The 139475-nt window shown below is 47.2% G+C and overlaps 5 protein-coding genes, 2 long non-coding RNA genes and 9 other non-coding genes across 26 annotated transcripts; 4 read left to right on the top strand and 12 right to left on the bottom strand.

Annotated features, from left to right (window-relative positions):
• Window positions 1-15865: 15865 nt before the first annotated feature.
• On the bottom strand, window positions 15866-15938 carry TRNAV-AAC (transfer RNA valine (anticodon AAC)). Its single transcript has one exon. It is a non-coding gene; the product is annotated as a tRNA-Val (tRNA).
• Window positions 15939-16269: 331 nt separating this feature from the next.
• Window positions 16270-16341, bottom strand: TRNAP-UGG (transfer RNA proline (anticodon UGG)). Its single transcript has one exon. It is a non-coding gene; the product is annotated as a tRNA-Pro (tRNA).
• A 2669-nt stretch (window positions 16342-19010) lies between these two features.
• Window positions 19011-19083, bottom strand: TRNAT-UGU (transfer RNA threonine (anticodon UGU)). The gene has a single exon. It is a non-coding gene; the product is annotated as a tRNA-Thr (tRNA).
• Window positions 19084-21160: 2077 nt separating this feature from the next.
• TRIM7 (tripartite motif containing 7) lies at window positions 21161-29812 on the bottom strand. Of its 2 annotated transcripts, XM_045890786.3 has the most exons (8): window positions 28990-29810; window positions 27951-28046; window positions 26644-26874; window positions 25869-25891; window positions 25458-25573; window positions 24902-24937; window positions 23064-23601; window positions 21161-22582 (listed from the first exon to the last, which is right to left on the bottom strand). In XM_045890786.3, the coding sequence occupies exons 1-7, from the start codon at window positions 29743-29745 to the stop codon at window positions 23090-23092; spliced, it is 1770 nt and encodes a 589-aa protein (XP_045746742.1). In that variant the 5' UTR covers window positions 29746-29810; the 3' UTR covers window positions 21161-22582; window positions 23064-23089. The 2 variants fall into 2 exon arrangements, with proteins under 2 accessions (XP_045746742.1, XP_064451856.1); XM_064595786.1 differs by lacking the exons at window positions 21161-22582; window positions 23064-23601; window positions 24902-24937; window positions 25458-25573 and adding an exon at window positions 25584-25731 and having other exon boundaries at window positions 28990-29812.
• A 2254-nt stretch (window positions 29813-32066) lies between these two features.
• On the top strand, window positions 32067-32138 carry TRNAA-UGC (transfer RNA alanine (anticodon UGC)). Its single transcript has one exon. It is a non-coding gene; the product is annotated as a tRNA-Ala (tRNA).
• Window positions 32139-32599: 461 nt separating this feature from the next.
• On the top strand, window positions 32600-32672 carry TRNAK-CUU (transfer RNA lysine (anticodon CUU)). Its single transcript has one exon. It is a non-coding gene; the product is annotated as a tRNA-Lys (tRNA).
• Window positions 32673-42474: 9802 nt separating this feature from the next.
• TRNAK-CUU (transfer RNA lysine (anticodon CUU)) lies at window positions 42475-42547 on the bottom strand. The gene has a single exon. It is a non-coding gene; the product is annotated as a tRNA-Lys (tRNA).
• Window positions 42548-42971: 424 nt separating this feature from the next.
• Window positions 42972-43044, bottom strand: TRNAV-CAC (transfer RNA valine (anticodon CAC)). Its single transcript has one exon. It is a non-coding gene; the product is annotated as a tRNA-Val (tRNA).
• Window positions 43045-44196: 1152 nt separating this feature from the next.
• TRIM41 (tripartite motif containing 41) lies at window positions 44197-54503 on the top strand. Of its 8 annotated transcripts, none has more exons than XR_008507238.2 (7): window positions 44197-45719; window positions 49310-49405; window positions 51320-51583; window positions 52149-52171; window positions 52372-52499; window positions 52903-53714; window positions 54175-54503. XR_008507238.2 is itself a non-coding variant. In XM_045890772.3 (7 exons), the coding sequence occupies exons 1-7, from the start codon at window positions 44910-44912 to the stop codon at window positions 53789-53791; spliced, it is 1602 nt and encodes a 533-aa protein (XP_045746728.1). In that variant the 5' UTR covers window positions 44197-44909; the 3' UTR covers window positions 53792-54503. The 8 variants fall into 8 exon arrangements, 7 of the variants coding, with proteins under 7 accessions (XP_045746728.1, XP_045746703.1, XP_054367051.1 ...); XM_045890772.3 differs by having other exon boundaries at window positions 51353-51583; window positions 52903-53078; window positions 53654-54503; XM_045890747.3 differs by having other exon boundaries at window positions 51353-51583; window positions 52903-54503.
• Window positions 54504-55385: 882 nt separating this feature from the next.
• RACK1 (receptor for activated C kinase 1) lies at window positions 55386-59966 on the bottom strand. Its single transcript, XM_045890801.2, has 8 exons — window positions 59725-59966; window positions 58506-58677; window positions 57817-57964; window positions 57498-57593; window positions 56969-57079; window positions 56419-56559; window positions 55899-56009; window positions 55386-55502 (listed from the first exon to the last, which is right to left on the bottom strand). Exons 1-8 carry the CDS (start codon window positions 59831-59833, stop codon window positions 55437-55439), a joined length of 954 nt encoding a protein of 317 aa, XP_045746757.1. The 5' UTR covers window positions 59834-59966; the 3' UTR covers window positions 55386-55436.
• On the bottom strand, window positions 58121-58199 carry LOC123836684 (small nucleolar RNA SNORD96 family). The gene has a single exon (XR_006789023.1). It is a non-coding gene; the product is annotated as a small nucleolar RNA SNORD96 family (small nucleolar RNA).
• On the bottom strand, window positions 59360-59427 carry LOC123836723 (small nucleolar RNA SNORD95). The gene has a single exon (XR_006789044.1). It is a non-coding gene; the product is annotated as a small nucleolar RNA SNORD95 (small nucleolar RNA).
• Window positions 59967-60037: 71 nt separating the features above from the next.
• LOC135365333 (uncharacterized) lies at window positions 60038-72323 on the top strand. Its single transcript, XR_010412952.1, has 2 exons — window positions 60038-61211; window positions 68020-72323. It is a non-coding gene; the product is annotated as an uncharacterized LOC135365333 (long non-coding RNA).
• On the bottom strand, window positions 64834-81563 carry TRIM52 (tripartite motif containing 52). Of its 2 annotated transcripts, none has more exons than XM_054511116.2 (3): window positions 81258-81563; window positions 72433-81000; window positions 64834-67760 (listed from the first exon to the last, which is right to left on the bottom strand). In XM_054511116.2, exons 2-3 carry the CDS (start codon window positions 73207-73209, stop codon window positions 67446-67448), a joined length of 1092 nt encoding a protein of 363 aa, XP_054367091.1. In that variant the 5' UTR covers window positions 73210-81000; window positions 81258-81563; the 3' UTR covers window positions 64834-67445. The 2 variants fall into 2 exon arrangements, with proteins under 2 accessions (XP_054367091.1, XP_064451857.1); XM_064595787.1 differs by lacking the exon at window positions 64834-67760 and adding an exon at window positions 69564-69683.
• A 4570-nt stretch (window positions 81564-86133) lies between these two features.
• LOC123855261 (H-2 class I histocompatibility antigen, Q10 alpha chain-like) lies at window positions 86134-101683 on the bottom strand. Of its 2 annotated transcripts, XM_045890725.2 has the most exons (8): window positions 101455-101682; window positions 98274-98381; window positions 92648-92908; window positions 91357-91632; window positions 88922-89197; window positions 88698-88808; window positions 88323-88355; window positions 86134-88081 (listed from the first exon to the last, which is right to left on the bottom strand). In XM_045890725.2, the coding sequence occupies exons 1-8, from the start codon at window positions 101501-101503 to the stop codon at window positions 88032-88034; spliced, it is 1164 nt and encodes a 387-aa protein (XP_045746681.1). In that variant the 5' UTR covers window positions 101504-101682; the 3' UTR covers window positions 86134-88031. The 2 variants fall into 2 exon arrangements, with proteins under 2 accessions (XP_045746681.1, XP_045746691.1); XM_045890735.2 differs by lacking the exon at window positions 98274-98381 and having other exon boundaries at window positions 101455-101683.
• An 8036-nt stretch (window positions 101684-109719) lies between these two features.
• Window positions 109720-128911, bottom strand: LOC135365332 (uncharacterized). Its single transcript, XR_010412951.1, has 3 exons — window positions 128295-128911; window positions 111941-112035; window positions 109720-110110 (listed from the first exon to the last, which is right to left on the bottom strand). It is a non-coding gene; the product is annotated as an uncharacterized LOC135365332 (long non-coding RNA).
• Between the last annotated feature and the right edge of the window lie 10564 nt (window positions 128912-139475).

Raw genomic sequence — 139475 nt, 5'->3', positions numbered from 1 at the left:
ATTCCATTTACAATAGCACCAAAAACCATAAGATACCTCGGAATAACCCTAACAAAAGAGGTAAAGGATCTATACTCTAGGAAATACAAAACACTAATGAAAGAAATTGAAGACACAAAAAGATGGAAAAATATTCCATGCTCATGGATCGGAAGAATAAACATTGTTAAAATGTCTATGCTACCCAGAGCAATCTATACCTTCAATGCCATCCCGATCAAAATTCCAATGACATTTCTCAAAGTGCTGGAACAAACAATCCTAAAATTTGTATGGAATCAGAAAAGACCCCAAATCGCCAAGGAAATGTTGAAAAAGAAAAACAAAGCTGGGGGCATCACTTTGCCCAATTTCAAGCTATATTACAAAGCTGTGATCACCAAGACAGCATGGTACTGGCACAAAAACAGACATATAGACCAATGGAACAGAACAGAGAACCCAGATATGGACCCTCAACTCTATGGTCAAATAATCTTCAACAAAAGCAGGAAAAAACATGCAATGGAGAAAAGACAGTCTCTTCAATAAATGGTGCTGGGAAAATTGGATAGCCACATGCAGAAGAATGAAACTCGACCATTCTCTAACACCATTCACAAAGATAAACTCAAAGTGGATGAAAGACCTCAATGTGAGAGAGGAATCCATCCAAATCCTAGAGGAGAACATAGGAAGTAACCTCTTTGCCTTCAGCCACAGCAACTTCTTTCAAGATACATCTCCAAAAGCTAGTGAAACAAAAGCAAAAATGAACTTTTGGGACTTCATCAAGATAAAAAGCTTTTGGACAGGAAAGGAAACAGTCAACAAAACAAAGAGGCAACCCACAGAATGGGAGAAGATATTTGCAAATGACACTACAGATAAAGGGCTGGTATTCAAGATCTATAAAGAACTTCTCAAACTCAACACCCAAAAAACAAATAATCAAGTCAAAAAGTGGGCAGAAGTTATGAAAAGACACTTCTCTGAAGAAGACATACAAATGGCTAACAGATGAAAAAATGTACATTATCATAAGCCATCAGGGAAATCCAAATCAAAACCACATTGAGATACCACCTTACACCAGTCAGAATGGCAAAAATGGACAGGGAAAGAAACAACAAATGTTGGAGAGGTTGTGGAGAAAGGGGAACCCTCCTACACTGTTGGTGGGAATGCAAGTTGGTACAGCCACTTTGGAAAACAGTGTGGAGGTTCCTCAAAAAATTAAAAATAAAGCTACCCTATGTCCCAGCAATTGCACTCCTGGGTATTTACCCCAAAGACACAGATGTAGTGAAAAGAAGGGCCATATGCACCCCATTGTTCATAGCAGCAATGTCCGCAATAGCCAAACTGTGGAAAGAGCTGAGATGCCCTTCAACAGATGAATGGATAAAGAAGATGTGGTCCATATATACAATGGAATATTACTCAGCCATCAGAAAAGATGAATACCCAGCTTTTACATCAACATGGATGGGACTGGAGGAGATTATGCTAAGTGAAATAAGTCAAGCAGAGAAAGTCAATTATCATATGGTTTCACTTATTTGTGGAACATAAGGAATAGCATGGAGGACAATAGGAGAAGGAAGGGGAAAATGGGGAGGTGGAATTGGAGGGAGAGATGAACCATGAGAGACTCTGAGAAACAAACAGGATTTTAGAGGGGAGGTGGGAGGGGGGATTGGTTAGCCTGGTAATGGGTATTTAGGAGGGCACATACTGCATGGAGCACGGGGTGTTACATGAAAACAATGAATCATGGATCACCACATCAAAAACCAATGATGTATGGTGACTAACATAACATAATAAAATTAAAAATAAATAAATAAATACCTGCAAATAATAAAAAAAGAACAGTTCCACTATCATAAATAAATATTTCCTGCATGCCCATTTGCAGTCTATCCTGGCTTTCTTCCTGCTTATCTGTCTACAGATATGACTTTTCTGGAAATTTCACATAAATAAATGGTAGGAGTGGAATTGCTAGATGGTAAGTTTACCTTTGCTATACCAAATTGTCAAACATAGAGTTTATACTATACATGCTATAGCCAGCAATTCCACTACCAGATATATACCCCCCAAAATAGAAAACCTGTGTTCACCTAAAAACTTGTACACAAATGTTCATAGTAATAATGTTATTCATAATAGGCAAAAAGTGAATGGGTAACCAAAATGTGGTATATCCATACAAAGAAATATTATTATTCAGCCATGAAGAGGACTGAAGTGATATATAGTATAATATGAATAATCCTCAAAAACATCATGCCAAATGAAACAAGCCAGACACAGAGAATTGTATGATTCTACTTATATGAAATATCCAGAAGAGGCAAATCCATAAAAACAGAAAGTAGATCAGTGGTTGCCAGGGACTGGGAGATGGAGGGAGTGGGAGCGACAGCTAACGGGGAGAGCGACAGGGTATGTTTTGGGAGTGATGAAAGTGTTCTGGAATTTAATAGTGGTGATTGTTGTTTAATGTGATGAATATACTAAAAACATATTAGAGATAAAATATACTAAAAACAACTGAATTTTACAATGTGATGAATATACTAAAAACATACTACACATAAAATATACTAAAAACAACTGAATTTTACACTTTTAAAAGGTGAATTTTATGATCCATGAATTTTATCTCAACTTAAAAATGCAACAAAGAAAACATACTACTGCTTGTAACAACATGAATAAATCTCAAAAATATAATATTAAGAAAAGTAATTCAGACACCAAAGAATACATACTAGGTGATTCTATGTATGTAAAGCTCAAAAACTGTTAGAAATCAGGATTGTGATAACATTTGCGGATAGTGGATATTGACTGGGAGGGAACACAAGGGGGCTCCGCTGGGCTGCTGGTAATGTTCTATTTGTTGATCTGGGTGATGATTACATGAATTTTAAAAAGCATATTAAAATATCAAGAGAAAAAATCAATTGACCCTAATGTAATGTCTGTTTTTGCACTATTATATGTCTGACTTTATACCACCCATCTTGATTACTATAGCTTAATAAGAAATGTTGAAATCAACATGAAATCTAATTTTGTTCTTTCTCAAAATTGTTCTGTCTAATCTAGGTCTATTTCATTTCTATATCATTTTTCAAATGAGCTGGTCAATTTCTACAAAAAAAGCCTGCTGGGATTTGATAGCAGTTGTGATGAATCTCTAGAACAATTTGGGCAGAACTGCCTTCCTAAAGAATAGACTCTTCCACTCTATGAATATGGACTGTCTTTTCATGTTATAGACCTTTATCTCCATACTGTTTTGTAGTTTTCAGAGCACAGGCTTGTAATTCTTTGTTTATAGTTTATATTTATTAAGTATTTTCTTCTTTTTGATGCTATTATGAATTGGATTGATGCCCCAATTTCATTCTTAATTGTTTATTGCTAGTATAAAGAAATACAATTGATTTTATATATTGATCTTATATTCCGCAATCTTTCCAAACTCATTTATTAGTTCTAATACAGGTTTATGTGTGTGTTTTTAAAGATTCCTTAGGACTTTATACATGCAAGAGCATGTAGTCTGCTAATAAAGACTGCTTTATAGACATCAGGGTGCATCCCTTTGAGTTAGTATTTTTGTATTCTTTGGGTAAATAGCAATAATATAATTTTTGGATCATAGGGTAGTTTATAGCAACATTATCAACAGTAGCCAAATTATGGAAACAGCCCAAGTGTCTATTGACTGATGAGTGGATAAAGGAGAAGTATATATAGAGAAAGAAATATATATATATATACAACTCAACCATAAAAAAGAATGAAATCTTGCTATTTGCAAAGACAGATGGGGCTGGAGAGTATTATGCCAAGCCAAATAAGTCAGAGAAAGACAAATGCCATATGATTTCACTCATATGTGGAATTTAAGAAACAAAATAAATGAGCAAAAGGGGAAAAAAGAGAGAGACAAGCAAACCAAGAAACAGACTCTTAACTATAGAGAACAAATTGATGGTTATCAGAAGGGAGGTTGGTCAGGGGATGGGTTAAATAGGTGATGGGGATTAAAGGAGTGTGCTTGCTGTGAAGAGCACCAGGTGATGTATGGAAGTGTTGAATTGCTAAATTGTACACCTGAAACTAATATTACACTGTATGTTAACTGAAATATAAATAAAAACTTTTTAAAAAAGTGTTTTACTTCTTCCTTTCCAGTCTGATGCCTTCAATCTTTTTTCTCACTTCCAGTACTGTGTTGAAATGAAATGTTGAAGATATCCTGGTCTCATTCCAAAACATTCAGTCTTTCACCATAAGCATGAAGTTTGCTGGCTGTAGTCTTTTGTACATGCACTTAATCAGCCTGAGAAATTTCCCTCCTATTTCTACTTTGTTGAGGGGGCTTTTTTTTCTTTAATGTAAGCTGCACACCCCACATGGGGCCTAGAGCGGGGCCTGAACTCATGACCCTGAAATGGAGACTGGGTCAGAGATGGAGACTGAGGCCAAGATGAAGATGGAAGCTGAGTTTAACAGCCTGACACTTAATGGACTTAGCCACCCAGGCACCACCAGGGCTCTTCTTTCATAGGCAGAAGTAGACAGGACTAGATAGAACCAGAATGAGGTGGGGGATGGGGGGTGAGCACTGAGGAAATGCTGAGTATGGAGGGTGGTGAGTTGACACAGTAGGACAGTTGATCAGGGGATGCTGGTTCTGGGGCAGAGCCATTTCAAAGTTTGCTCAAGGGTGGTCAAGGTCTGGGGGTCTGTGGGGAAGGGGAAGTTGACTGAAGTTTAGTCAACTCAGGTTAACAGGCATTTTGTCCAGATTGGTTAGTTCAGCTAGTCTTTCTGAGTCTGAGAGGTCATCGCAAGTCACATGGGGAAGGCTGGCTCCTTGTGATGAAGGATAGTTGGAAAGCTGGCAGGCAGGGACAAGCCCCCGCTCCAAGAGGAAACCACCCTTAAAAGGATTTTACACCATCCTGGAAGGAGCCCTCCACCCTTTCCCAGGTGACAAAAACTTGATTGGATGACAGGCGCAGGGAGGGTTAATCAGATTAAAACAGCCCACCAACAAGCCCATAAAAACCCCTAGACTTAGAAATTCCCATGGCAACCTTCTCAGTTCCCCTCCTTCCTCGGGAACTTTGCTATTGTTCAATAAACCTTGCTTTGCTGCCCACCATTTTTCTACCTCGTCATTCTTTGAAGGTGTGTGACCAAGAACCGTGGGCACAGTCGGAGAAAAAAATCCTGTAACACTTGCAGCAAGCCACTTCCTAGAACACAGGAGGGTGGGAAACTGCTGTTTTCCAGGAACACTCCATCAGGTAAAGTTCAGGGTCAGAGATCCTGGAGATCCTCTCTTTTTGGGCTGCAGGCCTGCAGCACTAAGGAAGCCTCTCCACAACCCAAAACATGATTCGAGGATGGTTTTTCTATCTCCCTGGGCCACCTGTCTTGCTTTCCCCTACTTTCTTTCAGAAATGCTTCCTACTGGGCGCCTGGATGGCTGTCATTAAGCATCTCCCTTTAGCTCAGGTCATGATCCTAGGGTTCTGGGATCGAGGCCCACATCGGGCTCCCTGCTCTGAGGGAAGCCTCTTTCTCCCTCTCTTACTCCCCCTGCTTGTGGTCCCTCTCTCGCTGTGTCTCTGTCAAATAAATAAATAAAATCTTAAAAAAAATTTTTTTGCTACTATCCAACCCTCTTTTGTCCCACCTTAGTTGATGGCTCAATTCCTCTGGGAACTGAGATCACCAGCTTTTATCTCTTCCTTCCTTAGGACAAAGGATAAAAATGAAGGGATTCAGAACTGTGCAGTGATGAGGTGCAAATCCACCCTGCTCTGCAGGAAGGAGCCTCTCCACCCTCCCACCTCCTACACTTGCCTCTCTAAGATGAAATGTACTTCCTCTAGTCCCTGGCCGAATGCCACTTCTTCCCGTCTGCTGCCAGAGGACAGTAACACAGAAAAGCTCTCTCTCCCCTGGCAGTTCTGAGAGGCAAGGTCAAAGCCTGACTGTCTGTGTGCTCAGCACATACAATGGATTAGGTCATTTGTCTTTTTTGTTTGTTGTTTGCAAACCTTTTTATTGAAGCCTAACACAAAGAAAAGCACACAAATCCGAAGTGTACCCCTCAATGAATTTTCACAAAGGGAACATATCATGTAACCCAAACCTGTATGGAGAAGTAACATATTCCCAACACCACAGAAGATCCTTCATGCCTGCCCAACCCCCTGGGGTTACACCCAAATGTAACTCCAGCCTGAGTTTTGCTTTTGAGCTCTAGGTGAACAGACTCATGTAGTGTTGATGAGGGAGCAGAAGGCTCGCTGAGGACAAAGAAGAAGCAGGCACCCTACACCCCGTTCCCCCCCCAACCCCCCCACCCCCCCCCACCCCACCCCACCCCCACCCCCGCCATGTGGTATGTGTGACATTCCTCAGGCACTCCTGGCTGCCCTAAAGGAAAAACAAATGGTTAACTGATAGAGATCACAGTCTTGCAGGACAGGAGTTTCCCTCAGTTTACTTACAAAACCCTTAGCAATAGCTTCTGAAAGGAAATGTAAATAAAACTGAATTTCTTCTAAACCTAAAGCCAATTGACAAGTACGTGTGATAGGAGGAATGTAACATCCCTTCAGGAAACTCCCAACGGTCTTCATGTTAGTGCTTCATTAGAGGGGAAAACAGCCTTGGCTTGACAATAACCAGACCTCTAGTAACCTGAGAGTTTTTAGCATATGACAATCCTTCTGAACACCCCCTTTGTCCTCACCTCCCCAGTTCCTGAGTGTATAATCAGCCGCCCCTCACAACTCCGGGGCAGCAGCTCTTTCTGCCCACGGGTCCGTCCCTGTGCTTTAATAAAATCACCTTTTTGCACCAGAGACGTCTTAAGAATTCTTTCTTGGTCGTGGGCTCCGGACCTCAGTTATATTCTAAAACTTCTAAAACTTCATACTGATGTAGCCTATATTTTTTTAAGAATCAGTTTGCAATATAGAGGGGCACCTGGGTGGCTCAGTCAGTTAAGCGTCTGTCTTCAGGTCAGGTCATGATCCCAGGGTCCTGGGTTAGGGTTAGGGATCTCTGGGCTCCCCGCTTTCCCTCTGCCCCTCCCCCTCTGCTCATGCTCTGTCTCTCACTTTCTCTCTCTCAAATAAATAAATAAAATCTTTTTTAAAAATTTGTAATATAAAAATAAATGTGCTGCAGGGTGCCTAGGTGGCCCAGTCATTTGAGCATCCAACTCTTGGTTTGGCTTAGGTCCTGATCCCAGTGTCCTGGGATAGAGCCCCATGTCAGGCCCCGTGCTCAGGGCAGAGTCTGCTTGTCCCTCTCCCTTCCGCTCTGCTCCTCCTCTGATACGTTTGCGTGCGCGCTCTCTCTCAAATAAATAAACAAAATCTTTTTTTAAAAAAAAAGAAAGAAATGTGCTGCTTTATGGACACAATAATAAGATACAGAAGCTTATCTGATAATTACTGTAATTTTCTAAATACTAAGGAGCATAAATGGTAATTCAAGGTATCTGCATCAACTACAGTGTAATATGAAAACGTCTGAGGTTTCCACTGGCAGTGGAGTTATGAGTCCTGTCAATCTTACTGGGGTCTGTAGCCTGCATTCATAATAAAAGAAAAGACTCGACTTCAGTTAGTGATGAGGAAAAATATGAGTGCTGATGTGAGAAACAAAGTCAGAGAAAAATTATTAAATTTCTGTACTACCTAGAGCCCACTGACAAGTCCTAGAAACAAGCAGAGTGACATTCCTCTAGGGACTCAACTGCCCCGATGTTAATACTTCGCTAAAGGCAAAATGCAATCCTAGCCTGAGCCACACCAGGATCCTCTAAGTCTACTTTAACATATAAAAATTCCTTTGGAAACTTCATTTATCTCTAAATGCTCCCTCCAAGATACATGTTGGCAATCATCTCCCCGCATACAACCCACCGATATACATCTGAAGGGTCTCATGACTAAGGTTTTATTAGATGGTAATAAATGACCTTTTCCCAAAAACAGCTAGCCTCTCAGGGTCCTGGAAATCTTGCTTCCAAAATTCCTTAGAGACTTATGCTATCCATAACCGCTGGCCCCAACTTGAATGTATATAATGGGCCACCCCTCGTGACCCCAGTGAAGCTCTTTCTGCCCACAGGTCCTGTCCCTTTTTAAAACTACCTTTCTGCACTGAAGACCTCTCAAGAATTCTTTCTTGGCCCTCAGCTTCATCATCTGCTGCTATTTTTTCCCATCCAGGTTCACAGACCCCTGACTGCTATTGACCACCCCTAGAGTAAGCGAACCTCTCTTCGTGTTACTTGGTTGAGTTTCTCACTTCCAAAGTTGCAACTACAGCCTGTCCACGGTAGAGGGCGCCAACAGCAAGGCACTCCCGCCCCGTGTTGGAAATAGAATCCGGAAGAACTGCAAAATTAGAGCCTGCAAGCTGTGATGGAAGAGCTTGCATTATGAGTATAACAAAGAATGTTTTCTCTAGAAGAGTGGTCGTATTTTACGAAATATGTGCATTGAGATAGGAAATTATTCACAAGGTTGGGAGGAATTAATTCTGTCCATACACCTGCCCCCTGCTCTGTCCAGGCAAGAGGGTGAGCAGGGCCTGGTCTTTGCTTATTTATTACCTCTGGTTTCCCCTCGTTTCCTAGCACTCACCGCGAGTGTCTATTCTGTTTTATTTCTCGCTGCAGATTCTGGGCTTTGTTCACACATCCCTTTGAGCTTGGTTAATGCAGTGAGCACAGAAGAAATGACCCCTTTCTGATGTTCCAGTGGTAAGGGGCGTGAGAGTCCTGACTAGTCGGTGTGCCAATGATCCTGGAAAGAGATGTTGGCAGCAATGGAGCTGTCTGGAGCTGCCTGGCGGGCATGTGAGTTGAATAGCTGGCATCATTTCCAGAGAGGGGGCTGTGCAGGAGATGCTGATTGGACAATAGAGAAGGCATGCATTTGTTCTGGTGTGGATATGGAGCTTGTGGGTCTGGAGAGACTTGGAATGGAAATGAAAGAGGAAGCCAGGGGACAGATCTGGGCTGGAGTTAAAAATCAAGAGGTGTTGATCCCACTGGCCACAGTGGCAGTGGGCATGAGAAGAGCAAAGGCCCAAGCCCATGTCCTGCAGAATCCCAACATTTAGGGCAGATGGAGGAGGAGAGTCAGACCCTCAGACTCAGGAGGTGGGATGAGACCACCCTATTGTATCCTATTACAAGTTCAGTGTGTTGATGCTTCAGATAACTGAAAATGATGGTGACTGTATAGTGCTCATGACTTTTACATGCTTGGAGGTCACTGGCCACCATTGTGAAAGCTGCGTTGGGTGATTCGTTCATCATCCAACAGGGATGCTGCTGCTTCCACCCTGCCTGAACTTGGGGTTACAAGATGATCCAGAAATCCCACTTCTAGATATATATCCAAAGGAAATATAATCAGTATTTCGAGAGATATCTGCATGCCCAAGTTCATTGTAGCATTATTCACAATAGCTAATGTGTAAACAACCTAAGTGTCCATTGATGGATAAATGAATAAAGAAAATGTGATATATTGGGGCTCCTGGGTGGCTCAGCTGGTTAAGCGTCTGCCTTCAGCTCAGGTCATGATCCCAGGGTCTTGGGATTGAATCCCTCAGCGGGGAGTCTGCCTCTTCCTTTGCAGCCCCCCATCCCCTGCTCATGCACTCATTCTCTCTCTCTCTCACAAAAATAAATAAATAAAATCTTTAAAAAGAAAGAAAAAATATATTTATAATGGAATATTATTCAGCCTTAAAATATAAGGAAATCCAGCCGTTTGTGACAACATAGATGAACCTGGAGGACATTTTGCTAAGGGAAATAAGCCAGACACCAAAAAACAAGTATTGCATAAGCTCACATATATGTGGAATCTAAAAATGTCAAACTCAAAGGAACAGGCAGTAGAATTGTGATTACCAGGGACTGAGAGGTGGGGAAATGGGAAATGTTGTCAAAGGGTACAAACTTTCAGTTACAAGATGAATAAGTTCTTGAGACCTAATGTACAGCCTAATGACTATAATTAATAATAATATTGTATACCTAAAATTTACTGAGAGTAGATCTTATGTGTTCTTACCATACACACACAAAATTAATTATGTGAGGTGTTATGATTGTGATGATTATTTCACAATGTATATATATATCAAACATCACATTGTACACCTTAAATATGTACAATTTTTAGTTGTCAATCCTACCTTGCTTGATAAAGCTGGGGGAAAAGCTAGATTATGGAATAGCACTCTTTGCAGGGTCTAGGGATTCAGGAGCTCACACACGGGGGAGAGCCAGATAATAAAAAAGAAAACCAACCAGTGACCCAGATGATTTTAGCTATTGATCAAGGCCTGGGTCAACATTTGAAAAACCAATCAATGTAATTCACCATATTAACAAACTAAAAAAAAATACCCATCCGATTATCCAGTAAATGCAGAAGAAGCATTTGATAAAATCCAATATCCTTTTTTTTAGGGACATTTAATAACAGGCTTTACTTACTCTCCAGTAGAAACTTACAAAATGTTTATGGTTATACAGCAAGATATAAAGATTATGCAAAACATTTTTTTGGATTCATAACTTTTTTATTGAGGTATAATTGACATGTTATATTAGTTTTGGGTGCACAACATAATGATTTGGTATTTGTATATTTGATAATGTAGTATATACTACATTAGTACCTGTTTTCACTAACCAAAAGAAATTCAAAGATTTTCCTTTTAAGGAAAAAGCCGTGACCATGCTAATGCAGGTCTTCTGTAAAAGCAAAGTCGTGTGACTCGAACTTTTGGAAAGTGGGTGATACTCTTCACTTTACGCCATTTTGGTTCACCGAAGTTTTCATGGGAACGTTCTACTTCTGGAAAGCAGGGAAATCTGTACTGCAAAATGATTACCAGAAGTCTAGTTAATATCCTTCACCATACATAGTAACAATTTTTTTTTGTTTTTTTCTTCTAATATCCATTTTTTATAAAACTCTCAGCAAACCAGGAGTAGAGTTGACTCTCAACCCTAGAAAGGGCTAAGATCATATTCAATGTTGAAAGACTGAGAGCTTTCCCCCAAGATGAAGAACAAGGATTTCCACATCTCACTACTTCTCTTCAGTATTGTACTAGACATTCTAGCCAGTGCAACAAGGTGAGAAAAATAATTAAAGGCATCTAGATTGGAAAGGAAGAAGTAAAATTTTCATTCGTCATAATGACATAATATCTGCGGGGAAAATCTAACAGACTGTCTCCACCCCGCCCCCCTCCAAATACTAGAACCAAATGTGTTTAGCGAGGTTACAGACACAAGATCAATATGGTAAAATAAATTGTATTTCTATATACTAGCCAAGAACAATTGGAAATTGTTTTGTTTTTAAAAAATAAAAGAAACTGAATTTTGTTGTGTTGCTTTGATTTGAGACATGACTGAAAAACAGAAAGTTATGCCATAGTTTCTGAAGAATTAAAATGAGGAAAATGGTGCAGATACTATCTGCATTTTGCAGGCATTTCAGAGTTACATTATGCCTCCTGGCTGAGTGCTCAAGGTTTTGTTTTGTTTTGTTTTTTGGAGAAACTGGCAATCAGTGAATCATTTCCCCAGGAGCTAAGCCAGCCCATTCAGGGCAGGCCCTCCACCTAGAACCCTACTTGGGTTTCTTTGAAGGTGCTGTGGACAAGTACCAAAAACATGGGTGTTTTTTTTAAAGTTTTTATTTAAATTTATTTAAATTTATTTAAATTCCAGTTAGTTGACATACAGTGTAATATTAGTTTCAGGTGTACAATATAGTGATGCGACACTTCCATACGTCACTCAATGCTCATCACAGCAAGTACACTCCTTCCTTCCCATCACCTATTTCCCCCATCCCCCATCCCCTCATCCCCCTCTGGTAACCATCAGTGTGTTCTCTATAGTTGTCTGTTTTTTGGTTTGCCTCTCTCCCTCTTTTTTTCCCCTTTGCTTATGTTTTGTTTCTTAAATTCCACATATGAGTGAAATCATATGGTATTTGTACCTCTCACTGATTTACCAAAAAACATGTTTAAATGAGCTTCTTTGGTTTAGTTCTTTTTTTTTTTTAAGATTTTATTTATTTATTTGAGAGAGAGGGAGAGTGCATACAGTAGGGAAGGGGCAGAGGGAGAGGGAAAGAGTCTCAAGCAGACTCAGCACTGAGTGTGGAGCCCAACAGCGGCGGCGGGGGGCTCAATACCATCACCCCGAGATCAGGACCTGAGCTGAAACCAGGAGTCCAGTGCTTAACCGACTGCACCACCCAGATGCCCCTGGTTTAGTTCTTTTTTTTCCCCAAGATTTTATTTATTTATTTGACACAGAGAGAGAGAGCACAAGTAGGCAGAGTGGTAGACAGAGGGAGAGGGAGAAGCAGACTTCCCACGCTGAGCAGACAGCCCGATGCGGGGCTTGATCCCAAGACCCTGGGATCATGACCTGAGCCGAAGGCAGATGCTTAACTGACTGCACCACCCAGATGCCCCTGGTTTAGTTCTTAAGGGCTACTTCTTCCCCAACCCCTTGGCCTATTGCTCTTTGTTTAAAATTTCATAAAAGTAGGGGGAAAGACCTCAATGTGAGACAGGAATCCATCAAAATCCTAGAGGAGAACACAGGTAGCAACTGTGACCTTGGCCGCAGCAACTTCTTGCAAGACATGTCTCTAAAGGCAATGGAAACAAAAGCAAAAATGAACTATTGGGATTTCATCAAGATAAAAGCTTCTGCACAGCAAAGGAAACAGTTAACAAAAGGAAACAGCAACCCACGGAATGGGAGACAATATTTGCAAATGACATTACAGATAAAGGGCTGGTATCCAAGATCTATAAAGAACTTCTCAAACTCAACACCCAAAAAACAAGTAATCAAGTTAAAAAATGGGCAGAAGACATGAACAGACAATTCTCCAAAGAAGACATCTAAGTGGCCAATAGACACATGAAAAAATGCTCCACATTACTTGCCATCAGGGAAATACAAATCGAAACCACAATGAGATAACCACCTTACACCAGTTAGAATGGATAAAGTTAACAAGACAGGAAAAAACAAATGTTGGTGAGGATGCAGAGAAAGGCGAACCCTCTTACACTGTTGGTGGGAATGCAAGCTGGTACAGCCACTCTGGAAAACAGGATGGAGTTTCCTCAAGAAGTTAAATATAGAGCTACACTATGAACCAATGGGTATTTACCCCAAAGACACAGATGTAGCGAAAAGAAGGGGCACGTGCACCCCAATGTCCATAGCAGCAATGTCCACAACAGCAAAACTGTGGAAGGAGCTGAGATGTCCTTCAAAAGATGTATGGATAAAGAAGATGTGGTTCATATATTCAATGGAATATTACTCAGCTATCAGAAAGGATGACTACTTACCATTATGTCAACGGGGATGGAACTGGAGGGGATTATGCTAAGTGAAATGTCAATCAGAGAAAGACAATTATCAAATGGCTTCACTCATTTGTAGAACATAAGGAATAGTGCGGAAGACCACAGGGGGAGGGAGGGAAAACTGAATGGGAAGAAATGGGAGGGGGAGACGAACCATGAGAGACTCTGGACTCGGGGAAACAAACTGAGGGTTGCAGAAAGGGAGGCAGGTGGGAGGATGGGGTAACTGGATGATGGGCATTAAGGGTGAAACTTGATGTGATGAGCACTAGGTGTTACTGGCAACTGATGAATCATTGAACACTACATTTGAAACTAATGATGTACTACTATATGTTGGCTAATCGAATTTAAAGTTAAAAAAACCCCTAAAATAAATTTGTGTTGTTTTTAGCCACTAAATTTGTGGTAATACACACTTTGGCTTAAAAACACACAGCTGTATAGAGTTATAAGAATCACGGGACAATCTTTATATTAAGAAATTAAGAGGGAGTGGGGCACCTGGGTGGCTCAGTTGGTTAAGCGATAGAATCGAGTCCCGCATCAAGCTCCCCGCTTAGCGGGGAGTCTGCTTCTCCCTCTGACCTTCCCCCGTCACTCTCTCTCACTCACTCACTCACTCTCTCTCAAATAAATAAATAAACTATTAAAAAAGAAGAAAGAAAGAAACTAAGCAGGAGAAAATAAATCTACTAGGATGGTGCAGTAATCCTAGTGTCCTCTACTCTAGCCCTGGCTACCCACCTGTGTTCAGATCTCCCATTAAAAGTCAAGGCCCCAGGGACGGAATCCAAGCTACTTTCATGAATTTAGACCCAGCCATTTAAATGAGGTTTGGGACGATTTAATGACATACAATCTAAGTTTAAAAAGAATGTTTCAAATCTGTATCTACAGCAGGTAGACATACTGGTGCAGGGGGAAATTAACGGAAAAAGAAACTGGAGGTTAATTCACCAAATATTGATAGTTATCTCTGAGGTTTTCTGGTGAATATTTTTCTATTTTTTTCCCTGGATATGCTGGTGTGGTTGTTTTTTTCTCTTTAATGGGTTTTTATAATAGGGAGGGAAGGGAAGATTCCCCCTATGGTATTCAATCAAGTGTGTTTTTTGTCAAGATCCGATATCTCCAGTTGGAACACTTGTTTAAAAGGATGGAAACCGGGGCACCTGGGTGGCTCAGTTGGTTAAGCAGCTGCCTTCAGCTTGGGTCATGATCCCAGGGTCCTGAAATCGAGCCCCGCATCGGGCTCCCTGCTCAGCGGAGAGCCTGCTTCTCCCTCTCCCTCTGCCTGCCACTCTGCCTACTTGTGCTATCTCTCTGTCAAATAGATAAATAAAAGATATCTTTAAAAAAAAAAAAAAAGGATGGAAACCTCAGGCAGCAGAATTGCACGGGTGGAGGCCTCTGAGATCACGATTGCCAGAATAAATAAATGAATAAATAAATAAATAAATAAAATAAACCTTATAGATTTTTTGAAAAATTGAGAGGGGGGTGCATGCAAGGTTTCCCTCTCCTTTATTTAATTTCTAGAAATAATACACACGGTTTAATTAAAAAAAAACAACAACAGGTGAGATTATAGAAGGCCTCCTCTGCGTTCACGCCCATTCCCCAAAGTGAAAGGTGGGAGTTGCTTGTTGAGAGTTTCCCAAAAGCAAGGCATAGGGTGTGCGCCTCGCGAATCCTTCTCTGTCAGCGCGCTGGTGGAGCCCAGTGGCTCTGGTCAAGCTAATCTTGCTGGTGGGGATACAATTCTGCTCTAACCTGTAGATTCTTCCCAACGCTTTCTTTTCCTGAAGACCCTTGGAAAGTTATCAGCAGTCAAATTAGACACCCCAAGCCCTCCTGCGCCGGGATAGTGTGGCCGAGCGGTCTAAGGCGCTGGATTAAGGCCCTAGTCTCTTTGGGGATGTGGGTTTAAATCCCACCGCTGCGAGCCTCTCAGCGCTTTGTGCGCTATTTTGCTGGGGATCACAAATAGCGGAACGAAGCGGGATTGGGCACTCTCAGTTTTCGGCGTCTGGAAGGAACTCCATTCTACCAGAGGGCGGCTGCTGAATGGCTGGGCTCTGTGCCTTCTGTGAGCTCGTGTCTAGACAGCAAGTGGGTTGGGATCAGGTATTACAGGCGTCCGTGGCTGAGGTGGAAAACTGGCGGTGTAGATACCCTTTTCTCAATCCCTGGAAGAGCTCCCATGTCTGTAACCAGGCAGAGGATGGTGGATGTCCTGAACTGAAGCCAGGTTTGTCCCACAGAGTCTCCAAATGTACATCAGTGTAATAAATTTCAAATAGTAGTTGATGGTGGATGGCTCATAGTCTCCAAATGTTAAATAGTAGGAAGGAAAAAATATAAAGCTATGGATTGTTTCCGCCCGGTTTCGAACCGGGGACCTTTCGCGTGTTAGGCGAACGTGATAACCACTACACTACGGAAACCCGCTGGTAGAGTACTCCCTGTAATACTCTTATTGTGAAGAAAGCCTTCCATTGGTACAGTGGATGCAAAGTTCTAAGCTGAGAAAAGATGGCACCACGTCCCAGATTGGCAGAAAACAACCACAAGCGGCTCTGCACCCAGTCTTTCATCGGTGACCCTCGGTTCCGGGGCGACTTACTCCTCTACCTACTCTTCTTCCTGAGCCTACTCCTCTACCTACTCTTCTTCCCCAGGCCACTCGAACTCCTGGGTATGCCATCTGCCCGTCCAAGACCCAAACCATCCATCTAAGAAGAAATGTAGCTAAAAAGTATGTAAAAGTGAAAAAGCGGGCTCGTCCGGGATTTGAACCCGGGACCTCTCGCACCCAAAGCGAGAATCATACCCCTAGACCAACGAGCCGCCTCATAGCTGCTTTTTTGGTTCGGTCCGTAATCTGAGTCGGTTGGGAGTAGTTTTGCCACCAACGGGTACTTTTATTTTTGATATATTGGAATTATCCTCTGGACCTCAGTGTCCCGCGCCCAACCTTATCCCTGCTCCGCAGTCTCCGCATCCGCCGTTAACCTCATCCGTAGGCAGCTCGCCCAGCGAAAACGCTCCATATCCCTTGGTCCCTCTCTGTGGTCTGGGAGAGCCTCACTGCTAGCGCGCCTCGGACAGCAAGCAGGGCCACCCTTCCGCTTTGGCCTGGGAGCCTCTGCCCAAGGGAGCCCAAATAAGGCCCAAGTCTGGAGGCCCGGGGTCTGGGCGCAGAGTCCGGGAGGAGCCGGAGGGCTCCTTGAAAGAAAAGAGAGCGGGGTTTGGTGGGGTCGCGGGACCGACTGTGTCTTGAGCCGCGAAATGAAACCGGAGTGGTGCCTTCGGGTGCGGCGCCTGGTAAAAGGACTAGGGTTTTTCTTTTTTCTTTCTTTTTTAAAGATTTTTATTTATTTATTTGAGAGAGAGAGACACAGCGAGAGAGGGAACACAAGCAGGGGGAGTGGGAGAGAGAGAGAAGCAGGCCTCCTGTCGAGAAGGGAGCCCGACGTGGGGCTTGATTCCAGGACCCTGGGATCGTGACCTGAGCTGAAGGCAGACGCTTAACGACTGAGCCACCCAGGTGCCCCTTTATTTTTTTTTTAATGAAAATATGAAAAGCAACACATAACTGCAACGCTATTTGCAAAAGCTTCAGAAAATGTAGGGAAGTGTAAGGCAGAAACGAGATGACTGGCTGCGGTGGCTGGGGGCACAGCTCGGGAGGCTCGCACCAGAGCGCGCGCACACTCGCCGCCCAGGCTAGGTGCCCCCGCCCTCCGCCCTCGAAGCGTTCTCCTGGGATTGCCCGGGAGCAACCACCACTCCCGCCGAACCAGGGTCCTGGGCTGTGCGGGCGCTCTCCTCCCTCCTCTTGGACCTGCTTTCCCCCAAAGGGCTTTAATTGCACTGGGATATTCAGTAGTAAAAACCAAAAACCAAACAAAAAACAGTGATTCTGATTCCCTGCTGTAAAATTCACGAAAATCCACTAAGACCTGGCCCAAAAATTCCCAGAAAAACTCCCTACACAGATGACTGTTACAAAACCAGAGGGGGAGACGAATGGTGGCTAACCCACTTCAAGGAAAAAAAGTGCTAATTTTTCCACTGCCACTCCACAATCTTGCTCAGCCCTCTGCGTTGACCGCTCCATTCGCCGCTCCTCTCGGCCTTTTCCTTGGAAAACAAGATGCTAACCGGCCTCTCCTCAACCGGCATTGTCCTCGCCTCCTTTCGCACGCACAAAGTGTTGGATGGACTCTGTCCTAGGCCACCGTGTATCCTCGCGCTCCTGGTTACTACCGCCTCCCTGTTGTAAGCATTTGCTTCTCTTCTCTATGGAATTATATAAGAAAAGTGAGAACAGACGTCCACAGTTGGTAACACCTGCCCCTAAAGCTTATAACTGCCACATTTGCTTCCTTTTTTTAACCATTTCGTTTTTCTTTTAAACAATAAAAGCACACAATTAATATATGCTAACCTTCTGGCTTTGATTTATTTATTTATGCTGTTCAAGGAAGTCAAGTATACAAAATGAAATTAAATCCCCAGAGAACAATGGGGGCCCTGCCTGATAGGCAGAGGCAGGCTCGCGGGGGGGTTTGGGGCACCCTCCCGCCACGGCCTTTGCCAGCACGACCCGACCCGACCAGGAGGCCTTGGCTCAGGCAGAGGCGCGACCCGGCCCCGCCGCGCCATCCCAGCCAGCTGGAGCCCTCTCTCCAGTCAAAGGGGACCTTCAAAAAGGTCCCCGCGTTGACTCCTGGCAGCGCTCTAGCGCCGTTTGGGTTTCGAGAACAACCCGGGCTCGGTGCACCAAACTGGAGAAAACCACTCGCGGAACCCTGGGGGAGACGCCGGAGAAGAGATGAATGGAGTAGTTGGGGAGAGTGTTGAATGGGGGCCACAGGCCTTCGCACCCGCCCGCTCACATCCAAAGAGCCAAGACCGCATTAAGACCCGAACGGACACGCCCCGGATAGGCCAGGAGCGCACCTACACCTTCCGGCACCTACGCGTCCCGGACTCCCAGGATTCATCGACCCCTATGTGCCTTGCCCTACTGGACGACTACCTCACCATAGAACCTAGATTGTGGGGACCAACGGCGAGCTAAGCGAGGGCTTAAACCTAGTCCCCTTCCCGACTAAAACAGATTCCCAGGATGCGTTGTGGGGAGGTGGGCGTAGACAGGTGGTCCCCACTAAACGAAGACGACAGAAGAGATGAGGACTCGGCCCTGACCTGAGTGGGGTGAGAGGAGGGGAACGTTAAGATCTGCCACAGACTTGCCCAGAGCACGCTAAGGATCCGAGGGACCGCTCTGGAGAAGTTGCGCGGAGCCAGCGGAGCCTGTGATCGCAAGGCCACGGACGCAGGGGGTCTGGCTCTTCGAGAAATAAGGCCACTTGTAGTTGGCGGGCATCTAAGGAGCCAAGAACAGTCAGTTCCACCTAGGGCCTGGCCTTCAGAAGGGCGGAAATTCGTGTTGGCTCACGCATCTTCCGTTTTTCCACCTTTCAGGAAGGGGTGAAAAAAATGAAAGTAGGCCCCAGCGAGATTTGAACTCGCGACCCCTGGTTTACAAGACCAGTGCTCTAACCCCTGAGCTATGGAGCCAACCACAACTTTGCTTTCTGCGCAAGAGCAGTTGACACCGCCACCGTCCGCCGCGCAGCCGCAAAGAACCACAGGGAGGAGCTAAGCAATGAGAGGCGGGCCGGAGCCTTTCGGCCGAAGAAGACATAATCTCGCCACTGCTGTCTCACCAGCGACGTCAGTAAGTGTCAATGCCGGCAGGCCAGGCCGCAAATCCTGAGAGAAAGTCCCGCAGAGAGACGGCAGACGGTGCGCTCCCCCGGGCTGTGAGGGATAGAGTGAGGGCATGACGCTACGCGGGCAGGGGCGGGGCCTCCGGCGGGCGGAGCTTAGGAGGGCCCGGGGTCTTCCGGGGGCTTAGGGGTCAGGGGCAAAGACCCGTTCGTTGGCTAGAGAGGTCCAAGGCTTTTTGTGTCTGAGAATGAGGATCCGAGGTCAGGGCTGCGAGGGAGGAGTTAGGGGAAGGGTGTCAATAGACCTGTCCTGAAGGAATCCAGGTACAGGCTGGTAAGGTGGACTGTCATTGGGCAGTAAGAGATCTGGGGGGAGGGGCGGAGAAATCAGAAGGTCGAGGCATGAGGAGGTGCTGGGCGGAGAAGGACTGGGTCAGGGCTGGGAGTCCCTAGCCCTTGCCGCACCTTTAGGCAAGTTAGGAAAAGGCAAACCTTGGGGCTCGCCTTAGCTCTTGTGAAACTGGTTCCCTAAGAGCCCTAAAAGCCCAGGGGATAAGGGGCATGGAGAGGGTGAGAGCCCAGGTGAGGGACAGGAGCCCTACCCTGCAACGATGAGAAAGTGGCGGGCTGTCCAAGATATGGAAGCTGCCCAGTGCCCATCATTGACGAATGGATAAAGAAGTGGTATATATACACAATGGAATGCTATTCAGCCATAAAAAATAATGAACTCTTGCCATTTGCAAGGACCAGATGGAGCTAGAGAGTATAATGCTAAAGAACATAAGTGAGAAAGATAAATACCATATGATTTCACTCATGTGGAATTTAAGAAACAAAACAAATGAGCAAAGGGGAAAAAATGAAAGAGAGAGAGAGACAAATCAAGAAATAGACTTTGAACTATAGAGAACAAACTGATGGTTATCAGAGGCGAGGGGGTGGGAAGAGGAGTTAAATAGGGGATGGGGATTAAGGAGTACACTTGTCATGATGAGCACAGGGTGATGTACAGAAGTGTTGAATTACTATATTGTACACCTGAAACTAATAAAACACTGTATGCTAACTAACTGGAATTAAAGACTTAAGATAAAACTTAAAAAAAGAAAGTGGTGGCTATAAGTGGTGGACCTTGACCTGGTGGCCCAACCTGCCCCATGGTCCCTGCAAGGCCAGGTGACTTGGGCCGGTGGGTACCCTCCAGTCTGCATGGTGAGGGGCCATGTGAGGGTCTGTTGTCAGGGAAATGGCTCATGCAACTCAAGGATCTGGGACTCATGGGTGGGATCAGAAGGAACCAAGTTAAGCCAGTCATTGCTTTCAGAGACCCAGACATCTCACAGATCTTAGGATGCCCAAAGTATGGGAGAGAAAAATGCACACAGTCACACATACTTCCACACCAGCATTGTGACATCCAAAGTCACTGCACTGTCCTAGTGACCAAAAGAGAACATCTCTTACCCTCAGTGTGTGATTGTTACTATAACTGTTGTGATATTTCTTCAGATACATAGACGTCTATGTAGTTAATCTGCAAACACACATACTCTGGTAGACACACAATCACATTCACAAACATAAGAGCTGAAAATATACACACAGACAGCCACCCTTGCAGTCCCCAGACCTGGCCCTACGGGCACCTCCACCAGACACCCCCCTTCTGTGACCTGTAATATGTGTTGCAGTCCTTCAGCACACTTGTTACGTGACTTTAACTGTGATACTCAGTCCAAAACCCATACAAGCCCAGATACCATTAGGGCTTGATGATAACATTAGCCAATTTAATTAGCAAGTGAATATTAAAAATGGGTTTTCCTTGTGGAAATTAGTGGTATTCAAATAACATGCATTGGCTACAATGTTCTAAAGCTACTCTCCATGTGTGAACACCACATAGGATTCACCCTCTGGAATGATACAATGATACTGTAGGCTGGACTCTTTTTTTTTTTTTTTAAGATTTATTTATTTATTGGAGAGAGAGAGAGAGAGAGAGCATGAGCTGGTGGGGGGGAGTTGTGCAGATGGAGAGGGAGAGAGAGAATCTTAAGCAGGCTCCATGCCCAGCACAGAGCCCCACACGGGGCTCGATCTTACCACTGGAGATCGTGACCTGAGCTGAAATCAAGAGCCAGATGCTTAACTGACTAAGCCACCCCTGTAGGCTGGACTCTTATATGATCCTATCCCCAGCCCATAAGCCACTGGATTCTGATTACCTGGTGCTGTGTCCATTGGGTCTGCCTCTAGAACAGTATCATGCCTGCCCTGTAAGACCCTTGTATGCCAAGTGTGCTTGAAGCATCTCAGGGATAGAGCACAGAAACTCTATGACACTTGCAGACCAGACTATTCAATTGTCACTGCCCTACATGCCAACATACCTGTCTAAACCTGTGCAGGACAGAAGAGGTCTGAGACTGGCTTTCATCTAGCCAGATAGCCAGGTAGTGGGGGAGGAAACCTATGGCCCTGACCTAAATATGGGGTAGCTAATATTTAACAACAAATGAAAAATAAGGTATTACCAAATTGACCGAGGTCTATTTGCAATACCCAAGCCCTATGCACATGCTGATAAATGCCCTCTCCAAAACCCACACACACCCCTGCCCCCCTCAATCTGAGATATAAACACATGTGCACACATTCCTCACACACTTAAACACAACTGCTCATCCAGTCTAGCAGAAACCTTTGCTCTTGCGCTCAGTCTGGGGGAGGCAAGAATGAGCTAAGCCACCCTAGAAATGAACTCAGTCTATTTCCATCTCCTCATCCCCTTTCCCTGGGGAGCACTAAGCATGGAACAGCCCAACACCCCCTCCCAGAAACCCACCCAAACAGAAGCTGGGGAACAATTAGCCAAGGGATAACATCCCACCAGGGCACAGGCTGAGCAGATCTTGGCACCAGGCTGCTGTTGGTGTACACTCGGCAAGTTCCAGAAAGGGTATGTCAGAAGCATCCCATGTGCCGTCCCATGCTGATGTTAGTTGCATCCATAAAATGATAAGTGCTGTTTTGTGTTTCAAAATTCCATAACCTTTGGTCTCCTTACTTAAGGGAGACTATGCTTTGGCATTTGGAAGGGGTTGAGGCATCTGTGAGCACACATGGCTGTCACTGTGGCTGAGAAAGTACGTATCACTCTGTATCATCAGGTTGAGGGGTACTGGAAAGTAGCCATGTCCTGGGCTTTCTGCTCATGTACAGGTCAAGAATCTCCTTCCAGTTCTGGCCCAGGCTGTTCTCTGAGCTGGGAGTACAGCACTCCTTCCTGAGTACAGACCTCAGGCCAGCTGTATCCAGGTGTCTGGAGGCAGAGCTGACAGCTGACAAGAAGGGAAAGCAGAAGTGATCATGAACCTGGCTGTCTGGGCCTGAACCTGTCCCATACACTGAGGACAGCACTGGGCTTGGTGTTGCTCCACAGAACCAGAGGCCCTGCTAAGCCCAGGCAGGTGGCCCCAGTGATGGGAAGTACCTCTGTGCATAGTTTGGCCGGCGTCCTCACCCACCTGCACTTCCTCACAGCTCAGGCCAGATCCACCTGCCCACAACAGGCAGAGGACTGGCCCCAGGGGTCCAAGGCATCTCCCCCTGCTCATTTGACCGCGGAACCCTTTTCCGCAATCGCCTGTTCTGCGGGCTCTAATGTTGTGGCCTGCAAGAGCCCCTCTAAGGCCGCCCAGGCCGAGTCTGGGGGTGGGGTGGGGGGCAGGCCCAAAGTAATCAGGAGGCTCCGACAGAGAGCACCATTGCTTCCCGTGGGCAGCCCCCGGACAAGGAGGAATGACCCCTTGACTGACTCACCCTCTCTGGGAGGCCGCCGAGGCCTCTCAAGGCCAGATTCGCAAGTAGGTGCCGGTGGAGCAGACGGAGAAAAGCGGGAACACGCGCTCGTGGAAATTGACGCGGAAGGTGTAGAGGTGGCGCATGTCCTCCGCGGCGTAGAAGGACACGGCGCCCACCTCCAGATCCAGGGCCACCCGCACGCGGGACAGGTGGCCACAGCTGAGGGGCGTCCGTTCGGGGCTAGTCACCGCCCAGTACTTGCCGCTGTTGAGCTGCAGCGCCCAGACGCCCTCCTCGGGGGTGAAGGGCGTGAGGCCCTTGCGGCGCACGCTCTCGCGCGCCACGCCCAAGGCCCAGCCGTCCTTGGGGCCCACTTCCACCTCCCAGTGGTGCCGCCCCGAGGAGAAGCCGCTGGACGCCAGGACCCGCGTGTTGGTATCAAAGCGGCGTGGGTGGCAGGGCAAGTCCTGGGCCCGCTGTCCGAGGCGCACGCTCTTCAGATCCAGGGAGAGGATGAGGCGGGGGTTGGCGGTGTCCGGGTCCAGGGTCAGCTCCACTGAAGGCAGACACAGGGAGAGACGTCCCATGCAAGCCCCTTGCTCACCTCTCACTGGTTACTTCTCCATCACCATTCCCCCACCAAGTATGTGGGAAAGTCAGATGGAATGTAAGAACCTAATTTGGATCAGATCCACAAATCCAATTTAAAAGACATGGGGGAATTTTGAACACTAGATATGAGAAGGAACCGTTACTTTTTCTAATTGTGACTATGGTTTTGTGGTTATGTGGTTTTTTTTTTTTTTTTTTTTGAGTCTGTCTTTAGAGATAACATACTAATATTTATGGAAAGGACTTATTTGTGATTTGCTTCCAGTGGGAAGATGGGGGTAAGGGTGTTCAAGAAAAGTATTAGCCGAAGGTGTGTGATGAGGACATAATATGCATTATGATCGTCTCTCTACTTTTGTGTATGTTTACAATTTTCATAATAAAAACTTAAAATTTGCACACTAAGTACTATCTGCCAGGACTGTTGTACGCCCCGGGAATCCCACAGTTCAGTATCCCTGTCCTCCTGCAGCTTCCTTTCTGGGGGGAAGGGAGGGAGAAACAATAAAAGATAAACACGGATGGTAAGAGGAATCAGGAGAGAAGGCTGTAATTTCAACCAGAGTGGCCAGGGAAGGCCATATACCTGACTGGAGGACACATATACCAGGCTGAGGCCCAGCCAATGAAGTGCAAATGCCGTGAGGTGCATGTGTGCTTGGTGCATCGCAAGAGCGGCAAGGAGGGCTTGTTGTGTCTGCACAGAGTAAGCCAGGGGGAGAGTGTGCAGTGAGGCCAGATCCCTAAGCCTGGAGGACCACAGTGAGGACTATGTGGAGTGAGAGAGGCTGTCCCAGGGTTCTGAGCAGAGGAAGGGCATGATCTGACTCAGCTGGTATAAATTCTTCCAAGGTAAATTCTGACTTAGCTTGTTCAGTCATCAGCATCAGGAATATGTGCCCTCCCCTCCCCTGCCCTCCTGTGGGGTTGGATCCCATTCACCCCCGAGCTCTGCAGTAATAAGAACCACCTCCCTTCCTCTCTTCAGTCTCCTCCTGCTTTCCCTGACCCCTGCACATAACCCCTGTCCACAGGAGAGGTCTCTGCCTGTCTGGGAGTGGGGAGAGGGGAGAGAGCCTGTCCAGGTGAGTGACCCACAATTTATAGGCCTACAGGTCCCACTGCAGCCTGAGGGAGCCAGAATTGGGAGGCAAGGATGAGGAAGCAGACAGCGAAGGCAGAGGTAGGCAGGATTCTTTACATGGCCAAATGATGGGAACTCACTATCACAAAAACCATCATACCTTTCTCCTCTTTCTCCAGCTCTCCCCGAAGATCCTCTGAGAAGGTGAAACAAAGCAGTGTATGTGTAAATGACTCAGAAGATTGTCTATCTGACAATGACAGTGATACCAAAAGATACCACCTCCTCTGACATTTATAGCCCCACTGGCTCACTCCCCAGATACCCCAGAGGCTGAGAGTTGATGTACAGACTCTGGGTCAAGCATGGGGGGTGGGGAAGGGGCAGTATCCTAGTTCTACTTCTTCAGCTTCCGCCTCTTTTGCCTGAGCTGGTCTGAGCTGAGCTCTTTTTCCTCATCCCTCTTTTTGCTAATACCCCTCTACCCTGACTGTCCCTGGGGAAATCTTTGTGCTGGGGACGTGGTGGTGGAGGGGGGAACTGTTGCTGAATGGATATGCTACTATCATCTCCCTGCACCATTCTGGCCTTGACACACCCTAGCTCCTACTTTCTCACATAGCTTTTGGAAAGGCACACCCTTGGGACCCCAAACTACCAGAAACACACGATGCCCACCAGCACTGCATGGCCCAACCCCAAGCACAGGCCCCTACCTTTGAACTTCTTGAGCAGCCCCTTTAAGACAAAGGTCTTGAGGGAAACATTCCAGACTTTATTCTTCATCTCAGAAGAGACTGTGGTTGGCTTGGGGCCAGGTACATTGCTGCATCTGCAGGACAAAGACCCTGAGGAAGGCCCACAAACACTGTCCTATTCCCAGTGGGCTGAGGCAATTAGGATGGCAAGGTCCTCTTGGTGGGGAGAGGTGAAGAAAGGAGAGGCTGATCTTGCACCAGAGTATCCACAGCCAGGCAGGTGGACATTTACCTTAGAAGGTACAGAGGTAAGGCAGTGTGGGAATTGGGAGATGAGAGGTCAGGGGTAAGGGAATGAAGAGAGAGAGCTCAGTGGAAAAGGAGAAGAGCCAGCTTGGAGAGGCTTAAGGAACTCTTAGGTCCACTCACCTGCTTAGTGTGTTTTTGAATTCCTGGAAAGCAAGATGAAAGAAAACCAACTCAGCATTAGGTAACTTCCAGTCACCTTTGACAAAATAAAACTGGCAATACGGTGTACCACGCCCTACCACCTGCATGGGCCCAGATGGCAATGGCTTTCTGCTGTGCCTGATTACTGGGTGTCTCATCACCTCCCTTCCCACAGCTTTGCAAATGTTCCCTTCATTACAGAATCACCACTGGAGCCATGTGCTGGGATCCAGAGCTGCATCTGCTCTCGACACCACCCCAGATAAGTCACAGCCCTTAGGCAATGACGGGTCACTCAGACTAGCCTCTTTTAAATGACTATACTTGACCCATTTGTGACTTGTGAAGTTTATTTGTGGATTGTGACTATTTCCAAAGGAAATAGAGTAGAAAATGTCAAAATGCATCACATGTACTAAAGATAAGTATTATTTTCCGAGACTTTTGTCACAAGGCTTAGATATGCCTTGTATATAGCTCTTTGGAACTCCTTTCTGTCTGCTAGATTGGATACTGCCCAATTCATGAATCCTTGAGTAAAGCCAATAAGATCTTTATTGTGGCTTGAGGTCAAGAAAGTTTTACCACATCTTTTTATGCCTTTAACCCCAGGAGAATCCGTGCAGTTTTCTCCAGTCGCCTACTGCTCAAGTATGTGATTCTAACTAAACTCACAGAATCTGACTCTGTTCTCACTTGCCATTTGTAATGCCTTAGGATAAATGATTCATACCTCTGGCCAATCCAGACTCACCTGGAGAAAGTCAAGGTCAGGCTTTCGAGTTGTCTCCTGGATCTGGCTGCTGAGCTTGGAGAGCTGGGTGATCTCACCCCCAAGCTGAGCTATGTTCTCATTCTGCTTCTGTGTCACCTCCCGGGAGAGCTCCTCCAGACGGCCCAAGAGCCGGCCCTCCTGCTCCACCAGGAAGGCCCGCAGTGCCTGGAACTCTGCACCCACCTTCTCTCGCTCAGCTGCCATCTGCTTCTGTCTCAGGAGAGGAGAAGTTGGAGAGGCAATGGGACATCAAGATGTAGCATTTGGGTAGTAGCCTCTGAGCCATCCCATGGGACAGAATTCCATCCACCTCACTGTTCAGGGGTCAGAGGCTCACCTACACATAACCGCCACGTACATCCTTTAGTTTAAACATTCCAACTCTGAGCACACAGCAGCTTCAACACATGCTGAAGAGTCCCCTGTCACAAATGTGCTCTCCCACCAACCTAGGGCAACTTCAAACTTGCCCCAGAACCACCCCGGGCTATAGCTGCCTCATTTGAAAAGTAGGAAGAATAAATTAGTGCCTCCCAGAGACACTGTAAGGATTAAACTGAGGTCACATCCTCCCCACCCCCAAACACATTTATTTCGAGTTAAAAACAAGACAACAGGCCCAAAATGGAGTCACCCATGCTAAGTCTCACCTCAGGAAACAGAGACTTAATTACCCTTTCAGTTTTCCCAGAAATAGAATTTTACACCAATCAGGAATCACCTGAGCAGTACTAGTTAAGTAACTGCCTGATAAACCCCTACACTCCCCAAGAGGCGAAGTAACTTTGCAATAACCAATCTGCTTTTTGGCCTAGTATAAATTCCTGGTTCCTGCTCCCTTCTGCTTATAAAATCTTTGCCTTGTATAGCTTTTCAGAGTTTTTTGTTTGTTTGTTGTTGTTTATTTGTCAGAGAGAGAGAGAGCATGCACAAGCAGGGGGAGCGGCAGGCAGAGAAGCAGGCTGCCCAACATGGGCTCAATCCCAGGACCCTGGGATCATGACCTGAGCTGAAGGCAGATGCTTAGCCGACTGAGCCACCCAGGTGTCCCTTCAGAGTTCTTTTCTATCTGCTAGATAGGATGCTGCCCAATTCATGAATCCCTGAATAAAGCCAGTAATATCTGCAAATTTTACTCAGCTAAATGTTCTCCTTTAACTTTTGTCATCCCTCCAATTTTCACTCTTCACTTTACTTCTTTTTAAAGAATGCACACACAGGGCCAGGATGGTGGGTGGTCCTCTGTTGTCACTCAAAGAGGGCCACCTGGAGGGTGCCCAGCTCACCAGGAGCTCCTTGCTCTCCTTCTCTTCGGTGGAACGAAAGACCTCATAGTCCTCCAGATCCTTCTTCAAGACCTTCAGCCTGGACTCCAGGAGCTCCTGCAGGAGGGTGAGAAGGAAGACATTATGGGAAGAGGACTCTGGAAACCCCAACTTGTGACTTCCTGGAGCCATCCAGGACAAAGAGAAGACCCTCTTCATTGAAGAGAAGGAGGCAGGGTTGAAGCCATATCTGGACATGGAGATGGCCACAACCTGCAAGGCACACATAGCGGAATAGGGCAACTGACCCGTGACTCCTAAGGCCCCAAGGTCTCATTTCCCCAAGACCATCTGTACACAATCCAAGCTGAAATGCAGGCCATGTAGGAGCCCAACCTACCTAGTCTTCCCCTCTGCTTTCCTCCTCACCATCAGAAAGCCGTCTGGGTGAGAGGGCTGGAGTGGAATGAGGAGTAAAGAAAGACTGGGGCCTGTGTGCCTGAAGCCTCTGTGGACACCCCAGAAAGGAGGCAGGGAAGAGACTGCCCCAGATCCGTATCTTTGACACAGCCCAAGACAGCTTCTGGTGCTCTGCTCAACCCAGGAGTCACCCACTGCCTTATCCCAACCTCTTGGGAAGGTCGTCCCACTGGGCCCCAGGACGCAAGGAGGTAGCAGAGCGCCACACCCAGGGAAAGGGCTGAGAGTGCGGGCAGAGGAAGTGTGGGTGTGACGGAGACACTGCTAGAAGCCAGGGACAGACAGAAAGAAAATCGCGAAGTCCGTGGAGATATCGCGAAGGCGGTCCAGTAGGGAGCCCAGAGGGCAACTCGAGGTGGGTGGGAGTGTGTTATTAGTGGTGTGGCAGTGACACAGCGAGAGTCGCACTCCGTCCCAGAGCCAGTGCTGGGTAGCATGGCAAAGGAAAAAAGAGGCAGGGTCTCACCTGGGCCTCCTGCCTGCTTGCCAGCCGCCTGCACTGCGTGCGCGGGAAAACAGAACCCGAGCTGGGTCCTGGGGATCTGCCCTGGGGCGGGGGGGGGGGGCGCGGGGAGCTCACCTTAGCTTCCTGCACAGCCTCGTCAAGCGGCAACACTGCGTGCGCGCGGTGTTCCCGGGCGCGGTCGCACACCACGCAAATGGCGCGTCCGTCGTCTTGGCAGTAGAGCTTGAGCGGTTCGCCATGCTGGACGCACGCAGCCAGCGCTGCCTCCGCGGGCTGGCGCTCCCCTGGCGCGGCCGCAGGTAGGCCGAAGCGCCGCAGCAGCGTGGCCACCGAGGCCAGCTGCCGGTTGGGCCGCAACTGGCCGGGACGCACGGGCTCTCGGCACTGTGGGCAGGGCAGCGGGCCGGGCAGCGCGCGGGATGCCGCGGGGGCTTCCACGCCGGGGCGCTCCCAGCAGCGCGCGATACAGGAGCGGCAGAAACTGTGACCGCACTCGACGGACACTGGCTCGCGGAAGAGCTCCAGGCATATAGAGCATGTGGTCTCGCCCTGCAGCTCTGCGGCCAGTGCCAGCGCCTCGGCCCCGGCGCCGGGGTCAGTCCGCGGCCCCACTGCCGCCATGCGCTCCCTCAGCGCACCTAAGTCCGGCGGTGCTGGGGAAGTCGAGGGGCTCGACAGTACGCGGCTCGGAGCGGTGAGGCCCGATCCGGCCTCCGAGCACCCACGGGGAGAGAAAGGGCGGGGCTGAAGCCGGGCTGGCGGAGACTCGAGCTGAGAGCTTGCCGGGCCGGGAAACGAGACGGGAGTGAGCGCGTTGTGGGCGGGCCAGACCTCACTTCTCGATCGGATCCAAGTGCGGGCCAGCTCCATGCGCCCCCGGCTCTGGGCCGCTCAAACACTGGTTTGGTCTGTGGCCTCCTTGGTCCCCTGGCGCCCCCTCTCCGTCACGCCGCCCCCCCTCCCCACCTCGCCCAGCCCCTCCGCAAGCTTCTCTAGGCCACCCCCACCCTGACCCAGTCAGCCGTGGGAAACGGGCCTGGACAAGTGGGCGCACACACTCAGCTGGGTGCCACTCCCGATTGCCGCCCAAGCCCGACCTAGCACGGCCGGGCCAAGGGCCTAGCGCCCGGGGCCACAGTGTCAGGTTCCCGGAGTGCAGGTTGGTCCTGGCCCGGTGCTGAGCTAAATTTAGTGTCTGCAACATGGCTCTTGCCCCCACCCCCAAGCGTGGCTTGTGTCCACTTCGGTGGCTACTTTTCCCACCGTTGTTCTGCCCCTTGTTTATTCTTTCTTTAATTTTTGGCTTTGAACAAATAATACATTTACAATAAATTTTCCCACTTTAATCTTCACCAAAATAACCCAACCCTCTACTGTCCCCCCAGAACTTACAGGAATATTTGCTTCCACCGCCATTCCTCATTCCCAAAGGGCACTCAAGGCAGGCTTTAGACACCACCCTCCTCAGAAACCACTCTTATCAAGGTCACCTGTGACCTCAGCAATTCTAACCCAAAGGCAAAGGCTCCTTCTCAGGCTTCACCTCACCTGCCCTTTCCTCTGATGCTTCCTCCTTGCTGGTACTCTTTCCCAGCACGTTCCAGGATGCTGTAGTCCCTGGCTCTCCTACCTTTTTCTTGGCCTCCCTTGTGGTTTCCTCCTCCTCTTCCTGCACTTGCTCAGTTCTTGGACCCACCCTGTCTATACTCACTCCTGATCTCTTCCACTTTCTTGGCTTGAAAGACCCTCTTCTTGCTGGTGCCACAGTACACATTCCCACCCCATTTCCCCGGCTATGCCTGGCTCCCACATCCAACTCCCAGTAGCATGTTCTAAGGGATCTCACACACTCACCATATCCACAGCTGTACTTCTAATCTGCCCCTCCAGCTGTTCCTTCCAGAGCCTTCCCCACCCCACCCCATTTAACAGCAACCCCATCCCTCCAGGTGCTCAGGCCAAACTGGGGAGTCCTCTGTGACTCCCAAGAGGAAAGCATTGCACACACTCCACCCTCGGTCCTCTGTGTGTCTTCACTCTCTCACACCCTCCACTGCACCACCTCCAGTGATCTCAGGATCACAACAGTTCTCTCCCATTCTGTCACACTGCCCTACCCTGGCTTCTCCACCCAAGTGTGAGAACAGTCCTGTTGACATGTTGAGTCAGATCAATTTTAAGTTCTCCTCTGCTCAAACCCTCCATTGGCTCCCGCTGCTCAAAGTGAAAGTTGAAGTCTTTACAATCCTCCAAAGGCCCTACCTATCCTTTGACCTCATCCCCTGGACCCAGCCTCTCTACCCGTATCTCCTATCCCTCTTCCCTGTTGACTCCTGTCTTGCCACAGGGACCTCCTTATTCCTGCAACATGCCAGCAAGAGCCTATTTCAGGGTCTTTGAACTGGCTTTTACCTTTACTTGGACCTCTCTTTTCCCATACTTGCATGGCTTACTTCCCACCTCCTTCAAGTCTTGTTCCAAATGTCACCCTCTCAGTGAAGCCTGCCCTGACAACACTGTTTAAAATCACCTCTTACCACATTCTGTCCTTCAAGCTGGCTCTATTTTCTCTAACACTTTACCTCCTCTGGAATTTGAGCTGTTAGAGGAGATGACTGTGTCAGTTTTGTTCGTGTTGGGACCCCCAGATTTCTAGAGCAGTTCTTGTTGCACAGGAAGTGATGGGTAAACTTTTCTTGGATTGAATTGATTTAAACGTGGTTCGAAATTCAGATATGCAGAGTGGTTCACAGCGAAAAAGGTGCCTATCGTCTACGCTCTAGTCTCCTCCTCATCCCAAGCGATCAACTTAGCAATTCTGAATTATTTTATACAAATATTATATAGTTTGCTACACTCCCCTTCTTCTTGTTTAACAAAGGTAGCAGCCTGAGCACAGTCTTCCTTACTTTCCTTTTTCGGCTCACTGTTCATTTGGGGGCATCGTGCCTGATGATTTCTCCTACGTTTTCCACTGCTGCCTTCAGGGGTTTATTCCGGCCCTGTTCTCCCCGCCAGTGTCCCTCAGTGGAGATCCGCTCGCCTGGAGTCAGTAGAGGATTCAACCACAGCTCTGGCGCTGCCCGACCGGCTTTGCAAACATCTGGCTTGTCTCTATCAGGCTGTTTGCACGCCCCCTCCCTATACTAATAAGCAGCCAAGGGAACGTTCAGAGAACGCTTGCGTAAGGTGGGGATGTAGCTCAGTGGTAGAGCGCATGCTTTGCATGTATGAGGCCCCGGGTTCGATCCCCGGCATCTCCAAGGCGGCCTTGTGTCTTCCTTTTTTTTTTTTTTTAAATCCTTACTAAATTTTCAAACGCTGAATGTTTGCAGAGCCCTGGGGGAAAATCCCGTATTTTGGAGTTTGCCCAGATCAGAAGGGGCGGTGGCGGGACCCACCCACTCCAATGCCCAGACCCTACCTCTAAACTCCTGATTAAAATATCACAAGGTGAGCATGCCAGTGGCATTAGGATGCTCATATTTTCCCTCCTTTGCGCCCTGCACTTTCCGGGAATGGAAAAAGGTTAGGTAGCTGGCAAAGCAGAGCAAGCAGAAAACAGACTTAGGCGGGAGGGGCGGTCAGGCACTATCTGCGGAGTTTGAGTTTCTGGGTCTGCCAGGCGGCTGGTTGTCGCAAAGAAACCTATTTCTGAGTTTGGAGCCGCATATAGTCTGAATCCTACCTTGAAGTAAGAAATGCTGAGACGCCATTGCTAAGCGCCCGGCTAGCTCAGTCGGTAGAGCATGAGACTCTTAATCTCAGGGTCGTGGGTTCGAGCCCCACGTTGGGCGTGGGGTCTGCTTTTGTTCTTCATCCTCAATTAAGGACAATTGGTTCGTTCCTTGACTCCCTCTGGGACAAATAAAGAAATTCTACTCTGCAAATTTCTTGTGTGCGGTATTCAAGTGGGCTTTTTTTTGTGGCTATACCTTTGTTCGTTGATTAATTTATGATTTACTGCTAACGAAATGAATTTTATATAAATATATGTAAATTATTAGTTTAAAAAAATTGTTAAAATATGCATAATAAAACTTACCGTTTCAATAATTTTTACATGTAGAGTTCTGTAGCTTTTCACACATTCATACAGTTGTGCAACCATCACCACCATCCATTTCCACAACTTTTTCATCTTCCCCAACTGCAAATCCACCCAGGAAATACTAACTCCCCATTCTGTCCTTCCTCCAGCCCCTGGCAACCACCATTCTACTATCTCTATGACTACTCTCCATTATATATATATAGACACGCTACATTTTTTTTAACCCTTCATCTGTCTATAAACACTTGGTTGGGTTCGTTCTACCTTTTTGGCTTTTGTGAATAATGCGGCTATTAGCATGGGTGTGCAAATATCTTTTCGAGTTCCTGTTTTCACCTCTGTTGAGGCTATACCTAGAAGTGGAATTGCAGAACATATGGTATTTCTTTTTTTTCTTATTTTTTTTCTAATTTTAATTCCAGTGTAACGTATGGTATTTCTATGTTTAATTTTTTGAAGAATCACCATAGCATTTTCCACAGAGTTCCACAAAATAAGTTTTTAAAACATCTTTTGAGTAGGTTGTACACTGTACTGTTCAAAAATTGAATCATACATAAAAATATTCAGTGAAAAGCATCTGTCATCTTCCCTCCTTAGGTAACAACTTTTGTACCTGTGTATATATTCTTGCACAGTTATATATCTTTTGATGCAAATATATTTCTATTTTCTTCTATTTTATATGAAAAGATAATTACAATTCTTATATTTGGAGATCTTTCCATCTCAAGATGTAGGAAATTTTCTAAGTCTTTTTTTTTTTTTTGCAGCTGCATAATATTCACCTGTAGATGAATCATAGTTTATTTAACAGATCACCTACTGATGGACATGTATATTGTTTCCAATCTCTTGTTATTATAATCAATTCTGCAGTTAATAAGTATGTAGTGTTGTTATTTTGCACTCATATCTGTGGGGTAAATTTCTAGAAGTTGAGATTGCTGTTTCAAGATTTATATGTGATTGTAACTTTATGGAAATAGACAAATCACTCACTGTAGTTGGAGTGAGGAGTAGAGGACTGTAGATCTTACAGGCTGATTGATATTCCTTCCTACCAGCCATGAACCAGATTGCCTTTTTCTCCACCGCTTTGGTGGCAATGGGCTGCTTTAACAAATCTAACATGACTCCACCCCCCCTTAAAATTCCCTAACTGCCTGTCCTACAAGATAAGATGATATCCATTGCAGGGCCTACAGGGCACTGCCTGACAGGAAGAGGGACCTTCCTTCTGCCCCTCACAGGAACATACTCAGGGAAAAGTTTCTGAAGATCACAGTGTCACTCTTATTTATGGCTTCTAATCCAATTCTATAGGACAACATTATTTTTTCTTTTTCAGGCTTGTCTCTGTGAAGGCTATCATGTTTTCTTCATTTGCAAAGCCATGATATCATTGGAAAGGTCTACTCAGTTATTTCTTGTTTTTTGTTTTTGTTTTTTTAGTTTTTATTTATTTGACAGAGAGAGAGCACAAGCAGGGGGAGCAGCAGCAGGAGAGGGAGAAGCAAGCTCCCTGCCGAGCAAGGAGCCCAATGTGGGATTCGATTCCTGAGATCATGACCTGAGCCAAAGGCAGACACTTAACCGACTGAGCCACCCAGGTGTCCCCTCAGTTATTTCTTTTTTTTTTTTAAAGATTTTATTTATTTATTTGAGACAGAGAGAATGAGAGAGAGAGAGAGCACATGAGAGGGGGGAGGGTCAGAGGGAGAAGCAGGCTCCCTGCCGAGCAGGGAGCCCAATGCGGGACTCGATCCAGGGACTCCAGGATCATGACCTGAGCCGAAGGCAGTCGCTTAACCAACTGAGCCACCCAGGCGCCCCCCTCAGTTATTTCTTATTCTGTGGATTTTTTCCCTTTGACAGAAAGAATCCAATCAAATATAAGAAGTTAAATTTGTATGTGATTTTCTACTTGGTCTTGATGTCATATGGGGCATATTTAAATTATTATATCATGCATGTGGCTTGTGGTTTATGATAATTATATATAATTTACATATAAATTATCAACCATCCACTTGAATATTTTTATTTAAAACCTCATTTGAAACCGAAAATTATCTCCAGGTTTAAGATATTAATGGCTATTTTCTAACTAGTCTAAAAATACTCCAATATCAGCTCTTTCTTTAATGGTCAGTGGTTTCCCTTTACTAGAGTTGGCAAAGTCATTCTAGGGTCTGTGTAGCATCAGGAGAAATGGTTCAACCATCATCAAATGCTACCCTGTTATTTCATTGCTGTTTATATTATATCACATTTGTTTAAGGGCACAAAGTCCCCTAAATAAAAGGCCAGTCTCAGTCACATGCTGATGTCCTGGGGAATATAAATTTGGGGCAAATAGGAAGACAAAATGTCAACCAGAGCAACCTAATTCTGGAGAACTGCATGCTAAAGGAAGAGTGGCCAAATAGATGACCCAGAATGACCTGCTCTTCCATTCTGTGTCAGGACCAACTGGATTAAAATCACTGGATATTTTGGGAAACTCTCTCTGTTGTCATTTGAGATGTTTAATGTCTAAGGACTAAGGAAGGTTTTTTAACATGGAAAAGAATACAAACTTGTTGTGTAATTAATATACAATTTATCTAGTTGTAAATATTAAAGCCTAGTTTTTCTCGTGGTTTGAAATTCAACTTACAAATATTGTTGTTTTTCTTATCAAACTAGCAATTTCTGGAACAGGAACAATCACTAGTTCCTTTAACTAGTTCCTTCACTAGTTCCTCCATGAATTATGGTTATCGAAAGGCGTCATTCTGAACATCTGAGCCACTGGTGATATTTTCTCTTAGACATTCCAGATGACAATTATGGACTTAGCTCTCTGAACCCTCACTGAGTGTGGAGGAGAGGGGGGCACTGATTAGGTCACAGCTGGAGTGCAGAGCCTGTACCTGAAACTCGGTTGCTGCTGTGGTCTCCCTGCTTTAACCACCAACTCATAGCAGTTAGAAACACCAGGTGTATTGTTTGTTTGCAATCTTCTGAATGAGCCTATGTGTTCATTCAGCTGTCCTTAAAAACGCCACCTTGAGGTCCTACTGTAGTTCTCATTAGCCTGGGAGTCCTCTAAGACTATAGATCCAGTGTCCTCCATACATTTTTCTATCCACAAAAACAGCAACTGGTGTAGATGGAGTCATCAGAATGCAGAGCCAAGGAGATATGGCTGTGGCTCCTTATCCTCCAAGTTCCGGATCTTCCTTTCCTCCTTGAACCCACCAAGCACACTCCTACTTCAAAGCCTTTAAACCCTCTGCTCCCTCTCCCAAAGGCCTCTTCCCTGGATCTTTGAAAGACTGGCTTCTTTTTATTTTCCTAAGCTCATTGTCACCTCTTCTGATACATCTTTCTTAGCCCTTCTCTGCTTGCCACTCAATCAGATCTCCCTCATTAATTTTCTCACAGTCCTTATCACCCTCTGAGATAGAGCCAGTGGGGTGGGAAGTGATGGGATTAGAGATAAAATTGGGATTGTGGAAGAGAGAAAATTGAAGCTGGAGGATGGGTACTTGGCATTTCCTAATACCATTATCTCTACTTCAAATTTCCTAATAAAAAGGTTTTTTTAAATAAAGCAAAAAGGAATGAGTGAGAGATTAAAAAGTTAGGTAGATAATTTTGTACAGTAACAATGTTGAGGCTTACTTGAAAAAAATGTAAAGATCTAGCAAGAGCTACAATTAAATAGAACCCTCAGTCTTAACTCATGTCCTTAAAACTATTTTCCTAGGGTATTCGGAAGAGGGGGAGCCAGAGACCTTGGGTTCCATGCACTGTCCTGGCACTTAGATTTGGCTTTTTCTTTTACTCTTCACTGTAAAAAAAAAAAAAAAAATGAAGCTCTCTGTACATTCTTCTGCGTCCTAAGGCAGGAAAAATTACAGATGGGTCCAAAGCACAAGTTGCTGCCAGGAAACAAGGATGCTTTCAAATTGTTGGGGCGATGCTGAAGATAAAGGAGCCAATGTGAAGGGGCTCCCACTGACAAGCAGCTACAATTTAAGCATCAGTAAGAGAATAATAGTTAGCATTAATTGAAATAAGATGAATCTAGGAAAGCTTTAAACCCAGAATGACAAGTTAGCATTAAGTGTAACCCAAAAGAAAACCGGACAACTTCCTGTGGAGCTTGTTGCCCAACCCAGCTGGTTTTTTGGTGTTCACTGTGCTGCTTTGGATTTGTTTACTGTGTCCACAAGGAGCAGGGATGAAAACTCTTCGGTTAGCTGAGGCACAAACCAAAATCCTTCTGGCAAGAGTAACTGAGTGATGGAGTTGACCTCCCAGAGTTCTGGGGCCACCAAGGAAGTTAGTTTGGAGGAAGTAAGGGAGACACTCTGGCAGTACAGAGCCTGGAGTGAGGGGCATGTACTGACTGACTCATCTCAACTCAGTAAAACATGAAAAACAAATCAAAACAAAACAACAAAACAAAACAAACAAACAAAAAACACAAAAGAAACTGGGTCAGCAGCAGCAGCAGAAGAATTCTCCAGGTGAGGTCCAGAATCCTTCACTCTTCAGTCCTCTGGGTCTCTAAGTTCCATGGTTAGTCCCTAGCCTTCCTGGTTGGGTGTTACATCTGTAAATTCTGGGAAAGTATACAAATAAGTATGAAAGAGCAATGATAAAGAAATGGGCATGAAGTTGATTTTTTTTTAGTACTTTATGCTGTTTTTGGTTATGCTTTGTCTGCATTTAAGATGTGTGAAACTTTAAAGGCAAAGTGATTTACAACCTTGATGTTTTATTTGGCTTCCCAGTTTGATAGAAGTGCTGGGAAAGAAGTTGCTTGTCAAATGTGTAAGTGTGTTCCGTCAGTTGTGAAAGCATGAGCCCTATTTTCCAGGCGTGAAAGCATGCTGCACTACAGAGGTTCACAGGTGTGCGTCTCTACCGACATCTCTCAAGCCAGGAGCACTGGGCTGGGGGCCCTGGAGCGCCGCTGGGCTGCTTCTCTGAAGACTTCACTGCCTTTTCCCCTTGAACTCTGGAGCCTGCTTCCCAACACACGTGCAGCATCCCACAGGCTCAAGGCCAACGAGCTGCATGTGAGGATCGGTGGAGAGGCTGGCCGAGACACCTCTGGAGAGACTGATGGTCCTTTTGACTGCTCTCCGCCACTGAGGACGCACTGGACAGTGGGAGGAATGCGGGGTAGACACCAGGTGGGTGTCTTAGGGGGCACGCAGGGAGCGAACAGTAGGGCGCCACTTGGAGGAGCAGAGGTGACCCCCTGAGGACAGGTGGATGGGAGGCCCCGAGCTGGGAGTGAAACCAGTTAGGGGAGAAGAATTTAAACTCGCTCGTGGTAGTGTCCCCGGTGTGGAGTTGCCGCCATCGCCGTTGGGTCCACGCATCCAATCACTGACAGTCCCGAGCAGAACCAAAGCTGTTTCCTCGCTGTGCTTGCTTGCATTTCTCTCGGTGCCCCGCTTCTTTCCCTCTTCTCCATCCTTGAGCTCCCATTTCTGTACCGCAAGTTTCCTCACCTTCTGTGACGTGTCTGTGCGTCAGCGGCGTCACCTGTAAACAATATTACGTACCTCCCAGGACTGTTAGGTTTCTTTGAGGCAGACACCTAAACCAGGACCGGACACCCTCAACACAGTGCGTTGTACATGGCGCGGTCATCACCCCCGCTACGATCTTCCCTGTGAATACTTTTCCCTGGCCTGACTTCCACCAAATATTTCCAGCTCATTCCTGCTTGCGCTTTTTAATATTTCATGGGTGGTTGCGTGGCATTCCTGCCTTTTGTTGCCTTTTAACCGGCCAGGATTCTAAGTTCTTTGAAGGAATGCTCTAAAGACATAGACCACCTTCTTACAACAGACCTAGAGACCTGGACTCTATTGGTTAAAGTGAACTGGTCATGAATTAGAAAAGACAAGAGTACGTGTAAAACTGTAAAGAGTATTCATATATATATATGCACATACATTCCAAAGACAGATGACTGAAGTAGACAAATTCAATTAAACTGTTTGAGGTAAAAGAGAAAAAAAAAACACAAGGAAACAGCCAACTTTACTTCAATTGTTTCCACCCCGTTTCGAACCGGGGATCTTTCACGTGGTAGGCAAACGTGATAACCACTGCACTACAGAAACAGACAACAAAAGAGCTTTTTTTTTTCCAGGATCCTTGTAAGACTTGTAGTCATGGGCATTGCCCGGGTCTCTTCACCCTACCTGCGAGGCAGAGCCCTTGGAAATATTGTATGTGGGCCCCCGGAAATATTGTCTAACTGCCGAGCGCGACCCATTAGTAGGTCGGGAAACCAGTCACATTCAGCAATTAAAAACAAAACAGTGAATGAAAGCAGCAGGCCTCGCAGCAAGTAAGGTAAATGTGGCTTTGGAGGTTTGAGACTAGATAATTCTCTCCATTTTGTCTCTTTTAGCGAGACAGCTGGAGGGTTTAAATTTTCACCCATTTTGTGCTGGATTGACACTAAAGATCTAAAGGATTAAGGAAATGATAAATACATTCAAAGAATACAAGATTTGAATATATTTCGTCAAAATGTACATATAAATAAGCCAAAAATTAGTTTTACATATGCTTTCAAAATGATTGTGTTTCTTCTAAATTATGTGGAATTATCTATTAAAAATAAAAAGGAAATTGAAATATCAAATTCTAAGTCATTGTTATTTAAATAAAACTGAAAATTTAAATTTTGAAATGTAATTAAATCTTTAAAATATTTTCTAAAAATAAAACCAATCAATACTAGCATTGAATGTCCAGAATTGGGATGAGGCTTAACACATGGTATATGTAGATCTCTATATATGCAAATGTAAGATTAGTATTGATGATTTAATATTGCCAAATATTTTTTCGGTTGCCTACACTGATTCTGGAAGACCTGCGGAGCCAGGAATTGGAATGGAGGCTGAGTCCTGCTGAGTTGGGATCCTTGAGTGTCTTCATCTTGTAAGCCCCTCTCCACCAGACCACTCGGCGGGAGGTCCTCTTGTCTAAGTCTAGTTCTCTGATCAAGGTCACCAGGTGCCTGCAGGTGGCCCAATCCATAGAGGCCTTGCCACCTTCCTTTACTAGACCGCATATGGAATTTGACTCTACCGATCTGTTCCTTTTTTTTTTTTTTTGCACATCTTAACTTCTTGACCTCAGTGGAAGCTTCACTGCTAGCTTTACTCCTATTCCGACTCCTCCATCTGTCTACCCAAGGCTATCTCCCTGGAGAGTCAATTGCGATTGACAGCTTGACCCAACCTCTACCCTGCCCGTCTGTGGCTCCAGCAATGACAGTGCTCCCCAAGCTTCAGATCCACATATCTTGGACATGTCCTTTTAGACATCTCCCAACCTGTTCAAGAGTAAACTCATTACTTCTCTCTCAGCCCCCCACCCCGCTCCTCAGTGTTAGAAGGTGGAGGAGAGTCAGTGAAGTACCTTCTGGACTGAGAAGGCACGTTAAGAGGGAAAAAATGAAGGAAGCCACTCCATATCGTACACAGAGTTTTATTCAGGGTAACTTACTGACAGGGAGTATGGTGGGGACAAACCATCCAGGCGGTGCCGGGTCATTCTCCACAGCTATTCTCCACCCAGTCCAACCTTAATCCCTAGATTTTATGGAATGAGGAGTATGGTGGTGAGGTCATAGGGTAGTTACCTAAAGTGGGGCCTTCTGCGTGCCACTTTAGGGAAGATCAGAACAAGCCTTCCCGCATTCCATGTCACGGCACACATTAACCTCCACAGGCCTGGAACATGTAGTGGGAGGGAGGTCACTGCTCTGGCTTGAAGAGGATGGAGGGCCAAAGGTGGGGTCAGTGTTGCCCCTACTCCTACACTCAGTCTTTAATTTCTGTTACTAAACTATCTAAAGCAGAAATGGGGAGCTCCCTCTCCTGTCCAGGTATAAACTGTGCACCTAGCTCCTTCACCCCCTTCTCCCATCTGGCTGCTGCCTCCCCACTGCTGTGCTAGCTGCTTCCGGTCTAGACCATGGCTGTGTACATCCAATTCCTCTCTATGACTCAGTCTCACTCCCATCACACATTCTGCTCATCGTTCCTGAAGGAATCCTTCTGAAATGTAAATCAGATAGAGTCCCTCTGCCTCCATCGCCAAGGAGGAGAAAGGCAAAAATCCTACTTTCCTTGTGTTTGCTGAATGTCTGAACTGATCAACTCTTGACTCTTTTGTGTTAAGAGCAGCAGATCACTTACCAAAGGGGATTCCAAATTGGGCCTGGCTAGAGGGGCAACTGTGGAAGTGGTGGAGAGGAAAGAGAAGCAGGAATTGTAGCAAAAAGCTCTGGTGGGATGCCCCTAGCTTGTTGGGAGATGGCAACAAGAAGCCTGTCCACTTTGGCTTCCCCTTAATGAAAGCCAGGATCTTTTAGGATGTTTTCCATTTCTAGTGAAGGAGGTTAAAAAAAAAAAAAGGCCCTGAAACTACAATTTGCAAACGAATCCATAAGTATTTGTGCAAGCGAAAATGTCAAAGTTGAAACTCCTGGGACACAAGCTTATTTAGACCCTTTAATTCCAAGATAAGACCATATTAGGACCATAGTAACCATAAGTTTCACATGATCGAGGTAGGACTGTACCAGCAAATCCTTCTATTTTACCAACTTTGACCAATTCCTGTCTAGACTGCCCTTATACGGTGTCATGCTAAACTTTCCCTAATTCCCGTCTTGGACACACTTCTCAGACTGAAGGCGATTCAGTCCTTTGCTTAGCAAGTTCAATAAACGAGCTTTACATGACTAATAGACTTCTCTTGCAATCTGGCGTGTATTAAGGGAGACTTCTACATACGGAAAACAGAAAAAGGGCTGAATTTGCAGGACTAAAAAAAGCAGTTCAATTGAAGTTAAGGAAGCATTTCCTGACAAGACCAGTAAACTGAGGATGTTCATGTTAGGGTGTTCCAAAATAAAGGATATTTTTACATTCCTCTCTGTGTGGGGCAACATTTCACAAAAGATGGACTCTTAAAAAGAGGAATATACTGAAGATGAGGGTCTCAGATTACGAAGAATACTCTTTTCTCACCGGAAAAAAAACCCGACCGCGGCGGCCACAGTGCGAGAATGCTTAGCCTCTAAGTCACCCAGAAAAAGTGGTCGCGAATCCGGCGGCCGTTGGGTCCCCCCGGCAGCTTCCGGAAGCGACGCCGCACCCTCCCCTCCCGCGCAGCGCGCCGCGGACACCCGACTGGCAGTCTGGTCAACAGAAGGCGCCCAATACGCGTTGACCGTGGGCAGTCGAACTTCCGCGAGCGGAATGGTGGCCCGAGGAGCAGGCCCTCCGGGGAACTTGTCCGCTGGCATCCACCCCTCCCTCACTGCCTTTCAGCCAAGCGAGGGCCTTTCAGTCTTTTGTTGGGCTACTGACAACCACCAGCCCAGTTTCCGCGCGCCCCGCCAGGAATGCCGAATTCCACCCGCTGTCGGTCTGGAGAGAACCTTGTTGCCTGACTTTGCATCAAAAGTTCTTTTGTTTTCCTCTTTTCAAAAGAACCTGCGCCCAACGTGGGGCTCGAACCCACGACCCTGAGATTAAGAGTCTCATGCTCTACCGACTGAGCTAGCCGGGCACCTACACATAGCTTCTATTCTATCCCAGAAGACTGAAATGCACGTGCAGGGATGAGGGCACACTTTTAAAAGCAATTATACAAATATGGAGCACCTACTGTGTGTCTGACTGTCCTAGTGACTAGGGCTGGAGGATCCAAAGCCTACGCTCCCTCAACCCGGGAGAGGTGGCTCTGCGGGCTCTTGCAGGGAAGAGGAAGAGATTAGCTGAGGAGCGAGACCTGAATTTATACCGGAGCATTTATGGAGGGCGTGTTCTGAGCTCTGTGCTGTTGCTGTCCCGTTTTACTGCCTGTCTCCAAAAAAAAGAGACGGCCATACACGTCCTTCCCTCTTTGTGACCACAGCCGGGGGGCCAGTCTCCTCGGGGTGCAAGAGAGGCGTGGATGAAGTGACCGTAGAAATGAAACGCAGACCAAAAGTTGTTTCCGCCCGGTTTCGAACCGGGGACCTTTCGCGTGTGAGGCGAACGTGATAACCACTACACTACGGAAACCCACACCAGCTAACTTTGACCAACACCACCTTGAAGCTACGCAGGGCGGGGAATGACTAGGTTGAACTAAGCCACAGTTCCAAGCGGCAGACGTTCCCTGCGCTGGCGGCTGAGCTGTGTTCTGGTCTGGTGGCCACACTTCTCTTGGCATGGCCTCGTATGGTTGTTCACCCACGAGGATTACTGGTTTTGGCGTGTTCGGCCACCCTTCTGAGGACGCAGGCGTCCACTGGGAGTTTCCCCACTGGCGGGAAAGCGCCTCCTGAACAGGGTTAGTTCTGCGTACGCAGCCCTGGTATCCCGCAGCCGCCGGCACTCACGGGCAATTCTGCACATGAATTACGTTCCTGTAACTGCCGCTGCAGGTTTTCCCTTCTTTTTTAATTAAAGGAGAAAATTTTCAAAAGCCTCAGGTATTATTTCTATCGCCAAAATAATTTGACAGAGATGCTCTGCGTACCAAAGCGGCATCTATAGTTCTACAGCCTGGATGGGATTCTCTCAAGTAAAATGAATACCACAAACCCAGTTTGAGCCCCTGCCCTTAGACTGGGACTCGTGCATACAGACCTCGAGGTAGTAGTTTGGGCACGTAGCGTGCGTGGTGCCCAGCTCAGAAAGTGTTGAATGAACCGACGGCACTGAACTCAGTTACTATGTGCTAAGCAACATACTAATCGCTTTGAAATTATATTAACTCTAACTTCACAAAACCCTCTGATAGGGACTATTACCCTTATTTTATATGAGTAAATACAGGACGATAAAGTTATCAAATACATCTAACACCCCCCTTTTTTACAGATGGTAGTACAGTCTACATTTTTCAGCACCTCGCTTTTCTCACCTCACAATACATCTTGAAAAGGATTCTCTTTTTACAGCTAAAGAACGTGATAATGTTCCACTGTGTGAATGTTCACGTAATGATTTCACCATTCCTTTACTGATGGGCCGTTAGAAAAGTTCATCTAAACGATACGACAGTGACCGGACGGCAGTTTCTCAAATGCGTGTGGAAATGCTAACTATAGTGGGGATGATTGGCAAGGTCTCCTAGAACTCTTGAGTTCCCAAACAACAAAGTCCTCGGCCTAGAAGGGCCGGAAGTACTTGAGGACGCTCACCGGGACCCGCCCCTCCGCTTCCGGCATCGGCCGTCCGGAGTCCCTGGTGCAGTCCTCAGTGCTCGGTTAGTAGGATGGCGCCGGGCCGACGCGGTCACAGCACCGAGAGCGGACGGCCGCTAAGCGCTTCCACCGTCCCCCGAAGTTTATCCCCAGTGGCGGGGGATGGGGGAGGCCGGTTCTTCCGGGTCGTCCGCGTTCCCTGCTCTTTCGTATTACAGAGACGTGGGCCTCCTTCGTTCTAGCCCTCACGCCCTGTTCCCGTGTGCCTGCTAGAGCGTCTCCTCGCCGTTTCCTGTCGCCCAGGGGCCCGGGAGGAAAGAAGGGGGCGTAGCGCTACGGCGGAGGGAACTCGCGAGCTTAGGAAATTCGCAGATACCGGAAGTGTTGGAAGGAAGGCCGGAAGTGAGGGGGCGGAGCCAGGAAGTGAGGAGGGGCGGGGGTTTATGAGGAGGCCAAGGGAGCGTTGGGACAGATTTGCACTCAGGGCCACCTGAGGGACTTGGCTGTAGCGCTCAGCTTTGTCCCCTCCCCTCGCAGAGACACGGTTGTCGTCTAGGAGTAGGGAACTCTGTGTGGAGGGGTGGGTTGTCGGGAGGACCTTCCTCTGCCTGCGCTTGAGGCAAGGTGTGGAGAGGCGGGGTGGGGGTGGGGCCGGGTCGTCAGGGCGTCTGAGAGGGAAGACCCCCGCCCCCCGCCCCCCCACCGCCCATCTACACTGGCTGACTGGACACTAAGATGGCTGCCGTTGCCATGGCACCCAACCCTGTGCAGACCCTTCAGGAGGAGGCGGTGTGCGCCATCTGCCTCGATTACTTCACGGACCCCGTGTCCATCGGCTGCGGGCACAACTTCTGCCGAGTGTGTGTAACCCAGTTGTGGGGAGGGGAGGATGAGGAGGACAGAGACGAGTTGGACCGGGAGGAGGAAGAGGAGGACGGAGAGGAGGAGGAAGTGGAGGCTGTGGGAGCTGGTGGGGGGTGGGACACCCCCATGCGGGATGAAGACTATGAGGGCGACATGGAGGAGGAGGTCGAGGAGGAAGAGGAGGGTGTGTTCTGGACCAGTGGCATGGGAGGGTCCAACTGGGACAACATGGACTACGTGTGGGAGGAGGAGGACGAGGAGGAAGATTTGGACTACTACTTGGGGGACATGGAGGAGGACCTGAGAGGGGAGGATGAGGAGGACGAGGAGGAAGTACTGGAGGAGGATGAGGAAGAGGAGCTAGACCCCGTCACCTCACTGCCCCCGCCTCCAGCCCCTCGGAGGTGCTTCACCTGCCCTCAGTGCCGAAAGAGCTTTCCCAGGCGGAGCTTCCGCCCCAACCTGCAGCTGGCCAACATGGTCCAGGTGATTCGGCAGATGCACCCAACTCCTGGTCGAGGGAGCCGTGGGAGCGAGCAGGGCATTTGTCCCAAACACCAGGAAGCCCTGAAGCTCTTCTGCGAGGTGGATGAAGAGGCCATCTGTGTGGTGTGCAGAGAATCCAGGAGCCACAAACAACACAGCGTGGTGCCATTGGAGGAGGTGGTGCAGGAGTATAAGGTGAGAGAAGTAGAAGAGGGGAGTTTAGTGGGGGTGGAGAGGAAGTATGAGGAGCTGGGAAAAGGAAACATGTCCCCTCCCCACCCCAAAACTTCATGCACTGGTGAGCTGATTTTCCTTTACTTAGCACTTACTGGCATCAAGGTGGGTTAGACTGAGAAGGATCCTGTACAGACAAAGCCGACCAGTGAAGAAGACCAGGAAGATTGGCTTCCTCAAAAGAAATTGGGCAAAGTGCATATGATACCGTATCATTGGGTTGCATCTCTTAGGGAAAGCACTGCTGTTTCACACTTCCACTGTCTCTAAGTATAGGAGTGCAGGTGACAATCCCCTCAGGCTTTACCACCAGTCTCATTTTCCTCTGGGTGAGTCTTCAGTCTATCCTTGACTCAGACCCCTAGAGTTGGGAAGGACTTGGGGCCTCAAAGAATAAGAAAGTGCCTTAAAGAGCAGGAATGTAGAAATGACTACTAGTGTCAGACCCAGATACTCTGCATTTGCCTTTTAATGGGTTTCTCACCTACCCCCTGATATGGCTTGTTTCTCCTCACGGACTTTTGTTAGATCTGAATCAGTCTAATGTACTGACTAGAACTTACCTTTCCTGAGAATGCAGAAAAAAGGGAGAGGCTTCTAAATCAGAAGACCGGGCTCTGCACTTGTGAATATTCACTCAGGCATCTCTAGAAGTCTTGGAACTTTAATTTCTCCAGGATTAAAAGTTAATATTTACTGAACACTTTACTTACTATGTACACCAGGCACTGTACTAAGCACTTCATGGACTCATTTAAAACTCAAAATAATCCTGTAAGTTTGATATGGTTTCTATCCCTGTTTTACAGATTAGGAAACAGATTTAAGTAACATACACGGGGCCACACATACTAGTAAGTGATGGACTTGGTTATGACCCCCTTCCCCTGCCCCGGTGCCCCAGCATACTGTTAACAGTGTCACCGCCATTTAGATGTCTTGTTAGTTTGACTTTCCTGACATGTGACTTCTTGGAGTCTGATTCTAGTTTGGATAATACTTTGCACCCTACTTCTGGCCTCACTCTTTTGGGATATAAGTAAGATTTGTCTGTGAGACAGCCAGCACAAATAGCATTCCTGGGATGGGTTTGAGATAGTGGGACCAGGAGGAAGAAAGGGTAGCCCTTATGTGGTCTGTGTGGAACTTCTTTGTGTTATGACTTGTGTTTTCATATATTGTCACACAGTAACCTCATTTAATTTTTGTCATTACCCTAATTTTAGAGTAACGAGTCTAGAACTTCTCAGCTATGAGCAGTACAGCTAAGACAAACTTATACCCTCTCATGACAAGTAACTGTTTCTTCCACACGGTGATTGTCCCAATTGCTAGGAGTTTTCAAAAGTACAGTGGGCCCTACCACTTGAGATTCTGAGTCAGAGACAGGGAGAATATCAAAATATCTTTAAGAAAGCCCAGCGTAGCATGGGGATCACTGCATTGGTAACATCACCTGTTTTTTAGGCCCTGTGTTGTTAGGGGAGGCTGTGATCTCATTTTGTCCTTTTTTTACCTCCTTTTGGCTCCTAGTTAACTGTACCCATCAATGGGCAGTCAGTTTGTTAACTGAATCTTGGGGTGGACTATTCATGGGCATTCCATCCCTTCTCCACCCTCCTCCTACAGGACTCTTCTGAAGAGCTTCTGAAACTGGATTTTAATTTGTGTTAGCCACATCTGTTGTATGCCAGCCCAGTAGGGCTCTGCAGTTTGAGGAGGCCACATAGATGCAAATAATCTGCCATTAACTGATCAGCAAATGTAAATACATAAGTTTTATTATATAAAACTAATTTGAGTGATTCCTTTTCTAACTTACAGGCTATTTTATGGGCAGGTAGTTTATCCCTTTCAAATATGTACACTAACTAGCACTAGCTTGGAACAGTGTTGTTTTTTAGAAATATTTCTTTATTGAATAGGTAATAATACAAATGATGTATAAATAATCTCCTAAAAAGGTGGAAGTCCTTGATAATTTCTCTTAAATAGTACTCTGTTTGGATTTGTGCTCATGAATTTTTTGTCAGTTATTTAGGAAAAATATTAAATGGAAATTTAAGCATCATAAATTCTGAATAGAGTTGGAGAAAAGGTAATATCAAAAGACAAAATTTTTTGTAGTTTATACTACTTTCATGTAAGGGATTGCCTTGTAATATTTTTAATGTAATTTTTTCAACAACCACTTATCCTGTGCAACAACTGCCTTTTGTACTCTGGGTCAGTAACCTCTTTAGTTCAGGGGTCATTATCAGGTTGTCACTGGCAGCTTAGACATAGGTAGAGAATACTAGATAACATTTATTGATCTTTGGTACATCCCAGACACTGTGTGAAGCATACTGTCCATAAGGTAGATTCTGTTATTCCCAATTCCCATGTAAGGTGAGGAAACTGGAAATGTGGCTCGCATCAGGTCATCTGGTTCCATTCAGGTTTAGATTGGAGTCTAGGCTTGAGCTCTTTTGCCCTGTACTATCTCTCAAGGAAAAGGAAGGAGAAAGGCAGAAGTAGTAGGAGACATTAAAAAGGAAAAAAAAAACAGGTTGGGCCCATCTTTGGTCTCTAACAGCCTTTTAAAGAAAAAGATTCTGTTACAAGTGATTGGAACATAGACTCAAATGCATATTGGCTGTGAAGGTTAAAACCTTAGGAAGAGACGGTTTTTGTTTTCCATTTAGTAAGTGAGTGGGAGAGAAATGGACAGAGAGACATAGAAATTAAGGGGGGCCCCTGCCCCCAGGAGCCCCTGTGTCCTGGGGGAGGCATACTTAAAAATCAGTGCCTCAGAAGTATTGTAAAGGTTGCATTCATGTTCCTTGGGGTGACAGAGGAAGTTGGAGGCAGGGAGGATCTGGACCATGGTCAGGTAGCTGGGTTTTAAAGGAAGCATGCCTTGGGCCAAATGGAGAAAGGCAATCCCAGGCAGAGGGAACAGCATGGATAAAGATACGGAATTACATTCAGGAAAAGACAGGTAGTTTTATGTGGCTAAAACTAAGAGTCTGTATTAGAAGGGGCAAGTGTAGGAGAGGAGGCTAGAAATGTAGAAGCAATGAGAGCCTCATATTTTGCAGGTGGTGGAGAACCACTGAAGGATCTTTAGCACAGGCACAAAATTGTCAGAGAAGTATTTAGAGATGAAAGTTACAAGGAAGATTGCTTATGAGGGGGAAGGGACCATAGGCAGGAACATTCATGTGGAAGGACTTTGTGTGGTGCGGGCTTCAGGCCAGGTCCACTCCAACTCTGAGTATGGGGCTCTGTAGTCCTCAGGATCCTACTTTTAGAGAACACACCCAGGGCTTCTGTACATGAGTGCAGGCAGAATGTTGGAGGCCTTTGTCATCATCTGAAGAGAAGAAAGGGGAGAAAGGGAGTATGATGTTTATTTGGTACCTGTGGTGGGGATCAGGCTTTGGGCCCCAGTGCACTGCAAGGAAGATGGGGGAGGTGGCCCCCAGGCACTGCAGGGAAGATGGGGGAGGTGAAAGCAGGTGCCTCTCCCATCCCAGGCCTCTAACCTTCCTTTCCCATTCCCTCAGGCCAAACTGCAGGGGCATGTGGAACCACTGAGGAAGCACCTAGAGGCTGTGCAGAAGATGAAGGCCAAGGAGGAAAGGCGGGTGACAGAGCTGAAGGTGGGTGAATGTCCTTGATGGGGTTGACTGGCTCTGTGATCAGGCAGGGAAGATGGGCTGCCCACTCTCAAAAGTGGTGGCTAGATTCCCTGAAGAGGGGCAGCCGAGGCCTGGGAGAGAAGTAGACACATTCCAGGATCCTGAAGAGAGAGGGGCTTTAGACAGGAGAGGGCGTGTTCGTTCCTAGGTTCCAAAATGGGAGTGGAAGCAGGCCTGGGGCAGAGGGGTTGGGTCCCTGGCCCAGGGCTGCAAAGCAGGCTTACCACCCAGAGACCTCACTCCAGGCCCAGTGCCCACCACACCGGATAGCACAGAGGGCAGAAATGGGCAAGGAAAATCCACATAACAGCCATCAGAGGAGCCCCAGTTCCCAGGACAAATGGCAGGGCAGCCCTGAGCAGGAGAGGGGGGCCAGAGTGTTTAATGGACAATAGGAATGTTAGCATGGCAGAGACTTAGTCTTTTCTAGTCCAGTGTTTCTCAGCTGTTTTTTTTTTTTTTTTTTTTTAAAGATTTTATTTATTTATTTGAGACAGAGAGAATGAGAGAGACAGAGAGCGCATGAGAGGGGGGAGGGTCAGAGGGAGGAGCAGACTCCCTGCAGAGCATGGAGACCATGCGGGACTCGATCCCGGGACTCCAGGATCATGACCTGAGCCGAAGGCAGTCGCTTAACCAACTGAGCCACCCAGGCGCCCTCTCAGCTGTTTTTCATGATTGATCACCCCTCCCCAAGGAGTATTTTTAGATATTTTTTCCCATAATATCAACCCCCCCACCCCCAACTCTGTACCTGTTTTTGTAAGGTCAGCAGGCACTGAGAATGGCCTGGCACTGAGCTTTGGAGACCAAGCCAGGACATCCTTCTTGTCTGACCTCTTCCCTCATCTCTCCCACGCCTACCACTCTGGCCAGTTGAGGGGTCTTGCCACTTCCCAGGGCTTGTGCTTACTCTTTGCCACCTACACATTAGGAACTCTGCTGCTGGCTACTGCCAGGCACTAAGTGGTGGAATCTGAGTCTGGGAGCCATGAAGTCCTCTTGCCTCTAGCCAGATGCTCTGGGGTCCTCAGTTACAGAGAGAGGATGTCAGATCTGAGTGTCTGTGGGGCAGAGGGTGAAACTGACTTCCTTTACCCACTTGGTCAGTCAGAACTTCCTTTCCCTCTCTGGCCTGTTATTCTTTGTCCCAAGAATGTCTCTAGTTGGTGGGTGGAAAGCATGCCCACTATCGGGATTCCCCAGCCCAGGCAAATGGGGTAAGAGTGGGCAGAAGTTTTCTGTCATTATATGTAGAAGTACCTACACAGTGATGCCCATGATTTTGCCTCTTGGCTCTTAAAGTATAAAATATAATTTGGCTGTTTACAGGAAGAGTTTGCTAGACTCCGATCTAGAAGGATTGGGTGACTTTCTGAGGTCTTTAGTGGTATAGTCAAGACCCTAACTTCATATCCTGATTCCTGAATTTTTAATTTATTCATTTCAAAAAATTCTAAGTACCTACTCTGTGGTTGGTGCTCTCCCAGGGTCTGAGGACCCTGTGGCAAACAGAGATTATGCAGTGGTGGAAAAGGATGTTAAAAGATACTTCAGTGTAAACATAACCTAAGATTAATGCCATGATATATAGTGATATTTTGGGGTGTGGTCCTGATTTAGATCTGGAGGGAATATTTTTAAGCTTAGACCTGAAGAATGAATCAAGTTAGTTAGCCAGGGTGGAGATAAAGTTACAGGCAGAAGTTGTTGAGTTTGAGACCACTGTGCTGGGGGTGTGGGAGTGGGGCCTGGTAAGGCTGGGAGGCGGGGAAGGGGACAGGGGCCTCTTTCCATTTGGGATGTAGGGCTCCATTACCTTGGATTGAGGGGCAGCAGTTGCAAAATTGGAAGTTTATGTTTCTGTGTGTTGAGGTGGTATCCACCATCCCCTTTGCATCATCCCAGAGCCAGATGAAGTCAGAGCTGGCAGCTGTGGCCTCGGAGTTCGGGCGGCTGACACGGTTTCTGGCTGAAGAGCAGGCAGGGTTGGAGCGGCGCCTCCGAGAGATGCACGAAGCCCAGCTAGGGCGTGCAGGAGCAGCGGCTAGCCGCCTGGCGGAGCAGGCTGCCCAGCTGAGCCGCCTGCTGGCCGAGGCCCAGGAGCGGAGCCAGCAGGGGGGCCTGCGGCTGCTCCAGGTGAGCAGTGCCCCCTTCCTTATCTCCCTGTCTCCCCAAAACCCTGTACTTGCTCTATCAGGCAATGCTTACCAAACGTCTGTTCAGAGCTGCCTCTCTTCTCATTGAGAGGAACCCACGATGATTTAACCTAAGACCAAAAGGTTTTTTGAGGCTGGGGACAGAGTTAATGCCAAATGTGGTGTACGTGTGATTATACCCAGTGAAAAGAAAGAAGATTCAATTGTAGAATGAGGGTTTTAAAGGAGAGTTGAGGAAAGAATTTTTGACAGTGATATCCTGAAAAAGATGACCAAGTCATGTTGTGAAAATTCTTTTACTGGGGTTGAAGATTCTGTTATTGGTCTTGCACAGGATGAGATGAATTAGGTGTGCTGAGGCATAGGGATTACTGAGATAGATACATGCTTATTGAGGGCCTTGAGGGTGCTCTTTCTTACTCCCTGTTCAAGTTCAGTCCTTTCTCTGGCTGGAATCAGATTGGGAGAAAGGAGCTGTCTCTGTGCAGCTGACTCTCTCTTTGTCTCTTTTTCCCTCTCCCTCTTTTTGTTTCTGTTATTCCCAGGACATCAAGGAGACTTTCAATAGGTGTGTTGCCACCCTTTTCCTCTCTGACCCAGTGGCATCTGGTTCCCCATCCCTACCTCTCTTGGATATCCCGCTCCTTTCCTTCCTTCCCCAGGACCCGAGTTTCTGCCTCCTGGACCCTCCTCTCCTTCCCCTCAGCTTTTGCTCTTCCCTCTGGGAATATCATGGTCCCACCCCCTGCCCGGTCCCCCTTCCTCCAGGTGTGAAGAGGTACAGCTGCAGCCCCCAGAGGTCTGGTCCCCTGACCCGTGTCAACCCCATAGCCATGACTTCTTGACAGATGCCATCGTGAGGAAAATGAGCCGGATGTTCTGTCAGGCTGCCCGAGGTAGGGAGGTCACCTGTACGACCTTCCTTTGCCTTTCCCTTTACAGACCAGAGATTGGGTTCTGAGGGGGTAGGTGGGTCCCAGGGGGGGCGAATGGGGCTGAGGTGGAGCAGGATACAGGTAGGCTGCTTGGGGCTTCAAGCCAAGAGTAGCTTTTGTCCTAGTCCAGGTAGGTGTTGGTGGTCGGGGAGGGAGGTGGGTAGCAAGAGCCAGGGCCAGCATTAGACCTGTCCAGTGTCCTGGAAACAATGGGGAAAGAAGTGGAGCCCATAGGAACTCAAGTTTGGCCTCTAGGATGGGGTGGGGTGAGGACACCTGGAAGGCTGGGAGGGAGGGAGGCAAAGGGGAGGGCAGGGGAACAAGTTGTTCCAGCCCTGGCATATTTGTCCTCCCCCCTCCCAAGTGGACCTGACGCTCGACCCTGACACGGCTCACCCGGCTCTGATGCTGTCCCCTGACCGCCGGGGGGTCCGCCTGGCAGAGCGGCGGCAGGAGGTTGCTGACCATTCCAAGCGCTTCTCAGCCGACTGCTGCGTCTTGGGGGCCCAAGGCTTCCGCTCTGGCCGGCACTACTGGGAGGTAGAGGTGGGCGGGCGGCGGGGTTGGGCGGTGGGCGCTGCCCGTGAATCGACCCATCATAAGGAGAAGGTGGGCTCTGGGGGGTCCTCTGTGGGCAGTGGGGATGCCAGCTCCTCGCGCCATCACCATCGCCGCCGCCGGCTGCACCTACCCCAACAGCCCCTGCTCCAGCGGGAAGTGTGGTGTGTGGGCACCAACGGCAAACGCTACCAGGCACAGAGCTCAACGGAGCAGACACTGCTGAGCCCAAGTGAGAAACCACGGCGCTTTGGCGTGTACCTGGACTATGAGGCTGGGCGCCTGGGCTTCTACAATGCGGAGACTCTAGCCCATGTGCATACCTTCTCAGCTGCTTTCCTGGGCGAGCGTGTCTTCCCTTTCTTTCGGGTGCTCTCCAAGGGCACCCGTATCAAGCTCTGCCCTTGATAAGCCTGCCACCCGCAGGGGCCCCTCTGGTTAGCACTTGGGGGGCGGGTGGTGGTGGAGGGTGGCCCGTAAGTTTGGGGGCTCAAAGGCTCCTTCCACTGTTTGTTGCTTCCTGCTCCCCTTTGACCCAGGCCCGCTTCTCCCTCTAGGAGCCTAAAGAACCCTGGCCTGCAGCTCGGCCTTCTCTCACCTGCAATGTCTGTCCAACAGGTCTGCATGGGTCCCTGATGAGAACAGCTGCCTGGTTTTCCTTCCCTCTGTCCACCCAGGGGTCTGAGTTTGAGTAGGGGATGAGCGGAGATTTAACTCCATTACTTAACTTCCCTTTCCCTGCCCCTGCTCTTCAACCCTGTCAGTTCCCAGGCTGGGGTACTTGAGCAAGACTCATGTCTGCCCCCATTTCAATTCCATTTTCTGATGCAAATTTTAGCTAAGGGATTTGGAAGCTTTTTTGGGGGGAGGCAGGTTGGGCAAAAGGGTAGAGCTGGGTAATAAATGTCTACTCTCCAGGGGAAGTAGGAGGGATTCTGAACTCCTTCCATCCCCAATTTCTACCTCCATAGACTGGCCAGAATTTAGCTTGAGAGCTCTAGAATGGTTGACATGGTTTAAACTACATACCATTATATATCACCCAATAAATTATTTTCCCCCCCTTCCTTTTTTCCAGCACTCAAACGAGTAAAGCTCACCCCATCCAACCCCTCCAGGTCTTTTCACTGCCAGGCTCCTTTCCCCTTTGTTCAATGGAGTTCCTTGTGTCAGTTTCCAGCCTCTTCATGTCTTTAGTTCTCCATTTGGTGAGCCCTGACCAGGAGCCTGGGGACAGGGGTTTGGATCCCCAGAAGAGCCTTGGGTATAATCTATTTTTCTAGTAATCCCCTCACCTTCTGTCACTTGTCAGCTTTTGTCCTCTACTTTGATGGCAGAGGTCAATTTATGTTCCTGGGGAAAAGGGAAGATGGGTTGTGTTGTGGAAATAAAAAGTTTATTTGCTTCTTTTGTGGAGTCCTTTCCTTTAGATGAACAAAAACAGGATGAGACAACATTTTTTTCCATAGTAAGCCAGTTTCTCTAATGTGATGCCAAAGAACAGGACTAATTGTACCTTCTTGTGATAACCTGCCTTTTGCACTGGTCACATTTGGTGAGCCCTCTTTCTCAAGCATGACCTTATTCCCATAGACTGATACTCATTCCCTAGACCCATCTGAATGACCTACAGTAGTTGTTTTTTTACTGGCACCCTCTTCAGGATGCACTTGAAGATGTTTGTTTGCTGCTATTGTGGCTTTAGGACTATGGTTTTCCCAAGAATCTTCACATTTCCAAAGTCTTTCTGTGTGATTTTATCTAGCTGAGATACCATAAAAGTTGAAGCTAAAGCCAGAGATCTCATTACCATTATGAGCTGACAGAAAAGGAAATAGAAGATCTGTACAGGCTACATCAACATGCTGCATGTTACTTACTTACCCACCACTTGAAGAAAAAAGTCAGCTGTGATTATATTTACAAATACCTGCAGACCACTCTGTACAATTTTTAGTGTCTAACAATGGAAGAAGTAAAAATTATTAAGCAGCAATTCTTCTAGTGAAGAGTTGCTTCATCATAGATGGATTCAAAAATCTCCAACAAAAAGACCCAACTCGACAGACTAACCTGAGGAGTTTCAGAATATTTGTTTTGTAATCGGGCTTTGAGGAATGACAAAATGCCTATTTGTTATTTCTTTATAAGCTAGGACTGAGGTTTTACTATTCCTGAAGAACATTTTCTCCAGGCTTAAGGGAGGCCTAGAGGATCTATACTCGAGACACAGGATATTGTGATGTGGCATAGCATTACAAAGTAGCTTTTTTTATCAGAAAAAGACACTTTCTAAAAGTCAGAAAACCAATGTTTTATTCCTAGAGCTCTGCCATATTTCTAGCGGGTGCCGATGGTCACCTGCCACACACGCACCAGGTTGTCTGTGTAGCCGGCAAACAGAGTCTGCAAGGGAGAAAGGACAATGATAGGTCATGTCAGAGCCACAGAACTCTGCATTTCTAGTAATAAAGATGGCCTTTCTTTTAAGATCCCCAATCTCCTAACCACCAGGTTGCAGGCAGTATATATTCCTAGAGAAGCCAACAGCTGGTATTAAGGATTCATACTTTTGTAAAATGGTTATCTAAGGTGTTAACTGAAGGCAGGTAATCACTGCCTGCTAGATCAATTTTCCTTCCAATTCGGGAACATGTACTCTATTCACTGGCACAGCTAATCTGGTCCTCCCAAATCACCCTGGCTAATTTTGTCATTTTACTTTATGTCAAAGACACACCAAGAGCATAAAGGGAGAGAGAAAAGGTAGAAGCCAAGTCACTTAAGGAGAGACCTACTTACCTGACCATCAGCAGACCAGGCCAGAGAGGTACACTGGGGTGGCTCTGCCTTGCTGCTGGTACTGATAACTTCTTGCTTTAGTTCATCTACAATGATCTTGCCTTCCAAGTCCTGGGGAAGGAGCAAAATCAAGATAAGGAGGGACTCTGTTACAAGCATTGGCGGGGAGCGGGGGGCAGGCAGGTAGAGGTTGAGGATGTTGCTGAACAGCCTAAAATGCACAGGCGTGCCGTGCCGTGCCTCCCTTCCTCCCCACCAGAACAATCTAGACCAACATGTCAACTGTGCTGAGTTTGAGTAAATTGTTGTAATTTGCCATCCCCTTTAGTAGACAAATATCTGCCACCACTGTAAATCCCAATCTTGGGAAGCTGTTAACTTGCTCTTCCTTGATCTCCACTGATAGCCCCATGGTTGTTCAGGAAGCTTGAATCCCATCAGTGACATATGAGGAAATCACAACATTGCCAGGGCTCAGAGTACAGCCAGGTGCTCGGCCTTAACTATAGCCCACACTCACCCAGATCTTGATGCTGGGGCCCGTGGCAGCACAGAGCCAGTATCGGTTAGGACTGAAGCACAGGGCATTAATGATGTCCCCACCATCAAGTGTATAAAGGTGCTTGCCTTCGTTGAGATCCCACAGCATGGCTTGGCCATCCTGGAAAGATAAGGAAAGGGAATTAGGGCAATATGAAACCTATTCCAGATGTTAATCTCAACAGTCTCAAAATTCTGTCCCTCCCCCCACAAATGTCCCAAAAGCTAAGGATTCAAATACCAATATTTCTCTCTGAAAGCCTTTCCTTTCATGCAGGAAACCTCACCAACGCTACGTCTCTGACAACTTCTAAATAACTACAATCAGTTCTAAAAACTGAAACCTACTAATCAATAGCTTCAAGAAACCAGCTTTACTGAAAATAATCTTTTTGTTCCAAACAGTATGCCTTATCTATGTCATTTCTAGAAAGCAATCTTAGGAAATCTTGGACTGCTATCTCATTATCATAAGTATTCTTTCTAAAACACCGTCCCCCACTGAGTAGTAACTCCCAGTTCCTGAATACCTTCCCTCCAGAAGCGCAGAGGGATCCATCTGGAGAGACAGTTACAGTGTTCAGGTAGCCCGTGTGGCCGATGTGATTGGTCTTTAGCTTGCAGTTTGCCAAGTTCCATACCTAGGTTTGGGAGGTTGGGGGGTAACAGGTGAAGAACCTGGCTCTGAATCCACTGGGGTCAGGAGGGCTCAGGACAAATGAAAAAGGCATGGCACCTTATTTAAAAGCATTCCAGACAGGGTGGCTATTTTTCATTCTATCAGTAACAAAAAGGTTAAAAGAATTTGTCTTGGTCACCCAAGGACAATTAAGATTAAAAAAAATAACAAATGTTCTGTGTGTTGCTTTATGGGGGACACTGGGCTTAATTAGCTACTTCAGAGAAAGTATTAAAAACTAATGGTCTGTACTTAGAAGACAGCCATAGTAAAAGCCAACTGAGGGACAAAGCCTTCGAAGTTAGAGCCTATGACCACCTGGGAGGCAGTGGGAGAATATTCTGGCTGGTAAAGGCCCTACACCCTGGTTCCAAGCTCACCTTGACCAGCTTGTCCCAGCCACAGGAGACAATAATGGGATTGCTGCTATTGGGTGAAAATCGGACACAAGATACCCACTCCGAATGGCTCTCGTCCTGCAGAAGACAGAAATCAGGAGAAACGATCCTGGTCCCCATGAAACCCACCACCCCTTCCCTCAGTTACATGGGAAGTATTCACACCCCCAGAACCCAAATCTTAGTATTAACAAAACCCTTTAGAGTCCAGGCCAGGCTTGAAATCACCACGTACTGGCAAGATGAGAAGAACAGGAGAGAATCTTCAACATGTGCTTTCTACATGTGCCTTCACAGTTACCTGGACAGTATACTTGCATACACCCAGAGTATTCCACAGCTTGATAGTTTTATCTCGGGAGCCAGAAACAATTTGCCGGTTGTCGGAGGAGAAGGCCACACTCAGCACATCCTTGGTATGTCCTACAAATCTGCGTGTGGTGGTACCCCTGAAGAGGAGGACTTGGTCAGTCTCTAAATGCCGCAAACATCCTTCACATCAGACTATTTCCCTGGCCTTTTCGTCTCACTGGAGCTGCCATTAATCACATGAGTCTGGACATGGGTCTGATCACAACAGGCCCACGGTTGAGCATATGCCAGAGAATCCCTTCAGAATTGCAGGACATGTCCTCACTCCCGCATGGGGATTGGCTGACAATGTCATCTGTCATCACTGGGATCCTCCATTATGCCTGACCATCCAAAGACTGAGCTCCCAAGCTTACCAGCTTCAAACACTTGCCAACTCCCCGCCACAGTATGTGGCAAAACTGCTCAACCAGCCCACTCCTAACAATTCTGCCTAACTAATTAAAAAGCAGCAAGGATGGAAACCAAACAAATCCAACTATCTTTTCTAGGTACTCTCTTGCCCTACAGTTCCCACAATGAACCTCACTGTCCCTTGGAAACCACCTCCCAACACATGTACATCATTTCTGCCCAGCTTTTTCCCAGTGCCCCAAAGTTAATCGACCAGCTACTTGCGTTGTGAGATCCCAAAGACGAAGAGTTCCATCCCAGGAGCCCGAGAGGGCAAACTGGCCATCTGAGGAGATCACCACATCACTAACAAAGTGGGAATGGCCCCGAAGAGCACGCTGCGGGATGCCATAGTTAGTCTCATCCCTCGTCAGCTTCCACATGATGATAGTCTTATCTAGGGGAGGTAAGAGAGAAAACCCAGTGAGGAATCCCATAGCCCCTTGCTGATCTACTGGATAATCCAGGATCCCTCAAGTTCATTGGTGGACATAAAAGATAACAAAGACACACAAAGGTGGAGGAGAACCACAGGCTGAGAGCCGTTATTAGTCAAGGATAAGTGATTGGCTATTCAAAAAACAGTCAAGTAGAACTGAGTAATGCCATAAAGATTAAACTCAGGGGTACAGAACTTTAGCAGATTTTGGATGCTCTTTTCTAACATTCAGATCAATTAAACATCTTTTTTGAGTCTGAGATCTGAGATCTAAAGCATAAACACTACTGCTTGGGTGTGGGAAGACTAGCTGTGAGATTCTTAACAATTGCTGCTGAGGGCTGCCACAAGTGCTGAATTTGGAAAAGTTGCTTTACACGCTACCAGAGTGGATGCTTTCAATGAAACATGTTAGACTGAACAAGCTTTCCAATTAAGCACCAAACATTACCCCAGCCTCAGCCTACTTTTAATAGTGTGGAGGCCAACAAAAGGCACAAGAGGCCTCGAACCGCTGCCAAGTTCAGAGAATGAAAAAACCGAAGGCAGGGGGGAAAAAAGGCACGGGCCAGCAAGGAGACTGGAGACACGACTTTCCCTTGGAGTCCATCCACTACCCACTAAGCACAGGGCCGGGCAGAAGCTCAGAAACAGCCTCTGGATCTCAGCACAAGCACTCAGATGGCATGTTGGGATCATCACTGCCCCGCCCGACCCCGCAGGCTTCTGTGAACACTCAGGCACACCTGCGAGAAGGTGGGTATGAAATAAAACTCCAACCCTGCAATCCTCCTGCCAGCCACGAGCTAATCTAGGTCTCCATCTCCGCCAAGTGGGAATGCCTCACGGGCTTATCCGGGCTGAAGCCTAGGCCCGGGTCCGCATGCCCCAACTCACACCGGGACGGAGTTTTCCAAGCCGCCAACTCGCGCGCCACTGGCAACGCCGGGCGACGCGCGCAACCCACTCATCCCTCAATCCTTTGCCCCGCACCTTAGCCCGTACCTCGAGAGGCGGACAGTATCATGTCCGGGAACTGGGGAGTGGTTGCGATCTGAGTCACCCAGCCGTTGTGGCCCTTGAGGGTGCCACGAAGTGTCATCTGCTCAGTCATGGCGGCGGCGAGTGCGGATGTCGCCGCGGCGACAAGGATGGAATTGGATAGTTCAGAGAGACCTGCAACACAGCCACTACCGCCCCGGCCCTGCGGAGGAAAAGGGAGAAAAGGCCCCCGCCGGAACCGGAAATACCCGCCCGTTCGAGCAAAAACGGCGGCCCCCATAATGCACTTCTGCTTAAGATGGCGGCGCCACGTAGGGCAAAGGGCGAGGTGAAAGACAAAACTTCATGGTTCCCTCGCTACGCAACAGTTTGGCAGTGCTATACAAAAACATGCTGAAACCAACCCCACCAAGCGTTTAAAAAGGCCCCTCAAACGTACACTGGGGCATGATGTGTAAGAAGCGGAAGACGGTAAGCGCACAGCATATTCCCATAAGGATCGCCCTGCGCCTTCACTGCCCCCACGTGGCACAGCGCGAGCCCCGCCCTTTCCGCTTGGTGCCTCGGAGGGCGACGCTGAGGGAGCTTAATTTCGAGGTGAGAACTGTGAGTAACGGTAAGCAATATGAAAAATATGGTAGTCAGCTTTTAAAGTACACTGCTCAGGTGAACTACTAAACCCTGACAGATTTCCATCGCAGTGGACAGCTGCTCCCTCAAGAGGTTTTTGCTCTGAGGGAATTGACTGAGGCACTCCCTGTCCGGAAGGACTTAGTCCAGGCAGAAGTTCAGACAGGAATGGGTTACGGAACGAAAAATCAGCCTGTGGGCTGCTTGTCGGCCACCCAGCTCTCGCCGTGGCAGGAGTGCGGAGAGGCGTCGCAGAAACTAGAAGGAGAGGAAAGGCCTCCGGGTTCTGACTTCTGCGGACTCGGGTCGAAAGCCGGCTCTGAGCCTCACCACCTCACAGAAAGGTCGGCCGGTCTGCGGGTCCAGGCGTGCCCCCAAGGAGGTGCCCTCAGACTGGGAAACAGTGGAACGTGGTTCCCGGGCTGCCTACCGGCCTCCCATTTAACCGCATGGTATGTGAATATGTGGTGCCTCCCACTACCGCACATCCTTGGTATTAAGAGATGATGCTGGCAGATAGCGCCCTTGTCACAAATTTTTTTAAAGGGGGAGAGGCACAGACCAGGGTGATAGCAGTCGCTGTCATCTATGCAAAATAAGGGGAGATTATACATACGTATTTATTTTGTTTGTAACACGTATTTTCACATCTGTGAAACGAGGTTGGAAATAATAGTACCTACCGAAAGTGGTGTTGAGGAGAGTAAATGAGTTAAGATAGGTTTAAGCGTCCAGAGCAATGCCTGGCAGAGTAAATGCAGGCAAACTTAAACTACCTAGCTCTTGTTTTAGGTCTTGGGGGATACAGCTGTGAGCAAGACGGTGAGGACTTGGTGTTCTTGGAGTGTACATTTGATGGGGTGAGTGGAAAGCAGATTGAGAGGGAAATTGGAGCAAAGAGGAAGGAGAAGTAGGAGACAGCCCTGTGGATATATGGGAGGATAAGGTTCCAGTCAGAGGGACCGAATATGACGGGGGCGGGGCGAGGTGGGGGGCGGGGAAGGAGTCAGTGCCAAAAGTCCTGAGCTGGAGTTTTGGAGCTGCTGAAAACCAAACAGTGGGATGGAGGTGAGGGGCAGTTGACAGGGCCGGCAGGCGTGGAGAAGGACTGTGGCTTCTCAGGGTGCGGGCCTATGTTTCAAGGGTCCCGGTTGTGTACATCACTTGTCTTTTCTCTTTAGCAACACTAAACTCGAACTGCACCCCGACTCACATGTTTTGTTTGTCCTGTGGTCATGAGAGACCCCTACCTTCACCCACACCAATATCCAGCTCGCTGTTCATAGCTCGGGTCATGCCAAGTACTCTGGGCGGTTGGGACAAATGGGGAGGTGAGAGATTCGGCGCATCTTCAAGTGGAGATGCGCAGTGCAAACACTCACTCCCCTGGCTGTTGGCCTGTACATGCAGAGGATTTGCTCTCAGTTCAAGAACACACTTCCTTTATCTCCTACCTATACTCTCTAAAGAGATCATTCCTTAGTCATATTTACCCCTCGAGAAACCTCATTTGGCTCTCTGTTTTCTTGAATGTTCCCACGGAGCCCCTGTGGAATCAACATCCCTGAGGTAGGGCCAGGAGTACAGGTTTATTTTGTTTGTTTGTTTATCAGAGAGAGCGTACAAGCAGGGGGAGTGGCAGGCAGAGGGAGAAGCAGGCTCCGTACTGAACAAGGAGCCCCATGCGGGGTCATGACCTGAGCCGAAGGTCGTCGCTTAACCGTCTGAGCCACCCAGGCATTCCCAGGAGTGCAGGTTTAAAACGAGCCTCCCAGGTCTCAGGCCTGCTCTAGAACGCGACCTTTCGGCACCGCCCGGCCCTTTTCCAGAAACGGTTGGTTCCCAGGCTAGCCCCGCCCTCCCCAGGCCCCCTCTGGGCGGACCCCTTCTTCGAGTCCTCCCCTCGGGCTACCGAGACCAGACCGAGATTTCTGTAGCTGTCTTTGGCTTCCCGCAACCCGAGGGCCTCGCCCTACGCCAGCCCCATACTCTTTGAGACGGTTCTGGCAGCGCCCCCTCCTGTTGGGCCGAGGCAGGAACTCGGGTTTTGCATTGGAGCCCACCAGCACCGATCTGGCAATGCCAGTGGAGAGGGAGGAATGGGATGTAATGGACTTCCGGACGACCGGACCACAGGATTGGGCTTTCCACCTCGGAAGTTTTCCTCCAATCAGTGCCTGGCCTCCCTTCTCTTGGAGAGGATGCCGGCAAGCCACAAAACCACCGAGGGGCCTTCCTGAATCGAGGGAGGCCTGGCCCTGAGTCTCCGGACACTTTGGGTGTAGTTGGGTGCAGGGGTTGGGTGCAGGGACCGGGTGCAGCGGGAGCCTTCCCCTCTTCAGCCCAAGCTAGAGTTAAGCCCCATACATGCCTGCTTCCCTCTGGGGCCCCGCAGCTCCCTGCTAGGCGTATGGGCCCACCTGGACTACTCACTCCTCAAGCCTGGCCCCTTCCAGTGGGATGACTTCTCTCGGCTGCGGGATGCATCTTAAGAATAAGCCGCCTGCTTCCCATAACAGTCTGCTGCCTCTGTAGGCATCGGTAGGGCCTCTGGGCCTTTTCATTACACGTGTCTTTGATCTGGCCTCTGGGAGGTGGAAACCTGCTGGAGGGCCCCACCTGACCTTGGGAGAAATTGGGGAAAGTTAATCTGCAGAGTCTTCTTTGTGCTCCTCAGGCCACCCCTCTGGTAAGTTCCCCACCCACTTCTGGTCCCATCCCTTGGGCTGCCCGTCCTCTCCCATGTCCCCACTGGTACCACCTTCAGGCCCAGACAAGGTAAACAAAGGAGAGAAATTGGAAATGCTCTTCTAAGGAAGTCTGTCCCTGGGGTGCCTGGGTGGCTCAGTCGTGAAGCGTCTGCCTTCAGCTCAGGTCATGATCCCAGCGTCCTGGGATTGAGCCCCACATGGGCTTCTCTGCTCATCAGGGAGCCTGCTTCTCCCGCTCCAGCTCCCCCTGCTTGTGTTTCCTCTCTCGCTGACTCTGTCAAATAAATTTATAAAATTAAAAAAAGGGGGGGTAAGTCCTTCTCACCATTCCTTTTCTGCTGGGAATCCCTAAGATCGACACAGCTGGAAGAAGCCCCTCTCGTTTCCCTGCTAGAGGCCTATGACCTCTTCTAGGAACAGAGGCCTCTATTCCCTCCTGCCAGCATTCAGGAGATGAGACAGGTCTTCCCTTCCATGAGGTGGTGAGGATTATTGTGGGTGATAGGTGAGGGGCTGAGGGAAAGGGCTGTGGCCAAGACCAGAGGGCCTCTGTCAGCTAAAGCAAGTGGCTTCCCTTCATTTTGCTGTTCCTCTGCAGATTCAGTGTGGTTGGCATTGGCATGCCCCATACTCCTTTTGTGGCTAGCCTGGCTCTCCCATGCTCTTCCAACTGTCAGTTCTCTCCCACACAGAACACACACATTATTCTGCCTGGAAGGCCCACCATATCCCACCCTCACTTTTCTTAGTTAATCTAAGTTTCCTTCAGGTCTCAACTTAGGTTGCCACATCAGGGAAACCCTCTTGTGACCCTCAAGTCTAGGTTAGGTTCCTTGTTTCATGCCCTCATGGTGATGGTGTTCGGGGCCTTCACAGCACTTAGTTCAATTTGCCCTTATTTGAATCCCTCAGGGCTTTTCCTCAGTGCCCTGAGGTCAGGGACTGGTCTGTTTGGGCTGCATTTGCTGGTGGAGGGTTTGGTTGTGGAAGATTCTAATCTTGGTGACTAGCGTCATAGGCTAAGTAGTTAAGGGCAAGTAGTTAAAGGGTGTTTCAGGCAGAGGGATCACCATGGGGAAGAGGTGTTAAGAGTGGTTTGCATGCAGAGGTTTGGGAGATGGTTTCAAATGGGAAGGTAGGATAGAGTGAAACCCAAGGTGATCAAGAAGCCCCTATCGAGGAGTTGACTAGTAAGGAATTTTGTCCTGAAGCCTAGGACTGTCTCTTTAGGATTATCGTAATCCCTCTCCTGCCTAGACTTGATTTTGCTGACGGTCATTTGTTGTCAGAGTGGAGGGTAGGTCGGAAGAGTGAGACTAGAAAGAAGAGTTTAGAAGCTGGACAGGAGGATCTGTAGGAGAGTCATGAGAGTCCTATAAAAGGAGGCACTGAGAACTTCCTACTGGCCTTATGAGTGAGTCAACATTTCATCTAATCCATATCTCTCCTCCCTACCCCACCTTCTTCACTCCAGTATCTAGAATTGGGCTCTGATTATAGAAACTATTTCATGATGAGACCTAAAGAATTAAGTTTAAAAAGGTTGGAAGGAAACAGGGGAAGTTCTATTCTTAGGTTCTGTTCCATTATTCCTGGTGAGAGGTAGGGATGTGATCTTAAATCAATGCCGGGAACAGATGTTATCAAAAAACCATGTATCATTTCTTTATGTCTCTTGATAAATATTTAGTGTCCATCTTAGGCAGAAATCTGAGGTCTAACAGTCCCCTAGAAAGCTGCTAAGGCATTCTGTTGTGTTTTCCCTGGGAGATGGACTGTGGGATTCCCCAGACCCTAGGTGCTTCAGCAGATATGCAGTCAGAGGTTGTGGAAGTGGGCATGACCCAGGCAGGTCTGGACTGTAGTCCAGGCAGAATTATAAACATGCTAGGAGAAGGCAAGCCTCTAGCTTGTTAAAGGATTTAGAACACCATTAGGTGGTAGGGAGAAACAAAAGGTGACCCAGGGTGCCCTTTTTTTCAGCTTTTTACCTGGAAGAGAATTTGATAAGAACTAGGGTTGGGAGAATATGTTGAAATGGAACTTTGAGGCTGGCTACTTACCACAAGATAAGAAGGCTGAAGAGGAAACAGTCCTTCCTGCTCATACTTGGGTTAAATAACCAGAGCTTGCTGAGAAATTCCATCCTCTGCTGGAGGGGGAGAGAGAGGATTCTATGTGCTTAAGAAATGCAGACAGAAAGGGGGTGTGACCTCCAGTGATCCTCTTCCAGGTGACCTTTGTCCTTCATTTTTGTGGGGCCCTGCTTGGTACCAAGTGGAATTGTCAATCAGAAGTCTCTGACCAACTCTGCATCTGAGTCCTTTAGGATGGGGTAAAAGATTAGGAAGGCCTAAGCTATGGACGAATAAGAATAAGCCCCTTCCTGTTTTTTAAGGCTATTTCTAGCTCATTTTCCTCCTTTGGGAGGGATAGAGGTGGGGAGAAGAGTAGTAACTCTTCCTTCCTTCTTTGCTGGTCTACTGTCACATCTCCTCCTCCAACTTCTCACATGCCAAGATGAGCTATTTCCCCCTGCCCAGGGTTCTCAGACTGTACCTCTGAGGACTATGGTTCGTGGGCAAAGACTATATCATTAAAAGTTAAATTTGTCACCACTTTTAGTTCTCACAGTCTCCTCCTTTTCAGCCCCGTTATTCCGAAAACCTCTCACTTCCTCTTTTCTCATTATCACTACCAGTACAGACTGCTTTCCCTTCTAGGACTCCATGATTTCTTTATCACCCTGTCAGGATTTAGGTGTGAGAGGAGAAAGGGAAGAACCCACTTACCTACTTTAATGCTAGGTTTTGCCCCACATCCCATTGTCAAAAAGTCAGGCACCAAATAAAACCTTATTTATTCTTATATTCCTCCTATTTTGAGGCCCCAGCCCCGGCTCTTTTTTGGGAAGAGGGTAAAACGGTTTGTTTTTTAGCTACTTCCTATTAGAGTTCTCCTCTATCACATTTCTCACATGTGATCCACATGAATCACAAGTGGAACTGGTTCAAGACTGTTTTAGTCACATTTTTAAAAAATACAAGAAGGCCTTCTTTTAAATATTTTCTTCTATGCCCCAAAATACCACCTTTGAGCCTACCTCTCTTGATTGGGAAAAGAGAGTTCCCACTTCTTTTTCATCTTCCCTGTGGACTTGCTTCTACTCCTGAGAGTCCTAGAAAGGACCAGAATTCAACCTGTCTTATTTCTATGGAACTGTACAATTCATTGTGATTTGACAGCCACTAGCCATGTATGGCTATTTCAAATTAATTAAAATTAAATACAATTAAAAATTCAGTTCCTGAGTTGGACTAGACACATTTCAAGAGCTCAAGCTCAAGGTAGCTAATGATACCTACTACATCAAACAGCACAGATTGAGAACACTTCCATTGTTGCAAAGTCCTTTTAGACCTGGTACAGCAGGCTGTCTTATGTCCCCCTATTTGTTACCCTATTTTAGCAGTTGGTAAATGTAATAACCTCACTATTACAGGATAACTTTCGGGGGCGGGGGGTCAGGGATTGGGGGTGGAGAATAGCATAGAACTCTAGGTCCTATAAAGATTTCTGGAGGCATGGCATAGGGGCCAGAGGTTGATGGCCAGTGGCAGGAGACCTAGGTTTTAAGGAAGTGCTTTAGGAGCTGATGTTATATGTGTGATTCCAGGGCCACACACACCAACAGGAACAGACAGGTTCTGGTTTTATAAGTTCTGCATAATACTTAAAAACCAAAGCAAAAAAAATGACTGTCAAAGTGATTGGCTCTGCTGAAACTGATGTTTGCTGAAGTGATTGCCTTACTCATCATTTCTAGATCTTCATTTCATATACTGCTTTATCTGTCATAGCCCCTGTTCTCCCAAATGGCAGTGACAGAGGCAGCTCTGGTTTAAAAAAAGGTCTGCTGACTCTGCCACCTGCCTGCCAAGAGCTGGGAGAAGTATGAGTCGTATCAATTAATCCACTAAGACTGCGTTTAATAAGGTTCTAGCTAGGTGGAGCTATTCTTCCATTCAACACTTTTAAACATGTAGGTCAGTCACTGGCTATAGGACATATGTAAAGCTGGTAATGGCACATCTGTGGATTTGACCACTTTCCCTGAGTAGAGACCAATGGTTCTCAACCACGGATGATTTTGTTTCTCTCACCCCTCTCCACAAGACATTTGGAAATGTTGGGAGATATGTGTGGTTTTCACAGCTGGTGGGGGAGTGCTACTTACATCTGGTGGGTAGAGTCCCGGGATGCTGCTAGGCATCCTACAGTGCACAGGACAGCCCCCCTCCCCCGAAAATAATTATCTTACTCAAAATGTCAATAGTGCTGAGGTTGAGAAACATAGATCTAGGCTACAGTGTGGATCAGTTCTTAAAAGTCCCGACTACTCATAAGGTCCAGGCTCAGTGGGATAATAATTAAGGCTAGCAAGTGTCTATTAAATTGGGAAGGAAAAAAATTAGGAGTCAGTGGAACTGTGGCCTCCATAAAACTGAAGGGCAGGTATAACTGGAGTGTGTTTGACTGCACTAGAAGGCTAAGAGCTAAGGTCATAGTGCAACTGGAGATGAGGATTTCAGATGTGTAGCAAGTCTGTGTAAAGATGAGGTCCCAGGTACAGCCACAGGAGTAGCGAGGAGCAAGTTTAAACAGTCTGACTTGTGATACAGCAGTCAACAGCTGAACCTAGTAGGGAAAACATTCATTAAACAGATGAGTATCTGGTGAATATGAATATACCAGTTTTTCTCAATGTTTTTGTAACCCATAGCTCTACTTCTCATATTACCTAAAAATCTCACATTTTCCCACCTTCAGTGCTATTTAAAATTTCACAATTAAGTATCATGACTAAAAATCAAAGCAACGGTAATTTTGTAAGGCAAAATTTATTCAGATGATGTGATAACCCAGTCACTGTTAAGCCTTAACTTTTCTTTCCTAGGTGGTGTAGAAGATGTAACAAAACACAAGCTGCTTTAACAATACTCTGGTACTGCTTTCTCCGCAGAGCTAGATATACCCCCTCCCCCCAAAAAAGCTTTTAAGATGTAAAGAGAAAACGGAATGAATTCTTCTCATCTTTTTAGACATTTTATATCCCAATTTCTCTAGAGTCTTTATCTGGAAGTTTCTAGTCAAAACAATCAGACTTTTGAGTTCTACATACTCCTCTTGAAGTTCTTTCAGTGAGGACCAAATATCAGTGAAAACATTCTTTCCAAAAGCTACCACGGGTAGATTTTAAGAACAACGTCAAGAACAAATAGTTCTGGATATTTCATGTTTTTTTTCTTGAAATAACTTTTATGAATCTAGTCCTTCAAAGATGGCCAAGCAAATTGGACATTTTTAGTATAAGTTTGCTATGTGTAGCTGGATTTTTGGTAAGTTTTGCTTAAAGTATTTCTTTTTTTTTTTTTGCTTAAAGTATTTCAAAACAAGCAGGGATGTTGGTGCTTGCATTTTGACATTTCATGGTCTATGTGTTTTAAGCTTCAATGCATTAAATTCTGCTGAAAGTTTTAATTTATGAAATTTTAAAGTACAGATTCTCTTTAGGTGGTGTTTCAAAATCAGAGGGTTGTTTTGTCATTGGTGTTCCAAAATCAGTTCTGTCCATAAATTCAGCTGAATACAGTTGACAACCAAGGAACCTCAGTATGTAACAGAAAATACTCTTCAACAGCATTCTGAACAGATCTTCAAAAATCAAGGCAAACTGGGATTGAATCTACCATTTTTCACAAAGGTTAACTGACAGAAAGGTGAAGATTTCCAGTAGATTATGGGCCAGTTGATGGAAGCTGATGCCTGGTGGTGATTGCTACAGTACATCTTAAACACAGTTTTCTTCAGTTTTTGCCAAAAACCCAGATTTAAAACACTACTGTAATGGATACCCTTATAATATTATAGTTTTCCTCCAACTCAGTTCATTTGCTACAGCTTCAAAAATACTGTCTTTAGTGGTCAAGTATTAGGCTTATGAAACCAGCACACTCAAGAGTTTTTAAAGCCTATTTTAAACATAAGCAAAGCACATTTTTATCAGATTCTTCTCAACTAAGCAAAGAAGGCTGAGCTGATGTTTTTAAAACATGAAGTTTGATATACTCAGTCATCAATCCAGAGTTAAGACTGCAGAAGTAGATGAAGAAAGTCTGGAATTCCTCAATTTCCTCTCAAAGTTGTGGCAGCACTTGGAATGCTAGGCTTCACAAGTTTCTCCATTTTTTTCTCCTTTGCAATTAAAAGGGCTATTTAATACTATGCTTTCATAGCCTTTGAAGATTGCTGTTAATATTCCAATACTGTCCAATCTTAAAGCTGCAGAGAATTGTGCTTTGCAGAATACTCCACTGTTGTTATAGCATAAATTTAACAGTGTTTGGCATGGTGTCACTGCCCAACATTTTCAGGTAACTCAGCTGAAGAAGTTCACCCTATCTTCTGCGTCATAACGTGAATATATACTTGATAAAAGCCTCAAAAAATTTTTTGGCTGCCATCTTTACCTACCTCAAAGGAGAAAACAGAAAAAGGAGTACCGATGGTGGAAGCATCTGGTCCTTCTTGGAGAACGATGAGTGATTTTATTGGCGGCAGCTGGGTGGCAGAGCAATATAGGCATCCAGTTATGCCTGAGCCCCAAGAAGTGAAATCTTTGTTCATTTCCTTTTTATACACCCATCTGCCGCCTAAAACCTGACACCATTTAATGGTGCCCTTGGTCAAATCTATAAATGATCTTACTTTCATAATCCTCTGATTCTAGCTTGAAGAGTCAAGATGAACTCTAACTCATGGGATGGACAAAATGGGAGATGCAAATAAGTAAGCTTTTCAGAGCTAAAAAGCCTCTTTTTATACAAAATTAAACTTTAAAAGAACATTGACCTCAAAACAACATAACTATCTTGGATATGCTATAAAAATAGCAGTATGTTCCCACCCACAGTGAACATCTGCAGCTACCCAACCTGTCATACCTCATTAATTATAGGCCTTACTCTGAATGCTGCTTGTTCTATCTTTGTACTCCCACCAGCCAAGGAGTTCTTTCCAACTTTATTTCTTATGAAATGTTTTTTCTTTTTAACATTATACACTATAATTTTGTAAACTATAACTCTTCGCCATATCTGCAATGCTAATATAATTTGTGAGGGAGAGAATGCCTTTCTCTCCTATTCCTAAAAATCACTGACTATTCCTTGAGTCTGTGAGTGACAACACTCTACTCAGTCCCTAAAACTAAAAAGCATGCTTACCTCCAAAGTAGATAAAAAATGTGTTGAATTGGTAGCTGACAAAAATTCACTGTACCCAGAACTGTGTGATGGATAATGCATAATATTAAATAAACCATTATACAAAAATAGTTTATTATAATGATTATTATTATGAGAGTTTATTCAGTAAAATTCTAAATTATGCTACTGTAATGTTATATGTTGAGCAATGAAAGGCAGTAACAAAACTATGTCATCAATTACTAAGTTTATACATACATAAAAAATTTTTACCTCTTCAATGTAATTCCTATGTTTGGCAACACCATCTACCTAAATTCTGGTATATGGTTGAACATAAAAGTTTTATTTCCCTTTAAATATTCTATATTTTGAAAGGGTTTATCCCCAATTTGTTTTACTTGGTTTTGGGGTTTATATTTACTGGTATGCTTTATAAGTAAGAGTGTTCTCTGGCTTCCCTGGTTGAAAAGACCATCTCTTTTCTCCTGTCTAAATTGGCTTTCAATTAAAATTTCAGTTTTGAAATCCTTTCAGAAAATTCTAACAGAGGATTGAAAGGTTACGTTCTTACATCAGCTTCAGTGTACTAAAACCCAGAAGTACAGGACATAGTTTCTCGGGGCAGCAACCTTTGTTACCCTGGGGAAAGCATGGTGCTAGGGTTTGTGCTTAAAGTCAAGTTCGTTTGATGAAATTAGCAGTGATTTGTAGTTAAGATTTGTGTCTTATGTGTCCACTTACCAGTAACTGTAAGTTGGAAGAGTATGATAGTAGCTAATGTACGATGTCTTAGGACAGTGTTCTGTTTATGTTTTGACTGCAATCCAGAGTAAGCAATACATTTTACTCTCAGACCAAGTATACACACATGTACATAAATTTAAAAGTTTCATAAGACAGTGTTTACCTTAATATGTTCCATGCACTCTGATATATTCTGTTTAATATTAAAATAATGCTGGGCATGACCCATTTATTTTAAGACCCACTAATTGGTCAACCCCCACAATTTGAAAACCACTGCTATAGGAGAACATGAGGAAATATTTTATAAACTGTAAAGTACACTGAAATGTGTATGCAGCTGCTAATGAATATCCAGGATAAGACTTTTACGGGCCTGAGACATTCTCTCCTTCCTTGGGTACTGCTAGGAGTCACATTCACCTAGGCTTTTGGTAAGGAAGACAGTATTCAAACTGTCATTGAGACAACTCTGTAGTAACTCGGCAATGTATTAACCAAATCAGAACCCAAAGAAAAGAAGACAAGTTAGAGGAATATGAAAAAAAGCATACATCTGCTTAGTGCTTTATGGTTTATAAAATACTTTCACATACATGATCTCTTAATCTTAAGCCTAGGGGAAAATAAGCTAAGAGGTAGAGACCTGCCCAAGATTAGACAGTAAGTGGCAGAGCCAGGTCATCTGTTCCTAAATCCCTCACTCCTTTCACTGTGATAAAATACCAGGAAAGGAGAGTGATCAGGGCATGAGGCTTCTGATCCATCAAAAAGATGTTTATGTCCTCTGCCTCCCTCTGTAGGGAAAACAGACCCTACTGATGGGTGAGGAAGCAACCTCAGACTTTGGGAAGGGGGTGTGTCCAGTTGCACTTAATTTGTCCAGGACTCAAACCTGGCATTTCAGCCTATCAATACCAGTCATGTTTTTTTGTATGTGTGTTTTTTCTCCAGTCATCTGTTTTGACACTGCTCTGAGTTCCCAAATGTCTATTATCTACAAGTATTATGGCTTTCCATTCCTATGTGTTAAGGGTCCTGGGATCTTGGTCACGTACACACTCAGGACTCAACAGAGGGAAATCAAATACTAGGGATATGTCACCTATACTCAGATTCAAAGGGAATAACAGTAGTAAGCTTCTGGTGACTGTTGTGTCTTTGCTTAGCTTCCCCGGGGAAGCCAGTCGGCCTCAACCAATTTGTCTCCTTTCTCTACATATGCCCATCTCCATTATTGTGCCCTCATCTCTCACAAAAAAGAGGTTCAACTAGCAAGTACCCATCTCTCCCAGCTCCCCTTTTCTCTCCGCTCCCTTCAACCCCTCACCCTCTTTCCCCCTTGTGCCTCTCACCTTGTACTCCTGCACCACCTCCTCCAATGGCACCACACTGTGCTGTTTGTGGCTCCTGGATTCTCTGCACACCACACAGATGGCCTCTTTGTCCACCTCACAGAAGAGCTTCAGGGCTTCCTGGTGTTTGGAGCAGATGCCCTGGTCATTCCCCCAGCTTCCTCGATAAGGAGTGGGGCACATTTGGCGAATTATCTGGACCATGTTGGCCAGCTGCAAGTTGGGACGAAAGCTGCGACGTGTAAAGCTCTTTCGGCACTGGGGACAGGTGAACTGACGTGGAGGGGCCGGAGGAGGCAGGTGGGTGTCAGGATACAGCTCTTGGTCGTCCTCATCGTATTCTTCCATTATCTCCTCTTCTGGGTAGACGTCAATTCTCAGGTCATGTCTCAAGCCTCCCAGGTAATAGTCCCGGTCTTCCTCCTCCTCTTCCTCCTGGTCCACGTTGTCCCAATTTCTGACGCCACCGTCACCAACCCAGAGTTCATCATCTTGGTCCTGGAACACCTCCTCATCAGCATTGCCCTGGTACAAAACCTCTCGAATAGAGTTGTCCCATCCACCGATGGCCCCCTCCACATCGTCGTCCTCCCATTCATCTTCCTCCTCTTCCCTGTCTTCCTCATCTTTGCCCCACAGCTGGGTCACACACCCTCGGCAGAAGTTGTGCCCGCAGCCTATGGACACAGGATCCTTGAAGTAATCCAGGCAGATGGCACAAACCGCTTCCTCCTGAAGGGTCTGCATGGGGTTAGGAATAGTGGCATAGCCAGCCATTTTAATGCGCAGTCTGTGTGTGTGGATGCCTCAGCTCGGAGCTGAGGAGCTGGGGGACTGCTTTGCGGGCCTGCCTCCAAGCTACGCTTGTGACCCAAGGCTGTTCTCAACCCTGCTCTTCCTCCTCAGGCCCGCAGAGATGCCTTCCTCCCTTCCCTCAGGCTTTTTCCAGCTCAAGGCGCGAAAGCCCGCGGTCCAGACTCAGCCGCCCTCCAAGGGCAGCGGGGGCTGAACCAGGCTGCAGCCTTCACTTTCCTTTGAGGCTCAACTTGCAAACCCAGATCCTGACGTTTCTTGCTTCCCTCCGGGTTTACCCGATCCAGCGGCGTCCTCCTCAGGTGTCGACACTCCTCACCCAGCCCGAGGCGACAGAAAATGACGCAGGCGCTCTAACCCACACTCGGGAAGGGGTAGACTGAGCCGACGGAGGACCACATTCTCTATGATGCCCCAGGGGACGCCACAGCTGGGAGCCCGGCCGGCCATGCAGCCAGCCCGAAGAAGAAAAGACTAGTGAGAATAAGTAGAGGTGGAAAGAATCAATTTAAGCCATTGAGCGGCTTACCGCCGCTCCAGTTAGCCAGATACATGAGATTCGGCGGTCTCACCGGAGCCGGTACGCAGGAACTGACCCAAAACGGGGGGGAGTGCGGCGGCCAAGCTCGAGCTCTGGTGCACTTCCGGCCCTTCTAGCCGGAGACCTTTGTGGTAGTGAGAACGTCTTCTCAGAGGCTGCGCTCGGGGGCGGGGGCGTGCGCTGCAGAAACGCAGCGAGGTGGGGCTTGCGGTGGCGCGGAGTTGCTGTGAGGGCTAAGGATCTCGCGTGGGGGCTCGCGTGCCTCCCAACTTTTCTCCTCAAAACGGTTAACCCCTTTATTTTTATATTTATTTATTTGAGAGACAGAGTGCAAGCGAGAGAGTATAAGCAGAGGGAGAGGCAGAAGCAGGCTCCCTGCTCAGCAGGACCCTGGGATCACGACCCGAGCTGAAGGCAGCCGCTTAACCGACTGAGCCACCCAGGCGCCCCCAGTTAACTCCTTTAGTGCTGCCTGCAGAGCCTCGGCCTCCTAGCCCTGATCTCTCCCGCGACTTTTACTTCTATGTCCATCAGCACTGTCCTGCGACCACTTAGATACCTCAGACTCAGCATGCCCTACACTGACTTCTGTAGATCTTTTTTGCCTTCATTGATAATGCTTCCATTCACCGTCCACTTACCTATCTATGCACGCATGCATGCATCCATTCATCCACCCAGCTACCCATTCATTTTAATTCCATCCATCATATACATACATAACCCATCCATTTATCCATCCACTTTACAGGAACAAAAATGTAAGGCATGATCAATCCCTTCAAGGAGTTCAGAGTTCTAAGTGTGTGGTTTTCCATAACCCAAGGTTTTACAAGGTTTACTCGACCCTCACTAAGAAATGCACTGCACATGTTAATCCAATACAGACTTGTACATATATAACAGAAACAGAATTTCCCTTATGGCATTCAAGGCACCCTGATATGTTCTGTTCTATTTTCCCTAAGTAAGATGCTGTTCAAGATCCACTGGTATGATTGAACCCCTCATTAATTGGTCACTGTTTGGTTTGAGGAACACCACCTGCCCTAATGGAATCTTCAAGGCACCCTGGAATCCCTCCTCTCCTTCTCTGGGCCCAAACTTGAATCGTAGGTTCTACAGAGCAAGGATGGTAAATGTGCTGTTAACATTGTACATGCAGCTTCTCTATCATAGTGCTGATGGACATATAGCAAGTACTTCTTACATATCTGCTGAGTAAATAATGAACAAACCCAACAAATTGCAACCATCAAGTCCTGCTGATTTTTATTTCCTCAAATCTAGGCCACCTTCTCTGTCTCTGTTCCTGCCATCCTAGATCTGACCCCATCAGGTTCTGGCTGGACAAAAAGTTTCCTAAAGGGTCATGTGCACTCATTTCAGTCCATCCTGCAGCCAGCAGAACCATCTGCCTGAAATGGAAGTCTGACACACACATGCCAGGCTGTTGCCTCTATGTCTTTGGGCATATTCTCCCACCTAAACGGCTTTTGTCTCACTGCTTCACCCAGATATAACTCCCTAATTATCCAGGTCTCTGCCTAGGCATAATCTGAAGGAGATTCTTCCACGAGGCTGGTCCCAGGCTGTTTTAGCACCCCAAATCTGTCACTTTCTGAGTGACCTTGGATTAGTTTCTTAACAACTGTGCTGCCATATCCCCATCTGCAAAATAAAGATGATAGTGGCACACACATTAGGGTTGTTGTGAAGTTGGTATTCCAATTCCAATTATTGACATCCGTAATTAGAACGGTGCCCAATGGGGTTATCCCCATTACCTACCATTATATTCCTTTCCTGTAGTAGACAAGCCATAGAAGAAACTCACCCCATCTCCTGTTCTCTTCCTCTTTGAATAGGATCAAGAGATTGGGACAGTCTGGTGAAAAGTAGCCCACCATCTGTCGTTTAGTGGTTCTGAGAGCCTTATGTTTGGAGAGGGAGGGAGTTGAAACCCAGCCTTGACATGCCTACAGTAGGGCACCTACTGGGAGTGTTTGTTAGGAAACTAACAAATTCCCAGTATGCAATCTGGGACACTTCCCAGAGGTCCTGACTGAGCCTGAGGAGCCATGAGGGAAAATCTGAGCAACAAGAAGTGGAACTGTGTTTCAGGGCTGGAATACTCACCCATCTCTGAATGCAGGTTCTACCTTACACAGCAGCAGCTGGGGAGCAGAACAAGGGAAGAGGGGGCTGCTCAAAAGCAAATTCTTGCTTGCCGTTGGGGGGGGTGTACTGAACCCAGGAAGGAAGGAGGAGAGCTGAAGGAAAAGAGCAAGGGGGAACATGTACAGGGAGAAGAGGGTGAGAGAAGGCTAGAGGGAGCATCTTGGAGGAACTGGTAAGACTTAAAAGGAGCATATAATGGATACCCATTCTGAAGAATACCTAGGTGTATAAGAATCTTTAATACCTATTTCTTTTATCTTCTCTAAATTACCGTTCCTCATATCCAAGTGCCAGCTGGAAGGGGCTTCTTTCATATTCCCTCAGGTTGTTGTAAAGCCTCTCTTTCCGGGTTAGAAGAGAGGCTTGGTTTTAAGCCCCCTTGCAAGCCTGGCATCCCTGCAAAAAGGCATGCTCCTATTTGCAGGACTGCTAGCTGTCTCTTGAATCCAACTTGGAGCTGTGGGTTGTCAGAACAGGTGACCTGGCACACCCAGGGCATCAGGCCACTTTCTCAGGGCATTGGGAAAATGGCAGCGGTGGGGGGTACTCACAGGCTGGAGCTTAGCAATGGTGGTAGCTGCTGGTGTATTTTTCACAGGACTTGCAGAAAACGTATCCATGGAAACTCACATCAGCTTTTTTTTTTTTTTCCCTAAGATTTTAAGTAATCTCTACACCCAAGGTGGGGCTTGAACCCACAACCCCAAGATCAAGAGTTGCATGCTCTTCCCACCAAGCCAGCCAGGCACCACTCACATCAGCTTTTTTAGGCTGGAGAAGCCCGCACAAGAGTTCAGGTGCAGGGGCACCTGGGTGGCTCAGTTGGTTGAGCGACTGCCTTCAGCTCAGGTCATGATCCTGGAGTCCCTGGATCGAGTCCCGCATCGGGCTCCCTGCTCGGTGGGGAGTCTGCTTCTCCCTCTGACCCTCCCCCCTCTCATGTGCTCTCTCTCTCTCAAATAAATAAATAAATAAATAAAAGGATTCAGGTGCAGATAATTTTTTTTCTTCTTTTTTTTAATTCATTCGAGATACAGAGATACAGAGAGAGAGAGAGAGAATACGAGCAGGGGGAGAAGTAGAGGAAAGGGGAGAAGCAGGCCCCCCGCTGAGCAGGGAGCCAGACGTGGGGCTCAGTCCCAGGACCCTGGGATCATGACCTGAGCCGAAGGCAGACGCTTAACCATCTGAGCCACCCAGGTGCCCCTTCATTTTTTTAAATTATGTTCAATTAGCCACCGTATAATACATCATTAGTTTTTGATGTAGTGTTCAATGATTCATTAGTTGTGTATAACACCCAGTGTTCATCCCAACATGTGCCCTCAATACCCACCACCCAGCGACCCAATCCCCCCACCCGCCTCCCCTCTGAAACCCTGTTTGTTTCCCGGAGTCCATAGTCTCTTATGTTTCATCTCCCTCTCTGATTTCTCCCCCTTCAATTTTCAATCCCTTCCCCTATGGTCCTCTGTGCTATTCCTTATATTCCACATATGAGTGAAACCATATGATAATTGTCTTTCTCTGACTGACTTATTTCACTGAGCATAACCCCCTCCAGTTCCATCCGTGTTGATGCAAATGGTAGGTATTCACTCTTCTGATGGCTGAGTAATATTCCACTGAATATATGAACCACATCTTCTTTATCCATTCGTCTGTTGAAGGGCATCTTGGCTCTTTCCACAGTTTGGCTATTGTGGACATTGCTGCTATGAACATTGGAGTGCATGTACTCCTCCTTTTCACTACATCTGTGTCTTTGGGGTAAATACCTAGTAGTGCAATTGCTGGGTCTAGGGTAGCTCTATTTTTAACTTCTTGAGGAACCTCCATCCTGTTTTCCTGAGTGGTTGTACCAGCTTGCATTCCCACCAAGTGTAAGAGGGTTCCCCTTTCTCCACATCCTCTCCAACATTTGTTGTTTCCCGTCTTGTTGATTTTTGCCATTCTAACTGGTGTAAGGTGGTATCTCATTGTGGTTTTGATTTTGTATTCTGCCACATTGCTGAAAGGACCACCTTTGCAGTATCCCATAGGTTTTGGACCGATGTGTTTACATTCTCATTAGTTTCCATGAATTGTTTAAGTTCTTCCTTAATTTCCTGGTTGACCCAATCATTCTTTGGTAGGATGCTTTTTAATTTCCACATGTTTGAATTCCTTCCAAATTTTTTTGTGATTGAGTTCCAGTTTCAAGGCATTGTGCTCTGATAACACGCAGGGAATAATCTCAATCTTTTGGTATCAGTTGAGGCCTGATTTGTGACCCAGTATGTGGTCTATTCCAGAGAAAGTATGCTCGAGAAGAATTAGCATTCTGTTGTTTTAGGGTGGAATGTTCTGCATATATCTACGAAGTCCATCTGGTCCAATGTGTCCTTCAAAGCTCTTGTTTCTTTGTTGATCTTCTGCTTAGATGATCTGTCCATTGCTGAGAGTGGAATGTTAGGATCTCCTACTATTAAATGTATTATTATCAATATGTTGCTTTATTTTGGTTAACATCTGGCTTATGTAGTTGGCTGCTCCATGTTGAGGGTACAGATATTTACAACTTTTAGATTTTCTTGTTGAATAGACCCTTTAAGTATGATATAGTGTCCCTCTACATCTCTTACTACAATCTTTGGTTTAAAATCTAATTTGTCTGGGCGCCTGGGTGGCTCAGTTGGTTAAGCGACTGCCTTCGGCTCAGGTCATGATCCTGGAGTCCAGGGATCGAGTCCCGCATCGGGCTACCTGCTCAGCAGGGAGTCTGCTTCTCCCTTTCCCGCTCCTCCCTCTTGTGCTCTCTCTCTCAAATAAATAAATAAAATCTTTAAAAAATAAAATAAAATCTAATTTGTCTGATATGAGAATTGCTACCCCAGCTTTCTTTTGAGGTCTATTGGCATGATAAATGGTTCTCCATCCCCTCACTTTCAATCTGGAGGTGTCTTTAGGTTCCAAATAAGTCTCTTGTAGACTGCATGTGGATGGGTCCTGTCTTTGTATCCAATCTGCAACCCTGTGCCATTTCATGGGAGCATTTAGGCTGTTCATGTTGAGAGTAACTACTGAAAGATATGAATTTAGTGCCATCATATTGCCTGTAAAGCCCATTTCTATAGATTGTAAATTTCTGGTCTATGTTACTCTTGGGGTCTTTCTACTTTTATAGAATCCCCCTTTATTATTTCTTGCAGGGCTGGCTTGGTGGTTACATATTCTTTCAGTTTCTGCCTGTCCTGGAAGCTCTTTGTCTCTCCATCCGTTCTGAATAACAGCCTTACTGGATAAAGTTTTCTTGGTTGCATGTTCTTCTCATTTAGTACCCTGATTATGTCTTACCAGCCCTTTCTGGCTTGCCAGGTCTCTGTTGACATTATTCTGATGTTCCTCCCTCCGTAGGTAAGAAATCTCTTCCCCCTAGCTGCTCTCAGGATAGCTGCCTTGGCTCTAAGATTAGCAAGTTTTACTATTATATACCGGGGCATTGGTCTATTTTTATTGGTCTTGGGAAGGGTCCTCTCTGCCTCTTGGACATGAATACTTGTTTCCTTCCCCAGATTAGGGAAGTTCTCAGCTATGATTTGCTCAAGTATACCTTCTAGTCCTCTCTCTCTCTCCACCCCCTCAGGGATCCCAATAATTCTGACTTTGGAACATCTCATGGTGTCACTGATCTCATGGGCTTCTAGTTGTTTACCCCTATCCTTGACTTCCTTCCTTTCTATCAGCTTATCTTCTAGATCATTAATTCGTTCTTCTTTCTCATTTGCCCTAGCTGTTAAGAGTATCCAGTTTAGACCACTTCCCTTTCATAGCATTTTTAAGTTCAGTGCAATTAGATCTCATTTCTGCCCTTAGAGATTCTATATTGTCACAAATGTTTTTTTCAAGCCTAGCTAATGATTTCATAAGTGCTACCCTGAATTCTATGTCTGACATCTTTCTTATATCCATATCTGTTAGCTCAGTGGCAGAGGCCATTGTCTCTGGTTCTTTTCTTTGTTGGGATTTCCTCCTCCTAGTCATTCTGTTGAGGGATGGTTGAGGGAATGTACAGAGTCCAAAATACCAACCACGACCCAGGCAAGATGCACCCTAGGAAAATCTGGAGTGGTCGGAAGCCACCACTGAAAAAACAAAGCCAAAATGAAACCCAAGAATAAAATTTATAAAATTAAAAAAAATTTTAAATTATAAATTTTAAAAAGGGGGTGAAGAGAAGGGGGGCTATAATCTCTCAGTGTGGGCAAAGTAGGATGTTTCAGTTCTTCTTGGGTGTATTTTGTTCTGTTTGTTAGAGGACACTACTTCCCAGAAATCCAGGGAAAGTAAAACTGGTATATATATAAAGGTAATATTGAATGGGGAAAGGACTACACTAAAGCATATATCTGTAAAAAAATGTAGGTGTGAGAAAGTACAAGTTAAAAAGCTACTATGAAATATAAGTTGATATGTTGAACATCTAGCTGAAATGAGAAAAAGGTAAAAAGAAAAAAAAAAACAGAAGAAGCGTAAGAGAAAGAATAAAAAGAAAAAGAGAGTTGTATCTGAAAAATTCACAAGCCATGAGGCAATGCCTGGAGCTCAATATACTATTTTCCCCTGGTGTTGGGGTTTTACAGTTTTTATGGGGCCCCTCGGGTTGTTACCCTCTTGTTCTTCCAGCCTATCTTCTGGGGGAGGGGCCTGCCGCGCTGTTTCTCAGGCAACCCGGCTTGGTCAGAGTTGCCTGGGTGGTGGTGGAGGGGGAATGGGCTCCTTGGAAACCGGTTTTTTGAGTTTTTGAGCTTTTGTTCTCTGGTGGCTTTCAGCGCCTCTTCCGCCTCTTCTGGGGGTCAGAGCAAAAATGGCTGCACCCAAACCTCTGTCCCGGAGCAGAGAAATCCGTCTGCTCTTCTCTGAACCCTCCAGAACACACAGTCTCCGTTTCTGTAAGCGCCGGTGACAACCGCAGCCTCCCCACGGTGCACGCTCACAGCAACCTTCACAGAGGTCGACCCAGGGGCCCCGGCCCGTCTCTGCCCTTTGTGCCTCTAAAAGAGCGAGTGGTCCCGGTTCGCGCGCTCGCCACCAGGCCCCCCCCCGGCGTCCCTCCCACCCCAGCTCCTGGATCCTGTTTGAGCCCCGCTCTAAAGCCCTGCCCGGTTGGAGTGTTTGCCCCTTTTGGAGCAGGACGCTTTCTGCGCTCGGTTGTTATAGCACTTTCCCGGCACCAGCTTATGGTGGCTCCCTCCCGCTTCTGTTTATCTTCCCATAGCTGCCCGCAGATTCACGATTCAGCCCTTCCTACCTCGCGCCTGGTGGCGTTTTTCTGCTTGTAGAGATCCAGATGTATCTTCTTACATCTCAGGCTGGTTTCGTGGGTGTTCAGGATGGTTTGGTAGATATCCAGCTCAATTCCGGGGACCAGTGGAAACAAGGTCGCCTACTCCTCCGCCATCTTGCTTCCCTCCTCCCAGTTGCAGATCATTAAATGCCAGTTTATGGTGATGAGGCAAGCTCTTGTTACACCGACACTGGGAGCATCTGTCAGAGGTACTAGAGAGGCAGTCTAGCATTGGCTAGGTTGCACAGGGGTTGTCAAATCTGGCCCTCGGTTTCTTTTTGCAAGTCCCAAGAAGTAAGAATGGTTTTTAAATTTTAAAGGAGTTATTTAAAAAAATAAAGATGAATATGTGGTTGGAGACTGTATGTGGCCAGAAAAATCTAAAATATTTACAATCTAATACTTTACAGAAAAAGCTGATGCCTGGGCTAGGATGCATGGAATAGAGGACCTCCAGAGTGCCTTTTGATGTTGGGATTCTGGCTTGTGTCTCTCCTCTGGGTTCAAGAGTCAGGCTCTTCCCCTACTCCTAGCACTCCCTTCCTCAGTCTGATTCCAGAAGTCCTGGCTGGACAGGGTGAGTGTAACCAGTGGGTCTGCCTTGAGTCTGGTTGTGGGTTTGTGGCTGGTTTCAGTGTTACAGACTCCAGGAAATACTGGTGGTTCTTTCTCTCTGCTCCACTTGAAATGTAGCATCCACACAGAAATGCACAAATCATAAATTTATAGCTCTGAAAAAAATTTCGAAGTGTACATCCAGAACAAGAAATGGAGCACCCCCGGAAATCCCATGTCCGCTCCCGTTCATTTTCCACAGCAGGCAAGCACTGTCCTCACTTCTTCAGCCGTGAATTCGTTTTGTCTTTTTGTGAATTTCACAGAAATGGAACATACGGTGTATGCTTTTCTGCTTGGCTTCTTTCATTTTACTTAATGTCCAGGAGAGATTCATCCATGCCATTGTATAGAGTCATAAATCCTTCATTCCAATTTGGTACAAATATTCCATTGTGTAAGTAGAGCAGATTTGTTGATCTGTTCTTCTGTTGATGGGCATTTGGGTTGTTTCCAGTGTGGGGCTGTTATGAACAGTGCTCTGAACACCAGAATCTGTCATTTGGTGAACATAAGTATGCAATTTTCTTCTCCCAGGAGTGGAGTTACTGAGCCAGAGGGATACATATGTTTAGGTTTTTTGTACATTTTTTTTTAAGATTTTATTTATTTTTTTGAGCAAGAGCAAGGGGAGAAGTGGATGGAGAGGGATGGAGAGCAGACTGCTTCCTGAGCAGGGAGCCCGATGTGGGACTTGATCCCAGGACCCTGGGATCATGACCTGAGCCAAAGGCAGATGCTTAACCAACTGAGCCACCCAGGTGTCCCAGTTTTTTGTACATCTTACTTAACTATTATTTAAACCTTGGAATTAAGAGTCCCCTGCACTTTGGCCATTGGTCAGAGTTGCCTGGGTGGTGGTGGAGGGGGAATGGGCTCCTTGGAAACCGGTTTTTTGAGTTTTTGAGCTTTTGTTCTCTGGTGGCTTTCAGTGCCTCTTTCGCCTCTTCTGGGGGTCAGAGCAAAAATGGCTGCACCCAAACCTCTGTCCCGGAGCAGAGAAATCAGTCTGCTCTTCTCTGAACCCTCCAGAACACACAGTCTCCGTTTCTGTAAGCGCCGGTGACAACCTGTCGCGCTGTTTCTCAGGCAACCCGGCTTGGTCAGAGTTGCCTGGGTGGTGGTGGAGGGGGAATGGGCTCCTTGGAAACCGGGGTGTGTTGGGCTGGACCAGAGTGGGACCCTGAGGCTGAGTGAGAGGCTGTAACCAGACCACTGGAGTGCTACCCCAGGCCTCTCCTTGCTGGGCATCTCCCCAGAGTAGGCCAGGCCAGCCGGCATGAGATACCAGTCTTCAGGCAGCACACAAACTTAGGGATCTCAGGAGCAGCGTGTTCTTATCTTCAGAGATTTTAGGGGAGACCTCAAGCTCAGCCTGTCCCCCAAATCATTTTTCTCAAGGGGCCTTCTCTTCTCCTTACCTTCTGCCCAGCTAGCCTTTAGAATTGAAGATGATGAGTGCCAGGCCCCTCATCTCTTGATGGGGATAGAGGCTGGATGGAGGACAGGTGATCCAGGACAAGTTCCCCCTGTGTCTTCTACCCTGGTGCTCAGGCAGAGAAGAGCAGGGAGGCTGTGTGATTAAGAATCCACCTGAGAGCTCCTGAGAAGAACCTCCCCTCCCCCCCACCCAGTCCCATCTGATTCGTGGTCAGGCAGGGGCCTAACCTGGATGAGAGACACCCCCCCCTTGGAGCCTGCAGGATTCTTCCCCTCCCAACCTTCCCAGGCACCCCCCAGCTCCCTCCCACTGGCTGGCTTCTCTGTTTCTTCCCAGGCAAATGCCTCAGGAGGTGGTTGCCAGCCTACTCTGCCTTCTCTCTGAGTTGGTGCTGTGAGCGGGAAGTGGATTTTGGTAACAGCCTTCCTTTCCCTTAACTCAGGCCCAGCTTCTCTCCATCCCTGCTGTGATTCGTTGACTCTTTGGGTCTCTCCCTGTCCTGGACTTGCTCTAGCAGATGGCTCCATCAACGTGGCCAGCAAGCAGGCCTGGAGAAGCCTGCCTGAGGGTCAGCCGTTTGGCATAGGGAGCTGGCAGGCTGAATCCCTTCTCTTCTGCTCTTTGCCTTGAGGTGATGCTGTGTGACTCCATTCTGAAACTTACTATTCAGTTATGTGGCAGCATAGGGACGAGGCTAAAAAGACACCGATGAAACAGCCTGGGTCTTTAGTCCTCTCCTGTGTACATTGGTCTGTGAGCTTCTTCAGGAAGTTAGAGGAGGGGGAAAAAAAAACAGCCAACCCCGGGTATGGGCCTTCCTGCTGGGCTTTGTTGCTGGCCAGACCCTGACTACCTGGACATGTCCTAGAGATAGCCCAGAGCCATGTGCTGTGGGCATCATGGGACCTCAGAGCAAGGATGGCTAGGAGGGCTTCCAGGAGGTGGCTTGAGCACAAGTCTCAGAGAGTTCCTGGAGGCTGTGGGGAGCACAGGCATGGCATTCTAGGACTGGAGCAATGCAGTTACTTGGGGGGACTGAGGCTGCATTGGAGATGGCTTGTAAGAAAGCCTTGTATTTGGGGACACCTGGGTGGCGCAGTTGGTTAAGCATCTGACTCTTGGTTTCGGCTGAGGTTGTGATCTCGGGGTCGTGGGATGGAGCTCTGTGTTGGGCTCTGTGCTCAATGTAGAGTCTGCTTTGAATACTCTCTCCCTCTGCCCCTCCTGCTCATTCTCTCTCTCTCTAAAATAATCTTTAAAAAAAAAAAAGGCTTGTATTTGGTGGGCATAGAATCTAATATCCTTCACTGATTATTAATTATTAATCAATGCATTTATTCATTTAAAACATCATCACAGCTGGGTTCCAGCCAGGCCACACTGAATTTTGCCCTAAGTATGGTTGGCCTAAAAAAAGTTGTGGTCTGGGACCAGACTCCAGAGGGTTAGCAGGTAAGGTTTGTGTCAGTGTAGGGGTATATCAGGGCGGCCTGAGGACTAGAAGGCTAGTAGCATTCCTCCCACAGGGGAGATGTCCTGGCCTCTGTGAGCGAGGATGGTCTGCACGTGGAGATCCCATGGTCATGAGCCAAGGCCAGCCCAGTGTGGGCTGAGAGAGGGAAGCAGTTCCCAGGAGCAGCTAGTGGAAGTAATGTCCTGCTGGGTGAAAAGGCTGCTTTTCCTGTAGGTCTGCATTTTTTTTTTTTTCAAAGCTGCTGTCCTGCCCCTGCCAGATTTGTAGGCCCCTTTACTGCTTCCAGGGGTGCTCAGAGCCCTCCTCATTTGCCCTCCTGCCCCTATCCACTGCTAAGACTGTGGTCGTTATTGGGGGGCACCCAGGGCAACACTTAAGGCTAAGATGAAGTCCCTCTGCATTTGCCTTCTGTCTTCTCACAAGCTTCTCTCCTGGAAAGAGTGCTGAAGAAGGAACCAGGGAGGCAGGCAGGCATCTGGGCTGGTCCAGCTGGGTCCAGGGCCCCTGTCTTTGGTTGAGATCACTGACCAGCCATTGATTGCTAAGCAGAGAAGCAAAAATGGGGGTGGGAGCAAAGCCCGGGTTAGGGCAGACTGCCATACTTTCTGGGCCTGTTCATCCCTCTGTGAAATTAGACTCAGGACACCCAGGTTCACCTCCCACCTGGCCGTGGGGTGCTGGTTGATCGTGTTCCTTTGCCTCAATTTTTGCAGGTGCACCAGACTTAAACCAATATGTGCTTGGGGTATGGGTGGAAGGTAAGAGAGAGAGGGGGAGAGAGATGTGCTCTGGAGAGAGCAGACATCCTGGACAGGAGGGACTCTAATGTGAGAGGCCAAGGAAGGCAGCATGATGGTGGTGGGGTGTGTGTGTGTGTGTGTGTGTGAGTGAGAATGTCAAATTATCAGGGGCTTGTAGAGATGCGTTAGGGTCCCTTTAGGTCTAAAAAGTATTCTATGGTTCCATGGGCAAAACACTGAACTAGCTTGTAAGGGAATACAAAGTAAAGCCGAAGCATTGCTCAGTTTCCAAGATCTCATAATGCAGTTACAGAGCAGATACTCCCTGAAGGTCAGGGTGGCAGTGCCCTTAGCAGCAGGAAGACCAGATTCTGTCAGGGGTGTGAACTGTTCTAGCAGAGGAAGGCACTCAGGAAAGGGGAGAACAGCCTCCCCACCATCTGCTTCTCCACCAATACCCTGGGCCCTCACCCTGCCTCAGGGAATTTTTGACCATGTGTGCCCTTCCATTGGTGGGGGCCAGACCCACTTTGTGCCCCAACTTTTTTTTACCGTACCATTAGACAACTGTAAAAATAAAACCTTTATTGTCACAAAACCTTATTAATACAGGTCCACAAGCCCTTACGTGAAACCCTTCGGGCCAGATATATTTAAGAATTTAGAATTCTTTGGGTTTTAGAAAGTGCCAAGGTGCAGATGCTGAACATTACATAACATCTCCAGAGGTTGTCTGGGGTGACACAATGTAACCAAAGACATCAGTACTTCTGTGGAGAATTGTGAAAAGGCCCAATGGCCCACAGGTAGCCTCATTTCACTTCAGGTTGGGTTTTGATGCCAAAATCAGGAAGAAAATTCTGGTTTGGGGTTTTGCATTTCAGAACCGCAGATAAGGGATTGCAGACCTGGACTTACATGCCCATTTCCAGAATGGCACAATGGCGGTTCAATGGTGAGGTGCCCAGACTGGAGCCAGACTTCCTGGCCTCCCTCCTGGCTCCAGCATGAACCAGCCGTAGGACCTTGGGCTTCCATTTCCTTTCCTGTAGCACAGGATTATTAATTCTCCCGCCCAGGTGTGCCATGAGGATTGAACAGCTTAGTACCTGTAAAGTGCTCAGAACCCTGTTTTGTACACATGGATCACGATGGCATTACGAGGAGAGGCAGACAGACATCTAAGACACATTTTCATTTTCAGTACAATCAGATAGTTCGGAGCTCCCTGCTGAGGCCCTTCAGGCCACCAGGGCAGATGAATCTTTTCTTAGTATCACAAATCTTTCACATCCTTGGGCTTGGGGCCTACCAGGGCTGCAGACAGGAAGGTTTCAGAAGTTCCAGAAGAGGCTCTGTCATACCTTGGGGTCCTACGAGGGGCCCAGCCTTGTGTCCTTTATGACGGTGGAGTGGTCCCGTTGCTGTGGCTCTGGAGTCCCCTCCCCTTGCACATCAGATGGCCATGAGACTGGAACTGCTTTCTGAATAAACAAAAATGTGTGCTCCCCAGGAGATTCTTGTTCACAAGGGAGATGTGGGGTTTCTGTTCCACTGAAAATTCGGAGGTGAGGCTGGACCTTCCCCAGACACACCCTTAACAAGAATCTTAACAAGCATTTCCACAGGACAAGGTGAAACTCCTCTTTCTCTTATTGTAAAACTTCAAACCATCCAAAAGGACAGGATGGAAAATTCTGACCATATTATTTCCCATCCTTCAGCTCCCCTCAGCTAACAGGCCCCTGGGCAGCCGTCCCTCTGAACTTGTCCTCATCCACAGAAAGATACCACCCACACACAGACCCTCACCCCCTCACACCACACACCTCCTCATACACCCTCACACCCTACACACCTGCACATACATCATGGACCCCCTCCCCCTCATGCTCCCAGAACCACACACCCTCACCACCCCCAACACTTTAATCACCTTTACAAAAGAAAATATACATACACACAAGAACACACTTATACAAAGAGGCAGGCATTTGGACACTTCTTCCAGATGCCAGCAGATGGGGTCAGGATGCTGCCCCCATAACTCCTTGACTGTTGTTCTGGTTCTTCCCTAACTGCCCAGAGACTCCATTTTCATGTTGGGGAACTGGAGGTGAGAATAACATCGCCAAACTTACAGAGTACCTGAGGGACTTAAGCAGGGTTTACACTGAACATGAAAGTATTCTGCAAATTGTCAAGCGTGAGCCGAGGAATTATTACCGCCCACCCCCCACCCCCCCAAACAGAAGACAATTCAAGTTTCAAAAGGACTTCAGGAAGATGGTGAAAGCTAGCTTAGTGGCACAGACTGCTTGTAACAAGGCTGATGGTGCCGTGGAGGGCTCCTTTTGAGGGTAGGGAGGGCCCTTCCCGGCCGGATCACCACGGCCAGCCAGCTAGCACCCTGGAGGCCCCCAAACACCCCACAAAACCCCTCGTTGACCTGTGACTGTGCACTTGTGTCAGCAGAGCAGCTGAGCAGCCTCCACTCTCACTGCAGGGTCCTCTCCACCTGCAGGGAGGAGGTAGGGAGGTGACCTGGCCTGCTCCCCAGCCCTCCCCCAAAGTCAGTGGTGGCTCCCTACCCCCTCCACCTGGCTCCTGGATGGCGGGAGGGAGCGAGGGATGGGGCCATGCTGGAGACAGACAGCGCTCACCCACCACCCTGCCTCCATCTTTGGTTCTCAGGCATCTTAGCCTTGCTTGGGAGCACCTGGGGCTTCCTCTCCCCAACCCGCCCATCCCACAATCACCTGGGGCTTTTTGGCAAGATTCCTGATTCCTGGCTGTGGGGAGAAAAAGAACACAAAACCAGAGATTAGGTGGGTGGTAGGCAGAGGTGGGGTCCTGGGTCCCCACCTTCCATTCCCTCTCCCCCTCTGGGGCCTTTCCAAGGTCAGACCTAGGGGTCTTCCCTGGCTGTGGGATCCGCAGGGTCCTCAGGACGATATATGGCTATGGGGGGGCAGATGCTTGGGCTTTTCCATAGATGGGGGCAGGGGCTCAAGAGTAGTTGCTGCTCCCCAGGAGGGAATCGTTCTGGTGGAAGGATGGGAGCAGAGCATTTCTCCCTACAGGGCTTGGCCAGCTGTGAGGGCCTCCCACCCCTGTTTTTCTTCCCTGCCTACCTTGAGAGTACTGCTGGATGAAGATCAACACTCCAGCCACTGGCAGGAAAGTGATGGTGAAGATGGTGGAGATAACCAGAGCACTGGTTATCCATGGATGAGAGGGTGCTTCTGCGGAAGGCAGAGGAAAGGGGGCACCAGCCTCAGGCCATGGGACTATCTCTGGGTCCCCTGGCACCCTCCCCTGCTCCTCCTCGTCCTCTCTGCCAAACCCAGCTCCTCACCCCAGGCCACAGTGAGAATATGGTTCAGGCCAGAGTGCTGCACATGGCAAGTGTACCGGTCCTCCATCCCGGCTGGCACCCGCACCGCCGCCCACGTCTGGTAGGTGCCATCTCCACTGGGGCGTGTCTCCACATACTCAGTCTCTAGAACCAGCTCCTCCTCACCCAGCCACCAGCTCAGTGAGATGTCCCGTGGGTAGAAGCCCCGGGCCCAGCATTTCAGTGTGATGCCCCCATCCTGGGCTGTGTGTCTTGTCACCTGCACTGTGGGCGGCTCTGCAGAGAGAGGTTGAGGGAGGAAGGCTGGTAAGAGGCTGCTCTCTGCCCATTTCCTTGTGTTTGATCCTGGGCTCCCCTAGCATCTTCCAGGGTGGAGGACAGGGAGGAGATGGAGACAAGGTTTCTCTCCAGGTAAGGCATTCAACCAATGTTTGAGGAAGGGATGACCCATTGCCAACCATCCCAAAGGGGCACAATCCTGTGACTTCCTGCCCCCAATCTCCAGGGAGGTCCTGGGTGGGACTGCTGGGTCCTATGTTGACAACCCCCTCCTTCCCACAGAAACCCTATGGTTTTTGTTTTGTTTTGTTTTTAAGATTTTATTTATTTATTTGACAGAGAGAGACATAGCGAGAGAGGGAACACAAGCAGGGGGAGTGGGAGAGGGAGAAGCAGGCTTCCCGCGGAGCAGGGAGCCCAGTGCGGGGCTCGATCCCAGGACCCTGGGATCATGACCTGAGCCGAAGGCAGACGCTTAATGACTGAGCCACCTAGGTGCCCTGAAACCCTATGGTTTTCTCAGAGACTTTACATACATCCCCCATGACTTCTTGCACATGGTAGGTGCCTAATGAGGTTGAGTGAAGGCAAGAATAATGGTTCTTCCCTCACTTTGGAAGGAGGTGGTCACCAGTGTAGCTCTGGAATCAGACAGCCTGGAATTAAAGCCTAGCCTGACTCCTGTCCACAATCCCCCAGTCCCTCAGGGCCTGATGGGGATTCTTTGTTCTTTTCTCTCAGGGTTGTCCCAAATGACATCATCCAGGTGTGGTTCATTTTATGTGTCAACTTTACTGGGCCACATGGTGCCTAGCCATTTGGTCAGTCACTATTCTGGGTGAGATTCACATTTGAATCAGTAGATGCAGTAAAGCAGATTGCTCTCCCCAATGTGAGTGGGCCCCATGCAATCACTTGAGGATCAGAACAGGACAAAAAGTCCCAGTCTTAAGAGGGAACTCCTCTGCCCAATCTCTTGCAGCTGGGGCATCAGTCTTTTCCTGTCTATGGACTCAAACGGAAACATTGGCTCTCCTGGGTCTCCAGGTTGCCAACTGCAAATCTTGGAACTCCCGATCCTCCACAGTCACGCGAGCTAATTCCTTAAATATGTCTCTTTCTCTCTCTCTCTCTCTCTCCACATCCTGTTGGTTCTGTTTCTGTGGAGATTTCTGACTAATCCACCAGGTGATAGGTGTATAATATATCCTGGTGCTGGATGAGAGCTCAACATTCATTTAAGACACCAGTATGGTGCTTCTGGGAGGCAGGGGCTATTGTGACCATCCCTGTAATAATGACAAGGACACTGAGGCACAGAAAGGGCAAGTGACTTGCCCAAGGTCCACAGCCAGCAAGTCCTGGAGCCAGGATGTAGATCTGGAGGCTAGGCTCCAGTGCCTGAGCTCTGACCCACCACACTCTGCTCTCATAAACACATCTCTTGATGTTATTTGCCCTGCTTTCCCTTCAAGGAATGTCCTCCCCCATTGCCTCAGCTGATTCACATCCTGCCACTCAATCACCAGACGTCCATGGTGTGTTGGGTGCTCTGACCAGCTCGACCCACTAGCAGCCAGCGAGACCTCTGCCGCAGCACCCCCAAGCACCCACCTTCCCTAGTGTCCATCCCAGTCCTTGTATTTCCAGCCCTGCTGGCTGGAGTCAGGAGAAGTATAGGATCCACCTAGAATCTGAGGAGCATGTTTAGCATGAGGGGTGTGTGGGGGCAGAGGGGCAAAGGGCCTCAGCTTCCCTGGCAGTCCCCAGTAGTCCAGGGACTGGCCTAGTGAGGGATGCTATCCCCTGGGGCCTGAGGTCCATTTCTGAAGGAGAATCACAGGATGTTAAACCCCCAGAGGGCCTTATGAGCCACCTAGTTTAACCTACTCTGTGGATGAATAAAATGAGGCAAAGAATCAGGGCCTCATTTACCAAGACCACAGTGTGGTCCACCTCACCTGGAATGAGGGCCCGAGGTCGAGGCTTCTGTCCTGCTCTACATGAGGAAGCCCTTGGCTAGTCGGCCTTCTTTCTGGGGCTCAGTGGGCTTATCTGAGCCAGGGGAACACAGTCTGCCTCCTCACCGCCCCTCCCCCCAGGCTCTTGAGCACGGGAGTATGGGCCCCTCTGTGTGGCCACAGGCTGCACCTTACCTTTCCGGGTGAGGCTCTGGCCTCCCAGCTCCAGGTACCTGCACAGGGAAATGAGGCAGAGGCCTTCCAGGTAGGCCTTGTCATACTCAGCATAGCAGCGCTCCATCTCCCACCAGCTCTTGGTCCGCATGGCTGCAGGTTTGGCTGACACCCAGCTCAGAGTCTCCAGGTCCAGGGACAGGTGGTCCTGCCCGTCAAAGCCAAACTGCCAGAAGCTGCTGGTAGAGCCGTCCTCCCTGATCTCACAGCCGAACATCCGCTGAGTGCTGTGCATGCCTGTGCACGTGGGCGAGAAGGCTGCAGTTTGCATAGGCTATGGGATGGATCCCTGAGAGCCGGAGAGAAGCCCAGCACCCTTGGGTGTCTCTGAGGGGTGGGGGGCAGGGTGGCGGCATTTAAAAAAACAAATGCCCCCCGGGTAATTGTCATGAGCAGCCAGGGCTGAGAAGCCTGTTGGGCCTCTCATGGGAGGACACTTGAGTTCATCACTAGAGACATCAGAAGAACTCAGCTACTTATGGATGGAAGAGGTCCTCATGGTAAGACTGGGCAAAATCAGAAATGTGAAAGACACGTTCAGATGTGAGCCTGGCTGCTAGCACAGCGACTGGGGGGCTGGGGGTGCTTATCCTGGGGCCCCTGGGCTAATGTGCAGCTCTCCCCAGTCTCGGGCTTTTATACCTACGGGATTTTATACCTACGTTTGGGTTTCCAGGCCCAGAGTGGGAAAGGGCTGGAACAGGTGGTGTGTTCATGCAGCGCTGGCAGCAGCCAGCAGGGGGCGTGAGCTTGTCCGTGGTGAGAGACGGAAGCTGGGGCCTGAGGGAAATGCTCCTCTTCCTCCTTGGCATTGGGTAGAGCAGAGGTCCTCAGCTAGGTTCTCTCTCCCACCCTGAGCTGTCTGCCTCGTTCAGGTTCATCTGGCTTCCCTCCCTGCATGGCAGAGTTGGTGTCTGAGAGCCTGGGGGTGGGTGTGAGGGAGGGAAAAGCCTCTGCCAGTCTGCTGGAGTCTGGAACCCTGGGTAGCTGAAGCGGAGGTGTTGTGGGGCCCAAGCTACTGTGGATGCTTGCTGTGCTGGCCCCATGGGCTGGCTACTGAAGCCACAACAAATTCTGCGGGCCCCCGCTTGGCTGTGGGGATAGAGCTATGCACCAGGAGCATGCCTTGCACCCTCTTCCGGGCTCAATAGGGTGGCCTCTGTCCCCTAATGGAAGGGCATGGCTGCCTAGAGGGTCTGCATGCAGAGTGTGAAGGAAAGAAGAGGTGGGGCAATAGGAGCCTCTGACGCACCACTGCTCTGGTTGTGGTAGCCCATCACGGTCCACGTCTCCACCTGCTGCACCTTTGCCCAGGCTCTCTGCTTCTGGGTCTCTGTCTCCCAGTACTGGGCGCCCACGGTTGCCATCCACGGGGCCTGGGGCTTGGCCCTGTCCACACGACTGTCGTAATGGATGAAGGGCTGGTTGTCCACGTAGCCTATAGCCAGGAACTGGGGAAGGCCCGGGCCTGGCTCTGACAGGGCCAAGTAGTGGTAGTGGAGAGAGTGTGTCCCTGTGAAGACACAAAATAGTCAGGCTCACGTGCCAGGATTGGCACCATAGGCTGGTGTGACTGATGGGGACGGCGGTGGAAACCTATCCAGAGTATTTGCCATCAGTAAGAGCAAGAACTGGGGATTTCAGTTAAAAATATAAGGGCATCCAAATAGTTTAAATAAAGAATCAGTCAATCAATCAGTCAAACATCGAGGCCAAAGTTCATGTGCTAAGACTTGTGGGCTTTATCTCTATTTCTAGGAAGTTTTCCACCCCCATTCCCTCCCCTGCCCCCACTCAGGGTTTACTTACTTATACTTTACACTCTTCTCTGTAAGTGTGATTATCTGGTTTCCCATCTCACAATTAAAAAGGTATGATAAAAAAAATTGTTTGGCAGTTTAATTTTTGTGGAATTATTCATTCTCCAGAGATACCTGATAAAGCGGGGCCATCATTCCTAGCTTGAACCATTGCTGCCAAGTTGGTGGCATCTTGACTCCATTCCCCGCTCCCTCCTGTTCCTACACCAGACATTGCTAGTCATCTCTTCTCTTTAAGTCCAAATGCTGCCTCAAGGTTTGTTCTCCACCATCTCTAGAAGCACCAGCTTATCCACTCAACTTGGTGCTGGAGATGAAATCTATTTAGCAGCTTGCCCTGACTCCAGCTATGAAAACAAGTGCTGTACCTTTAAAAAACCTACCCCACCTTTCTCAGAGGCTCACCCACAGCTCACTCCTTCATTTTCTTTCTTTCTTTCTCTCTTTCTTTCTTCATTTTTTCCAAATAGGCTCCACACTGTGGAGCCCAATGCTGGGCTTGAACTCATGACACTGAGATCAAGACCTGAGCTGAATTCAGGGTCTGATACTTAACCGATTGAGCACCCAGGGCCCCCTCCCTTACTTCATTTTTTTTTTAAAAAAAGGTTTTGCTCGGGGGCCCCTGGGTGGCTCAGTTGGTTAAGTGCTGCCTTCGGCTCAGGTCATGATTCCGGAGTCCAGGATCGAGCTCCACGTCACGCTCCCTGCTCAGCAGGGAGTCTGATTCTCCCTCTGCCCCTCACCCTGCTTGTGCTCTCTCATTCTCTCTCAAATAAATAAACAAAATAAAAAAGGTTTTACTCAAATGCTACTTTCTCAGCGAAGCCTTCCTTGCCCACTCTGTTAAATATTTACATTCCCAGCACTCCCCCTAGTGTTTTCTCTAGAGCATTACCACCATATAGAGAATACGCACTTCACCTGTTTCTCTTTTTTAGGATTTTCTTGTTAGAGAGAGAGAGAGAGCACAAGCAGGGGGAGCTGCAGGCAGAGGGAGAAGTAGGCTCCTGGCTGAACAAGGAGCCCGATGCGGGACTCGATCCCAGGACGCTGACACTGGGATCGTGACCTGAGCCAAAGGCAGATGCTTAACCCACTGAGCCATCCAGGTGTCCCTGTTTCTCTTGTTAATAGTCTGTCTCTCCCCTGTAATGTCAGTTCCCCAAGGGCAGAGATGCTTGTAAGGATCCTTCTTTCCCAACCTAGAACAGCTTCTGGCACACAGTGGATGCTCAACATTTGAATATTCAAATGTGAAAGGACTCAAGCGCATCTCCACCCTCACAGCTCCATTTAAGCTCCCTTGCAGCCACAGCAAACTGCCCCAGCCCTTTGTACCTGCAGTTCCTTCGGCCCCAGGCTGCTCCCTCTCTTCTCTCAGCCAATGTCCCTCATCCCTCAGGTTGCAGCTCAGGTGTCCCTTCCTCCAAGAAGCCCTCCTGCTTCCACCCTGACATCCCTCAGAGCAGTCTCTATGCTCCCTGTGAAACTGTGGGCTCCATGGGGCGGGCAATACATCGGACTGTGTCACCACTGTTTCCACAGGTCTTGGGGAGAAAGAATGTCATGCTTGGCACACAGTGGATACCGCCGGCATTTATCGAGTTGGACAAAAAACAAGAGCATGAAAGGCAAGGATGATGATCACAGCTGTCATTTTTGGAGAGTGACTGCTCTGTGTCCTGCACCAGTCTAACTACTTTTCATTCATTATTTCAGTTGGTCCTTAGTATAAACCTAAGACGTTGGTTTGGCCCCATCCCACAGATGAGGGAACTGAGAAGCCCAGGGGAGGGCGAGTACAGTACCCAAAGCCATGCACTAGAAAGAGAGGAGCCCAGATTCTCTCCCCAGAGCCTGCTTTTTCTAAGCTTAGGAAAAGGACGAGGAGCTCTCTTCTTGCACTGGTGACACCTTACATGAGGTGAGAGGGATCAATGTTGAAAGTGAGTGAAGGGCTGACATCAGGCCTGGGCTGGTGTGGGCCTCTGGGGAAATGACGGACTCTCAGGGTGCTGTTTCCTTGCAAACCACTGAGTTAAGATTATTGGGGGTGCTCCTGGGCTGGGAGTTGTGAGTAGGCATGTAGACCTTGAAAGGAACAGAGGCTACGGCTTCTCTACGCTAAGGTGACCGACCACCTGCTCCTTGGCTCCTATCTGCAGCAGCTGTCTGTCCTGGGTGTGAGGGAGGGCAAAGAGCCTGTGTCCTTGGGTAGTTGCCTCCTGGGTGGTGGAGAAGCCATGCATGTTGTATGTTCTGTCCTGTCTCCTCCTCAGCTAAGGGTGCACAGTGTGGTAGGCTGAATTCTGGGCCCCTAACATATCCCTGGAGCCTATGAATGTTACCTTATATGGTAACAGGGATTTTGTAGATGTGATTAAATTAAGGATCTTGAGATGGGGAGATTATCCTGGATTGTCTAGGCAGGCCCTGAATGTGTCATTATGAAAGGGGACAGAGGGACACTCCATGACTACCAGAGAAGGGGATGGGAAGATGGAACAAAGAAAGAGGCAGAAGGTGCCATGAGCCAAGGAATGCAGCTCTAGAAGCTGGAAAAGGCAAAGAAATGGGTTCTTCCTGAGAGCCCCTGTAGGGAACTGTCCCGCGGCACCTTAGTTTCAGCCCAGAGAAGCCCATTTTGGACTTCTGACCTCCAGAACTCTAAGAGAATAAAAGTATGCAGTCCTTAAGCTACCAAGTTGTGGTCCCCTTGTTACAGCAGCTATAGAGAACAAATACACATACTATGAGACCAAAGTCTGTTGTGTCTTGTGAGTTCAGTGGACAGTTCAAACCCAGGAGCCCTGGAGGTCCTGCTATCCTGAAACAGAGAGAAGGATGCACAGTCCAGGGAGAAGAATGTCCTCCGAAAGCTGTGCTCCAATGGCCAGTTACTTCTGGTTAAAAATGAAGGGAAGTCTATCCATGTCTTATTTTGTAAAGTTACAAAATAGTTCTAAAGCACTTAGGTGCTGGGCCCTGTCCTAAGCACTTTAGAAATTTTGGCTCTGTTAACCCTCATAACAATTTTACCGGGCAGGTATTATTGTGCCCATCTATGACCAGTGGGGAAACTGAGCCCCAAAGAGGCCAAATCACCTGCCAAGTAGCGGAAAGCAGGGCCAGACCCGGATTCTCAAGATGTCCCCTGGCCTGCACCTGCCCTTTAGTGAACCCATGAAGGGCTGACACTATATGGCTGGCTGGGGACACACGAGCAGCCCTCTCCCCATGGCATCTCCCCACTCTCTGCCCTCCACAGACACCACCCTGGACACGGTTCCAATGGGCTCAGCTCTGCCCAGCCTTGCCCATATGGCCAGGCGGGGCCCGCCCTGTGGCCCCATTCAGCAAGTACTTTCTGAGCACCTGCTGTTTATCTGGCCCTCTCGGAGGCCCTGAGGATGCTGGGAAAGCAGAAGAGTTACAAGTGCCTGCTCTTAGGAAGCTTCCATGAATGTAGGATAAGCAAGATAAATGAATAAAATGTATGCCAGGCTGACCAGCAATAAGTTCTGAGGGGAAAAAAAAACAAAGCAGAGACATACAAAGTATTAGGGGTGGGTTTAAAATTTTAGATAGAATGGACGGGGAAGCCCCACTCCCCAAGGAAACTCCTGAATGAAGACCTAAAGGAGCCAGCTGTGTAAAGGTCTAGGAGAGAGCATTCCGGGTCTGCAGAAGGGAAAGCCAGTGGAAAGGTCCTGGGGCAGTAGTATTCTTCTGGTGTTCTGAGGCTTTTGCAATAACATGGGAGAAACATAAAATGGTGGTGTGACTCAGTAGCTGTAGGTGATAGCAGTAGGGGGTGAAAGAAGGGGTTGAATCCCAAATCCTTCCTAGGCTTGTCCAGATGGTGCCTGGAATGGCCTGGATACAGCCTCTGGGCTACCCCTCCCTGCCATGGGAGCTCTGGTTTCTGGCATCGGCTCTGCCTTGGACTTTTTCACCCATGGTCTACAGCCTGGCATCTGGTGCCCATCCTGGGAGTTGGAACTATTCAAAGACAAGTTCATGATTGTGGCCCCGTCATTCAGCTGGCTTCCAGCTACTGCCTCCCACATACCCAGTGAGGGACCACCATCCCTGAAAATCCCACTGCTGTCTACTCTGCCTACTAGACAGTCCTGGGAGCCCAGCCTGCTCTCTGTGGGGGCTCACAGGCTGCCCACACTTGTCTTTTTGCTCCAGGAGGACAGTTTGAGCTGGGACTAGATTCCTCCTTGCTAACTGGATTCAGGAGGGATCCTCATGCCTGGGGCTCCAGCCCAGAGTGAGGAATCATCAGGCTACCTCTGTAGTTTTGGAGGAAACACCCCTGCCAGCCTCCGGTCAGTGCCAGGCATGGTGAGACCACAGCAGGAGGAAGTGGGGGCCATATGGCAGATGTCCCAGAGGAATCTGCTCATGCTGTGACATGGCCTAAGTGGCCACATGCCCTTTGCTGCCTCAGGCCCCATGTCATCAGCCACCCTTTCTTCCCTCACTGCTGCGTCCTGGTCACTGGGCCACATCTCCAGCCCCACAAAAAGGGGCAGTCCTGCCCTCTTATGCACAGCCTCCCTCTTTCTCTGACTGGTGGGAGAGGGAGGTGCCCCACCCCTTTCCTACAATCCATGTGGCATTGCCACTGTCTAGCTGTGTGGCCTTGTTCCACAGCTCCAGGCTTTGATTTCTTCATCTGTAGGTGAGGGCACTTGCTTGACCTGGTCCACAGTGCTGGAGCATTCGGCGAGGTAATAAACATAAAGAAGTGTAGGCATGAAGGAAGGGTTCTGCAGACATCATTTGCTTAGCCTATCTGGAAGGGAGAGGTGGGCACGGGGAAAAGAGAGCTAGAGCGTGTGTGTTGGGGGGGTGAGGGTGGGGAAAGATACTTGAGTGAAGAAGCCCCCTGGGGCACCCTCCAGAGGGTCTGGTCTCTGTGTCCTCCACCTGAGCAAAGGCAGTCTACCAGATTCCCAGACTGTGTAGTTGCCCTCCTGCATGCTGGGGGCTCCTGGCCTCTGCCATCTTGCCCCCTTTTTCAGCAGGTAGGCAGTGCCTTACCTCCAGGCCATGGCTTGTTTTCTAACTTCAGGTCGGCTAGTTCTGCCATCACCACCTTCGCTAAGGAAGCCGGGCTATCGGCCACCACAGGCAGCCCCCAGGGACTCTCTGCAAAGGGGAAATGGAAAAGGGAAATATGAATCCCAAGGCATAAATACCCTACACATCCTTGTCTCTGCTTAGAGGGATGGTATGAAATGACAAAGAGAGGCATATTGGAAGGGAAGAGGGACGTGGGAGCCCTCTCTCAGGATTGCCTGGAAACTTCTATAGCACGGAGGTATAAAACCAACAGCGCCGAGTTCTGGGTCTTGGTGCCAGAGCTTTAGAAATATTGATTCATGGCATTTTTACTGCATTCCTGTGAGGTAGGCCCTGACTCTTCCCACTTAAGAGGGAAGCCAGGACTGGGTTGCCTTTCCCTCTGCCAGAGGTTCTCCAGCTCCAGCCCCTCCTGGCAGCTTTGACACTTCTGCTATTGATAAATTTAGTTGGTTTGGAGGGAAGAGGAGAGGACACTAGCAGGCATTGAAACTTCCCAGGTGATGCTCATATGCTACCAGGTGGAGAACCCATACCCTCGTGGTTCTGCCTGGTCCTGCCCAGCTCTGTCCACTTGCTCAGCTGTGCCCTTGCAATATTACCCACTTGGCAAACAGCTGTTGAGCACCTACTACTAGCCAGGCACTGAGCCACGTGGGGGTGTATGTGGGGACAGAGATAAACCAAGACGGTCATGGGCCTGAAAAAGCTCAGGTCTGACAGGGAGGATGCAACTGAACAAATAAATAAGTAGGTCCAATAAGGTGAGTGGGGCTGATGAGTGCTGTGGTGCAGGAAGTCCCAGGCATCAGAAACACACCGGGGTGGGAAGGTGTTGGGGTCAGGGGCCTTATAGGCTGAAACCTGAAGGGGACCTCACCAGCTGTGAGTTACGAGGCAGTGGGGTGGGTAAGGAGGGAAGAACATTCTAAGTTAGTGAATCTAGTGTGGTTCCAGGACCAGCTGCATCAGCATCACCTGGGAACTTGCTAGAAATGCAAATTCGTAGGACCCAACCTAGCCCTACTGAATCCAAAGCTCTGGGGGTGGGGTCCAGCTTTCTGTAGTTCAACAAGTCCTCTGGGTGATTCTAAAGTTTGAGCCACTTCAAACTTCCCTGCTGCAACACTCATGATATCTGCCGCATGAAAGCCACTTCCTCACTCCCTAGCTTCTGAAGGGAAAGCCTGGCATCCAGGAGTATTGTGAGGGGCCTGCCCCAAACCCCTGGCTACCTCCCTTCCATGTGCCATCTCTCTCCTGCAGTTGGGTACATCCCAGGGTTATCTCTCCACTCCTTCCCTCCTCCTTGGCTTGGGGTCCCCACTCCCTAGGTCAGCCCCAGCCATTCCCTCCATAAGGAGACAGGGCCTATGTGCAAACACCCATGACTATCCCTCCACACAGAATTGGAATCACCTGTATGCCCCTATATTATGCCCAGGGAGGGTTGGGGGGACTGTATGAACCTAAAAACCAATACAGTCTTGGCCCAGAGACACAGTGGTCCATGCCCCATGGGGTCCTGTCCCAAGGACTAAACTCTCCCCCAATCTTTCCAGACATCCAAGGTGATTCTCCTTCAAATGTTTTCCATGGGGCGCTGAGGGCTGAATCCTCCTGAAGGTCCATCCTGCTGACTTCAGGAGCCTCAATTTGGAGGGAAAAAAGAACCTCTTTACTTTCACTAAGGCTGAAATCTAGCCTTTCTCCTATGGTGAAGGCAACAAAGCTCAGCAGGATTAGCAGAACCCCTGCTTTGGATTTGGACAGAAGCCACAAGTGCTTTTGTGGTGACAGTTGGTGCAGACACCTGGACATATGCTTTATTCTAATTCCCAATTCTGGGAATTGTTGCTATTTGGTGCGTTATTTAATGTGTTAACTTAGAAGCACACATACTACATCTCACACATTTATATTTCTAGTTAAAAAGTTTTAGTAGCTTTATAGAAACGTAACTAGATTCCTTTGTAATCCTATGTATTTCTGTTTATGTTTGTTTATTTAGAGAGCACGCTAGCGCGGGAGGGGCAGAGAGAGAGCGAGAGTGAGAATCTTAAGCAGGCTCCACCTCACTCTCAGCGGGGAGCCTTACACGGGGGCTCCACCTCATGACCTGAATGAACCGAAATCAAGAGTCCGAAGCTTAACCCACTGAACAACCCAGACGCCCCCCCCCCCAAATGTATTTCATTTGTTGCATTAAAAACATTCTGAGACCGGGTCCAAGGCATAAAAAAGGTTAAGAACTCCGACTTTAGATCCTGCCAGGAAGCGTCCTCTCCGCGCCCTAGTTTAAATCTGTAAATAGTAAATCGAGGATTGTTCTGTGAGTTGAAATGGCTTCTTGTATGTGAAGCACTTAGAACAGCTTGGAGCGAGGGTGACCAGCCACTGTTAACTGCTGTGACGGTGGACACTTCCGCATGTGTGCTAAGTGTTCCGGCATCTGTGTGGCCGGGAGGGGCGGTGCCCCATGGCAGCGGGCGGGGGGAATCCAGGAGGAGGTCAGGCTCAGGTACCAATGCCAGAAGAATTAAAACTGGGAAAGAATGGAAATTCCGGGCCAGGTCAGAGAAATCCTCGTTGCACCTCCTCCCCCAACACCCACCGTAACTCGGGAGAGCCTCGCCACGCCTCCAGGGACGCCCACCATGAAGGGCGGGCGCTGCCCGAGCTAGCTGGCAGGGGACGCGCCAGCCCTCTCAGATTTCTGCCCCCACAGAGGTTCCCTAAGGACCTTCCTGGAGGACCCAGCCCCAGGAACCGAGCGGCGTCCTACGGAGGGGAGGCCACGGGGACCCCGAGGAGCTACGGCATCGGCTGCGTCCAGGCGGGGGTCACCGCCAGCCCTCCGCGTCCCGCCGGCTTCCCGCAGGACTCTAAGCCAGATCCGGGTGCCACGTGGAGGCCGCAAACGGGGGCTCTAACCCAGGGCTCAACGCCACCTGCGGTCCTGGGTCTGCTCCCCAGCTCACCATCCCCGGTCCCCAAACCCGGAAGTGGCCTCCGGTCGCTTCCTGCCTCCCTTAGCCCCAGCCACGCGCTGGCGGGCGGCCCCTGGGGTTCTGCCCCAGGGCCCCCGCCTCTCCGCCCCCCCCCCCGGCCCCCGCCCCCGGCCTCTCCGCCCAGTCACCTGCCGCGAGCTTCGGCACTAGACGCAACAGCTGCAGGAACAGCAGCATTGTCCGCAGCGGCGTCCAGGCGCGCGCGCTCCCGAGGACCCGCGAGCCCGGGTCAGCCAGCCTGGCGCGCAGCCCCCGGGCGTCGATTTAGCAGGAGTCGGTCCTCAGCTGTGGGGCGGGTGGCCTGGAGCTAACCCCGGAGAGCCAGCGCTCAGCGTCGGGAAGGCGGAGCATCTGCGACCTCAGGCGGCTCCGCTCGGCTCCGGCTCCGCCCTGCCCCGCCCCTCCCCATCCCGCGGGGCTCGGGCTCCCGCTCGGGCTCTGGCTCCCAAACGCCATCGTCAGCCCCCACCCCACAGCTCCCAGATGTCCCCTTTGCTGGGTCTCTGAAGTAGAACCCCCCCAAATTACATATGTGTATGAAAAGCAATCTTGTTGGTAATTGTCAAGTATAGCTTATAGGGTACTTCACTCCCTCATGAAATGAGACCCAGAGGTGGAGCTAACGTTACTGTCGTTTGGAAACTTAGGGTGTCTGCAACAACTATCATGTGATTCGAAAACACCTGTGGTGGGGCGCCTGGGTGGCTCAGTCGTTAAGCGTCTGCCTTCGGCTCAGGTCATGATCCCAGGGTCCTGGGATCGAGCCCCGCATCCGGCTCCCTGCTCCGCGGGAAGCCTGCTTCTCCCTCCCCCACTCCCCCTGCTTGTGTTCCCTCTGTCGCTGTGTCTCTCTCTGTCAAATAAATAAATAAAATCTTAAAAAAAAAAAAAAAGAAAACTGTGGTTTCCACTGAGGACAAAAGCACAAGTCTTGCTAATACTGAGCTTTGCTACCTCCATTCATTAGGGGAAGAATGGCTAAATTTAATAAATAAAATAAATATTTAAAAAATAAATTTATTTTTCCCATCCAGGTTCACAGACCCCCTGAATTCTCACCAGGGACCCTCATGTTTTGGATAATAGTTTTCACCTGGGTGGTTTCTGATATTTGAAAACTGACGGGGAAGGGGGTGCCTGGGTGGCTCAGTCGTTAAGCGTCTGCCTTCGGCTCAGGTCATGATCCCCGGGTCCTGGGATCAAGCCCCGCATCGGGCTCCCTGCTCCGCGGGAAGCCTGCTTCTCCCTCTCCCACTCCCCCTGCTTGTGTTCCTGCTCTCGCGCTCTCTCTCTCTGTCAAATAAATAAATCTTAAAAAAAAAAAAAAAAATTCACGGGGAGGACTTTGGTGGCCCTTATTGGGGTGGGCTGGGGGAGCTCCTCACCTGTCAGGGGCGGGGCCAAGAATGCCAGAAGTCTAGCCCTACCGGGTCTTGAAGCCAAGATGCCCATGGTGTCTTGCCAGGCCTTCACCAAAGAAGAAGCCCGATTGTAATGATCTGCGTCGAGAGCTCATTTGTCGCGTTTTAATATTGTCAAAGGAACACTCAGAGAGGATAGAGCAGAGTTGCAAGGAAGGTGGGCATCAAAAAGTCTGGTTAATCAAATAAAAATGTTTAAGGGAAAAAAACCTGTAAAATTAATGTTTGCATTATGATACGATTGTTATAGTCACAATGGTTGTGACATATCTGCAGATTAGCATTGCAAAAATCAAGGAGAAAGTTATTTTTCTAGGCAATCCAGGTTTATTTTGGGGGCCAAACCAAATAGAGAAACCTGGTTAGTCTTGGTTTGTTTCAAGGTATAAAGCAGGATGATCAACTTGTCCCAGTTTTAGCACTGAAAGTTCTGCATCCTGGGGCCCCCTCAGTCCTGGACAAACCAGGACAGTTGGCTGTGGGGAATGATGGGCCTCATCATAAGGACACAGGCAAATAGCGTTTTTGCTTTCACAGTAGACGCTGAATCTTCCAGGAAGGTGGCTATGCTGCAGATGGAAGGAAGGTGGTAGTTCATAGTGTCGGCTACTTTGCTGAGAGTGGCTTACTTCCTACAGCACCGTGTCCTTCCCACAGCTGAGTTCTGGATTGCCCACAGCACGCTTGATCAGTGGCATTTGTAGCTGTTGTATTTATAGACGTTTTGCATATCCATTCAAGTGCCTGATTAATCATGTTTTCTATATAGTCAAGCCAAACATTTACATATTGAGACATATGTTATGACTGTATTATGATTTAATTGTGAATACTTTTTGTTACAATTAGGGCATTATATTCATTTTAATTTTTAATTCTGTGGGTGTGTAGGTTAAATTATCTTTGGAGTTCCCTTAAGGACAGGAAAAGATGTTACAAAACCTTTGTGATAAGGAGAGCTTTTCTGGTGGGGCTCAGACACACACCCACACCCACCACAGGTGAAACTTGCACCCTGAGCAGGAAGAAGAACCAGGTAGTGGAAAGTCTCTCAGAGGTGGTGACAGTTGACCCCAGTCCTGACAGAAAGGGTAAGGAAGATGAAGGTAGGATGAAAAGCAGTTTTGGGGGCGCCTGGGTGGCTCAGTTAGTTAAGCGGCCGACTCTTGATTTCAGCTCAGGTCATGATATTAGGGTCCTGGGACTGAGCCCTGTATTGGGCTCTACGCTCAGCGCTGAGTCTGCTTGAGGATTTCTCTCTCCTTCTCCCTCTGCCCCTCTCTCCTACCCCCCCCACTCATGTACTCTCTCCCTAAAATAAATCAATCTTAGAAAAGACAAGCAGTTTGGGGGAGGTAAATACAGCTATACCTCAAGGCCAGCAGAGAGGTGTGTGGTGAACTGAGCTGCTGGGGAAAGAGAAGGCCATGCGTCTGAGCAGGTTGTCAAAGCCCTACCCCAGGAGGCCCGCCTCGCGAAGCATCTTCATCGATAGGGCTTTCTGAGAGGTCTGGGGACCCGGCCAGGCATCCTGCTGTGCACTCACTGTTTCCTCTAGGGTAGGCAGCAGCTCTGGAGCTGGTCCTGGGCCCCTCCTGCTTGCCTGGTTATAGTCCTAGCCCAGAGACACAGTGACCCACTCCCCTGGTGTCTCTTTTCCAGGAACGTTGTCCAAACTCCCCCCTATCCCTGGCTCCACTCTCTCCACTGACCTCTTGCCCAGGCATTCAGGGTGATTCTCCTTCAAGTTTTTTCCCACAAGGAGCTGAGGGCTGAATCCTCCTGTAGGTGCACCTGACACTTTTAGATCCCAGATCCCTCCCTGTGGTGTAGCTCACCTTTCAGGACTGAGGGCCCAGGCACTGGAGCAGAATCCTAGGCTTACTCCTAGCAGGGTGGGGAGGCTCATCATCAAAGTCAAGTTGTTAAAATCAGTTACCTTGTAGCTCAAACAGTAAGCTAAAAACAAGTCCATTAATAAGATAACCAACAATTCTAAAGTTAGCAATAAAGGCAGGGACAACAATAATTAGTTTTACAGAGTGTACTGGGCCAGGATTTCTGTGGGTGAGCCCTTTCATAGGCTTCTGCAGCACCTGCCAGTCTCTGCTGAGAGACACGGATTCTCTGAGACCTCTTTTGATTGTCCAAACCCCTTGTTGAAGGAAGAAAGCACCACTCAGAAGCTGAGATGGAAAGCTGAGTCTATTTGGTGCTTAAGCACTGGAGAGCTTGTAAGACACAGTCTCTTTGAGCAAAGCAGAAGTGACCTGATGTAGGGTTTTGGGAAGCACGGTGTCAGGGATTGCGGGATTTTCAGAGTCGAGAGTTTACATCCAGTGGTGGCTGATGTGTATCTGTTGCTGATGAGCTGACTTTCAGAAGTGTGGTCACTGGGGCAAATCTTCGCTGATGGATGATCACACAGCTTGAAAACAGGTTCTGGGGGTTCCATGTGGGAGTTACAAATTCTCATCCTTCACAACGTTTGGCTAAGGTGTCATCTACCAATAATAGACTCCTTGGCTAATGTCTTCACTCCTGTGGCCTGAGAGCTTCGAGAGAAGGAAGAAGCATGGAAGATGGCAAACAGGACACATTTCTCTTAGGTAGTGTCTGCTGGCTCCAGGGAGTGAGGTGCTGTCTACATTTTTGCCCAAGAGCAGGAAGAAACCACAAAATGCTTTGGGCTACAGCCCTTGCCCTCTCTCATGCCTCTCTCACCCCAGGGTCTACTTAGCCACCTTTAGAGAAGGATGAGGCAAGAGAAGAAATACTAAAGGTTGTCCAGGTCCCCAAGTCAGGAGGGATGCTGGAGGATGGGTGGGGTGGAAGGAGAGAAAGGAGTGGAAGTGGATGAGGGCTCCTGGCTGGTGAGGATGTAAAGCTAAAGTGACCTCGTGCTTGATGGCAGCAAGCCATCCCAGGATGGCAAGGGAACATGGCTGGGACCCTCCAACCCTGATGGGACACACAGCCTTGTAAAGCTCACGGACCTCTTGGAAGGGCCAACTCCACATCGAAAGGCAAGCCTGAGTTAGCACTCCTGCCCCCACGATGGCCTGGCCACCTCTATTACAGGGCTGCCCCTCAACACCTATGTTTGGAGGAAGGCACTTCTCTCTGACCCTCCAGAGAGGATGGGGGCTAGGGGGAAGGGAGGGACAGGAGGACTCCGAAACTGTGGGCAGCCTTGCCTGAGTGTCTGCAGCCCGGGAAAATCATCCTGTGCTCCTGTGACCCCAAACAGTGACTCTACCTGGCTGCTCCATGATGCAGCCCACACTGGTTTCCCACAATGTGGGGGAGAGGATGGGCAGCTGGTATGGAGATGAGAAGAAGAAAGAAATAGGAGTGTTTCTGGCTCATGTGGGGAGGCTCACAGGGCACTGTGCAAGAGGACTGTGCAAGAGGACTGTGGTCATTGACCATCTGTAGTAGGAGGTCACTCCCCTGCAAGAAGGACCCTGCCCCTCCTCCTCTTTGGTAGAGCCCTCCTTCTCATACATTTCAAAGCACCCCAATACAACAGGTGGAAAAAGAGGACAAATAGGACAGAAGGACAGGAGTATAGGGAGGATTAAAGGAACAGGACAGGAGGGTGAAGTGGACGGAATGACAGGAGGACAGAAAGACAGGCAGATGAGGTGGACAGGAGGACAAGAATGACAGGTGACAAAGAAGACAGAAGGACAGGAAGACAAAATAATGAAGAGGATGGGAAGATGAGGAGCATGAGGTGGACAGAATGACAGGAGGACAGAAGGACAGATGGATGAGGACAGGAGGATAAGAAAGACAGAACAAAGAGGACAGGAGGACAGAAGGACAGGTGGATGATGAGGACAGGCAGACGAGGAGGATGAGGACAGGAGGACAGGTGGTGGAGGAGGACAGGAGGAAGGGAGAGGAAAGGAGAATGAGTGACCCACTGCTGGCCAGCAGCTAAAAGGAAGTGGTTCTGATAAGGAAAATCTGTGTCCTAAGATGGCCGACCGAGCCAGCGAGAGAGTCCCGGTCCTTGCCCCGGGGCTCTTCTGTGTTCTTCTCCCTGTTCTGCATCCCGCACGCACCAATCCAGGTTCTTCCCCCTGCCCCGCTTCACGCACTCGCCGAAAGTGCCAAGTATGTGGAAGTAGAAGTGTATAAATTGCCCCCTTTGTTTGTGCTCGGGGCTCAGACCTTTGGACACCACTCTCTTCTTAGCCCACCAGCGTTAAATAAACCTCTTATCCTCCAAGATCTCCGAGTGCCACTTGGTTCTTCCGTCGGGCTATCCAGTCCAGGTTCCGTAACAGTCCCACCGAGACTCCAATAAGGGCAGGAGGACAGGGTAGTGATTTCTCCCTCAGAACCTAGTCCTTACCACAGAAGGTATTATCAGGCAGATGGCTGACCATGTGGTCAGGCTCTGGGACAACCTGGAGTCCTTCTGAAGGGAAGGAGACTCGGCCTTATGGAGATCTGTCCAACCAGTCCAGGAAGGGTGCCTTCTGACCACCCCTGGGACCCCACAAGGAGCCCCTACATGTGAGAAAGCAGACAGGACCAGTGGTCCTGCAGATACGCTATTTTCAAGATTTGGCTGTTTGCTTTTCTGAGCAATCATTACACTTACTTTTTCCACCTCTGGTATTTCCTACATGTGAAAATTAGCTCTGGAGTTCACTTTTGCTTTCTGTTTTCTAATAATTATTGTCATTGAAGGAGACTGATTTTGTTGTTGTTATTTACTCAGATGCTATTTATAACATTCTTGTCCCTGGAAGAGCTGAGGCCAGAACCTGGGATGTTTCCCAAGAGAAAGAAAGAAAATTGATTCTAACCAGGTCTCCTGAGTTCTGTGGCTCCAGGGGATTTAGGAATCCTCTGAAAGTGTCAAATGTTGCATGTGTGCTTTCTTGGAAGGGGGCGGGGGGGATGTCGTTGGTTAAAAATTTAACAATATTCTCAAAATGTATTTGACCAAGAAAAGGTGACAACTGGCTCAGAAAGATGCTGCCCTAAATCCTCTCAAATGAAACAATTCTGGGATCCCATGGATAAAGGCGAGAAAAGAGAGGACGGAAGTGAGAGGAGGCGGGTAGAAACAGACAAAGACTGGGAGGAGAGAGAGAGTTAGGGACAAGGTAGGCACTGTGACTCAGCATCCCTCAGGACAGGCAGAGGTAAAACCCTGCTGTTAATCTCAGGCTTCTGGGACCAACTGGTGTCTTAGGTCCAAACCCCGCCTCCGCTTGGGGACAGCAGTGAGTAAAAAAATCAGCCCTGGGACCAAGGATTGGCCCAGTGGGAACCACGTTGTCCAATGAAAGGCAAAAGCCAAACTGATCATGCATCATCAGTTACCAGACAGATCAGGCCTAATAACTACATTCCTGAAATGTGAACACATCCTCAGTTCTCCGGTTGGATTGGTCCTAACAATTTAGAAAAAAGAGAGTCTGTTAAGTTTGTTAATTTACTCATTTGTGGGACTATTTATTTGGTTAGCTGCAGTTAGTCTACCAAGTACGTGAGCAATAAATGAACTTTTGCTTTTTCTGGTATACAGCCGTCTGACAACTCCAGCGTCCTAGAACTCCACTTCTCTCCCCCAACATTCGCTTGGTGCTGGAGTATTTGTTTTTATCCCTTCTGTGAGAAAACGATATCTGTGGATGCCGGAAAGGGGATAGGAATGCAGAAATGGGGTTTTAGGGGCACCATCGAAGCATTAATGGGGACCATTGGTTTCTGGGAGGAGGCCAAGAAAGGGTTAGATTGTCCCAAGGTGGAGCTTTCAGAGTGGCAGATGTGTGTGTGTGCGTACGTGTAGGATATCTGAAGATGGATCAACTGCCTTCAGGTGGAGGAATGGTCCGGTCCCACGTGGGGGCTAAACGTATTGTGATGGGGAAAATCAGGCTCAGGTCAATGAGCCTCATGTGGTTCCAAGGGTGTTTAAAGGTCCGGGTGGAACTGGGGGTACAGCACCCCAGCATCAGGGGGATGTGTGTCCATGCATGTGGGGAAGCACAGCTCTGATGGCTTCCAGCTGGAGGATAGCCGTACAGCACCAGAAACCACCTGGACGTGAGGGTGCACTGGCGGGTCAGGAGAGGGGAGGGACAGGGAGCCTAGCAGCAAGAACCCCCAGGTTCTTGCCTGCCTTGTGCTGCAATCCCAGATCCCTTCTCCTCCTTCTTTCTTTTCTTTCACTTCTTCCCACTCTCCACCCTGGGCTACGGAGAGGTTCCTACAAGGCCTGGGTGTGCCACCAGGCAGATCTATCTCAGCTCCTCCTTGGGTACAACCTCCACTGTCGCTCACTTCTAGTAGGTGCGTCTGGTGTCTGGAGGCTCCTCCTAGGCCATGTCTCCATGGACTCTGGATCTTGGGTCAGCCCTTTCCTGTCTAGTAGTCATCCAAGCATGACGTTTTGAGGGAAGGAGCCAAGAGCTCAGGCTTTAAAATGGTTTCTTCTGCGTCTTGGTGAGTGTGTGCTCGTGTGTGTAGTCACCTGTGCTGATGGGGTTAAGGTGAGCACAGACTGGAGGGGCTGTACCCTGGAGCTTTACCCACCTCCAACTCTCATAAGCTGGAAAATAGGGGGCTTGATGAGGAGAAACCTCTTCCAGAGCCAGACTGTTTTCTAGTCCTTGGCCCCTATTAAAGCTGTGGCCCACGCTCCAGATTAAAGGAGGGGTGGGGAGTCAGAGCTGGCCGCTCGAATAACCAAACATCATTCATTATAGTTTCAGTGTCGATGGAAACAAACGCAAAGTACATCTGCGGGGGCTGTGTAATATCAGTGTAATATCAATTAACATACAACGTAATATCGGTTTCAGTATCAGCAGAATTTAGTGATTCATCACTTACATACAACACTTGGTGCTCATCATAACAAGTGCCCTCCTTAATGCCCATTCCCCATTTAGCCCATCCCCCCCGCCCACCTCCCCTCCAGCAACCCTTTGCTTGTTCTCTTTAATTAAGGATCCATTTTATGGTTTGCCTCTCTTTTTTTCTCCTCATGTTCATCAGTTTCGTTTCTTAAATTCCACACATGACTGAAATCATATGGTATTTATTTATCATTTTAAAATTGAGGTGAAATTCACATAGCATAAAATTTACCTTTTTAAAATGACCAATTTGGTGGCATTTAGTACATTCACAATGTTATGCAACCTCTATCTAGTTCCAAACATTTTCACTGGAAATGAATATTTGGAAAGTGTTCCAGAATTATTTTCATCACCTGAAAAGGAAACTCTGTAGCCATTAAGCAGTTGCTCCTTGGTTTGTGGCAGCCTCACCCCAATCCCTGCCTACTTCTGTCTTCACGTGGCTGCCTTCCTCTGTGTCTCTTCTCTTTCTATAAGGACACCAGTTATGGAATTCAGTACATCAGCAAAGACCCAGTCTCCAAATAAGGTTACATTCACAGGCACTGGGGGTTAGTTAAGGCTTCAGCATGTCTTTTGGGGGACACTGTTCAACCCATTCTGCCACCAATATGCATTCTGTCTCTGGATTTACCTATTCTGGGTATGAGATTTTGCATCATAAATACTAATTAGGAAGTTACCACTCATTCCAGAATGAAAAGCCACTGTACTTTGAACTCCTAATTTGCTCCAATAGACTTTCCTTTTTTTTTTAAGATTTTATTTATTCATTTGAGAGAGAGACAGACAGACAAACAGACAGAGCACAAGCAGGGGGAGAGGCAGAGGCAGAGGGAGAAGCAGGCTCCCAGCTGAGCAGGGAGCCCGATGTGGGGCTTGATCCCAGGACCTGGAGATCAATGACCCGAGCCGAAGGCAGATGCCCAACCATCTGAGCCACCCAGGTGTCCCATGGACTTTTCTTTTATAACAAGTCCTCCCACCTTCCCCCTTTTCTCTATAAAACAGTATTCCTCTCCTTTGTTCTCCAGACTTGCCTATGGTTTTGCCATAGCTTGCTTGTCCTGAATTGTAATTCTTTGCTATTCCCCAATAACCCATTTTTTGCTGATAAAATAACTGACGGTTTTATTTTTAACGTTAACAGCTCTTTAGTAAGTCAAGTCCTATTCCTGTTCCATCTCTTCATTCTACTCCTCTCTCAAACAATGCTATTTGTCTGCTTTGACATGTACCATTAAATTCATTTGCATCTTTGGTAAGTCTGTGTTGTAGTTTGTGTTTTTATGTTAAATTTACACAACTAGTACAATTCTCTGGAACAGGTTCTTTTTTTACTTTTTCCACAGCATTGTATCTGTCTATGTCCATTTTGCCGTGAGCACAGTGGGAATAGAGAGTTACAAAATAGAGTTACAATTGCTAGGGGGTCCCAAAATGGAGCCAGGAGGTCATTAGAAAAACAGAGCTTATGCGCTTCCACACCCATATGGAAATTGAATTCTCACACCTGAGCCTTAACCACATAACCACATCCTGCAACATTTCTATATATGAGATAGCTCAAACTTTCTCAGCATCAATCACAATTCTTTCAACAACAGTTTATATAATCTTGCAGTTTTGGCCTTTATAACCCCTAATTTCTCTCCCAAGTTCAATTCCTCGTGAATCTGTGTCTCCTGAATTGCAACTCCTAAGACCCCAAATAAATGCATTGCTGGTTTTTACAGCCTCAGTCTGAAATTTGTTAGCAATACCTACATGGTATTTCATGGTGGCTCTTTCTGCATCATCTCTCCTCACACATGGCCATGGAGGAGTGCCCCATGTTTGTTTTAATTTCCATTTTTCCTCATGACACTTGATTTTGAGCAACATTTCATATATCTATAGGCCTTTCAGGTTTCTCCTTGTGTGGATTGTCTCTTCATAGTCTTTATTTTTCCATAGTGCTTCCTGTTCATTTCTTCTCAATTTGTAGAATATGTTCTGTCCATTGACAGTTGTTTTAAATATCTTTTTCTCAGGAGCGATAAAAGAAGGAAATTTGGAACATGAAAAATGAAGAAAGAACAGCAGAAAAAGTGAACTATAAGGAGATATAAAAACTATCCTCCTCCTGAGCTTTCTAAATTGTGTTAGATGCTTAAAGCAAAATTTTTGTCTGATATGATTCTCAGTGTGTGTAGAGGAAATATTTAAGACAATTTTAGTCTAAAGTGGGGGGGGGGGCGGTAAAGGGGCCCAAATGGAAGTAAAGCTTCTATACTTAAAAAAATATATCTTTTTCTTACCTGGCCTCTTCCGTTGTATATATGATGACTGTCATTGAAGAGAAACCTTCAGTTTTGATGTCATCAAAGCCAACCATTTTCTTCTTAGGTTTTTGCTTTAGGGATTAAAAAAATCATCTATTTTATTTTTTCATAAAACTTTACTTTTGTAGATAATTGTAGATTCACATATAGTTTTAAAAAATATTTAATTCAAGTATAATTAGCACACTGTGTTATATTAGTTTCAAGTGTACAATATAATGATTCAGCAATTCTATACACTTCTCAATGATCATTAAGATAAGTGTACTTTTAATCCCCTTTATCTATTTCATCCATTCCCCCATCCAGCTCCACTCTGGCAACCACCAGTGTGTTCTCTATATTTAAGAGTCTGTTTTTTCATTTGTCTCTTTTATTCTGTTCTTTCATTTCTTAAGTTCTGCATATGAGTGAAATCATATGGTATTTGTTTCTCTGAGTGACTTATTTCGCTTAGCATAATACTCTCCAGCTCCATCCACATCATTGCAAATAGCAAGATTCCATTCTTTTTGATGGCTGATTGTGTATGTATGTGTGTGTGTGTATATATATATATACCACCTCTTTATCCATTTATCAGTGGGTGGACATTTGGGTTCTTTCCATTGTTTGACTCTTGTTGCTATAAACATCAGCTACACGTATCCCTTCAAATCTGTATTTTAGTATCCTTTGGGTAAATACCTAGTAGTCCCTGTGCAGTAATTTTCATCTCCATAACTTATTTATTTTATAACTAGAAGTTTGTACTTCTTAATCCACTTCACCTATTTCACCTATTACCACCTCCCCTCTGGCAATCACCAGTTTGTTCTCTGTATTTGAGAATCTTTATGTTTGTTTTGTTTTTTAGATTCCTCTCTGAGTGAAGTCATATGGTATTTGTCTTTCTCTGACTTATTCTACTTAGAATAATACCCTCTAGGTCTATCCACGTTGTTGCAAATGGCAAAAATCTCATTCTTTTTTATGGCTGAATAATATTCCACTGTATATAGACCACATCTTCTTTATCCATCTATTGATGGACACTTGGGTTGCTTTCATATCTTGGCTATTGTAAAGCTATTGGAAATAATGCTTCAATAAACATAGTGGTGCATATCTTTTCAAATTAGTATTTTCATTTTCTTTAGGTGACTACCCGGTAGTGGAATACTGGATTATATGGTATTTCTCTTTTTGACTTTTTGACCTCCATACTGTTTTCCAGAGTGGTTGCACCAATTTACATTCCCACCAACAGTGCATGAGGGTTCCCTTTTCTCCACATCCTGGCTAATACTTGTTATTTCTTGTCTTTTTGATACTAGTCCTTTTGAGAGGTGTGAGGTGATATCTCATTGTGGTTTTGATATGAATTTCCATGATAATTAGTGATGTTGAGCATCTTTTCATGTGTCTGTTGACCATTTAATTGTCTTCTTTGGAAAAATGTTTATTCAGGTCCTCTGCCATTTTTAAATTGAATCGTTTGTTGTTTTTTTGGTGTTGAGTTGCATAAATTCTTTATATATTTTGGATATTAACCCCTTATTGGGTATATCATTGGTAAATATCTTCTTCTGTTCAGTAGGTTGCCTAGTCATTTTGTTGATGGTTTCCTTTGCTGTGCAAAAGATTTTTATTTGGGGGGCACCTGGGTGGCTCAGACAGTTAAGTGTCTGACTCTTGATTTCAGCTCATGTCATGATCTGTGTCGTGGGATTGAGCCCTGTGTTGGGCACTGTACTTAGCATGGAGTCTGCTTGAGATTCTCTCTGTCCTTCTCCCTCTGCCCTCCCCGCTACTTTTGTTTTCTCTAAAAGTAAATGAATAAGTAAATAAATAAAATCTTAAAAAAATTGAAAAAGATCTTTATTTTGTTATAGTCTCAATAGTTTATTTTTTCTTTTGTTTCTCTCACCTGGAGATGTATCTGTAAATACATTGCTAAGGCTGATATCCAAGAGATGACTATATTTTCTTTTAGGAATTTTATGGTTTCAGGTCTCACATTTATGTCTGTAATCCATTTTGAGTTTATTTTTGTGTATGATGCTAGAAAGTGATCCAGGTTTATTCTTTTGCATGTAACTGTCTAGTTTTCTCAACACTATTTATTGAAAAGACTGCCTTTTCCCATTTGTATATTCTTGCTTCCTTTGTTGTAGATTAATTGACCATGTAGGTGTGAGTTTATTTTTGAGCTCTCTATCCTATTCTATTGATCTATGTGTCCATTTTTGTGCCAGTATCATACTCTTTTGATTACTGTAACGTTGTGGTATATCTTTTTTAATTTTTATTGTTATGTTAATCACGATACATCATTCGTTTCTGATGTAGTGTTCCATGATTCATTGTTTGCATATAACACCCAGTGCTCCATTCAGAACGTGCCCTTTTTAATATCCATCACCAGACTAATCCATCCTCCCATCCCCTCCCCTCTAGAACCCTCAATTTGTTTTTCAGAGTCCATTGTCTCTCATGCTTCGTCTCCCCCTCTTTTTCCCCCACTTCATTCTTCCCCTCCTATCTTCTTCTTCTTTTTTTTTTTAACATGTATTGTTTCAGAAGTACAGATCTGTGATTCAACAGCCTTGCACACTTCACAGCGCTCACCATAGCACATACCCTCCCCAATGTCTATCACCCAGCCACCCCATCCCTCCCACCCCCCACCACTCGCAACCCTCAGTTTGTTTCCTGAGATTAAGAATTCCTCAGTGAGGTCATATGATACATGTCCTTCTCTGATTGACTTATTTCGCTCAGGATAACACCATCCACGTCATTGCAAATGGCCAGATTTCATTCCTTTTGATGGCTGCATAATATCCCATTGTATGTATATACCACCTCTTCTTTATCCATTCATCTGTCGATGGACATCTTGGCTCTTTCCACAGTTTGGCTATTGTGGACATTGCTGCTATAAACATCGGGGTGCACGTAGCCCTTCGGATCCCTACATTTCTATCTTTGTAGTAAATACCCAGTAGTGCAACTGCTGGGTCATACGATAGCTCTATTTTCAACTTTTTGAGGAACCTCCATATTGTTTTCCAGAGTGGCTGCACCAGCTTGCATTCCCACCAACAGTGTAGGAGGTTTCCCCTTTTCTGCATCCCCGCCAATATCTGTTGTTTCCTGACTTGTTAATTTTAGCCATTCTGACTGGTGTGAGGTGATATCTCACTGAGGTTTTGATTTGGATTTCCCTGATGCTGAGTGATGTTGAGCACTTTTTCACATATCTGTTGGCCATTTAATACCCATCACCAGGCTAACCAACTCCCCCTCCCCCCTGCCTTCTAAAACCCTGTTTGTTTCTCAGAGTCCATAGTCTCTCATGGTTCATCTCTCCCTCCGATTCCCCTCCCCTTCATTTTTCCCTTCCTTCTCCTAATGTCCTCCATGCTATTCCTTATGTTCCACAAATAAGTGAAACCATATGATAATTGACTTTCTCTGCTTGACTTATTTCACTTAGCATAATCTCCTCCAGTCCCATCCATGTTGATGTAAAAGTTGGGGATTTATCCTTTCTGATGGCTGAGTAATATTCCATTGTATATATGAACCACATCTTCTTTATCCATTCATCTGTTGAAGGGCATCTCGGCTCTTTCCACAGTTTGGCTATTGCGGACATTACTGCTATGAACAATGGGGTGCATATGGCCCTTCTTTTCACTACATCTGAGTCGTTGGGGTAAATACCCAGGAGTGCAATTGCTGGGTCAGAGGGTAGCTCTATTTTTAAATTTTTGAGGAACCTCCACACTGTTTTCCAAAGTGGCTGTACCAACTTGCATTCTCACCAACAGTGTAAGAGGGTTCCCCTTTCTCCACAACCTCTCCAACATTTGTTGTTCCTTGCCTTGTCAATTTTTGCCATTCTAACTGGTGTAAGGTGGTATCTCAATGTAGTTTTGATTTGAATTTCCCTGATGGCTAATGATGATGAACATTTTTTCATGTGTCTGTTAGCCATTTGTATATCTTCTTCAGAGATGTGTCTTTTCATGCCTTCTGTCCATTCTTTGAATTGATTATTTGTTTTTTGGGTGTTGAATTTGAGAAGTTCTTTATAGATCTTGGATACCAGCCCTTTATCTGTAGTGTCATTTGCAAATATCTTCTCCCATTCTGTGGGTTGCCTCTTTGTTTTGTTGACTGTTTCATTTGCTGTGCAGAAGCTTTTTATCTTGAGGAAGTCTGAAAAGTTCATTTTTGCTTTTGTTTCACTAGCTTTTGGAGATGTATCTTGAAAGAAGTTGCTGTGGGCGATGTCAGAGGTTACTGCCTATATTCTCCTCTAGGATTTTGATGGATTCCGTCTCACATTGAGGTCTTTCATCCATTTTGAGTTTATCTTTGTGAATGGTGTTAGAGAATGGTCGAGTTTCATTCTTCTGCATGTGGCTGTCCAATTTTCCCAGCACCATTTATTGAAGAGACTGTCTTTTTTCCATTGCATGTTTTTTCCTGCTTTGTCAAAGATTATTGTGGAAAGAGCCGAGATGCCCTTCAACAGATGAATGGATAAAGAAGATGTGGTCCATATATACAATGGAATATTACTCAGCCATCAGAAAGGATGAATACCCAACTTTTACATCAACATGGATGGAACTGGAGGAGATTATGCTAAGTGAAATAAGTCAAGCAGAGAAAGTCAATTATCATATGGTTTCACTTATTTGTGGAACATAAGAATAGCATGGAGGACATTAGGAGAAGGAAGGGAAAATGGGGGGGGGGGGAATTGGAGGGAGAGATGAACCATGAGAGACTATGGACTCTGAGAAACAAACAGGGTTTTAGAGGGGAGGGAGGGGGGATTGGTTAGCCCAGTGATGGGTATTAAGGAGGGCACGTACTGCATGGAGCACTGGGTGTTAGATGAAAACAATGGATCATGGATCACCACATCAAAAACCAATGATGTATTGTATGGTGACTAACATAACATAGTAAAATTAAAAAAAAAACCAACAACTCTTAGTTTTGTTAATTCTATTGTCATTCTATTCTCTATTTATCTCTACTTTAATCTTTATTATTTCTTTCCTTCTGCTAACTTTGGGTTTAGTTTATTCTTTTTTCTAATTTCTCGAAGTATAAATTTGGGTTGTTGATTTGAGATCTTTTTTTTTAACGTAAGCATTTACCACTATAGTCTTATACCAGTGTTCTTTCTGTACTGCTGTCACTTCATCCGTAAGTTTTGATGTGTTGTGTTTCATTTTCATTTGTCTCAAGATACTTTCTCATTTCCCTTGTGATTTCTTCTTTGACCCATTGGTTGTTTAAAAGTGTGTTGTGCTGGGGTGGGGGTCTATGGTGTGCAAAGTGCAATAAACTCTCTTAGCTACTTTGATGCAATTCTTCTTGGCTTTGTACTTGCCTGGGGTTCTGCCACCTCTTAACCAGTTTCTAGAATTCTCATAAAGGTGATTTGGTTCATATATTATTATCTCCATTGGAGAAAAAGAGCCTGGGTCTTCTCATTTCACCATCTTGCTCAAGTCTACTAGAGTAGTGGTTTGTTGTTTATAAATTTGTCTATTTCATCTAAATTATTTATTGACATGTTATTGATCTCAAAGAACCAGGTGTTTCATTAATTTTCTGTTTTCCTGTTTTCTATTTCAGTGATTTCTGTTTTGATCTCTAAACTTTACAATATCAGTGAGTAATCCCACTCCAATAAATCTACCCAAGAGACATGAAAACATAGGTCCACACAAAAGCTGTACATGAAATGTTCAGAGCAGCATTATTTATAGCAACCAAAAAGTGGAAACAATCCAAATGTCCATCTGGAAAGATAAGTGTGTAGTATATCCACAAAATGGAATACTATTCAGCAACAAAAATAAATGAAGTATTGACACATGCTACAACATGAACCTTGAAAATATCATGCTAAGTGAAAGAAGCCATTCACAAAGGTCACAACATATTGTAGGATTCCATTAATATGAAATGTTCAGAATGAGAAAAATCTATAAGAACATAAAGCAAATTAGTGGTTTCCTAGAGCTGTAGGGATGTAGGCATTTAGGAATGATAGCTGTAGGTTTTCTTTTTGGGGTAATGAAAACACTGTAAAATTGTGGTAATAGATGCACAACTCTGAATATACTGAAAGTCATTGCCTTGTAAACTTTAAAAGGGTGAATTTTATGGTATGTGAATTACATCTCAATAAAGTTTTTTTTTAAATCATGCCCCCCCCCCTTAAAATAAAACTATGAAAAGTCAGACTTCACCATACTCTAGCTAGCTAGTTTCATGGATTCTAGTGGAAGACCCAGACTCCCAGATCATAGAAAAGGGACTTTATTACTCATGATACAACAGACAACATAAGCTTCTTGTTCATGGTTCTCCATATGCCCTGCATCACAAAGGGGTGACATGGAAGTGGGATGGGGTGGATAGGTCACAATGGGTTTGTGTCACAGCTGTGGATCTCCAAGCCTAAAAAATCCCCAATCTTTCTATAGGAGCTACAGGCAAACCTGCCCAAATTTTGTCCTGGAGAAAGACATTCTCTAATATCCTAGAAACCAAACAAATCTGCTCTCTGCCCCAGAGGAAGACACTCTATCTGCCAAGGCTTCTTGTTAAACAAATCTCAAAAGGACTGTCCAAATCAAAAGACAAGATCCCCCAAGAGACCTGTCTCCCACACCTGGAGTGCTCTTCCACCTGACTGCAGTTTTAGATTCTATAACAAAAATACAAATGTAACTCTGGACTCATTTTTCCAGTTCAATTTCTTGAGGGAAACAAAGGCTGAGTTTGAGTTCTCTACACCGGTCCTGATATCCTCTGTCCTCACAAATAAACAAGGTGTATGTTTACAGTTAAGTACTCATGTTATAACAAATGACCCAGGGAAAGAAATCAGACCACAGTTTGACTATTTCTTTGACAAGAAAAACCCCATTTTCTACAGCTTCCCATGCCATTTTCACATTCACAGAGTTTTAAGGGCCAGGAAACCATTCCTGAAGCCTCTCTGTCCTGGGGTGGGGTGGTGATGACCAAATTTTGTTCTCCGTATACACTAAGCTGTGACTTCCAAGTAAAGCCTCATCTACACTGCCTGTAGAGACTATTTCTCCCCTGAGCAAATCCTATGTCCTACAAAGGCTTGCTTCCATCTAAAGCCTCCTCAATACTCCCTAGACATAAAGACTTCTCCCCCGAGTGTCTCTTCTGATGTGTGATGAGATCTGACTTCAGGCCAAAGCCTTGCCCACACTTCTTACACACAAAAGGCTTCTCTGCTGAGTGTGTCTGCTGGTGTCCACTTAAGGGCCCCCTTACAGCTAAAACTTTTCATACATTCCCTGCACACGAAGCACCACTGCTCTTTCCCTGGTGTGTTCTCTGGTTTGTGAAGAGCGCTCCCTTAAAGCTGAAGCCCACACACCCTGCACACAAAGCATTTCTCTCCCAAGTGTCTGACCAGAGCTTACAGCTGAAGCTGAACCCACACTCCATGCACATAAGGCACAGCCCAGCAATATGTGTGCACTGGTGTCTGAGGAAGACTGGACTTCAGTCAGAAGTCCTGTCCATATTCCCGGCACACAAAAGATTTCTCCTTTGAGTGTATTCTGTGGTGTTTCACAAGGATTGACATTTCTAAAGCCATGCCCACAATCCCTACACACATACAGCTTCTCCCCTGTGTGTCCTCTGATGTGCAATGAGGGTTGATTTCTTAGTAAAAGACCATCTACACTCATTGAACAGAAAACACTTCTCCCCTGAGGCTGACTTCTGATGTCTGTGAAGATTTGACTTCCATGTTCCCGGCACATGAAAGGCTGCTTACCCAGGTGCATCCTCTGGGGTCTCTGGAGGGATGACTTACTGCCAAAGCCTGCCCATAAGTCCTCTCCTCGGAGTGTGTCCCATACAAGCGAAGTATGAGTGCTAGCTAAGGCTCTTCTCACACTCTGCCCAACTGACTACTCCACATCCCAAAAGTCTACCTCCTTCAGAGGTGTCTGCCTCCTGGGGGTTTGCCCTCTTTAACAGGCTGAGCTCTATGCCTGCCACTCTTTGTTTCTAGGGCCTCCCCTAATGTGTAGAGGCTGTCCTAGCAGTGGGCTGCAAAGCTCCCCTTTAATTTGTCCTCCATAACTAGGACTTGGTATCTTCTTTCTCATGTACTTCTGCTCTGTCGCTCCAGCAGCTTTGTGCAGAAAGTTGTTGCACTTGTGTCTTTGGATCCTCTTGGCAAAGATCCCTTGGTTGAAGGTGATTTTCTGCACCCAAGACTGGGATGGTCCTAGGGGGATGGCTGTGCAGAACATGTTGGCTGAGGAAGGGTTGGTTGCAGAAGGCCAGGGGGCAGTCGACACAGAAATGGATTTCTGGCTTTGGCTCTGCTCAAGAGAAAGCAGTTTTGGGGGGCTTGGGTGGCTCAGTTGGTTAAGCATCTACCTTCAGCTCAGGTCATGATCCCAGGGTTCTGGGACTGAGCCCCACATCAGGCTCTCTGCTCAGCAGGGAGCCTGCTTCTCCCTCTCCCTCTGCCTGCTACTCCCCCTGCTTGTGCTCTCTGTCTCTGTCAAATAAAATCTTAATTTAAAAAATAGAAAGCAGTTTTTGTGCGAGTAGTCATAGGTGGGGCAGCCCAGGCTACTCCTCCCACCTTAAGATGCGACGTGCCCCCCCCAAGAAACATGTTTCAGCTTTCAAACAAAAGCTCTGTGTCCCACCAATATACCCTCTACAGGAACTATTTTTCATTCCTCTATTACCCATAACTAAAATCCAGAAAATCCATACCAGTAGAGTTTCTATGTGTTATCCAGACAAGAAACCTTTCAAAAAAACAGCAGAGGTCATTCTGTAAATAGCTACAATTACAGTTGGCCTTTTTGCCCTGCTACACGTATTTGTGATATAAATATCTGACACAACTGTTTTCTCCTACCGAAGATAACAAACTATAGGTAGAAATGTTCACATGGAACTTCCCTATAAGAAAGGTGACTGACGGGCATACAGATTGCTTGGTCTGGAAGCACCCCTCCCCTCAAATGTAAGAGGCAGAACAGGAGAGTTGTTCAAGAAATGTATGCACTAAATCTGACTTGAAGTCTCCAGGCTCAAAACAGTATGTGAGGGCCACTGGGGACAGGTGGACACTCAGAAGACAGATATGGTCCAGGGCCCGTCTACTGAAAGGATTTTGACTCCTGATGCCCACAGAAATTCTAATTTTTTTACAAATCTAAAAGAAAAATCCAGAATTCCAGACCCAACCTCGTCATAATATGTGCCCAATTAATATTAGATGAATAAGTTGTTTGGGTTTTTGCTTTTATTTTTTTTTAATTTTTATTTAAATTCCAGTTAATGTACAGTGTAAAATTAGTTTCAGGTGTATAATATAGTGATTTCAATGCTTATATAGAACACCAGTGCTCATCACAAGTGCCCTCCTTAATCCCCATCACCTATTTCACCCATCCCCCACCCCTTCCCCTCTGGTAACCATCAGTGTGTTCTCTAGAGTTAAGAGTCTGTTTCTTGATTTGTCTCTCTCTCTCTTTTTTTCTCCTATGATCATTTGTTTGGTTTTGTGCATTCCACATGAGTGAAATCATACGGTATTTGTCCTTCTCTGACTGCCTTATTTGGATGAATAGTTTTTTAAAAAAAGAAAAGTTTTATCAAAAAACTTTATAAAACTGAAGGTTTTATAAAAACTCCTGAATGTGTCATGAGAATCAGCAACAGATGAATGGACGGCTATGTCACTGAGCAACTGAAGTAGGCCTTCCTCACAGAAACAACATAACATGGGGAGACTGGGAATCATTAATGTTTCAGAAGGATGGAATGGAACAGGCAGACGAGAAGTGCTAGTCAAGGGAATACTAGAGGGAATTTCCTTTATTTAAGGAAAGATACCTATAGGATTGTTGCAAAACACACATGCCCAGAAAAGACAAGAGTCACAAGTGTTGGTGAGGATGTGGAGAAAGGGGAGCCCTCTTGCACTGTTGGTGGGATTGCTAACTGCAACAGCCACTCTGGAAAACAGTATGGAGGTTCCTCAAAAAAGAAAAAAATAGAACTACCACATGATCCAGAAATATCACATCTGGGTATATATCTGAAGGAAGTGAGATTAATATATCAAAGAGATATTTGCACTCCCGTGTTCACGGCAGTGCTGGTTACAATAGCTGAGACATGAAAACCACATAAGTGTCCAAGGACAGATGAATGGATAAATAAAATGTGGCATATATACAATGGAAACTATTCAGCCACAGGAAAGGGAAATCCTGCCATTGGTGACAATATGCATGGACCTTGAGGACACTATGCTAAGTGAAACAAGTCAGACAGAAAGACAACATACTGCATTATATCACTTCTATGTAGAATCTTTAAGAAGGCAAACTCATAGATAGAAAATAGAATGGCGGTTGCCAGGGGCTGGCAGGTGGAGGGAATGGGGAAATGTTAGTCAAAGAGTACATCTTCATCAGTTATAAGATGAGTAAGTTCTGAGGATCTAATGTACATCATGGTGAGTACAGATAAAAATACTGGCTTATATACTTGAAAGTTGCTAAGAGTAGATCTTAAATGCTCTCAGCACACACAAAAAGTGAAATTACGATGTGATGGATGTGTTAACTAACCTTATTGTGGTAATCATTTTCATTTATATGTGCATCAGATCACCATGTTGTACACCTTAAACTTGCACAATGCTATATATCAGTTATATCTCAATAAAGCTAGGGGGAAACCCATAGACTCAAAAATAAAATAGAATGCTGGGTTCCAAAAAAATATATACCCTAGCCAAAAGAAATATCTTAAAATGATAATAATACATATGAACAATAAGAATATATATGAACCAAGAGTGGGTAAAAATGCAGTGAAAGTTAATACTTAAATATAGATGGGGTGAGGTAAGATGGCAGCAGAGTAGGAGGACCTGAGGCTCCTCCGGTCCCATGAACACAACTAGATAACTATCAAATCATTCTGAATACCCCAGAAATCCACCAGAAGACTGACAGAACAAGCTCCACAACTAGAGGGAGAGAGGAAGCCATATGGAAGAAGGTAGGAAGTAAGGAGTCACAGTTTGGGGAAAACAGGAGGGGCTGAATTTCCTGAGTCCTTGCAACCAGCAGGGCTTGAAGACTGGAGTTTTAAAGGTCAGAGGGCTTGGCTAGGATACAGACCTGAGGGTGCTTCCTTACTCCTGGAGGAAAGGTAGGCAAACAACCCTGGGGCAGACAGCATGGTCTGAGGAACACCTGGGGCACACAGGGGGAAGATTATTTGCTCTTCTTGGAGCAGTCCCTGAGGAGTAGATTTCAGGGAAACACCTCTCCAAAGACAAAGGAACCAGCAGGTGCCACTTCCCTCCTGCACCCCTCAGCATAAACACAGAGCTACCTGCAGAGAGCAGCTCAACCCCAACACAGGCTGCCTAACCTGCTTACACTAAGTCCCACAGCCCTGCACTCTGAGCATGACAGCCCTTCTCTGTCAAGCTTGCCTCAGTCCCAGCAAGGTGGAACCCTCCCCCAGAAGATGAGTGCAGGCCCGTGTCCACACCATATCCTTAAAGCCTGGAGTTTTAAAAATCAGCAGGCTTGATGGGGATAGAGCCCCGAAGGGCACTGTGCTTCTCCTGGAGAGAAGGTAGGCAACCAACCAGGAGGTGGACAGTGTGGAAAGAGCAATCTGAAAAACTCCTGGGACATGGGGGTGGGAGGTGGAGGCAGGGAATATTCTCTCTTCTCAGAGTGCTTCCCTGAGGAGCAGCATCCACAGAGGCACCACTCTAGGGCCAAAGGAGCTGGTTGATGCAATACCCCCTGACCACTACCACCACCACCAGCAGAAACACAGAGCAGCCTGCAGCAAGCAGCACAGCACCAACACTGGCTGCCTAACCTGCTTACACTGAATTCCACACCCCTCCACTCTGGCAGTACCACCTTTCTCAGTCAAACTTGCCTCAGGCCCCGTGCAGTGGTGGCACTCTTCCCTAGAAGACCAGCAGAAATCCCTGCCCACACCATGTCTCCCAACCAGAGTTCTGCAGGGCTTCAGTTCTAGTGGAGTAGTATCAGGTCTCATTTAACAAGCACACCAGAGCACACCTAGTTAAAACTTATCATGTTTTGGCCCAGACCAAACAGTGCCCACTGCAGATAAGGAGAGCCTCTGCAGACAACTGACTTGAGGGATACACCAGCCAAAATACAACAGCTGAGTGCACATAGCACACATCAGAGACACTCCCTGAAGCACCAGGCCCTGGATACTATATGACTTCATAAAGCCATTAGTCTCAAGAGCGGGAAACATAATGGGCTTTTCTAATACACAGAATAAGGCAGAGACTTAGAAAAAAGGCCAAGATGGAGGAATTTATCCCAAATGAAAGAACAAGATAAGGTCATGGCCAGGGAGCTAAATAAAGCAGACATAAGTAACATGTCTGATGGAGAACTTAAAGCAACAATCATAAGGATACTCACTGGGCTTGAGAAAAGAGTGGAAGACATCAGGGAGACCCTTACCACGGAGATAAAAGAGTTAAAAAAGAATCAGAAATGAAAACTACAATAACTGAGATTGGAAACAGATTGATGCAACAAACACAAGGCTGGAAAGAGCAGAGAAATGATAAGTGATATAGAGGACAAAATAATGGAAAATAAGGAAGCTGAACAAAAGAGAGAAAGAAGAATTATGGAACACCTCAGTAGACTTAACAAAACTCAGTGACTCCATCAACATAATAACATTCATATTATAGGAATCCCAGAAAAAGAAGAGAGAGAAAAGGGGACAGAAAATTTATTTAAGGAAATCATAGCTGAAAATTTCCCTAATGTGGAAAAGGAAACAGACATCCAGTTCCAGAAGCCACAGAAAACTCCCATCAAAACCAACAAAAGCAGGTCAAAACCAAGACATATTGTAATTAAATTTGCAAAACATAGCGATAAAGAAAAAATTTTAAAAGCAGCAAGACAAAAGAAGTCCTTAACTTAAAAGGGAAGATCCATAATGCTAGCTGAAGATTTCTTGGGAGAAACTTGTCAAGCCAGAAGTGAGTGGCATGATATATTCAACATGCTGAATGGGAAAAATCTGCAGCCAAGAATACTCTATCCAGCAAGGCTATCATTCATAACAGAAACAGAGATAAAGAGTTTCCCTGACAAAAAGGAAAGGAGTTCAGGACCATTAAACCACCCTGCCAGAAATATTAAAGGGGACTCTTTGAGTGGAAAGAAAAGACCAAAAGTGACAAGACAAAAAAGGAACAGAGAAAAACTACAGAAAATAAGTAATAAAGTGACACCAAATACATATCTATCAATAATTACTCTGAACACAAATGGACTAAATGCTCCAATCAAAAGACATAGGGTATCAGAATGGATTAAAAAAAAAAAAACCAAGACCCATCTATATGCTGCCTACAAGAGACTCATTTTAGACCTAAAGACACATGCATATTGAAATTGAGGGGATGGAGAAACACTTATCATCATCAAATGGAAGTCAAAAGAAAGCTGCAGTAGCAATACTTTTATCAGACAAACCAGATTTTAAACCAAAGAATGTAACATGAGATGAAGAAGGGCACTATATCATAATATGGGGGACTATCCAACAAGATCTAACAGTTGTAAATATTTATGCACCAAACATGGGAGCACCCAAATATATAAAGAATTAATAAGAAACACAAAGGAACTCATTGATAATAATACAATAATTGTAGGGAACTTTAACACACCACTTATGTCAATGGACAGATCATCTAAGCGAAAAACCAACAAGGAAACAATGGCTTTGAATGACACACTGGGCCAGATGGACTTGACAGATATATTCATAACATTTCATCTCGAAGCAGCAGAATACACATTCTTTTCCAGGGTACATGGGACATTCTCTAGAACAGATCACATACTAGGTCACAAATCAGCCCTTAACAAGTACAAAAAGACTGAGATCATACTATGCATCTTCTCCAACCACATCACTATGAAACTTGAAGTCAACCACAAGAAAAAATTGGGGAAGACCACAAATACATGGAGGTTAAACAACATGCTACTAAACAATGAATGGGTCAACCAGGAAATCAAGAAAGAAATAAAAAAGTACATGGAAACAAATGAAAATGAAAATGCAATTGTTCAAAACCTTTGGGATGCAGGAGAAGCAGTCTGAAGCGGGAAGTATATAGCAATACAGACCTACCTTAAGAAACAAGAGAAATCTCAAACAACAACCTAACCTTATACCTAAAGGAGCTAGAAAAAGAACAAATGAAGCCTAAAGCCAGCAGATGAAGGAAACTAATAAAAATTAGAGCAGAAATAAATGATATAGAAACAAAAAAAAATAGAAGAGTAATGAAACCAGGAGCTGGTTCTTTGAAAAAATTAATAAAATTAACAAATCCCTCGCCAGACTTATCAAAAAGAAAAGAGAAAGGACCCACATAAATAAAATCATGAATGAAAGAGGAGAGATCCACAACCAACATCACAGAAATACAAACAAATACAAACAATTATAAGAGAATATTATGAAATTTATATGCCAACAAACTGGACAACCTGGGAGAAATGGATAAATTCCAAAAATATATAAACTACCAAAGCTGAACAGGAAGAAATAGTAAACTCAAATAGACTGATAACCAGCAAAAAAAAAAATCAGAAATCAAAAATCTCCAGAACCAGACGGCTTCATAGGTGAATTCTACCAAACATTTAAAGAAGAGGTAATACCTATTCTCAAACTCTTCCAAAAAATAGAAAAGTAAGAAAAACCTCCGAATTTATTCTATGAGGCCAGCATTACCTTGATACCATAACCAGATAAAGATTCCACTAAAAGAGAACTACAGGCCAATATCCCTAATGAATATGGATGCAAAAATTCTCAATAAAATACTACCAAATCAAATCCAGTATTACATTAAAGGAATCATTCACCAAAATCAAGTGGGATTTATTCCTGTGCTACAAGGGTGGTTCAATATTCACAAATCAATCAACTTGACACACCACATTAATAAAAGAAAGGATGAGAACCCTATGATCCTCTCAATAGATGCAGAAAAATCATTTGACGAAGTACAACATCCATTCATGATGAAAACCTACAACAAAGTAGGGTTAGAGAAAATATACCTCAACATAATAAAGGCCGTATATGAAAAACCCACAGCTAATATCATCCTCAATGGGGAAAAACTTGAGAGCATTTCCTCTATGGTCAAGAACAATACAGGGATGTCCACTCTCACCACTTTTGTTTAAAATAGTATTGGAAGTCTTAGCCACAGCAATGAGACAACAAAAAGAAATAAAAGGCATCCAATCAGCAAGGAAGATATAAAACTTTCCCTATTTACAGATGACATAATACTCTATATAGAGAACCTGAAATACTCCATCAAAAAAACCTGCTAGCACTGATATACAAATTCAGTGAAGTCACAGGATATAAAATCAACATACAGAAATCTGTTGCATTTCTATACATCAATAATGAAGCAGCACAAAGAGAAATTAAAGAATCAATACCATTTACAATTGCACCAAAACCCATTAGATACCTAGGAATAAACCTAACCAAAGAAGTGAAAGATCTGTACTCTGAAAACTATAGAACACTTATGAAAGAAATTGAAGAGGACCCAAAGAAATGGAAAAGCATTCCAGGCTCTTGGATTGGAAGAACAAACACTGTTTAAATGTATATACTACCCAAAGCAATCTACACATTTAATGCAATCCATATCAAAATACCATCAGCATTTTTCACAGAGCTAGAGCAAACAATCCTAAAATTTGTATGGAACCACGAAAGTCCCGGAATAGCCAAAGCAACCTTGAAAAAGAAAAGCAAAGTTGGAGGTATCACAATTCCAGACTTTACATTACAAAGCTGTAGTAATCAAAACAGCATGGTATTGTCACAAAAACAGACACATGCTTCACATCGCTGGTGGGCCTGGGAATGCAGCCACCTGCAGGGAGCGGGAGAAGGGCTGGGGGCAATGATGGAGGCACCCTATGCAAAGGCCGCGGTTTGGGGCCCCATTTCCTGTGAAGGCCTTTGCCCTTTGAATGGTCTTGTTTCCTGCAGATCAGCTAGGGCTGCAAATTCCAGATAGGGCATTGCATGGCCCAAGAAGTCAAGGACTAACAAAGGCAGTCCAACTACTATTTGGAGCAGAAAAGACACTACAGGACCAAAGAAGATCAGTGGTACATACCTTTGAGTGGGCTGTCGGGATCCTTCCTCCCAGCAAGCCGTTCTTTCCAGGGGAAGAGAAACTCGGTTGCTAGCCCCAGGACTGTCACTGGGTTTCCAGACTCCAGGTTGGAAATCTCCAAGCCAAAACTTGGGGGAAAGGGGGTTTTGGGGGGACACAAGGGGTGAATGGTGTCAGAAGACCTACAACAGAAGGATAAAACCCTTCAAAGCTTCTAGATTAGTTAGGACTAGGCACCATGGAACACAGCCTTCTTGGATGTGCTACAGAGTAGAATCCATTCTCTCTGTGGCTCCAGTACCTCAAGGTTTATTATAAATAATAAAAGTTAACACTCTTTGAGGACTTACTATATACCAAAGAATGTTCAGTCACTGTATGAGTTTTGTCTCACTTAGGCCTCTCAACAGCTCTGTTTATCATCCAATCTCTTTACAGATGAAGAAACCAAGTCACAGTAAGCCCAAGTATCTTGCTCAAAATAGCTTGGCTAGAAAGTCTTAGCCTGGCTTTAAATTCTGGCTGTAGAAGGTCATGCACTTAACCAGTCAGCCTAGCTGTAAGTCAGTCCTCAAGTGAGGTTGGGGGTTTGGATATAGCAAGATTGGCCATGAGTTGATAAGTGTGGGATCTGGGAGATAGATTCATGAGGGTACCTTGCATTACTTTCTCTACTAAAGTGAACGTTTGAATTTTTTCCATAATATAAAGTTCAGGGGCACCTGGCTGGCTCAGTGGGTAGAGCACACCATTCTTGATCTCAGAGTTGTGAGTTCAAGCCCCAGGATTGGTGTGGAGCCTACTTAAAAAAAAAAAAAAAAAAAAAAAAGTCATAATATAAAGTTCAAAATAAAGGTCCCAATGCCCGAGGTCCACCAGAGACGCCTATATCAGTGAATTAGGTGTCAGCTAACAGCCACCAGGGGCTGTGACAAAGAGGTCTAGACCCAGTGGCCATCACCCTACCTCCCCCACCCACCCATCACCGAATTCACAGTCCTCACAGTCCTCACCCTGAGAGTAGCCAGTTAACACCCACTGTCTAAAGAGGAACCAGGCAAACCAAACTGGTCACCCAGGTTTCCAGCCAAACCCAAAGACCTTTGAACCAAGCCAATATCCCCCACCAGAAACAAAGCATAGGGCAACAAACCTGTAGAAAGTAAGTTGCCCTAACCACCCAAAAACACCCTACATACTCCCCACCTACTCCCACTCCAACCCATTCACACCTGGGAACGTTTAGCAGTTTCCTCTAAACCAAACCTTGTCCCACTCTCCAAAATCCCGGGGACCCATGACCCAAGCAACCCCCTTTTCCCACAACTGGGCAGTGGGTGCTAGCCCGAGGCTAGCAAACCCCTTGACTTCATTTAGGTCAGAGCTCCAACCCCGCCCAGGCTTCATGCCCCTCTCCTCCCATAAAAACTCTGGGGAATCACACCGCCCCTCCCCACTACCAGGGGATGTTTGCTCACAAACCAGGGCTATGTCAACCCCACAAAAACCTTAGGGTCTGCCCCACACCACGTGAACAGAAAATTAGAGCCGGGCCACCACTACCACCAATACGGTGGCCGAGAACAGACCCGCACCACCCTCCAAAAAAGAAAATCCTGGACCAGCAGTCCTGGGGCCCCTGCTCAAGGCAGGCCCTGCAACCCAAGGATTGACCGCCAAGCCTCGCCACCCCAATTCATTCCTCTAATTCACTCCTCAAGCTGCGAGTTGTTAACCCTCCCCCCAATGAAAAACAATCGAGATCGCCACCATAAGCCTCGCCAGAGACCCCCAACCGCAGCCTCTCCTGACTCTCCTCCACCCCCACCTCGCTCACGCCCCAAAGCTGAAGGACAGTGGGTGGGCCAGCACCCTTCACTGCCCGGCTTGCAGGAGCACCGGGACTAAGTCCCCACAATCCTTTGAGGGCCTGGACCGCCGTGGGCGCTTCTGAGAGGACGAGGCCACGCCTCCTGAACTACAGCAGCTGGTGGCTCCTTTGCTGTTTTCTCAAAACAAGGCCGGTGGTGGGCTCTCAAGTGAAGCCCACCCTCTTCAAACTCCTTCGCCGCAAAGACTTACACTCCCCCCGAGTCCCTTGCGGTCGCTTCCGCCTGCCTGGCCCTCCTGGCGGAAGTACGCAGCGCGCCTGCGCAGCGTTTTCCTGGTGGTGGTGGGTTTGGCAGTGTTTGTTTGGGCTTACGTCCGGGCGGGGCTTGGTTCTCCCGCTTAGCTCCGTGGGCTTCCACTTTACATTTGGAAGCTTAGGTTGGAAAAGGTATAGCCATCTCGCCGCGGTCAGCCATTACAAGGTAGACCCAGGACGCAGAGCCTGCACTCTTGGCGCTCGTAGCCTCTTTTCGAAAGACCCACGGTTAGTGCCAAACATTCAACCCAGCTGCTGGGAGCGGGGTCTCACTCTTCCTGAGAATTGGGCTGCGCTGGCGCCCTCTGCCACCCTGTCCCCAATTCCGTAACCCTCTTCAGCGCATAGGGAGGGCGATCCACCCAGGCACCCCAGGCCCGCCTTCTCCAGGGGAGAGCCGGATAATGGCCGTAGGGCCTCTGAGGGCCAACGTCCCTGAAACTCCTTCCCGCCGCGCCTGACAGTAGGCCCATTGCCTCCTCTTAGGCTGGAGGCAGCCTTGCTGGGACCGGGCAAAGACAGCCCTGGAGGGGTCACCCATCTTATCTGGTGCCTCCCTAAAAACCAACCCTAATCCAGGTGTGACACACGCAGCAGTGAACGGCGACCAGCCCACGCTAGAGCAGGTTAAATGAAAGCAACGGGACATCCATGCCTAAATGCCCTGTGACAAAAGTCAAGGACAGAGACTGCAGAGTTGGCTGAATCCTGGAGAAAGTGGGTGTGCAGGAGGAGAAGCCGTCTGACGCACCTTCCGCGAGGCCGAAAACCCACGGTCCCAGTCAGAGGCTGAGCCCTGGCCGCTAAGTGGGGGGTTGTTAATGGCCAAAAATCCGTTCTGTGTGTAGAACCGAGAAGGCCAACTCTCTCCGCTGGTTTTGGCCTGTATTTTGTATTTGCATTTTCAGTATTTAATCACGGAAAGTTTCTACTTAGAGCTCTGAACTCTCTGAAACACAGAACTTCTCTGAAAACTTCTCTCAAAACAGCCATTTCCGCGCACTCATCTTCATTATTTCCTTCTGCTGGCTTTAGGCCGCTGTTTGTTTTCTGCCCTGGAGTTCTCTGGTTCCCAGGAGGTTTGAATACAATGTTTCATAGATAAAAATACGGCTTTTTCTGCTGATGGCAATTTATCTATATTTGCTGCTACGGGTGTCACTGCCTCTGCTCCCCCAGTTCTGCACCTACACACGACCCCTGGGGGCGCCCCCAGATCTGGCGAGTGGGGGTACTGGGGTTCTCCGCAGAGACTTGCCCTAGGTGCCCCAGGGACCGTGAGCAGGAGGCGCGGACACACCCCCTCTGCTGGCTCGGGGTCCCCGCCTGAGCTGTAACTCACCAGGGTTGAAAACAAGAGTTGGGGGCGAGAAAAACGACTTAAGAGACCAGAGTCCCGGCCTCTTATCCTGCTTGGAACTTTGCATTCCCGGCTCTGAAAGGCAGCTGGCTAGTGTGCGGCCCAGGACATTGACAGGGGAACAGCGCCCCTTTGTGGTCAATGTTTGGTGGCCTCGAAGGTGATGGGAAAACCTCACAAGTTGGTGAAACTCCCTAATAGGCGAATCACAGAGACAGCGGGGCATATGAATACCCTTATGAGCAAATTAGAGCAATGGAACATTGTTTCTCCTACCAGACTGGGAAAAGTTATAAAAAATAGATTATGGCCATCATAAACTGCCAGGTGGGAAATTAAAAATGAGATGCTCTCCCTGGGAGCTTTTTGGAACAAGGAATCAAAAGGCTTTCTTAAAAGTGCATCCACTTTGATCTAGCTATTCCTTTTTTTATGGATTAATCTTTAAGTAGGAAAAGGGGTAGTAAGTTAAAGGATTACACAGAAGCATTGCTTATCATAGCAAAATTAAGAAAAATATGCAATTGTTTAAACATATTAGTAATATCCATATAATGGACAATGATGCAATTATTAAAAATGATACTCTGACTATTTTGTCATTGAAATGACTACAAACGTTGCTAAATTAACTAAAACAGGGTTTAAAACAATATGTTCACTCTTGTCACAGGCGGGGTTCTTCAGAGCAGATGGAGAGACCATGGGTGGGGAGAAGCAGCAATTAGGGATACACATCTGTGAAAGAAGTCAGCAGAAGCCGGCTTGGGCAGAGGGAGAAGTTAAACCATAATGCAGGCTTAGCAGAACCTCAGCCAGCCAACAGGGACTCCAGAACAAGCATGACCCATCAGTTGGCTAGGTCAGCACGCGGTGGCCAAATCTTTATACCCACGCTTCTCCCAGGCACAGGAAGGGGCTGCCAGGGAAGGGCCTGACCTCAGGAGCCATCCCTCTGCCGCTGAAGCCAACTGCTGAAGCTGATAGCCAAGGGCTGTGCAAGGAACAAACTCCTCACAGGTGAGCAAGCAAGTCCCCCCTTCAAGGTAGTGCATCTCTGCATCCACCACATTATATGTGTCTATGATATATGTTTTCAGAAAATAAATTACACCTGTCTGGACCCATGGAAAAAAATCTGAAGGAAGATAAAACAGGGACTCCAGTAAAACAACTCTCAAAAAGTGAAAAGGCCTGTGATGGTTAATTTTATGTGTCACCTTGACTGACCATGGTGATGTAGTTTTGGAATGTCTTAATGAGGTCTGGAGCGGTCGGCCAAGAAAGAATTGTTGAGATGTCTTTGGTGCAAAAAGGGTGATTTTATGAAAGCAGGGGAGACAGGACCCGTGGGCAGAAAGAGCACTGGGGCTGTGAGGAATGGCTGATTATACACTTGGGAGTTGGGGGAGGTAAGGACAAAGGGAGGTGTCCAAAAGGACTTTCATATGCTGAAGAAGATTCAGGATTCTGGAGGTGTTGCTATTGCCAAGTTAAGGTCGTTTTTCCTTCCAGTGAGGCATTAACAGTAAGACAGTTGGGAGATTCCTGAGGAATGCTGTACTCTATTACAAGTCCATGTCAATAGGCTGCAGGTTATAAAGAAGTTTAATTTTATTTACATTCCCTTTTACCTCTGTTTCCCACGTCACTGTGGAGGGGAGGGTGATGTTAGGACTCCAGGAAATTGGTTCTCTGGGTCTCTGGAAGTTAGGTTATTGATAAGAATGCTTTTTCCTTGTAAATCACTAGAACACTGGTAAACTGATAAAGACTCACGTCCTCTGATTTTTATCAGTTCACCATTTGCTTTTCCCTTCCTTAGCTTTAGGGCAGCCAGAACTGCCTAAGGAATGCCACACACAACCCACCCTGTGGGGGCTGGAGTGAGGTGTCGGCTCTGGGAGGGATAGGCTCAAGGCCGAGTCAGAGTTCTGAAACTGAGCCTCCTGTTACAGGCTGATCTGCCCCACTGAGTAGAGCTCCAGCAAGACTTAAGAGAGGCATCCTTTGTCTTCCAGGCAGCCCCTGGTATCCATAGCCTCAAGCACCATCCCACCAGGACTGAGTCCTGAATACCAGCCCCACATAGAAGTCTAGTCTCCAGGAAATGCTATTTTAGCTGGAGGCCTTTGTGCCTGCTGCCTGAGCAGGGCAAGTGCTCCCTCCTTCCTCTGTCCCAAGCAGAAAGTCTCCTGACTACCCAGAATAAAGGGATCCACAGACATCTCAGGAAAGGGTATCCCGCAGAACACAGCCAACGGCCATGAGATCCCTGCCCCCTGCCTCAGTTTCCCCATGCATATAATGGGGTCCTCAAGGTACTGTGGATACAAAAGTGAATGAGGCAGAGCCCGTGCCCTCAAGGCAGTGGGAGCAGGACTCGAATGCAAATACAATGATGACACTGCATGACATGAGTTAGGTGAAGGTATAGGAAGGGACGTGGCAGTTACAGTCGGTAGGTCATGTGGGGGCTATTGCCCTGGGGCCGCACCAGATGCCAGGTGGAGATTCGGGATCTCAGGGTCTGAGTGCAGCTTGCTTGGAGAGGATGAAGCAAAGCAGTGGGAGGCCTCCCACAGGCCTCCGGTTACAGAGAACCCTGCCCCACCCCCAGAGCTGCCAGCCAGCGGGGGCTCGGGACCTCAAGCTTCCTGAGATGGGGAAGCTCAGCAAGCCTTCTGTGGTAAGCTTAATGATGTGTGTTGTTTTAAGCCACTAAGCTGGTGGTACTTTGTTCCAGTGGCAAAGCAGAGAGCCTTCAGTCTGCCCCCTAGGACTTGGATCTCCCTGGTTTCGCTCCCGGTGCAGAAGTAGGTAGGGGCCTTAGAGAGATGCGGGACCAGGGCCTCAGGGGAGGGAGGAGATGAGAAGGTCCAGGTGAGAAGGTCAAGGAGGGGAAGTGGAGGAGGAAGAGGAGAGGAAGAGGAAGAAGTGGGGATGGGAGAGGAGGGAGTAGGGGGAAGGGTGGAAGCTATGTTCCTGCCCCCTCTCTGGCTGGGGGTAGAAACACACAGCCTGTGGGTGCACTCAGATACTGGAGCCCCAGCAAACTGCCCTCTGCCTGGGAGAGAAAGAGAGTCCATGAGCCCAGCGCTGGCCAGGGGATGGTCAACTGCCCTTCTGTTACCTGTGCCCCCATGAGACCTCTGCCCCCTGGTCTCCTTGGTTACAAAGGCTGCCTCCCACAGGCCTCCGGTTACAGAGAACCCTGCCCCACCCCCAGAGCTGCCAGCCAGCGGGGGCTTGGGACCTCAAGCTTCCTGAGATGGGGAAGCTCAGCAAGCCTTCTGTGGTAAGCTTAATGATGTGTGTTGTTTTAAGCCACTAAGCTGGTGGTACTTTGTTCCAGTGGCAATAGGAAACCCACATTCCCCCTGGGGAGCAGTGTTCTTCCCCTCAAGGTGCCTGGAAGCCACTCCCTCTGATCTGCCCTAAGGCTTCCTATTACTGGCTGCCAGGCTCCCTTTTGGCCTGGGGAGGAATGGTCACTGCCCTCCTCTCTCCACTCAGACCCAGCGACCCAGCGGAGCCCCAGGCCTTGGCAAGCTGGCCAGGCCTGCCTGCTGGTCCTCAGCTGCCTTGCCAATGGGACACCTTGCTGGACTTGAGATGGTGGAGGAGATCAGAGATGCATTCAAGCTGCTGTGAAACCAGGATCTCCTGATTAGGGGTTTGGTTTAAAGATGGGTAAGACATGTTCAGCTTCAAAACCTTAGAAACACCTTGAATTTCCCTGTAGACCGCAGGAGAGAATCTCTGTCCCATGGCATATTAGAATTATTTGGCCTTCCAGAGGAGAGTAAGGCTGCAATGAAAGACCTGGGACAGAGTGGGGCAGTGTTCCTGGGGGGGTTGTGCCTCCTCTCCAGGATCTCCCTCCAGGGTTGACTGGTTGCATTCTGGACAAGCACAGGTCCACCTCCTGGAACTTGCACTGCTCTGCTTCCCAAGCTCTCTTCTGCCCTTAGACCTGAGCCCAACCTCCTAGAACCCCCAGTGCAGCTTCCTTCTGGATGCTGTGAGCACTAAATGGCCACCTCTGCCCCAGACCCCAACTCCTTGACTTCCTTCCTCCCTAGAGAGCGTGACCAACGAGCGGGCCAAGCCTCACCCCACCAGGCTGTCACTGCGGGCCTGGGTGGGCGTGCCTGTGAGTAGGTGCAGGAGGCCCGCCTTTATTTTTCCCCTGCCCTGTTCACACTCCCACCCTCCTTTTATCCTGTTCTCCCCATCTTCTCTAGAAATTGTCCACTTTTCTCCATTTTCACAATGCTTTTTAAATGGGTTAGCTCTGTGGGGCACCTGGGTGGCTCAGTCTGTTAAGCGTCTGCCTTCGGCTCAGGTCATGATCCCACAGTCCTGGGATGAAGTCCCGCACAGGGCTCCAGGGAGCCTGCTTCTCCCTCTGCCTCTCTCTCTCTCTCTCACGAATAAATAAAAATCTTTAAAAAAAAAAAAAAAGATAAAAATAAATGGGTTTGCCCTGTGCCTTAATGCAAGGAGCATTGCTGTCCCCTGAGGGCCCTGTTGGGGTCCTTGGGTCCTTGGGTCCTTCTGGGAGGACCTTGGATCCGTCTGGGAGAGCACCTCGGACTTTCACTATAGCAGGAAATTCCCCAACTACAGTTCAGTTAGCAGAGAGGTGGCGCCGGGAGAAAGTGCCCCTGGGGGAGAGATTCGTATGTAAATGATATGCAAATGAGCTCAGAACCCGCTCTCCAGATTGGTGCCTCTCGGTCCCCAGGTAAGGCCCCGAGAGAAGCTCCCCAGGCAACCTGGCGCCTCCGGGTTGAGTGCGGGACTGTACCCAGGGCACCCTGCCATCCGCCTTGCTTCCTTCTGTGTCTCCTCTCTCCTGTAGTCCGGTTTAACACTCTCTGAATCCCCTTCCATGCTACCTTGCCTGTTCTGACCCCCGTTCTAAATTGCCAAATTCTCCCGTCTTGGGTTTCCCACCCCCAGTGAAACAGACAAGTCCCAATGTTTAAGGTACAGGGAAGCTCACTCAGAGAAGCAGCCCGCGTCCACAGTGCCCCCTGACCTGGGCACGTCCGACTCATACAGCGGAGATCACGGGGTATATGGCAATGAGCGCTGGGAGTGGGCGCTCTGGTCTGGGTGGCACCAGGAGAGAGACCATCACTCTCCCTTAATGAGCCCACAGCCTGTCCAGGTCTGATGCTCTTCTAGGGCCTCACTCATTTCCAGGGGGCGGCCCACAGGGGATGCTCTGAGAACGTTAGCATGGGGGCGGGGGCTCAGAGCCACCTCTTCCCAAGTCTCCTCCTCTGCGGATGGGGACCCCGGGGGGGGCGGGGGGGGCAAGTTCCTGGGCGCCTTCAGCCCTTTTAGGTTTAGGAACGAATGGGTGCGACCTGTTTTCCCACCCAGCTCGCCTGGTCAATGGCTACTTCAAATGGAGAGAAGTTGGAGGTGATAAATCCTATATCTGGTGGATTACAGGAGGAAACATCTTTCAGTCCGTTTTGGAAAACAATTTGGCAATGTCTCATAGCATTAGAATATATCTATGCTTAGGCCCTATAGTCTCATTCTTGGATATCTATTCTGAGGAATTAATCACTAATTAAGATCACATACAAGGATATTATTGCAAAAAAATTTCCGGTGCTCCTCAATAGTGAGGGGTACATTGCAGTTTATCTCCCCCCCCAACCCGGGGATTAGAACCTCAAGTCAGCATTAGGGTTGGTAGGATTAGGGCATGGGAATTAGGGTTCTGGTGAGGGCCCTAATATTAGGATTGGAGTTAGGGCCTTAAATTTAAGACCTTAAGGTTAGGGCTTGGGTTGATACTTTAGGGTTAAGGTGACACCCAGGATTAGGGTCTTAAAGGGAATGTGCTATATCCCTATTAACTGATTCATGCAGATCTCTTGGATGTGTTAAGAGGCAGAGAACGTATACATTATAACCCCATTTTTGTAAAGCAGATGGTGATCAACTTTTTCTGTGTGCCATTTATGTGTTTACATATACATGCATTTGAGAATGTTGTTAACATTGGATAAATGCAGGGGGAGAAGGGGAAAAAAGATTTTTTTTTAAAGCTGCCTTATTAAAGAAGGTGTACCTACCTCTTTTGACTCCACTAACTTCACAGGGAAATAAGCACTGATCCCCAGGTTTCCCTCTTTTGCTTGGCTCCCATCTACCTTTACAGCCACTCACTTGTCTATGGACACCTTGGTTTATAAGATGTGGGATACAAATGATATCCACACCCTTCAGGAAAGATCCAGACCCTGCCTCTCATGGTCACAAGAGAATAGAACACAGTACAAAATGCCGCATCTCAGATAATAAACCTAAGGCCTCTGGGAGAGAGTCTCACCTGCAGAAGCGAGAGCATTGTGTTTTTTCAGGAGACCATTCAGAAGTGGCAGCAGGGGGGACCCCTGCCTTAGGTCAGCACTGGCCTCATCCAGAAGGCTGCCACTCCAGGAGCCCAGGATCTCTCAAGCTGTGCTAGACGCTCCCCTTGCACATAAGCCATGTGGAATTTGGCATGTCCTCTGAATCATCCATTATATCTTGAGGTCCTGAGCTGAGGGCCAGCCTGTTGTGTATCTATTTGATCACTGCTAGGGGAAGGACAAGGAGTTCTGGACACAGCCAACTCTCCCAGTCCCCTGGTGCTGCCATCCCCTGATGCTCAGCATTAGTTGTAAATAAATGTCAGGCTCCAACATTAAGCAGTAAGGGTCTTACTGTGCCTGTCACATGTCTGTCATTCCACAGTGAATGACTCTAGCCCAAGAGATGCTGCTATAGGACCTCCTCCTCTTTAATACCCTTAAAAGGAACTTGGCGGATCATTTCTTTCTCAGCCTAACACTAAGCTCTCCTCTCAGCAGATCTGTCTCTGTCCCAATCTAGAACAATGTAGCCCTCCTCTGGCACTGGCTTCACAGAGCCCTCTGTTCTGGTGCTGGTGGCACACCTTGCCTCAGCTTCCCCCTCCTCTTTCAGGACTTACCTCTGATTCAGGTCTCAGGTACCTTGTTCTCTTTTATCTTGAACTGTTGAAGCTCTGCCCTGTGGCTCTCAGTATCCTAAAGCAGGAAACTAAATTTGATTCAAGAAAGCTAGCAATGGAGAAAATGAGTGGCTGGAAGTGGGACAATGGAGAAGACAAGGGAAATTTGGGGGAGGGGACAGAGGCAAGACAGGAGGAGGAGGGTGTGTGGGGGATGGCAGATTGACATCTCTCCTCAACGTGGTCCCATATACTGATCTGAGCACCTATGGAGAAGCTCATGGTGTTACTGAAAAGAGGCTTTATGATGCTCTGGACATAAATGCAGATGCTTCCATGTCATGACACAGAAAGTAGATCTGGAAGGAAGAAGAGGTGCTTCCCCTGGGCTCTACATAGAGGCTAGCACCACTGTTGGCACCTTGAGGAATGAAAAGTTGAGAAGCATCTGGGCTAGCACCTCAGCCAACACATGAGCATTCCCATGACAGCCAAGGGGAATGGGAGGATTTTCTAAGGGAGTGTGAGGCCACAGATGTGGCCAGCAGAGGGGGAAGAAATCATAAGGGAGAAAATGTACTGAACACAAGTATAAGTCACATACTACCGTTAGCACTTTAGATGATTATCTTATTTAAGTATCAAAATGACCCTACATGAAATGTAATA

This window comes from Mirounga angustirostris, unplaced genomic scaffold (genome assembly GCF_029215605.1).
Source record: "Mirounga angustirostris isolate CCGP_5_RB_7025 unplaced genomic scaffold, mMirAng1.0.hap1 SCAF_7, whole genome shotgun sequence".
Lineage (NCBI taxonomy): Eukaryota > Metazoa > Chordata > Mammalia > Carnivora > Phocidae > Mirounga > Mirounga angustirostris.
The sequence above is the reverse complement of the archived record's forward strand: the minus strand, read 5'-3'. Positions and strand labels throughout refer to the sequence as shown.

What these genes read in the sequence shown, in the direction of transcription:
- RACK1 (XM_045890801.2), bottom strand. Translation starts at nt 59,833, where the DNA reads ATGACTGAGCAGATGACACTTCGTGGCACCCTCAAGGGCCACAACGGC. An exon ending in CGTCTTTGGGATCTCACAAC is followed by an intron (nt 57,965 to 58,505) that starts GCAAGTAGCTGG and finishes CCTCCTCTTCAG; the next exon opens with GGGTACCACCACACGCAGAT. An exon ending in TATGCAAGTATACTGTCCAG is followed by an intron (nt 57,594 to 57,816) that starts GTAACTGTGAAG and finishes TGTCTTCTGCAG; the next exon opens with GACGAGAGCCATTCGGAGTG.
- LOC123855261 (XM_045890725.2), bottom strand. Translation starts at nt 101,503, where the DNA reads ATGCTGCTGTTCCTGCAGCTGTTGCGTCTAGTGCCGAAGCTCGCGGCA. An exon ending in CTACCACAACCAGAGCAGTG is followed by an intron (nt 91,633 to 92,647) that starts GTGCGTCAGAGG and finishes CCACGTGCACAG; the next exon opens with GCATGCACAGCACTCAGCGG. An exon ending in ATCTTGCCAAAAAGCCCCAG is followed by an intron (nt 88,082 to 88,322) that starts GTGATTGTGGGA and finishes TCCTCCCTGCAG; the next exon opens with GTGGAGAGGACCCTGCAGTG.
- TRIM52 (XM_054511116.2), bottom strand. Translation starts at nt 73,209, where the DNA reads ATGGCTGGCTATGCCACTATTCCTAACCCCATGCAGACCCTTCAGGAG. An exon ending in AGGTGGTGCAGGAGTACAAG is followed by an intron (nt 67,761 to 72,432) that starts GTGAGAGGCACA and finishes TTTCCCTACTAG; the next exon opens with GTTCAGCTGTTGACTGCTGT.
- TRIM41 (XM_054511067.2), top strand. Translation starts at nt 44,910, where the DNA reads ATGGCTGCCGTTGCCATGGCACCCAACCCTGTGCAGACCCTTCAGGAG. An exon ending in ATCAAGGAGACTTTCAATAG is followed by an intron (nt 52,172 to 52,371) that starts GTGTGTTGCCAC and finishes CCCTTCCTCCAG; the next exon opens with GTGTGAAGAGGTACAGCTGC. An exon ending in GTTCTGTCAGGCTGCCCGAG is followed by an intron (nt 52,500 to 52,902) that starts GTAGGGAGGTCA and finishes CCCCCTCCCAAG; the next exon opens with TGGACCTGACGCTCGACCCT.
- TRIM7 (XM_045890786.3), bottom strand. Translation starts at nt 29,745, where the DNA reads ATGGAGCTGGCCCGCACTTGGATCCGATCGAGAAGTGAGGTCTGGCCC. An exon ending in CTGACCTTGACTTTCTCCAG is followed by an intron (nt 25,892 to 26,643) that starts GTGAGTCTGGAT and finishes CTTGCTTTCCAG; the next exon opens with GAATTCAAAAACACACTAAG. An exon ending in GCTGGAGAAAGAGGAGAAAG is followed by an intron (nt 23,602 to 24,901) that starts GTATGATGGTTT and finishes GTCTGCCTTCAG; the next exon opens with TGGAGCTGACCCTGGACCCG.